This window comes from Carassius gibelio, chromosome A8, assembly GCF_023724105.1.
Source record: "Carassius gibelio isolate Cgi1373 ecotype wild population from Czech Republic chromosome A8, carGib1.2-hapl.c, whole genome shotgun sequence".
NCBI classification, from domain to species: Eukaryota; Metazoa; Chordata; class Actinopteri; order Cypriniformes; family Cyprinidae; genus Carassius; species Carassius gibelio.
In genome coordinates, this window is record NC_068378.1 from 5,296,501 (window position 1) to 5,411,537 (window position 115,037).

The 115,037-nt window shown below is 37.7% G+C and overlaps 4 protein-coding genes across 9 annotated transcripts; 3 read left to right on the top strand and 1 right to left on the bottom strand.

Moving 5' to 3' along the window:
• Positions 1–7,059: 7,059 nt before the first annotated feature.
• Positions 7,060–63,040, bottom strand: LOC128018220 (BDNF/NT-3 growth factors receptor-like). 2 transcript variants are annotated; one of them, XM_052603595.1, is made up of 17 exons: positions 62,364–63,040; positions 61,688–61,762; positions 61,539–61,610; positions 61,216–61,284; positions 60,682–60,824; positions 57,419–57,555; positions 55,920–56,052; positions 54,679–54,978; positions 54,548–54,574; positions 54,149–54,186; positions 53,395–53,494; positions 22,037–22,225; positions 17,914–18,044; positions 17,651–17,823; positions 17,093–17,333; positions 12,659–12,817; positions 7,060–10,445 (listed from the first exon to the last, which is right to left on the bottom strand). In XM_052603595.1, exons 1-17 carry the CDS (start codon positions 62,567–62,569, stop codon positions 10,260–10,262), a joined length of 2,379 nt encoding a protein of 792 aa, XP_052459555.1. In that variant the 5' UTR covers positions 62,570–63,040; the 3' UTR covers positions 7,060–10,259. The 2 variants fall into 2 exon arrangements, with proteins under 2 accessions (XP_052459555.1, XP_052459553.1); XM_052603593.1 differs by having other exon boundaries at positions 55,920–56,055; positions 62,364–63,035.
• Positions 63,041–66,587: 3,547 nt separating this feature from the next.
• On the top strand, positions 66,588–76,755 carry hnrnpk (heterogeneous nuclear ribonucleoprotein K). 3 transcript variants are annotated; one of them, XM_052603596.1, is made up of 16 exons: positions 66,597–66,720; positions 67,564–67,663; positions 67,810–67,907; positions 67,980–68,036; positions 68,676–68,719; positions 69,445–69,517; positions 70,099–70,212; positions 70,296–70,424; positions 70,499–70,815; positions 70,992–71,045; positions 71,148–71,190; positions 71,788–71,800; positions 72,073–72,108; positions 72,193–72,254; positions 72,331–72,500; positions 75,899–76,755. In XM_052603596.1, exons 2-16 carry the CDS (start codon positions 67,606–67,608, stop codon positions 75,927–75,929), a joined length of 1,299 nt encoding a protein of 432 aa, XP_052459556.1. In that variant the 5' UTR covers positions 66,597–66,720; positions 67,564–67,605; the 3' UTR covers positions 75,930–76,755. The 3 variants fall into 3 exon arrangements, 1 of the variants encoding a protein (XP_052459556.1); XR_008184785.1 differs by lacking the exon at positions 75,899–76,755 and adding an exon at positions 69,720–69,779 and having other exon boundaries at positions 66,588–66,720; positions 71,788–72,108; positions 72,331–72,418; XR_008184786.1 differs by lacking the exons at positions 66,597–66,720; positions 75,899–76,755 and adding exons at positions 66,843–66,867; positions 69,720–69,779 and having other exon boundaries at positions 71,788–72,108; positions 72,331–72,418.
• A 2,284-nt stretch (positions 76,756–79,039) lies between these two features.
• Positions 79,040–83,835, top strand: qng1 (Q-nucleotide N-glycosylase 1). Of its 3 annotated transcripts, XM_052603600.1 has the most exons (6): positions 80,176–80,293; positions 80,474–80,575; positions 81,484–81,826; positions 81,919–82,175; positions 83,115–83,310; positions 83,535–83,835. In XM_052603600.1, the coding sequence occupies exons 3-6, from the start codon at positions 81,490–81,492 to the stop codon at positions 83,762–83,764; spliced, it is 1,020 nt and encodes a 339-aa protein (XP_052459560.1). In that variant the 5' UTR covers positions 80,176–80,293; positions 80,474–80,575; positions 81,484–81,489; the 3' UTR covers positions 83,765–83,835. The 3 variants fall into 3 exon arrangements, with proteins under 3 accessions (XP_052459557.1, XP_052459559.1, XP_052459560.1); XM_052603597.1 differs by lacking the exons at positions 80,176–80,293; positions 80,474–80,575 and adding an exon at positions 79,040–79,177; XM_052603599.1 differs by lacking the exon at positions 80,474–80,575 and having other exon boundaries at positions 80,163–80,293.
• An 8,656-nt stretch (positions 83,836–92,491) lies between these two features.
• Positions 92,492–113,837, top strand: gkap1 (G kinase anchoring protein 1). The gene is made up of 12 exons (XM_052603601.1): positions 92,492–92,655; positions 93,150–93,384; positions 107,539–107,700; positions 107,782–107,859; positions 109,983–110,115; positions 110,186–110,214; positions 111,533–111,676; positions 112,795–112,881; positions 112,986–113,049; positions 113,125–113,195; positions 113,281–113,358; positions 113,508–113,837. Exons 2-12 carry the CDS (start codon positions 93,157–93,159, stop codon positions 113,547–113,549), a joined length of 1,116 nt encoding a protein of 371 aa, XP_052459561.1. The 5' UTR covers positions 92,492–92,655; positions 93,150–93,156; the 3' UTR covers positions 113,550–113,837.
• Positions 113,838–115,037: the final 1,200 nt, after the last annotated feature.

Sequence of the window (115,037 nt, forward strand, 5' to 3'; positions counted from 1 at the left end):
AGAGTGAGTTTCATGTTCAAAAGGTTTCCTTTTTGGGTTTCATTGTGTCTAAATGACCCAAGCACCCTGCAATGACCCAAGCAGTTAGAGATTGGCCTCAGCCCACCTCCGCCAAGCAGGTACAACATTTTCTTGGCTTTTCCAATTTCTATCGAAAGTTCATTCCCTGTGCTTTCTTTTCACACAAGCTCTCATCTGCGGAAATAAATTATTTTATATATAGGAGATTTTGTTCTCTCCTATCGACCAGGTTCAAAGAATCAAAAGCCTGATGCTCTTTCCAGGCAGTTTGACCCACCCAACATGATCTCAAGCCCAGTAAGGATCATTCCCCCCTCCAAGATTGTACCCAGGTAATGGGCCTCCAGGCCGTCTCTTTGTACCTAAAGCAGTGCGGTCTGATGTTTTGCAGTGGGGACATTTCTCATCAATTGCATGCCACCCAGGATCTAGTAGGACCCTAGAATTCATTGGCAGACGTTTCTGGTGGCCTAGGATGGCTGAAGCCATCAGAGCCTATGTGGCTGCCTGCTCCGTTTGTGCTCAGCATAAGGATTCCAGATCCCGCCCACAAGGTGCCAGCTGATTGGAGCTACAGTGAGTCTGGCATCAGGGTTTCATCCCCAGTCTAATGGACAGACGGAACGAACTAATCAACAGATTGAGACAACTTTGAGATGCCTGGTCTCATCCAACCCAATGTCCTGGAGTAAAGACCTAATTTGGGCGGAATTCACACACGATACTCTTTGCCATTCCTCAACGGGTATGTCACCTTTTGTGGCAATCTGTGAGGTGACTGAGGGTCTGACATAGGTCAGGAATGCAATAAAAGTGGTTATTCATTTAGCCCGGCTTCCAGAGAATAATGTTGTACTGAGTTTATTTAACGATATGACCAAATTAACTAAAATTCATCATAGTTGTATAAGACATGTTAAAAGAAAACAAAAAAGGCAAATATCATTCTAAAGGGTCCAAAAAATAAATAATGAATGAATTGGGTATAGTGTATGAGGTTTTCTTTAATGATTTGTTAAATCTGTTTAATGAATATGCAAATTTAGTTTTAAGGCTGTTGGATAAATGTTTTGTTTTAGAGGGTAAGTGTGAAGTAGCTGTAGTAGGAAGAGAGGTATTTACAAAGGTATGTTGATGAAAGTATATATGGATGGAGGACACTTTTCCAGGTAGAGGGACACAGAAAGATTCACTGGAAAATACATTATGTGAAGAAAGACTAGTGCAAGTGCAGATATTGTGGGATTAAGTAAGTAGATGAATGTATATTGGAAGTAAGAATGTATATGGGAAGCATTTTGTCCAAAATAATGTTTATTACTAGAAATGTCAGACAGTACCAGAGATGTTAAGTATATGCACCTGCTTAAGTTGACCAACAGCCTGCATTCTTAGCATGCATCACAACTACACCTGACCTCATTTATTAGACCAGATGTGGGGTATTAGACCCCACATTGATCTAAAACAGGGGACTGAAGGAGTGGATGCCGAGTTGCCATATCGTTCATTCTGATATTAATTATATTATAACATGATTTCTTGTTTGACTATTTATCAAGTTATGGCAAGAGTGAAATGTGTAACCTTATGTGCGCTGTATTTATTTTCCTCAAGATTAATGTCCACATATTATGTGTGTGTATTCAACCGTAATGATGACACTCGCCAGTGCTAGAAAGCCTTGAATTTTAAATAAGTTCTCTGTGTATGTGTTAGGGATGGGCATGATTAATCGACGATCGATAATTGATCGTTAAGATTTTCCTCGATCATGTTAATTTGTTATCGATTAATCGAAAGCATTTTTTTTAATCTAATGCAGGTTGCGTTGCGTAGTGCGAGTCTTGAAGCAATTAAATGAATTTCACTGTGTGGCAGCAATTAAATATTTTACCACCAGGGTGCAATATTTGACACCCTATCTGTGATCTTCCGTTTTGATTTCAAAGAATAATCATGAAAATGTAACGGCGAAGTGTGGCGTGGGACGATTTTGATTTAAAAAGCGAACTAGTTAACTGCAAACATTGCGATGGGGTGTTTAAGTACAACTCGGCCACGACTCAAATGATGTACCTGTGCATCCCGGCAACGTCAGTTCCCTCAGAGTGGGTGTTTTCGGCGGCTGGACTGACGGTCACCATGGTTGCGGTCGCGTCTGACACCAGATCATGTCAACATGCGGTATTTCTCAGCAAAAATTCGTAGACTCATGCAGAAGTTGTATGCTAGTTATTAAAGTTAGTTATTTTTCATGAGTCTTTAAGTAGCATAATTTGTTACGTTAGCGTAATTGTTAGGAAGGCTAGTATCTGGCCTTTTCTTCTAGCTTGGATAGTTTTGAGTTAACGTACATTTTAACAAAATCTGTCAGATCTAAGTATTATAATGTTTTTTTTAAGGTTATTGTTTAACATGATTCTTTTATCATTATTATTATTTTGGAACAAATGAGGTCTCTGTTTAAGAACGCCTGCTAGCAGCTGCAGGTTCCGCTGCTTTAGAGCACTGCATATGCACGCGCATATATGTTCGGTTTGCCTGAACGTAGTTTAACTGTCTGCCACAAGTTGATCTTGTAATAAAGGTCTCACAGAGGAAAAACACGCTGTATTTTTGTATTCATTGCATTTTTTTATTATAAAAAATAAATAATTATATTATAAAAATATTAATGATTAATCGACAGTCGATCGTTAATTCTCCCGACGATCGACTAAGAAAATTTAATCGAATGCCCATCCCTAGTATGTGTGTTAGTATCTGTCTGTACAGGGAGAAGCTCCCAGGTAGAGTTTATCTAGGTTTTGGAACCAATCAGAATTTTGTTGACATATGTACTGACGCAATTACTATCCTCTGTCAGGGTATAACTGTGGTTGATTATGACTTGTACGGCGGCGGCCTGCGAACTCCGTCGAGAGTATTGAAGCTGACTTCTGCTGATGAAATTGCAAACTATTTTCTTCAAGTAAAATTATTATTATTAATTGAACTCATCTCTAACTCCTGGTCTTCATTGCGACATATCTGGTCCTTTGGTTTTAACTGTAAATTCCCCTACAAGCTTCTGCAGGAATTGAGGTATAATTTGAGGGTTCATTTGAGCCATAGTCTTAGCAAACAGCGCTAATTAGCTGTTGACAGCTGATTAACAGAGTTCAAGGAATGCTAATGATGAAACTAAACTGCAGTAGTACACATAAATCCATGCTATGATAACATCTTGAACCTAATTGTGAACTCATGAAGAGCTGCTCAGTTTGAATCAATAAGTCAACAGGAGTTGCCAAATGACTCTATGTTAGCCAGTCCTGCGCCTGGATGACCACTGGCGAGCCTCCTGCATTTTGAATTATGGGTGGCACTTCCGGTTTCGGGAAACTTTGTTTCAAAAAGACTGAATCATTTCAAATTGCAAAGTTGCCTTAACAATAATGCATATTTGTCTGTTTTACTGAATGAGCTGTTGATGTTTCTTCGTGTTTTATTTTCAGACATCAGAGAATAACATAACGCTTGTTATTTTAACAAGAATACCTATAGTAAAGAGCTCTTCTCAGTCCGCATTCTTTTCCTCATGATTATTTTAATTTTTTTCCCTTTGCATTCTGTCTTAATAATATGAAAAGGACGACATATACTGCACATTTGTGGTCTGTTCTCCCGATTTCCGATCCTTTTAATAATCCACTGGAATGCACAAAGAATCTCTCGTTTTTCTCCTCAAATCCTCACGTCTTCCTCCAGGTTTGATTGATTTTCACAGGTTAATACAATTTATTACAGTCAAAAAGACAGAATTCACTTTGAAATGCTGAACGTTTTGATTAAGGCAACGTATGTTGCCTAAAACAGATAAATATTACTACATTGATATTTCACCCATCTGTTATTGCTGTGTAAAGAATAACCAATAAATTCTGACATGGTAGCATAATGAATATGTAGTTATTCATCTTAATTTGTGGTAAAAACGTATGGAAAACCAATTACATGTGAAAACTCACGGTTCCTACTGGATATTCTTCAGGATTCAGGCACACATACAAAAAGAATAAAGTATGTACTCATGTACAGCTAATGGTTATCTTACATTGTGAAATCAACAATTAGCTACCTTTAAAGAGTTCCTTTCTCACTGGCAGTTCGTCTGGTGAACAGCACAACGTGTCTTTAATATGTACTTCATACTTACGGTTTTGTTTTGTATTACACAATAATTTGTTTTGGATGATTTCTTTACAGACACAACATTCATTAGCATTAGCACTTTGTTCTCTTTCTTCTGTTCATCTCTAAGCAGTTAATGGCGAGCATGTACAGTATTGTTCAAAATAATAGCAGTACAATGTGACTAACCAGAATAATCAAGGTTTTTCGTATATTTTTTTATTGCTACGTGGCAAACAAGTTACCAGTAGGTTCAGTAGATTCTCAGAAAACAAATGAGACCCAGCATTCATGATATGCACGCTCTTAAGGCTGTGCAATTGGGCAATTAGTTGAATTAGTTGAAAGGGGTGTGTTCAAAAAAATAGCAGTGTGGCATTCAATCACTGAGGTCATCAATTTTGTGAAGAAACAGGTGTGAATCAGGTGGCCCCTATTTAAGGATGAAGCCAACACTTGTTGAACATGCATTTGAAAGCTGAGGAAAATGGGTCGTTCAAGACATTGTTCAGAAGAACAGCGTACTTTGATTAAAAAGTTGATTAGAGAGGGGAAAACCTATAAAGAGGTGCAAAAAATGATAGGCTGTTCAGCTAAAATGATCTCCAATGCCTTAAAATGGAGAGCAAAACCAGAGAGACGTGGAAGAAAACGGAAGACAACCATCAAAATGGATAGAAGAATAACCAGAATGGCAAAGGCTCAGCCAATGATCACCTCCAGGATGATCAAAGACAGTCTGGAGTTACCTGTAAGTACTGTGACAGTTAGAAGACGTCTGTGTGAAGCTAATCTATTTTCAAGAATCCCCCGCAAAGTCCCTCTGTTAAAAAAAAGGCATGTGCAGAAGAGGTTACAATTTGCCAAAGAACACATCAACTGGCCTAAAGAAAAATGGAGGAAAATTTTGTGGACTGATGAGAGTAAAATTGTTCTTTTTGGGTCCAAGGGCCACAGGCAGTTTGTGAGACGACCCCCAAACTCTGAATTCAAGCCACAGTACACAGTGAAGACAGTGAAGCATGGAGGTGCAAGCATCATGATATGGGCATGTTTCTCCTACTATGGTGTTGGGCCTATTTATCGCATACCAGGGATCATGGATCAGTTTGCATATGTTAAAATACTTGAAGAGGTCATGTTGCCCTATGCTGAAGAGGACATGCCCGTGAAATGGTTGTTTCAACAAGACAATGACCCAAAACACACTAGTAAACGGGCAAAGTCTTGGTTCCAAACCAACAAAATTAATGTTATGGAGTGGCCAGCCCAATCTCCAGACCTTAATCCAATTGAGAACTTGTGGGGTGATATCAAAAATGCTGTTTCTGAAGCAAAACCAAGAAATGTGAATGAATTGTGGAATGTTGTTAAAGAATCATGGAGTGGAATAACAGCTGAGAGGTGCCACAAGTTGGTTGACTCCATGCCACACAGATGTCAAGCAGTTTTAAAAAACTGTGGTCATACAACTAAATATTAGTTTAGTGATTCACAGGATTGCTAAATCCCAGAAAAAAAAAAATGTTTGTACAAAATAGTTTTGAGTTTGTACAGTCAAAGGTAGACACTGCTATTTTTTTGAACACACCCCTTTCAACTAATTGCCCAATTGCACAGCCTTAAGAGCGTGCATATCATGAATGCTGGGTCTCATTTGTTTTCTGAGAATCTACTGAACCTACTGGTAACTTGTTTGCCACGTAGCAATAAAAAATATACTAAAAACCTTGATTATTCTGGTTAGTCACATTGTACTGCTATTATTTTGAACAATACTGTATGCCTATGGCCTGCTCTAACAAGAAGTACTGTGATACTACTATGGTTTTTGGTTTTATGGTATTCTTTGAAGCTCTTTGGTGAGCACAGATTGACTACTGTGGTAAAAATAATGACCCAAAGCCTGCTGCAGCAACTGTTTTCTCTCTACACTTTGACACTAAGCAGCCGCTAATGTGGTCAATCTGATGAATAGACAGCACATGCGAATATCCCAAATGATCTTCCCTGCTTTCCCAGAAAAAAAGAAAAACAAAAGCTGTGATGAATCTGTGTTTACTGTTTAAACAGACCACGAAACCTCACAGTTGTCCACATAATTTATTGGAGTAGCATTTAAAAGTTAATGTCTCTGAGGATGCAAGGTGCCAAAATCCATTTAGAATGAAGAGGAAGGGTCTGTCAAAAAAAAATTGTCCCATTCTTTACTAATTATTCAGTTCAATACTGTAATAATGACAACTCTACCAACATATGTATATAAAACTGCAAAAAGTGGTTTAAAACGATGACATCAGAAGATCTTTGTTTGTTTAGAGTTGCGGTTGTTTGCAGACTCACATGCACTCGGTCCTTCGAGAATTATACGGTACGCTTTGAAAAATCCAAGTGCTTGCACTGAGCGCCATGGATGTGTTTTTAAAAGCATTTAGCCCTCTGGCAATTAGTTAGGTCTTAATGTACAATGTCAAAACAAGCCATCGGTCCGCCAATTGATCAGTCCCCCCTTTCTTTCCCCCTCTGCCTACATCAGTGAAATGGGAATTGGTAGTTCTTGTTTTGTTCTCTCGAAGCTTCAGATCTACTATAGCAACACTAATGCTACATAAACATTATAGATTGTGCCGTTTCATCATAAATTGTTTTTAACTGGCTCTGCTCTCCATCATATTACTGTATGAAGTAAATATTCAGGCTGGCAGCCAAGAAGGCTGTCAATAAAGCATTTTAGTGCCTGTAGGTCAATACATTTGGCCCATGTTGTCAAAGCACTATGTACGAACCTCTATTGATCAACCTATAAACATGAACATGTACGCATAACTCACTGTCACAATAACACACACACACACACACTCATTATGAGGTAAGACATTACACTTTTATTAAATACAATGACGGAACAACTTGACTGGTCCATATATCTCATACAGATGAGGACATTTGATTGCGGATGAATTTATAACTCTATAATTACATAAATGAAATGATCACACTACTTGTGACACTCTTCTTTCCAGGTGTCAATAGGCCTGTTAAAAAGTGTTAAGAAAAGGGAGTAGGTTTCCCAATTTTGGAGTTAAAGTCAACATGAAACGGCCTTTGAAAGCCATTTTACTTCTGTAAATTGGTGATTGGTAATGTCAACAGAAAAGGCAAGTTGTTTTAGAGTTACACAATGACTTTTGTCTGTGTAATAATGTGCACAATAAGAAACAGTAAAAGTGTAAGAAAGTGACGAGGGTCAGTTTTGCTTTCATGTTGACCTTAACATTTGTTTAATTGTGGTAAGCTTATAGACATTCTGAAACATCAGAAGAAGTTCTGGACATGTAGAAGATGGTGTCTGATATGCAGTCACAGTTTATTGTTCTGTCGCAGGACGCTTTGGAGAATTTTTTGCGTAAGGCAAGACTAATCTGAGCCACTGAAACTCATTCATATTTGTATCTCAAACAATCATTTTCATGATTTAAACATTGAAAAACAAAGGAATCACATTGAGGCATTATTTTCTTGACTATTAAGCTCATTTTACCCCATTGCCATTTATATCATAAAAAAAAATACAAATCATAGCCATCACTGTAATGAGAAAAAGTAATGACATTCAAAGTGTAATAAAAAAAACCTGATATTTCGTGATAGTTTGTTATACTGTCTCGAAATTATGTGAATTTAAAGTAAAAACATTGTTCTACAGTAAAAATGACTTTATTACAGTAATAAGAATTACAAATTAAAAATAAAAATAAAAAACGCAAAATGCAAATGTCAGTGAGAATTTGAAACTATTCTTAATGATCATGAAAAATGGTCAAAATCCAAAATTAGGCTTCTTTTGTGTGAATTTAACTTGAACATTAAACCTAAAGTTTTCTCTTTGTTCATCCAAAATATGTACTATTTTGTCTTTTTACATTAATACATCCCATTCCATGATAATTGAACCCAGAAACCACCTCTATATTCATTCTCAACCAAATATTAAAATTATAAGAATAATAATAATATGAAAAATAATTATTTGAAATAAAATAAAAAAACAAAGTAAAAAAAACAAGAGTGCTTCACAATAAGTACAAAATAAATATTAAATTAAAAGTTACATATCTTAAAGATAACAATTCTTATTTCCAAAAAATAAATAATTGATAAATAATACATTTTTGGAACTTTTCGCTCAACACCTGAATTGATTGGAAGATTTTTGTTCACAAATTCATGCCATGGAGTCCAGTGTGCAAAGTCTCCAACGGGAGAGGGGATTGACGGAGCAATAATGAACTAAAAAAAAAGAATGTTGGGATAGGATCTCTATGGTGATAAATAGATATAATCATTTATTTACGATAAAAGGAAGAAGAAATGTGGGTTATAGTGAGGTGACTCATGTTTATCTCTGTTTAACATTATTTTCCTCCCCTCGTCTCATTCTCTTCATCCTGTCCCCTCCTGTCTCTACTGTTTTCCCCAATGGTAGCGTATATGAGTCTAGAGGGAGTTGCAGCTAATAGGAGACATTTGTCCTGTAATGAAATATATATTATACTATAGCAGTTACACAACCCGAAGCTTGAGTACTACATTAGTGCTTCCACTCAGTAGTAAAACATGGCGATCGAGAATGAGTGAAAGCAAAGGTCATAATTTAGCCTGCATAACCGTCATAATCGGCCACTTTGCGTAATTAAGCTCCTGTAAGAAAAGCTGAGGCATGGCCTCATCTCAAATGACTCCATCTTGCCCTCCATAGCTCATACCGTATACAAACGTGAAGATATGGCGTTGATTTTTTGCTAGACACAGGAACAGAAAACAGACATGCTGGTTGAACACCACAAAATGGCAAAGGCTTGGCTTATGAACATGAATAAGGTTAGTAATGATCTTATAAATATGAAGCATTGATCCAGAAATCAGTTCAGTAGTAGAGCATGTGCTCGAGTCAAAAGTAAAATGTGAAATTATGGTTGCACTTTATTTTACAGTACGTGTACTAACATGTACTTACAGTGTATTTATCTAAGAAAGTTCTGGTAATACAAGGTAACTACATGGGGTAGGGTTAGGTTTAGGGGTAGGTTCAGGGTTAGTTTCTAGTTATTACATAGTTATTGTAATTACTATAATAAGTACATAGTATGTACATGAGGAACGGGACTGTAAAATAAAGTGCTACCGAAATTATTTACAGAAATTTCCAAAATTCATGTATCATAACTAATTACATCACCAGATCGCTACTCATACTAACAAAATGATATCCTTTGCTTGACAATTGGAGACACGTCCACTGCACTCGTCATAACCCACAAATTTGGTGAAAATGGAGGGACAAAACTGGCCCTGGCAAAAGTGGTGGGGACTAAATAATGCTTATGTTCTTGCCACATTTTAATTGGTTAGTTCTCCATTTCAGATGAGTTCGGCAGCAACAACATCCTGTCAGCGTCCAGAAGCTTTTATTTAGAGTAGCTCAACTGTGAAACTACACTGTTAGCGTCCAGTTCCATAAACAGACATGTATACATATAGATATAGTCGCAGCTTGCCACTGTTGGTCCATGCCAGTTTCAAGTTCTGTGCTTTGTATCGGATTAAGGATGCAACAGATGGGAGCCGACAGGACTCTGATGGGCAGAAAAGTTGTTGTTTTTTTTCTCAAATTTGTGTTTGGTCATCGTTTATGGAGCTGCTGTTTCCTCTGTTATTAAGAGGGATGCCCTTCCTCAAGTCCCAAATGCATTTTTTCCCAAATGGAATTTACAGGTGTGAACTTGCTCCAGAAGTTGAGGACGGCTGACAATATTATTCTTGGTAACTAAACTATAGTCACTTCAATGCGGCTCTTTCCATTTAGTCTGTTCTTGTTCAGAAATGCATCATTCATTGTCATTGTACAAGATCCCATCTCCATATTATATTGAGAATACGTTGATGAGGAGGAGGACAAGGAAGGAGATGTTAAAGTTGTAGAAGAAGGAGATTTTGGGTTGGACAGAGGAGGGGGCTGTTTCGGGAATCCAGTCGCAATCCCACATGTGGCAATAGCTCTCTTATCCCAGGATGTCCAGATACACCGGTGATGCCTTGGCCAGGTTTAGGAGCAGGTTATGGATCTCTTTAATGTTGAGTCGGATGTGCGGTTCTCTCTGCCAGCATCCCAGCATCAAGTCATACACCTCCTTCGGACAGGTCCGGGGTCGCTGCAGTACACGACCTTGGGTGATACACTCAATCACCTACAAAAAAACAATGAGTGAAAGGTCAAGCAAAATAAATGTCCAGAAATGTGTAATGCTATATTAAAATCTGCAAGACGTCGGCCTTCCAGGATCAGGATTGAACACTCCTGTCTTATATGTTTGAATACTTGTTCAAATATAATGCTATTCAAAGAGAAATGTGAGATTTGAATGAATGCTAAGTGGTTGCTTAGGTGTTCTAAATGGGGAAGTCGTGGCCTAATGGTTAGAGGGTTGGACTCCCAATTGAAGGGTTGTGAGTTCTAGTCTCGGGCCGGACGGAATTGTGGGTGGGGTGAGTGCATGTACAGTTCTCTCTCCAACTTCAATACCATGACTTAGGTGCCCTTGAGCAAGGCATCGAACCCCCAACTGCTCCCCGGGCGCCGCAGCATAAACGGCTGCCCACTGCTCCGGGTGTGTGCTCACAGTGTGTGTGTGTGTGTGTTCACTGCTCTGTGTGTGTGCATTTCGGATGGGTTAAATGCAGAGCACAAATTCTGAGTATGGGTCACCATACTTGGCTGAATGTCACTTCACTTCACTTCACTTCACTTCACTTCACTTCTAAGGTTCTTCTGGTTGGTTATGGTGTTCTGGATGGTTCCAAGGGCAAGGGTGTACAGTCCTATAGAGTTTAGCTCTAACTTGCTCCAATACATCTGCCAGGAAGTGTCTAGTAATCCTGAAGACCTCCATTAGCTGGTTAAGGTGTGTTTCATTGGAGTTGGAGATAAACTCCAGGATACTGGTCCTCCAGGAGTATGACTGGACACTGGGCAGTGTCTGGTGTCGTATGTTGACTGTTAATGTGTTATATGCGGTTGCTACATTCTCAGGAACCATTTCAAAAGACTTTTGTACAATTTAGGAACTAATATGTACATGCTATGTATTAAAGCTAAGGTAGGTAACTTTTGACGCTCTAGCAGTTAATAAACAGAACTGCTTGCGTCTTGCGGAAGAACATCGTAGCCGGAACTACTTCTCTCTGTTTATGTCTATGAAGAATCACAAAGGTACTGGGTTACTCCGCCGCGGTATCCCCGAAGCAATCTTATATAGTCCGAATATAAACACTTATTATAGGTGCACCCTAGTGATTCAGGACAAGCTAAAAACACGGTTTGGAAAATGGATTCATGGTGTACTCGCTTATTATATACATTTTTCTTCATTTTGAACACAAACAAAGTTACGGACCGCAGCTCTGATTGGTTGTTTTTTACCGGGAGCGATGTATTTCTGCAAATGGTAATAGGACACTGGGAGGAGCCAGAGGAGCTTGATTTTTTCACAGATTATCTGTCTCATATTCTACTGTCAGGACATAATGACAGGTTTAACAAATATGCAAAAAATATTTTTTACAAAAGTTCCCTACAGCACCTTTAATATGTGTATTTAAAGTACTAATATGCACCCTTTTGGTGTACTTTTAAAAAAGATACTGCCCAGTGTAAGAGCACAGCTTTCTAACGCTGTTCCTGGTGGCACATTTATAGGATAATATTGTTATTTATATGAGCTAAATGACAACTCAAGACAGCTAGCAGATGGGCGATTAAGCCAGTGTGCCTGCTTCCTGACCTGGGCCCCAGTTAGTCATACAATAACACTACAGTATATACACTATTAAGGACTATATGGCAGATTTCTAGAAAGGAGAGTTGCACCCTAACTGGAGGGGTGGATGTCTTTATTTAGCAGGTCAGGCCTAGCCCAAAAACCCAATTATCTATGAATCCTTTACTATTATGTGGACACCACTTAGACAACCATTCATTGGGATCAGCTTATGTATACTGTTGTAGTCTAGGAACAGGGTTGGGAAACCTTGCTCAGGAGTCTTTTAATCGATTGCTAATGTGTTCTGTGTGGTTGCTAAGGTGTTCTGTATGGTCTCTAGGGCAGGGGAAGACAACCTTTCTCCTGGAGGTCTACCTTCCTGCAGACTTCAGTTTCAACCTGCTCCATCACACTTGCCATTGACTTTCAAGTGATCCTGGAGACCTAGATTAGCTGGTTTGGGTGTGTTTGATTATTGATCAAGCTGAGCTGAACTCTGCAGGATCAATCAAATTTGATAGTTGGATTAAATTTGTTGGCTCATGAATTAAAAAAATAAATAAAAATGAAATGTGCTTGAGAGGCCTACGAGAAAAAAGGAATTTTGGCACTGCTGTGTAGATGTTTTAATGCGTCAATACCTCATTATTTGACAGTTGGTACCAGGGCTGTTTCCCATAGGTAAAGATCTCCCACAGCACTACTCCCAGACTCCAGACGTCACTCTCCGTGGTGAACTTCCTGTACATGATACTTTCTGGTGGCATCCAGCGGATTGGCAACATGGTATGACCTCCAACCTACACATACAAAGCATTGAACATTGAGTCATGCAACATATGGAAGCTGATGTCAAATCATTAAAAGTGGTAATGGCCAAACAATGTTTATTACGAAAAAGAATGGCACTAAATATTGTAGAACTGCGGTTTGACATTAAGATGTCCAGGAGTGCTCAAATCGTCTAAACAGAGAAGATACATAAAACCATCAAAGCTCCCTGCATCTGAGAGGTGCTAATGGATAAGATCCATACAGACTTTTAGAGCAAGAGGAGACAGTCGACAGTTTGTTGTATTTGGAGCATTGTTCAGTCCAAAAAGCTCTCAGGCAAATGCTGACAGTATTTCCAGTTCAGGATGTCAGGTGGTGCCGTAAGTTGCGCCTCTCAGGATTTGGATGCTGTAAGCTTGGGGAGTTGGTCTGGCCTTGAGCTCAACCCCAAAACCAATCATTTCATTTATTAGCTTTCTCCATAATGCGCTGCCTCTGAAATATTAATTATGAGATTGTGGTCCAGTATGTGGATTAGTCTCAGATTAATCGGTTTAACATACTGGACTCATCAAATATTAAAGTCAAAAGCTTTTATGCTTTTCACTGGTACCATAGCGCTATTAGAAACCTTTTTCCATGCAATCGAACACACACATTCTCACATGGTTATCCACACAACAACATCCTGCTAAAAAGCTTAGACCAGTTTGCACCAGTTTAAATTTCTCTTAACTGGTTTAGGTGGACAGTTATTGGCAAAGTCCATTGTTGTTGCATTATTGTATTAAGGTTGTGGTGAATCAGTTAGTAAAGTATGTACATTTTTAAGTATGTACAAAATATATATCTATATAAAATAAATAAATAATCCTGTGTTGTAATTTTCAAGTAATCCTGAAATTGGATATGAGATAGGAGACCAGAACTGAATGACTGTGATAGTATTACACTTTGCTAAAGTCAACATGTAAGGCTGTTCGCACATTACTTTCATAAATTGGAAAATGTGGATATTCAGTTATGAACAAGGTAGGACAACTTCAGCCATCAAAAACTGATTGGTTCATAAAAACTGTATGTTTCTAAAAAGATTGGAGCAAGATAACACATGGATCAAAGATTAAGACGACATGTTTTTCCTTTTTAATACTGTGTAGGGATAAATGGTGCACAATATGACCAAGAATGTGTGTTATGAATGTAAACCGGGTTGATTTTGATTTCCTGCTGAATTTAAATGATCAAAATATTGACTCTCTATTAAAGAATGAGTAAAACTTTAGTATAGGAACCAATTCTCTCTATTAACTAGTTGCTTATTAGCATGCATATCACTAGCATATTGACTGTTTATTAGTACTTAGAAAGCACATATTAATACTAGGGCCGGGATTTTAATGCGTTAACTAAGATTAATTAATTACAGAAAAAAAAATTCCCGCATTTTTAATAACTTATTTTTGCACCGCGGAACGTTTCTCACTGGATGAGTTTCGGCGGACCTACTTACTTAAAAAAACACTTTACAGAAGGTTCCAGCACCTATAAGCTTCCTGAATTTCTGAAATGTACTATTTCTAAATTGTTTCTAAATATGCTATTGCTACACTTCATGGCAAAAATTGCCCTGGTCTGCTAGACTTGGTTGAACAAAAATAAACAATATTTTGTTGCTTAAGCTTATGTATTCAGTCATTATTCAATGGTATACTATAAATTCATGTGAAAAAAAAATACTTCCCACTGTTCTCAGGTCAAATATTTATATGCGATTAAAATGCGATTAATTTCAATTAATTAATTACAAAGCCTCTAATTAATTAGATTAATTTTTTTAATCGAGTCCCGGCCCTAATTAATACCTTATTCTGTATGATCATATTTTTGTTAACCCTAACCCATACATAAACTTAACAACTACCTTACTAACTATCAATAAGCAGCAAATTAGGAGTTTACTGAAGCAAACTTTGTAATTAATAGTGTGAATTGGTCCCTAAACTAAAGTGTGACTACAGAGTTATATGGAGAGAAAGAAGGATGACATAGGTGGAAAAGACTTTATGAGGATCATCAACCATGTTTCTGAATATGGGTTATAATGCAGTAATGTGGCTTCATAAGAAGTTATGTGGTTACACAACATGCTTTCACAACATAACATCAGCCTCTGCCTGACCAGCTGTTTCTATGGAAACTGGTGTTCTATAGGCCTAATCAATGGTGTTCACACACACACACACACACACACGCACACACACACACCTGACCTGCATTTGAATCTCAATGGAGGCTCATATAATGGAGATGTGTCATGATATTCATCAGTATTCAGAGATAAATGAACTCTAATGAACTTGGCACAGTTGTTGGTGAAGAGAGTTATCTAATAGCACATCTCTGCATTCATAAACATCATGCAACCCATATTTTATCACTGGATAAATGATTCACACTGAATAAATGAATGGAACACAGTAGAAGAACACACATAACAGCAGAAAGTGTAAGGTTTGGTTTCTTTATGTTCTTACCCTAACTTTTTATCCCTAATTCGGCCCCTCTCGGTAGGCCCTCACGCTGAATATGGGGGTGAATGCTAATGAGAGATCTTTAATGACTTTTTCAGATTCTGTCGGACAGCGCAAGTGCTCTATTCCTTTTCTTCGCTGCTGCCATAGCTACCCCTCTTTCCTGTTCCCATGCCACTTTTCTGCCTGACTCCTAATCTGGGAGAGACTTACCCAGGGTAGTGAATCAGGACACACACACACACACACACACACGGAGTGAGATTCTGCTGACATCATACAGGAAGCGAGCTAGTAGGGTTAAGGTGTTCGAATAGCTGGTATTCAGTGATCAGTAGACAGTGTAGAGCAAAGAACATGAGAAGCATATTGATTTATACATATACTGGGAAAAGGACTTAAATATCATATTTAGGTGTCCGTGTGAAGTAAGCACTTATTTTAAGTAATAAAATTCACAAATAAATCGGAATTTGTGACAGCGAAAGTCTTCCTAATTAGGGGTACACGTGACTATCGGGATATTTAGTTTGCCGATACTGTATAGATTCTCAAAAACAGAATATCAATATTTAAAAAAATATAAAAAAATAAATAAAAATCATTCAATATTCATGGCAGTTGTTTGGTTTTGAGTTTACATTCCAACCGCTAGATGTCTTCATCTCTGAACAACAATAAGAGAACATGAAATACTAGCATTAGGGCACACCACTTCGGTTCGGCCGCGTCCCGTGTGCAATGGGGCTCGCACGGGGTGGGGGCGTTTTGTGCAGTTGGGGTGCTGCTAGCGTCACGGTTTATAGATAGATAGATAGATAGATAGATAGATAGATAGATAGATATGGTCTTTTTATAAAATACATTTTATACGTATTATACATTTTACTAAAGGATCCTACAAGAACTCCAATTCCCCAACACCCCCACGCTTTACTCGTACTGCACAAAATAAATTGGTTTCATAAAGTTGAATGTTACAGGGACTGATTATTGCAAATGCAGATCCCACTGTGTTCTGGTTAAATAATATTTATTTACTCATTGCTAAGATTTGCATATAGTGGTCTGTTCTTACAACATACAGAACTACCAAATTTTGCTATAAGTGTGATTGCATCATATAATCATTGCTGTTAATAGTGTTCATCGTCTGTTTGATAATGTCTTGATTTTTCGGTAAATTTCTGCCATATTTACATAAACTGACAGTCACCACTGATAAGCAACTACTAAATATTGTTAAAACTTATTTTTTTGTAGAGTTGCTTTGCAACGATTTGAATTGTAAAAAGTGCTATACAACTTATCTTGAATTGAAATGTGTTTTTAATGACAGTTTTCCTAAAAATATATCCTATTCCTAAAATAATAAATTATCATTATATTGCATCATATCATATCACAACCCCTGTATCGTGATATGTATCATACAGATTCTTATATATATATACATATATTTCAGAAATTATGACTGGAATAATTCAGCTTTGCCATCACAGGAAGAAATGTCATTTGTAAATATGTCTATAAAAAAAATATATTTTAAATTGTACTAATATTTCACAGTGTTACTGTTTATTTATTTTTTTTAATAAATATTTAAGAATAATATAACTAGAATATAATTATGTAAACAAATACAATTTGAATTTATATATTTTATAAATATAATTTTCCATGTAATTCTATAAAATTAAGTATAATTTAAGAATCCCAGAACATTTTGGGGTTCAAAACACAGTCAAACTAGAATGCAAATCTTACCCGATAGTAATCCGTACTGTAGACATCTCGGGACATCCCAAAGTCTCCGATCTTCACCAAGAGATTCTCCCCGACTAGGCAGTTTCGTGTGGCCAGGTCTCTGTGAACAAAGTGCTGGGAAGCCAGATACACCATGCCTGCGGCGATCTGCTGTGCAATATGCAGCATCTGAGACTGAGTGAGCTCTGCCTGCTGCTGCACCTGTCCCTCAGCCATCAGTACTGCATCAGGACCGTGAGCCCTGCGGTTGGACAGACAAAGTAATGACCTCAACCAGACCACAATTCACAAACATGCATCTTAGTGTCAGAGTCTGGCCATGGTAGAACATTTGGGTTCCAGAGAGAATGTGTTTACAAATTACAAGTTCAAACTTGCTTGCAGGAATGAAATTCCTATGCTCTGACTGATTGTTTTTCTTTGTATTAAACTTTTAAAACATGAAAAATTATCTGCAATTATTGGCTTACATGGACAAAGCAATTATAGAAAAGATTTGACTCAGCACTATTGGATTCCAATACAAACACCCTTGCAGACAGGTTCAGGCAGCTGTACCTAAGGAACTTATTGAGGTCGCCATGTTTCATGTACTCAAACACCATAATAAGTGGATCGCTCTCCACACACACGCCGTAGAATGTGACGATGTGTTCGTGCTGCAGATTGGTCAACAACTCGGCCTCACGATGGAAGTCCTTCCTGGCGTTCTCGCTGGCCTCTTTCAAAGTCTACAAACACACAATGTTTTCAAATACACTGAGAATAATGTCAATTTAACGTTCAGTATACCAACACCAATACCAAATTCAACAGCCAACCTTGACAGCCACTAAGATCTTCTCCTGATCTGTGGACAGGTTGTAGCATTCGGCCAGAAACACTTTCCCAAACGCTCCTTCTCCAAGTTCCCTCTTCAGTACAATGTTGTGCCTCTTAATGTGCTGAACAACTGTTGAAAGAACACAACACAATCACACACGTACGTAACATTTGTGTTATTAGCAAAAGGGTTCACAAGAAAGAATGTATTTTGTTATATATTGGTCATTCTCTGGTAGTGTGTGCCATATACTGAGCAGGATACTCTACTTATTTAGGTCATTTGACAGATTTGACTTTAGATTTGGGGGAATTTGTCCCTCAGTTCTCTAGTGGTTTGATCTTGCTGAGAAATTTAGGGGAGAATTTTAATGGAGAGCAGCTAGTACGAGCTGCTCAGGTAAACCTCACTCCATGCCTTCAAGAGGCACTTGAGGAACTGGTAGTAGGATCTGCAGTCCTTATTAGCTTGCCTGCCTCCCATGCTGGTTGACAATGGTTTGAATTCCATTTGGAGTGGTGTAAGTAGGACTAGTGACATTAGTGCCATGACCCGGATTGGTGCCGTGACCTGGATTGGTGCCGTGACCAAAATGGGAGTGAGTGTTTCGGAGGCCAGCTTGTAAGAGCTCCACAGGCAAACTTCACACCTATGTCCTCAAGAGGTAGTAATTGCTCAGAGTAGTGAAAGTAGGACCAGTTGTCAAACAAAACAATTGACAACACTATAAAAAACAAACCAAACAGGATTTGAGACTGTTGGGTAGAGAAGGATGACAGGAATATTTAAAACTGGAGTGTTTTCTATGAAACCTTAATCACTTGAATGGTACGCCATAATGGCACTTGAGAAAAGAGATGGTTCAAATGGATTTTTATAGTTTTTTTCATTGGTGGAAGAAAAATTAATGAAAAAGTCAAATTTGGTCTTAAACATAAGTTATAACTTTTTTCTTCAACAATGTTTGATGTAATGTTTAAAAAGCAATTTCATGTATCAGCTGTATAACTGTTGATTTGCCATTCTTTGCACACATTCACATACACATACACATTGTTTTTACTTTTGCCTTTTACTCTTGTTCATTTCTGGGTTGGGTTGTGACTTTGGGGCTTTAAATTGTGGCTCACAGGCTGGAGACTCAAGGCTTGAAGACATTGAATGTAAAGACTCAATGGGGCATCTCAGTTGGGGCATAGAATATGATTAATCCAAACTGGATATGACCTGCCTGGCAGAGTTCAGAAAAAAATAGCTGTTCGATCCACAGCTTGAAGGATCTTTTGTCATGTAAGTCCAAGAGAACGAAGGTTGAGAGTCAACAAGGATCTGTAGATTGATAAACAAGTAACTCAAGAAACTCAATAAACCATGACTTACTAAACATAGCATGTGGACATGGACACCAATTTAAAAATATATGGATAGATAAGGAAATAAATAAATAAGAAACATGACATGAATCCAAAAATTCAAGCAAACTTGAAATAAACAAAACCAATGAGACTGGACCATGATAATAACTGAACATTTAATAAATATTAATAACATAGTAATAATAGGACTAGTCCCATTATGTCAACACAATAGTCTGCGGATGTTTGGGCATACTTGTAAGTTATTAGCATGTGTAAAAAGTCTAGACAGTGAGAATATTCTCTAGACAGTGTATGTAGAATTGGTGTTGGCAGCATTACAGTAATAAGATATGCTATGCAACTAAACAGCTAAGTACAGACACCCTGATAGATGTCAGTGCTTCAGTCAAGGTAAGTTGAGCAACTTCAAATGAGTTTTTAAGTCTGATGGATATGAATTAAATAGGCTGTTCTTGTGAGAACCCAATGCAAAATTATATTGTTTAGGGCAGGGGTCTGCAACCCTGCTCCTGGAGAGCTACTGTCCTGCAGATTTCAACTCCAACCCCAATCAAACACACCTGAACCAGCTGATCAGGGTTGCTTGAAAATTACAGGCAGATGTGTTGGAGCAGGGTTGGAAGTGAAGTCTGCAGGATGGTAGTTCTTCAGGAGCAGAGTTGGAGATCCCTGGTTTACAGTTTGTGCTTTCAAAGCATAGGAGATATTATTGAGTTGTCTACCTCAGTGGTTCCCAATCATGGTTCTGGAGAAACCTAAAAGTGCACGCCTCTCTTATCTGACATACACATATGAGGTCTTGGGGTCTTCACTAATGAGCTGATGAGTTGAATCAATTGGGTTTGTTTAGGGAGACATCTAAAATGTGCAGTGTTGGAGGTTATCCAGGACCAAATTTGGGAGCCACTGGTCAACCAAATTAAACACACCTTTTAAAACTCATCAGCTGATTAGTAGAGGTCATGATCAAACTCATGTATACAGAGCTCAAATCAAATATAGCGACATTTCAATTCCATCAAATCTTGACGTGTCACCATATTTGATTTAAAGGTGATACAAAGTAACTGTAACACTTCCAAACTCTTGGATTAAACTGCTGTATATGGTTAGTTTTACACTACATTTAGGACCTTTTTGGTGGTTTAAACTTTTGGACCCCATTGACTTTCATTGCATGGCCAACTGAAACATTGTCCTATATATCTTGTTTTGTGTTCTGTAGACATCACAATGTTTTGATTTCATTTTTTGCACATTTTGATTCATTTTACTACTCAATGTGTGTCTGCGAGTTTCATTTATGAGATACACCAGACACGTGTTTAATTCCGGAAACTGGGCACAATTTAATAAAAGGTGTATTAGAGATTATTTCAGATATGGTGAAAAAGAGCTGTTTCTCATCCTAGGCATCCCTTAAGAGAGTGAGGACAGTACAGAGATAAGACGAGATTAATCAGGTGTTTAGTGTGCTGGAGGACAGAGAGATAAAGAGAGAGAGAGAGAGAAGATTTTGAACAGACACTGCACTCTTAGAGATTTTCCCTTAATGTGATTAAGAAATGCTTTTGAAGAAAAACTAGCCAGTCAGCTGATTACATTAGCGAGAGCTAGATGATGAGGCTGCATCGATCTACAGTAACTCACTGTACACCATAACCCTATATTAAAAGTAACCAGAGTGGGGAGGAAAGCACACAGTGAACGAGAAAAACAAGAGGCAAGTGAAGAGGGCTTCAAAATAAATATTTAAGATGCTGTGTGTTTGAGTATGCAGATGTGTCCTTAAGTGAACAAACCTGCCAAATGCTGTCTGAATTTCACTCCTGATTTAAAATAAAGAAATACAAATATATATTTTTGCTGAAAGAAAATGATGCCTACCATAGGAGCATTGAGACAATCAAGCACATTTTCTATACTAATTGCCATTACTAGACTGTGTAATGACATGCTTATTACTATAATGTGAATTTTTTTTAAATATTATTTTAATTGTAAATTATTTATTGCTTTTAAAGCTTTTATGATGTTTTTAATTGTATTACAGTATACATTTCTTATATTATATTACATTTACATACATAAACAGGCATAAAATCACAAAAAAGAAAAAAACTGAGTATGAATAATGTGGGGAAGTGCAATGATATTTATGTCACCTTCAGCCCAATAGTAAAAAAAAGGTAAAAGTTTGGAATAATATATTTGTTTTAATGCTTTTGAAAGCAGTCTCTTATTCTCACCAATGCTGCATTTATTTGATTAAAAACACAGTAAAAACTGCAATAGTGTGAATTATGTCACATGATCCTTCAGAAAACATTCTATGCTGATTTACTAACCTCAACCTTTTGAATCGTAGTGAATCACAAAAATATGCGGCAGCACAAATGTTTTTCAATATTGATAATAATCATTTCTAAAGGATCATGTGACACTGAAGGCTGGAGTAATGATGCTAAAAATTCAGCTTTGATCACAGGAATAAATTACATTTTTCAATATAGTCAAAAATAATTTTTTTTTTTTTTGTCATAAAACTTTACAATATTACTGTAATTTCCTGATTACAATAATTATTCCAAACTTTTGACTGCAGTGTATACATATATATATACTCATTTACTAATTCATACAAATGTATTATTTACTGTAACAAACTAGATAGATTCCTTATTCTTGCTGTTTTCATTGGGATAACATTGTTCCATAAGAGCCAGAGAGAGACAGACTCACATGTATGAGATTTGAGCAGACTGCTGGTGCTGCGGAAGTACTGCGGGTTCTCTATGACAGGAATCTTGGTCATGCCAATGATGACGGCGTCCGCGTTCATGTCCGAGGACGAGGGTGTGTTAGAGCCGTTGGACACGTGATGAAGAGGACTGGCAGAGTCATCGTCATTACTGATGACTGAGGAAGGACCTGTGTCAAAGACAGAGACTTGTCCTTAGAAGCACAATATTTAAAGGCAGTTTATAAAACATTAAGCTCTTAAAATCTCATTTGTATTGGAATCAGCTTTTTCTTTTCATACTGTCTCCATCTTTTGCAAGGAAAGTGTAATAATCAGTAGCACAATAATCAATCCCTTGGCCTTGTGTTTCAACTAAAAGAAACAACAAAAATGATCAATGAAAACATAAAAATGTTTAATTAAAAACATCACAGCAAGGTCTCTCAGGGACAATAAGTCCATTAGATAAAGACACAGTTCCAGTTCAATGTCAAACGTTTTGGCAGAATCAGAAAGGAACAATCTTAATACATAAAGCAAAAGATTGGGGTCCAAACATATGAGATCATATTGAAAACAAGTCAAGCCATATTTTCTGGTCACTAATCAAATAAGTAAAATGACTAGAAATTGAAATAATGTGAACTTTTTTTGTACAAATGGTTAGTTCTTGATTCCATTAAAGCACAGGATGGTGTTTGGCTAATTCTCAGATCATTACAGAGCACATGATCATCAGGATTAACACAAAAATTACAAAATTTGAAGTGGAACTGCTGTCATTAAAGCACGAAAGAACATAACTAATAGACAAGACCTTCAGAATGACACAAAGTGTTCAGCCAGACAGAATCACTCAAAGCTTGACAAAGCTTGTTGTAACTGGAATAATGCACTGGGAATCAACTAAAAGAAATGAGTAGTGCAAATGTAGAGATCTTCAAGTGCCAAAGAAAAGTCAAAAAGGTTCAACAAAACTGACGTCGAGGGTGTAGTTCCATTTACATGAACTTCAGAAAGTTTACATCTATCGTGAATTATATTATTCCCAGGATTTAGCTTATTTAGCTGGTCATTCAGTTTTGCATAAATACATTTTACGTTTTAGATTAAAAAGTCATTTCATTGAGACTTATACAATCATTTTCTTCCAAACCTCTCAATATATAAAAATATTGTAGGTTAGTGTCGTATAAATGTATTGATTGATTGATTGATTCAACAAATATATTTATTATAATTTAAAACTTCAAATACAAATAGAAAAAGAATATTAAATAAACATTTAAATGTGTATTTTGGATGTCTAAAAGAAAAGAAGACAAGTTATGGAAGTAAACCGAATATCTCAAAATTGACCAGTGCCTGAAAAAACAATGCTTTCGCCTGTAGTGTCTTGCCTTAAGTTCGGTGGTTTGGCCGTCTACCAATCATAACCCCATCCATAAAATCAGTGCACATGACTGGTTTATGGGAATGCTGTTCCAGGAACAACACACAGATTGTTGATTTTGGAACATCTACTTGTAAACGTTAAGCTGGACAAAAGTAACTTGAGTTAAGCAAGAAGAAGGAGATTATGCTGAAACAAAACTCTAATCAAACTGTCATAGACCCTGTGTACCTCGTGTGTTAGATATGCCATATTTATTCTGAAGCAAATGAAAGTGAGGCACACACTTACAGAAGGGATGCACTGTCCTAAAAGGATAGTTCATCAAAAATTCTGTCATCATTAAATCACCCTCATGATGATCAAAGCTGACTTCCATTCTTCTGTGGAACACAGAAAAAAGGGCTCTAATATTTTTTCACCTTTTTAAAAGATATACCTTTGTACCTAACGGGTACATATTGGTATCTTAAAGGTACATATTAGTACCTAAAGTGCACATATTAGTATCTAAAAGGTACATTAGCCCATTTAATCCCAAAGGTCACAATAGTGACTGTAAAAAAGGTTTTCATTTATAAAGCTCTAAAAACCTTATTGACAGATGTGTTACTGTACTTCCTGCAAATATGGAAAGAATAAAGGGCCTCGATTAAATATGTACAGATACACGTGATTAGTGCAAATTGACACATGACTGGAGCAGTTTACTTCCTGTTTGCCCCTTAAGAAAATGATGGCTGCATCAAAGCTCCAAAACTAAAGGCTAGTACAATGTCTTAACATAAATATATGACAAAGATGTTTAGTACACGTGATCTTTAGGGTGTGTAGTATAGATAACAGTGAACATATGCCGCGTTTCCACCGAAATTACCCGGAACATTTTTACCAGGAACTATTTTCCCCCCAGACCTGTTGCTTACTGCGTTTCCACCGTGGTGTAAAGTACCGGGAAGATTAGGCAAATAGACTGGTGACGTAGGTCCGCGCACGTTTCTCAATAAAAAGTACCGCTGATTAAAAAAAAAAAAAAAGTACGCTGATTTTGGACGTGCATCATCGGTAGTTAGTTCAGACTTTGTGCATTCGACTGGGGAGTGTGATGTCCGCAACGACGCAAGTCCGGTAAATCTATAAACAGCAGCATACTTGATAACTTCAGTCAGCTCGTCTTGACTACTGCAATTTTCCTTACTGTATATTTACAATAAAACGAAATAGGATATCAAATACCACTGCCTCCTTTGGTTTTCATTTAAACATATAGATAAATTGAATACAGACCAAAGAAAACCTGTTAGATTTACCCCGCAGCTGAATTACATTTTATGTTTAACCACTAAAGAGACATCAGAGCCAGCGGCACATATCAGAAGGTCTAGCCGAGGTGAAGCTGCTCTCTGCGGATACATGAGGACTGAGCTCCTGATGATTGCGTGGAGCTCACCGTCTCCGAGATCGGCGAAACACATTTTTAAATAGGCGCTGTCTTTATAAATAAACAACAGATTTGAGTTTAAACAACTACATTCTCGCCTGAAAAACTTGTAAAATTACATTTCATGACACAATAACAGTAATATTTTGAAAATGTTGATCCGAATAAATGGTGGTTGAACTCAACCAATTCTGCGTGAACTCAACCAATCAGGATGTTTAGTGCACAAGTCCCGCCCCCCGAAAGTTCCGGAACTCTGAAAAAGTACCACCTCGCCAGCTGGGACTTTCTGAGGAACTTTATTTAGTTCCTGGTTCCTGTGGTGGAAACACACCAAGTACCAGGCCAAAGTCTCTAGTTCCTGGGTAAAGTTCCTGCGGTGGATACGCGGCTTTAGATATACAATATAAATCTAATTGCAGTTGCTAGTAGGGGTGTAATGGTACGTATATTCGTACTGGACCGTTTCGGTACAGGGCTTTCGGTATGGTGCACGTGTGCACCGAATGACTGAATGCAATATTTTGTGTGCGGAACATAGGTACATTTTCGTGTTTCCAAACAAACATATTAAGTGTCAGAAGTCTACACGTTCAGCGCTAATCCCGCCGTGCAGCTGATTCAGCGTCTCAGCTGCGTGGCGTGTCCATTTTTAATGCGGCTCCCATGTTAACAGGTTAGAGCTTGCAGACTGCGCGGCTCGAGCCACGCGGAAAATGCATGCATACTAGAAATAGAATTGATGCCTATTTTTCACGCGACACGCAAGCGTGTTGGAAGCGTTTCCAGGCAAAATAGAATAGGAAAATATGTTTATATGTCATTTTGTACACAAATACATATTAATTCATGACATTTTGATATTTGAAAGTCTATAGGTTGACATATATTCAGATATAAATTTAATTTAAAAAATAAATTAATAATTATCTATTTTCAAATATTGCACCTGTCAAAAATAGTCTATATTGCCGTCAATACTGTTGACGGTGTGCTTTATCAGTAGGCGTAAGTGTAGGTGTGTAAAAAAACATTTTTTGAAATTGTTGTCATGAAGTCAAGAGCATGGTCTGTCGGCGGCCTCCCTCTATGGGCCCTTTCACACTGCACGTCGGACTATCTAGCGACCCGGGAAAAATTGCCGGAACAGTTTACCCGTGTAATTGCCGGAATGGCAGTGTGAAAGGGGCTTATGTCACCTACAGCAGCAGCAGCACCTTAGCCCGGTGACACACTGGCTGCGTAGGCATGAGCGTGGCATTTCTGCTGCGTGTCAGGTTTTCTGTGTCTTTACACACCAGAATCGTGCCTGAAGAGGCGCTGGCGCGCTGCTGCTACTGCAGGTGGCATAGAGGGAGGCCGCCGAGGCGCCGACAGACCATGATCTTGTCTTCACGACAACAATATCTATACTTCATGTTGAGCATAAATAAAAAGCCTACTGATAAAGGACACCGTCAACAGTATTGACGGCAAAATAGACTATGTTTGACAAGTGCAATATGCCAGTGTGTCCACCGGCCTTCAAAAGGCATCACACGAGTGTGAACATCACTACAACTTGGAAAAAAAACTATTGTAATTCAAACGCAGCTCCCGTCGGTATTTAAACAGATCTTTGCTCTTAATTCTGATCGGTCCAACGCAATAACGAAATCTGAGCAGGTCTAAAAACTAAAACTGTTGATGCTGAACTTTACACTTTGGAAAAGTTATATATAATTTTTTTTAAATATGAGCAGGCCTACAAGCTGGGATTGGTAATGCTGCACTGTAATCATAGTTATTTATTTATATTTTTCATTATATTTTATTATATGATATTGGCAGAGACAGAGTATATTATTTAGTGGAGAACTTTGCAGCAGTATTTTGTTCTTATTCTTTTTTTATTTTACAGATATTTTATTAAAAAGTATAAAAAAAAGTGTAAACAAACTGTTAAAAAAAAGTTTATAGCAATAAACAACCTGCAGTTTAATGTTTGCATTTCTTTCCCTTACTATACCGAAAATTAACCGAACCGTGACTTTAAAACCGAGGTATGTACCGAACCGTGATTTTTGCGTACCGTTACACCCCTAGTTGCTAGTGAAAATGACAATAAAATGTTTCAGTGAAAAAATATTGTACTAAATTAAAAATGTTACAAAAAAATGACATTAATGATGTTATAATACTCTAAGCATTAATATAAAAAAATGTCATATGTAAAAAAAAAAGTTCCTATCAATGTTGCATAAGTTTTTTATGCATAATAGTAACCCTAAAATGTGATCAAACAGTTTAAAATAGCTATCTAGATATCTAACCATTTTTATGACTGCAGAAATATTTTATTTCAGTACACAAATTTGAACATAAAACACATTTTTTCACACACTTTTCCAAAATAATTTAAAATAAATTATTATTGATTATTTCAAAGGGTTACTAAAGACACATAATTTGGATATTTTCATGTCTGGGAAAATGTTGGGATTAAATGGGTTAGTGTACATTTTGAAAAGTTAGCGCTTCAGTAGTAGCTTTCACACCTTGTTTTTTTGAGAGCGTAAAATAAAAGTCAGTGTTGATTCAGGCCTCATGCAGTGACTCTCATTGTATGAAACTCTTCTTTGGTGTTTCTGAGAAGAAAGAAACAACTTGAATGATTTGATAGATCAATTTGTATGAATCTCAGACCACCTCCTGAGTTTGATTTCTAGTCATTTCGAATGCATTTTGGGTTACCGTGTACACTTGTTCTTTGCATAACGGGTGGCTATTTCCTAAGCAAAAACACATGACCAAGTATATCCATCCTTAATCCTCAAAACAGTTGAGCCCTTAAATAATGAAATAATGAATGGTTGATAAAAGTATTGTTGAATTAGCTTATTCCAACCCAAAGCCTAAAATGTGATTGATCTTCTGAGACCCAGGAACCTGTCTTACTTGGGTAATTCACATTAACCTTGAAATAATCTTTATTCTTTGCTCTTAGATTGCCAACTCCACGTCTTCAACTGCTTTATTCATCAGCAAGTAAAAGATGGAGGTTGTCAGGATGCAGAACATTCGGTTGAAACAGCCAGCCAAATGTTGAATGACATAGTGACCATAGCTGCATTAGCCTCACTGATATCTGAGAGAATAAACCAGGAAATTGGAGATCGGCCATATTGCGATGACCCTTCTGATGGCACGCGACAGCTTAAAGCATTTACTAGAAAACCCAAGCGACTTGTTACTGGCAAAAGTGTCTGTGAAAATAATGATCAAAGACGTCAGCACCATTTTTATAGCCATTATGACATCATCTGAGCTGGACAAGATACTGAGAGCTGTAGTAATGGGGCAAATGATCGTTGCCAATGCGACTGTTCTGCTACTCGAATTTGATTGGCATGGGATATATATATATATATATATATATATATATATATATATATATATATATATATATATATATATATATATGCCACCTTTTGCTTTGATTACTGCTTTGCACACTCTTGGCATTCTCTTGATGAGCTTCAAGAGGTAGTCACCTGAAATGGTCTTCAACAGTCTTGAAGGAGTTCCCCGAGAGATACTTAGCACTTGTTGGCCCTTTTGCCCCCCTTTTACACACACACACACACACACACACACACAGTATCCTTTATAGATATGGCCTAGTCAGAGCCCAAACTTAAACCCCATTGAAAATCTGTGAAATGACTTGAAGACTGCAGTCAACAAATGGTCACCATCAAATTGATCTAAACGTCAGGAAAGAAGAGTGGGCAAATATTGCAAATATTTAAATTGTCCTCATTTCAGGTCATAAAGCAACAGAATGTCATTATTTTAAAGGAGGTGATTCTTTATGTCTATATTTATATATTTTTATTGACACAGATGCATTACATGCATTTGATTGATTGGCTTTTGGTTTTAAGTACTTGTTTCCTTGCAAAAATCATTGCACATTGAGTTAAGCAGCAGGGTCAGTCTGCAGTCTAGTGAGGGTGAAGAGGGAAAAATAATGAGCGAGAGGCAGCAGACGAAAGAGGAGACAATCAGGAGTGACCAAGTGGCCAGGGTCCTGACATAACAGTGCATGAGCCTGAGGCCGGACGACTCTCAGGCCGTGCTATTGATTCTCACTGTTGCTCAAAGGGTAATTGGATGTTGAAGGTCCTTTGAGATACATGACACTCAGTGATTTACACGATGCTGTCTTTGTATCTAAACTCATAATTGTCCTATTCTAATATGATAATACATCTAATACAATTACATTGGGCTGAAACAATCAGCTTTGTAACACTGCTTTGGTTCGTGCTTGGGTCTTAAATGAAATATTCGCTCACATTAGATCCCATAAAAATGGCAAGACAAACAGTTTCTTTACTGAGGTGATTTATTGAAACAGGACCTTGGGACAAGACTTATTTATTGCAGGGGATGTCTCTCTTTTTTCTTTTTTTATAGAATAGCCTTTAGCATAAATTATACTTCAGTTTGCGCACGCTACAGTATAAGAGTGTATTAGTGTCCACTCACTTTTTCAGCAGTGCTGGTTCTGTTTTTTTTCTGTTCGTTTTTCCCATAGGGATTTTGAAAAAGTCTTTGTTAAAGCATCATAAGCCATGAACCAAACCAACCAAATTTGAGGTGAATCACTCTACTAACTTTTATTTTAAGCTAAATGTATTTGAAAATTGAACAAAAAGATAAAGGTACAAGACTGTGCCTTTAATGGCTTTAGTGAGGGAAAGCAGTAAAAAACCATGAAGCATTGCAAATGAATCAAATTCAAAATGATGAAGAAATTAGAGGGGACTCGCACTGCGTCCTCTAGAGGACACTATGGGGACTGCCGCCAGTAGGTCCGGTATCTGAAGCACATGCGAAACAACTCCAATCCCATTGGTCCCGGAAGCGTAATTGGGCACCTGCTGAACACATCACCAACTTGGTTGTCTGAAGGAGACATGAAAACAGGCAAGCCCTAGGCATGGCGAGGGGATACAGCATCTCGTTCCCTCTCGGGGAACCATGGTTAAATGTGTAACCGGAGGTGTTCCCCTTCTAGGGAACTCATGATGTGTCCTTTAGTGGACACTTTGGGGGCAGCCCACCCATACTCCCTGACCAAGCTCAAGGGATAAGGGAAGTAGATCATCTATTTAAAACCTTAACAGGGGAGATGGCTAGAAAGAGGATCAGGGGGCTTAGTATTTGAAAAAGCCCCTGATATAGGGAGAGGGGGGCAGCATTACCACAAAGTACTTGAAAAAGCCTACATCACAATGGTTCACCAAGAAGCGAAACACATAAGAAGAACATTAGTCCAGCCTCAAAGCTCGATTTTAGGATTGTCTCTTTTTCCTCCCCTGCTTCTGCTCCTAGAGAGAGGAGGAGCGCAAGTGGCCACACTACTCTTCTGATCCTGCCAATGTTCCTCAGATTGAGACGGACTTGCCCTCTCAGAGGTTTTAGAGGGAGACTTGGGATGTCTGAGACTGAACGTCCAGTAAGGCAGCAGACCGTGGCTTCTCCTCCCTGAATTTCTCAACCACTGCCTCAGCAGAGGTGCCGAAAAGCCTGGAAGGTGACATTGAAGCATCAAGAATAAAGGCTTTCACCTCTCCCCCAATATCTGCAAAATTAACCACAAATGCACCTCCATAACCACCATTGCTTAGCGGCGTGAAGAGCCATGTCTGTGGTTCAAGCTCCTCAACTGCCCCAGGGGACAAACCCCATCCTCATCTAGTGCCGCGTTTCCACCGAAATTACCCGGAACATTTGTACCAGGAACTTTTTTTCCCAGGAACTTTTTTCCCCCCAGACCTGTTGCTTTCTGCGTTTCCACCACGGTGTAAAGTACCGGGTAGATTAGGCAAATAGACTGGTGACGTAGGTCTGCGCGCGTTTCTCAATACAAAGTACCGCTGATTTAAAAAAAAAAAAGGTACGCTGATTTTTGACGTGCATCATCGGTAGTTAGTTCAGACTTTGTGCATTCGACTGGGGAGTGTGATGTCAGCGACGACGCGAATCCTGTAATTTTCCTCTCTGTATATTTACAATAAAACGAAATAGGATATAAAATACCACTGCCTCCTTTGGTTTTCATTTAAGCATAATAACAGCTGCGGAAATGTACTTAGTTCAGGGATATGTGTATATGCAGCCATTACAATGAAACGAAATATTATATTTATAATATTATATTATAATATTTTATTTTCATTTTAACATATAGATAAATTGAATACAGACCAAAGAAAACCTGTTAGATTTACCCCGCAGCTGAATTATGTTATGTTTAACCACTAAAGACACATCAGAGCCAGCGGCACATATCAGATGATCTGTCCGAGAGGAGGCTGCTCTCTGCGGATACATGAGGACTGAGCTTCCGCTGATCGAGTGGAGCTCACCGTCTCAGAGATCGGCGAAACACATTTTTAAATAGGCGCTGTCTTTATAAATAAACAACAGATTTGAGTTTTAAACAACTACATTCTTGCCTGAAATACTTTTAAAATTAAATTTCATGACACAATAACAGTAATATTTGAAAATTATCCGAATAAATGGTGGTTGAACTCAACCAATGCTGCGTGAACTCAGATCGCTTTGGCTACTGTTATTTTCCCCTCAGTATATTTACAATAAAACTAAATAGGATATAAAATACCACTGCCTCCTTTCGTTTTCATTTAAACATAATAACAGCTGCAGAAATGTACTTAGTTCAGGGATATGTGTAATGTTATGTACAGCCATGGCAATGAAACGAAATATTATATAGACTTGCCTTTTTTATTTTCATTTTAACATATAGATAAATTGAATACAGACCAAAGAAAACCTGTTAGATTTACCCCGCAGCTGAATTATATTTTATGTTTAACCACTGAAGAGACATCAGAGCCAGCGGCACATATCAGAAGATCTATCTGAGATGAGGCTGCTCTCTGCGGATACATGAGGACTGAGCTCCCGCTGATCGAGTGGAGCTTACCGTATCTGAGATCGGCGAAACACATTTTTAAATAGGCACTGTCTTTATAAATAAACCACAGATTTGAGTTTTAAACAACTACATTCTCGCCTGAAATACTTTTAAAATTATATTTCATGACACAATAAGAGTAATATTTTGAAAATGTTGATTCGAATAAATGGTGGTTGAACTCAACCAATGCTGGGTGAACTCAACCAATCAGAATGTTTAGCGCCAAAGTCCCGCCCCCGAAAGTTCCGGAACTCTGAAAAAGTACCACCTCGCCAGCAGGGACTTTCTGAGGGGCATTTTTTTACCCGGAACTTTATTTAGTTCCTGGTTCCTGCGGTGGAAACACACCAAGTACCAGGCCAAAGTCCCTAGTTCCTGGGTAAAGTTCCTGCGGTGGAAACGCGGCTTAGGTCTCTGAGCAGGTCAGCTTGGTAAGCTTGTAACTGTTACGAGTGGGGCGGGGCCGAGAGCCGTGGGAACCGGGCGAGGCCGGTGGAGTGATCGGAGATTAACGACACCTGCTCGACCCACCGGTCTCGAGTCCCACAGAGGATATGGAAGGATATAAAACTGGAGCGACGACAGTGAAGGACGAGAGAGGACCAGGCCTGGGTTTTAGTTGTGTTTGGTTTTTTATTTGTGCGCGTCAGTTGTCTGTGAGGGGCTGACGCGCTGTTTTGTCTTTATTTTGATTATTAAAATGTCATTTGATTGTCCGCCGGTTCCCGCCTCCTTCTTCCCGATGATTATGAAGTTTGTACATTGTAACAGTAACACAACCATTGTGTGCAAGGCTCAGATGCACACTAAAGACATCTGGATGGCATAGCAGGAGTCTTTAAAGAAGACGGCTTAAACTGGGAGAGAATGCTCACAAATGTCCTCTTCACGGGGGGGAATCTCTGTGTATCCATGCTCGGCAGATAACCCAAGAGAAAGAGTATCTGGATCCCACTGAGTGCCTCAAGAGTCAGACATGCTTGTGCGAAAGCTGACTATTATCCCTCAGGAGAGAACAGAATGAAAGGAACCTCTGAAAGGAAAAGCACTTCCCGTTAGATTCCTTCCATGCCCCGCCTACAATCCCAATGATCGGTCTGCCTAGCTGCCTTGGCAGCCATGGGGCATGATCCACAGGTGGACGGCACTCAATTCTCATTCCTCAAAAGAGAATCAAGCATACAAGGTATTCCTTTAGCTCCCCTGAAAGCCAAACACGCTCTGTTCAAACACTAGATTCCCTCGTGAATCAGGTGAGAACAGAAACTGCCACAAACGTATTGCATTGAGTCTGTTTGATTCCCTTGAGAGGTGAGCGTGGTCATGCAAATGCTGTCTACAATCTTGAGATTACCTCTGTTCTCAATAGCCCCACAAATGCATCACCATGAATGCATCCTGCTGTCTTGTGAGACAAACGCACACTTATCCACTGCCTTCACAAACCTCTCTGGAACGAACCCCACAATCTATGCAGTGCCTCGGCAGCAGCAGGACCCAAGCCTCGAGATGCAGACACTTCTCCCTTTTCCCTTGAGAAGAGGGAAAAATGCAAACGGAAACTTTTTCAATGGAAAATTTTCACAATGAGTGCATTCAGAGCCCTCGAGCACCAAACACGCAGACACGCCTTCTTATGCTTCCGGGCGCCCACCTGTGACATCACGGGTTACATGGGCCAATGGGATTGGAGTTGTTTCACACATGCTTCAGACACTGGTCCTGCTGGCGACAATCCCCATAGTGTCCGCTAGAAGACACAGCACGAGTTCCCAAGAAGGGGAACAATATATTTTATTAATAAATCTTGAGGGAACCCATGGTGAATTAGTCTTTCATGTTTTGTCCCTACAGCACTCTATTGAGGACAAAAGCAATGAAGACACTGTCATGCTAAGAATGTACAATATCCATAGTAGCATATAGATGACCTCAAAACTAATAAACACACACAAAAATGTTAATTGTATTATTTTCAGTAGGATACAATTATGCCTATGAGCCTGTGGTACAAGGCCTTTACATTTTGTTTTCTCCCAAAATACAAGCCTTCGAAACATCTTTTTTCACTTTTGCTTACTGTGGCTAAACCTCCAGATTGTCAGTCACTGTGGAATAAGCTAAAGGAAAATATTTGGGATACAAAGCCTTTATGTTGTTGAAAAAACTGACTGTGGTCCAATAAAGCCACCTACATAACATAAGTGACTGGGGATTCATTTCTTGCAAAGGATGAGCTAAATCTGTCTGCACCGATAGCTCCGGTCATAGCAGAGATTTATTTTTTGCTTAAAGGTGCAGTGACATTTAACGTAGCTAGAGAAATAATCTGATTTTAATAGAAATCTGTGCTATCAGAAACATTTTTATGTGAATTTGCCATATTGACCACCAGAATGCCGTTCGATTTGATCAGTGGTGGATTCTAACCTTGTCACTTATTTTTCCAAGTAAGGGAGATGGGGCTATTTTAAACATTTTTACATTCTTTCCCCTTCATAACTAACAGACTACTTGAAATAAACTAGTCATCTTTTGTTACAAGGAACAAATCTAGGTGCACTAATAATAATACAGTTGATATATTATCACTAATAAGGACAAGACTAATATTAAATTAAATACAAGAAGTCAAGAGTGTTACAAGAAGTCAAGAGTGTTACAATAGCCCTCTTTGTCAAGAATATTGGTGCAACGGATCACAAAATTCACGGTTTGGATTTAATGATCCAGTCAAACTGAGCACACTTGAATTATCATTTAAACTGTTATTTTAGTATATTGAAGTTTACAGTTTTGATAATGTGTTATAAGTTCGATAAATATTAAGGGTACGTTTACACAACAAAGTCTGTAGCTACTAAAGTCATAAGAGTTTTTCCTTTCCGTTTTTTGAAAAGTTTTGTGAATAAACGACAATGTTGTCACATGGATCAGTGAAAACAACTAAAAATGCTGTATTATCCATGCCAGGCCAGTAGTTGGTAATGTCACTTTGTAAAGAAACGATATGCGCCTGAGCGCATACATGTAATGTAATATATATGCGCATGACATCACCGTTTTCACAAATTCACATTTTTGTCGTTTACACAGAGACAGTAATAGAATCACTCTAAACTCGCACTTTAAAGCACATTTTCCAAAGTTTACATTTTCAGAGCCCCAAAACACTGTTAAAGCGTAAATGAACAGCAAAAAAGTTTGTGTGTGTGTGTGTGTGTGTGTGTAAACACCTCTTAAGCTGTCATTAATCTTTCTCATTAGTCTTTTTTACTTTTTTTGCCTCCAAAAGTTTGCAAACATTTCGTTAATGTGACGGGCCATAAAGTGTTTCAAATTTCTTATTTTATTTGACATTAATATTAACTATTAAATATCTGCATTATACATTCAAAAAATATATTCTGTACATAAAAATGCTTTAAGCACAGATGAAACATACTAGGTTGTTAGCAGTTGTTTTGAATAAGGATATTCGGGTACACACAGATTGAACGAGTGTGTGTGTGTGTGTGTGTGTGTGTGTGTGTGTGTGTGTGTGTGTGTGTGTGTGTGTGTGTGTGTGTGTGTGTGTGTGTGTGTGTGTGCGTGTGTGTGTGTGTGTGTGTGTGTCAAGTAAGGAAACCCAGCTACTGCACACTCTTAAACTCTTACTTTCTTCTTGCTAGTAGAGAGGAAGTGATCTATCGATTAGAGGACTTAATGAGAAGAGATGGATAGACGGATGGATGGATGAATGGAATGATGGATGATGGGGGAGGAAAGAGCGCTGAGAGAGGACAGCAGCGGATGGATTGTTTTCAGGATTGGATTTCGGTTACACAGCAGTCCTGACTGGGACCCCAGCGCTGAACGCTCTCAGAGACACATTCAGGCCAGAACACGGAGGAAAATATCATATTCCCAAAAATAACAGAGATTGATTGTTTTTCTCACTTTTAATGCCTGCTGATATTTATAAAGACTGAAAACGCTCTCTCACCCTCTCGTGTGACAGTGAAACCCCAGCCCCTCTTCCTTCTGAAGACCCCAAGGTCACAGGAAGTTCAAGTAACAATGGAAAACTCTCTCTCTTTCTTTCTTACTTTCTTTCTTTCTTTCTTTCTTTCTTTCTCGTGTACTGCATTCACATTTTTCACTGGCCTGAGAAGAAAATCTTTCCTAAATCCCCATACAACTAAATTAAGAAAGTTAGATCTTACTCATACTTAATGCTGTGAATGGTGACCAGGGCTATGTTCACAATTAAACATACAGCATAGTATATAACTTATTTTTCTAATATATATATATATATATATATATATAGTAATAATAATAAGTTGCATCATGGAGTGTATGTTGTCACTTGACCTGGTCACATTGTATGGTTAATACATCAAATGTAAAAATCTCTGATATTGATAAGTTGCTGATATTACGTCTGGTGACTTTGTTATACTGGAAATGGAAGATCAAGTCAGACGCATTGCATTGTGGGACGCACATATTGGCAAATGTACACTGCCATTAAAACATTTGGGATGGGTAATGATTTTTAAATGTTAAAGTCTCACCAAGGCTGTGAAAAATACAGTAAATCCGTAAAACTGTGAAATATTATTACAATTTCTTCTATTGTAATATATTTCAAATGTAATTTGCTCCTGTGAATTCAGTGAAGCTAGTCTTCAGTGTCAGAAATGTAATCTAACATCGCTTTGAAAGAAACTTGTCCAATGAAAACACAGAAATCCCAAAGTCTAATCTGAAAGCAAACTTTGCTAAAATCATCAACACCTTGTGTCCAAACAAAAAATAAGAGGAATGTCACAGTTGAATCCCTTTTTAAAGTGACAGTACTAATGATTTTCTTTTCTAAGCATGTGACGTCAGCTTGAGCGTTGTTTACCGCATCGAAGGTATCCACAGAGAACCACACAGTGGAGAATTTTTCTGAGACTATATTCTTTCACATGTCCTCTTTTCAGAGTTGTTGAGAGATTTCTCTCAACTTTTAAATCAACACGAGACCCTTTGGATATTTTCAGGCTGAAGAAAAGACAATATTTGTCATAGAAAGAGTGTTTTCACAGGGGTCTGCGGCTCTCAGGAATGGAAAGAGAAATCGTATTGAGAGAACAGATGTTTTGAACAGAAGGGAGGACGGCAACCACCTCAATAAAACTGCCGAGCAGGAACTAGAGGCCTGCCAGGTTTACACATGATACAACACATGATACAACCGTAATGAGAATACAGGAGATTGGATAAAAGATAAACTTCCCGTAAACACATCTCAAAAATCTGCGGTCACAATTCAGTTCTCGCTCTTCAGTGTGAAGCTGCGGGTCTACAGCAGTTATTAAAGTTAACAATAACTAAAACAAGCATTTTTCTTACTCAAGATGCAATAAACATGAACTGAAATACAATATATAGAAAAACGTATTCCGCTAATCAACGGAAAATAGCTATATATATATATATATATATATATATATATATATATATATATATATATATATATATATATATATATATATATATATATATATATATATATATATATATAAAATCAAACTTTACAGAAGAAGCTTTTCGTTTTCTGTAGTAAAAGTAAAAGCCTGATGGTGTAGCATTTGAATATGAAGAAATTAAGACAGCAATTAATATTAGTGTTGTAATTGTAAAGCTGAACTGTAAAATAATAATAATAATAATTTTTCCTTAATACTTTTTTGATTTAAAATAAGTCTTATAACAATATTAATATTTCTTTAGTTTTAAATTATTACCTCAATACTCAATATATTTTGTTTATTTTTCATAATAATCTATCATCATCATATTGATATAAACGTTTATAATCAAAATTATCTGCCCAAACTGTTGTTGTTATTATTATTACCTTGAATATTTTCTTTACAGTGACATATATTACAACTGACACATTTTTTTATTTGTTTTATATTTTGTTATTAACAATAATAATATTGATATAACCTTTTTTTATTTTTATGTACAGTATTATCGTTATTTTATTCATTTATTTATCCTTATTGTATGGCCCTACAAACAAACAAATCTGAAAAAAAAAACCCTCTTCAGAACAAATAAAAACTGTATTTTAAATGGCAATCATGTATTTTATTTTATTTTTTCAGAAAAATTGCATCAAGATTTTTTCCCCCAAATCATGCAGTGGTTATTATGGGTGTAGCACTTGTTTAGTTGGTGATTTGACGCCTCAGTCCTGTTTTATTACCTCTAAACATGACACTTTCAGTTTGATTGTTCATTTGTTTTTGTACCAGATCCAAGCAAATAAAGGTCTACATTATAAGCTGTGTCAATGCTATTTAATAGTAAAGACAGTAACCTCAAGTCACATCAGTGTAGTTTTGTAACTATTTTCCCCCCTAAAGAATACAGTTTTAAAGTAGTTTTCCCAACACTGCTTAGTATCTGGTCAAGAGAGCAATAACATACCTTTCCTCCAACATAAATACGGCTTTGAGCCACCAAGAGACTGCCCTACTGTGGTTGTGTTATTGTCAAGCCTTGTACAAATGACAGCTCACAATGAGATGAATGGGGACAAAAAGCTCATTTCAGAAGAGCTTTTCGCTTTTCCGAGCTGCACGGGGAACTTGAACATTCAGAAACGCCTACAGGTCTTTGCAGAAACACTGCCAACTTTACCTTCCAGCTTCTGCGTCCGAGCCAATCACTGCTTCTGTGCTACTCCTCTCATTCTTCACATCTGTGTTTGTGTGTGACACACACACACACACACACACACGGAGAGAGCAGGAGTGTAGGAGAGGGGGCAAAAGAGGAAATTCTTCCACCTCACTTTGGGACAGTGTTGAACAGTCTGGCCGACTGAAGCCATGCTAACAGCAGTGTTATCTAAAGTAACACATCTGATTCAATGCGGCACCATCTCGTGTTCGTTTTCATGAGCTCCTGATAAAGCAGACACTTTAAATGTGATTTGCAATCTCTTTTTGAAGAAATAACAATACACCATATTTTGCACTCCTGATGAACTTGGAGTTTTTATATCTATAATCTTAAGACGATCAGAACTCAACAAGTCAATCTACACAACACAGTAAATCAAACAAAGACAAATATAAAATCATTTCCGTTATAAAACTATGACTACGTCAAAGCAGCTGTGCATGTCCAGTTAAAGTGAACTACATTTTTACACTTATGTTAGCGAGTCTAAAGTGTTTTATACTTTTTTTTTTTTTTTTTGGTACTGATAAACAAAAAAGTAGATTTTTTACAAAATACAGTGATAAAACAATTATAAAACAATCCAAATGCAGGTTTTTTGTTGTTGTTATTGTTGTTGTTTTAAGTTAACATGAAACATTATTTCTCCCCATTTTACTTCCAGAAAGTGATGTATTTACAAGATTTCAAACAAGATTTGTTTGAAACAAAACCAATGGATGCTCAGCAGTGAATGGGTGCCGTCAGAATGAGACTCCACACCGCTCCAGTCCATCATTTAATGTTTTATAAAGCCGAAAGCTGTGCGTCATTAAGATCTTTTTAACTTCAAACCATTGCTTCTGGGCAAAATATGAGTCAGAGTGAAAAAAGTCCATCGTCTGTTGTCCGTTGCTTGATCTGAGCATATTTCTCTCCTGATTCAGACAAGATGACTTTTTCACTGAAGACAGCAATATCATGGATAGAGCGCTCATTTGAAGTTTACAAATATCTTGATGGATTTGTTTCTTACAAACATGCTTTTCGCTTCACACTTGTGGATTATTGTGAGGTTTTTATCAGCTGTTTGGACTCTCATTCTGACGGCACCCATTCACTGCAGAACATCCACTGGTGAGCAAGTGATGCAATGCTACATTTCTCCAAATCTGATGAAGAAACAAACTCATCTACATCTTGGATGGCCTGAGGGTGAATACATTTTAAGCAAATTTCATGTTTGGGTGAACTATCCCTTTAAGAATAGTTTCCAGTGTCCTGCCTCAAATGAGAAATGAACAAACTGAGTGTCAGGCGATATTATTTTATTAATAGTGTTTATATTAATAGGCCAACAAATTTTCCACAATCAAAAAATATATTAAAAGTGTTTCATCCCTTATTTTATTCATACACAACTCTGAAAGGTTGAAGACGACACTGTGTCCCGTGCAAATCAGTGTTTTGTTCAAATGAGCACACACTGCCTCTTTTCGCACATATGTGTGTGTGTTTTCAGTGCGTGCAAATCTTTACGGTTCAGCTGTCATTTTGCTATCTGGTCATTAAATGTGTGAACATCTGGCATGATTCATTTATGAGCGACTCCATTTGGGTGCGATCTGTGCTTCTGTCTTAAAGCACTGAAGGGTTAATTTAACCACTGACACAGATTCTAGCAGCTTATAAACCCACTGACAGACTCAGTTATCCCACACAGCTAAAGCACGAGACCAGGTCACACCGTTCCCCCGCTACAGAACGGCTTACATAGAGAACCATTCTTCTGCAGCAACCAATAAGAATCCGCCCTGTCTAAAATGAGCTATCGTATGATTGGCTAGAAGGCTTGGCCGGCTGCAGGTGGGGTCCACTTCAGTCTGATGTGACCAGAGTCTTTCTTATCTCGCCACAACCTCGACGGGAACATTGTGAAATAAAACAAAACCTAAAAAGAAGCCAAAACACAACAGAACATAAAAAAACACAACACAACATTAACATAATGAAACCAACAGATAAGACAAAACCAAGAAAATATATAAAACATTGACTGAAATATCTAATAAGAAATGAATTGATAAAAAGAGAAACGGAAATAATAATTTCTAACTGTTTCAGATTTTTTGGAATGCGTCGTTATAATAATCAACTGCGAGAATGTCATCAGCATGCAGAGGTTAAAGGCAGAAGCAGTGTGCAGACATACGAAGGAGGGATAGAGTTATTAGTCCGAGTGCTTTAGCATGAAAGAATGACACTTTTCCTTAAAGCTGCGGTAGGGAACTTCTGACACTCTAGCGGTTAATAAACAGAACTGCTTGCGTCTTGCGGAAGAACATTGTAGCCGGAACTACTTCTCTCTGTTTATGTCTATGAAGAATCACAAAGGTACTGGGTTACTCCGCCGCGGTGTCCCCGAAGCAATCTAAAATAGTCCGAATATAAACACTTATTATAGGTGCACCCTAGTGATTCAGGACAAGCCAAAAACACAGTTTGGAAAATGGATTCATGGTGTACTCGCTTATTATATACATTTTTCTACATTTTGAACACAAACAAAGTTACGGACCGCAGCTCTGATTGGTTGTCTCTTACCGGGAGCGATGTATTTCTGCAAATGGCAATAGGACACTGAGAGGAGCCAGAGGAGCTTGATTTTTTCACAGATTATCTGTCTCATATTCTACTGTCAGGACATAATGACAGGTTTAACAAATATGTAAAAAATATATTTTTACAAAAGTTACCTACTGCAGCTTTAATTTGTCTAACAATTTCACCAAACTCCAGCCTACTTTTCTCAGCAACGGCTACTAACCTATAACAAGAGCTATAATGAAACAGGCAGTGCTCGTTTATTATTATTATTATGGTGTTTTTGAAATAGCATTTACTTTTTTATTTTTTTATATATATTTTAGTGCTTCAACAGAAGTAGCTGTATTGTAAAGTGTTCCCATTTTAGTCAACAAAACTTTGAAATACAGTTGATTGGGATCTTTCATCTTACAACTGTGTGTTAGGGAGGAGCACATGAATATTAATTACGTCACTTAACATGTATGACATTTAAGTGGCCACTAGCTAGAGAACACTTAGCATGCTGGAACAGACATAAATGTCTCTGAAGGGAGTTATAAGGGTTACAGTTTTATGTAGCAAACACTCAACATTGAGGTTAAAACCAGAAAAAAAGAAACCCTACACTGTAAAAAATAAGTGTAATTTTAACTGTAAAATTTTGTAAAAACGCTACGGAAAAAAAACTGATAATAGGTTAACAGTAAGTTCCCGTACTATATACAGGGAAAAACTGTAAAAGATCTAACAAAGCATTTAATGTAAATTTACAGTAAAATTCTGTTAATTATACAGCTTTTAGAAGTAAAAAAAGAACAAATCAATGTATAATTTACAGTCTAAAACTGTAAACTGATATTCCCAGAATTCCCTGCGTGACACTCCACGTTTGAAAGTATTTTGTTTAAATAATCATGTTTTTAAATAGTTCTTGTTATCAGTTATGTACATTTGAGCTTTATGTTACATCTTCTGTTGCTTAATGAAAGTTTTTTGCATTATTTAAGTATCACGTGTGTTACCATGATGGTGTTTTGTGTTTCCATAAATGTGCACCTTCTATATGTTAATATATACTTCTGCTTGTGGTGAAGCTACTTGTGATGAGCTTTGATACTTCATGTGGCTTTCTCTTATACAGTACCATCTTTATTATTATGGTGGTTGTCAGTATTTTCAAGGTACAAAACAGATTTAATTTTGTGTGTTGTTGAATTTACTGGTTTATATTCACATTTTCTTGTTTGTAAATTACAGCTTTATATTGTAAAATTAACAGTTTTTGACGTAAATGTGTTTACAGTTTTCTGTATTTTTACAAAATTATTCTGGCAACCACAGCTGCCAAAAAGTTTTTGTAAAAACAACAAGAAATTTTTTACAGTGTAACATACTGAAAGGTACATCTTTTCATAGCCAGTTTTCATATTTTACCTTATGTATAAACCATGATATGCTTTATTGATATATTTTTGGTTGTATTACACCAATGATCTCTAACCAGAGAGAAGACAACACAGATTCTCTCAGTAATTAAGACATCCTGACGCAAACAAGAGTTAACAGAATAAATCTGGCCTAATAAGAAGCTCAGACTGGCATATTCACATTCACAGTGCTGTATTTTCACCAGACAGTCCTTGTTATCTACCTGCATTTACTGCTACAAATATATAACTGTCATTTTTTTTAGGCACAGACATCGACGCGCATGTTATGTAAGTGAATGTGTGTGTGTGTGTGTGTGTGTGTGTCTCATGGTGATTCATGCTCTGTGAGAATGATTCATCGTTGGAACAGAGTAACTATGACGCTTGTATCTATGGCAACAGTGCATGTGGTGGGAAGCCAGGTCCACCCCCAAGCTCTTAACACACACACACACACACACACACGCACACACACACACACAGGCTTCAAGAGGAGATTCATTTTTAAATGACAGACTGAAGTTGGCGTTCAGCACTTTTGGGAACGTTACTTAAAAAAAGTAGCCTAAAGAGATATAGTTACTCACTACTTGTTCCAAAAAGTAACTGAGTTAGTAACTGAATTACTCTATAATAAAAGTAACTCGTTACCAGGAGAAGAAACTATTTGCGTTACTTAAAAAAAAAAAAATATATATATATATATATATATATATATATATATATATAAATTAGTATTTTTTTTTTTAGCAGTTTTCACAAGTCAGTTGAAATGAGTAGAACAGACAGGTACATAACTTTCGATATTTATTGCGTGTCAACAGACAGCAAGAGTTTTATCCTGCACTTCAAGTATCTTTGTAAGAAAACTGTTTTTGGCCACTAGCTTTATATATATGCGTGTGTCACACATTGCATGTACACATTACATGCACGTTCTTGCCTTTGACCACAATGAATTTGAAGTAGTGCTTATATCTCCACCTTGAAAATGCCAACTTTTCATCGGATTGCTCCTGACTCGCCATCTCTGCTGCTGCTGCGAATCTCTGTTTACCTGTTGCGTGTGTGTGTGTGTGTGTGTGCGTGTGTGTGTGTGTGTGTGTGTGTGAATGTGTGTGGCGCCGCTGGCGCGTGTGCTGGCATGTGTGTAAAAACACTGGCTCTGATTGGCCTCCATGAAACACATGACTCTCCCTTAGCCAATCATAATCGCTTACCTCGTTATCAATGAACCCAGGGGTCCGTTCGGATTGCAGTTTATTAAATCAATGCATAGTAACGCACCGCATTTAACGTCCAGTAATGTTAACGGTGTTGTAACGACGGGAAAAGTAATTAGTTAGATTACCCCGTTACTAAAAAAATAACATCGTTAACTAACGCCGTTCTTTTAAACGGTGTTATTCCTAACACTGCGTTCAGTAATGAGAGTTTTTATATCACTCAATCAGGGCTTATTCTGTTCATCTTAAAGAACTCAACTAAATGAGCCCTTTAACCCCAAACACACCACTGCAGAAAAATAATCAGATTCAAAGAGATAGTATGTGAAATTTATGAAAAATTATGAAAAATGTTATATCTTTATATTACAGTGTCCATTTTACACATATTCCATCCAATTAACACAATAAATTACAAGCAGACCCTCTAAAGTAACTTTAGTTATATGTTGCAATAGCTTAGTAATTACAATGTAATAACATAGTAATATGTACTCTAGGAGCATGTTTTCATCATGTAGCATGTAGAAGAATAATTACACACAAATTAAATACAAACACAAACAATCACTCGACGGCATTTGTGGCATAACGCTGTTCACTCCAAAATAATTACTTGTCTTGTTTTCTTAAAAATAATAAATGGTTATGTTATGGCTGAGGCACTTTGACTTCAGTGTTGTTATTGTTAACCATTCATATTTATTTATTTATAAAACAAAATCTAAATATTGGATGAAAAAGTTTAAATGAATAATGTCAATTAAGTGAAATGAGCTTAAGTATTAAATGTAAGTTAAACACAAATATTAAAACAAAAACTAGTTTAAAAGCACACAAACTAAAATATTGCTAAAATAAATTGAAAGCTAGAAATATCAAAACAAAAGGAAATTCTAAATATTAAATAATATATTAAATAGAGTATATAAATAATACTAAAATAATTTATAATATAAAAATATAATTATAGTATTTATTGTCATTGTCATTATTGTCAGGGAAAATTCATCTCTGTCTCTTCCAGAGTCTGCAAATTACCTTCTTTTTCAGGAAACTTGGGTCAGTATTTGTGTACAATATTATTATTATTATTATTTTTAACAATTGTAAATCTCATTTATCATCATTAAACCGTGTTATTAACCTTGCTCATGTTGGTAAAGCGCTTGAATGCTTGAATGCACTGTAATATTGAATGTTTTCTTCATCAGTGTGCTCAGAAACACTGTAATGTGACCTTGACCTGCCGGCTGGATTTTTACTGTGGTACTGCGCTCAATACATCCTACATCCACTGCAGTCATGCATCATATAGATCAGTGGCTCTGGTTGTGATTTAATGCCTGTATAAAATAACACGAGCAAAACATGAGTTGAAACCTAATATTATATTTGTTTTAGAGTTACAAAATGCACTTTGGTGCATTAGTGTTAGATTAGTTAAAAAAGTATTTTGTGCTCCTGAAAGGAATGTTCTGCATTCAGAAGAAGGAAAGCTCTTTCTGCAGCATCTCTGGCATGTTGTTGACTACCACAGAAAGTCATTTTGACTCATCCTTCGATAAGGTCAAGAAAAAATTACTTTTACAGTAATACTCTAACAATGGAAGGCTTGTAATGAAAATGAAATGAATGAGATTCCTTAAGTTCTTGAGTTCTTCTACATAAAAATGTGTTAGTTTAGCTGTAAATTCATATTTTAGTGGTGTACATGCTAACACAATCTCATGGCACTATTTTACGTTTTGTAAAATTGGTGCCTTATTTGTATGAATAAGTATGATCTCATTTATTATTAGTATTATTTCCAAAAATATTTTCATTCAAACTGCATAGTATAAATTTACATGAAACCACCTTGTAAAATAGTTATGTTTTTCTGTGAAATTGGGTTGGAGTTGCTGTTCTAGGTTACCAATAACAATTACAAATTGAAGTTGTAAGCAGCGATGAACAAAATCTCCACAATTTAACATTGCACAGGCCTTTAGATTAGACTGACCACAAAAAATACATTAATGTCAAAAAAAAATTCTAGGAGTAGTTTGTCGCAGTGTAAAATATGTCACTTCCTGTTGCCAGCAGGTGGCACTATGACTATAACTGAATATGGGCATGTAGCTCTGTTAAGGGCAGACGTCTTATTTAACATGTGAAGTTTGGGGCAGATTGAACATTGTATGTCTGAGTTACAGCAACTTCCTTTTTCATGGCGAAACATCAAAATTTGTCAGGGCGCAATGGACACGCCCTTTAACGAAACCTCACAATCTTCACAATTTAACATCGCAAAGGCCTTTAGATTTAACTGACCAAGTTTGGTGTTTTTCTCTTCGTTAAAGTAAAACCCCTGAAAATGTCAAAAACAAAACAAATTTTGCAGAGAAAATTCTAAATAACCAACTACCTGATGGGATTCGGATTTCATACCAGATACTTTTTTGTAGGTATTGCTGTGTTACATGTGTGAACCGATTTTTGTACATGTACGTGAAACATAGCTCGAGGCGCACTCCGTTGAAAGTGTATAGGTGGCGCTATCGAGCCATTCTGCCACACCCGACGGAATATTGGCCTGCAGATCTGTTCAGGTCAGGACTCTTATCACACATGTGAAGTTTGGGGAAGATCGGACATTTTATGCCTGAGTTATAACATCTTTTATTCAAATAAAGAAGTGAAGTCTGCACACTGAGAACTACTGCTCCAGAGGAATTTAATTAAGCTCAAGCAACGTTTCGACCTTCGTTGCTTGAGCTTAATTAAATTCCTCTGGAGCAGTAGTTCTCAGTGTGCAGACTTCACTTCTTTATTTGATTATATTATTCAGTTGTCTTGCACCTGCATCCTATTTGAATGTTTGGGATGTGCACACCATTTGTGTGTTACTGAGTCTATAACATCTTTTATTCCCATGGCGAGACATCGAACTTCGTCACGGCGCCATGGACACGCCTTTTAACGAAAACTCAAGATCTTCACAACTGAACATCGCACAGGCCTTTAGATTATACTGACCTCAAAAAATACATTGATGTCATAAAATTTCTAGGAGTGGTTCGTCGCAGTGTAAAATAAGTCAATTCCTGTTGTCAATAGGTTGCGCTATGACTATAACTGAATATGGGCATGTCAATCTGTTCAAGTTTGGAGTCTTATCAGCTGAGTTATAGCAACTTAATATTTCATGGGGAATCATCGAAATTCGCCAGACCGCCACGGACACGCCCTTCGATGAAAACTCAAGATCGTCGCAATTTAACATCGCAAAGGCCTTTAAATTAGGCATACCAAATTTGGTGTTGATCTGATATAAATCTCTAGGAGGAGTTCGTTAAAATACAACGCATGGAAATGACAAAACATTTGCTCATAATATTAAAAATAACCGACTTCCTGTTGGGTTTAGAATTTTGGTCCAAGAGTCTTTTTTGTAGGCATTGGTGTGTTACATGTGTGTGCCAATTTCCATGCATGTACGTGAAACATAGCTGGAAGGCTGTTGATTTTTTTGTATATGTGGTGCTGTCGAGCCATTGCCACACCCTCTTCTGAATCCTATATTAGATGAAAATTTTCAACAGGTTTGACGTGTGTGCAAAGTATCATGAATTTTTGAGCATGTTTAAAGCCCTCAAAAATGTGAAGAAGAAGAAGAGGAAGAATAGACAGAGCTAGGGTGACCACCTGTCCCACGTAGTGCGTGCGCGCACAGCGTTTGGAGCCCAATTCATGTGTCCCACAAATTGAGACTGTGTCACGCATACTCAATGCTTGCTTAAAAAAAGTTGGTGGCTCTATATCCTCACGCTCCAGGCAGCGAAACATTACTTGACAGTTCAGCACGCTACTGGGAGAGTGGGAGTGAGCATGTTTAAATGAGAGATGAAGTTTACATCTTTATTATTTCTGTTTTAACGTTTTCCTACATTATTTATATTAAAATATGTTATGTAGGCAATAACTCAGTTTACTATTTGACTAATTTACTGAGGTGGCATCGTTGTTAACTTACAAAAAATGATGATAATTTGGTAATTTAAATAATGATATTTAATGATAATTTAAATTTTTCCGTTAATAACAGGTAGTGTATTCCGATGTAAAATTAACATTCGCCTGAGGACGATCAACAACCATCTTATCTGAGCTCAAAATGCTGCTTGAGCGAGTGTCAAGATACTAAAAATAATAAATACATAATTATGAACGTTTATGTGTGTTTATTTTTTGTTCTCAGTACGTTATTTTAATAGCAATTAATGATTATGAACATAAAAGCATTACAAAATATATATATATATATATATTATTATTACTATATATACCATCTATGAAACCACAAAGCTGACACGGGAGGTATGTATAACTGCAATATAAAGTAATTTTGAGTATTATTGCTATTAGTATTATTTTCTAAAATTAGGTACATGTAATATAAAAGTAAACACGGCAATGTTTTTGCAACAGCTCCAAGTCTCACGCGCAGTGTAGGCTATATGTCACTGTCCGAATCCGTTCACTTATTTATTTGTTCACTCCTTCTTGATATAGTGAACTCAACTGCCATACACTATATAGGGATTAGTGAATAAGTGAATTCCCTTCCCTTGAGTTGTGATGTTAGACTCTTTTTTTTAAACTGTTCCTGTGGTGTTGAGCAAATACAATTCATTTTAATCCTATAATTTTATATTATAATTTATTTAAGTGAATAAATTGTAATGAAAAATAAATAAAATAGCTAAAGTAAATCATAAGTGGAAGTGCATCTGTCAATGTTTAGGGGAATAGGGCATTATTAATATACCATGTAAGGTGGTATGTGCTAGAAATGGGTAAACCACTATCAGTGAGTCTGCCCATGGGGTGTCCCACATTGTCCCTCAGAAACATACCCCTTGTCCCCCCTTGGGCTTCTTAGCAGGTGGTCACCCTAGACAGAGCAGATACAAGAGGGTCGTCGGACCATCGGTGCTCGGGCCCTAATAAAGTCACATTAGTTAACATTACTTAATGCATTAACTAACATTAACTTACAATGGTTTGTTAACCTTAATTAAAAAATCATTGTTAGTTCAACTTTTTATTATTTTACTAATGTATTAAATTTAAGAAATGAAATAATAGAGTTAACATGAATCAAATTAATAAATGCATTAATTATTCTAATTTTCATTGTTGACTAATGTTAACAAATAGAATCTTATAGTAAAGTTTTACTTATTTTCCTATTTGTAAATAAACAGCCTCCATCTAAAATATGCATCTGAAAGTTACTGGTTTACCAGATTTACAGAGTCATGTTAGAAGCTGAAATATTGAATTCAACCTTCTCATGTGGCTATACTTTCAAAATCAATGTTTTACAAATTTTCCAGTGCAGTGTCTTGCCCTACACTTTGAGGTACTAAAGCACTGAGGCAGTACCTTTTTAAAAGTTACTAATATGCACACTTTAGGTACAAATATGCACATTTAAAGTACTTATATAATAAATATCCTTTTTTTACTGAGAGTATGCATACTTTATAGGCACCTTTAATCACATTAGAGGTGCTTCCAGAAGTCATAGATCCTCTTCTGACTATTATTAATTCCTCATTGTCATTAGGATATGTCCCCAAAACCTTCAAACTGGGTGTTATTAAGCCTCTCATCAAAAAACCACAACTTGACCCCAAAGAACTAGTTAATTATAGACCAATCTCGAATCTCTCTTTTCTGTCCAAGATACTAGAAAAGGTGGTATCCTCAAATGGTTTAAATCATACTTATATGACCACCATCAGTTCGTAGCAGTGAATGAAGATGTTTCATATCGATCACAAGAGCAGTATGGAGTACCTCAAGGCTCAGTACTAAGGCCGCTACTCTTCACGCTTTATATGTTACCCTTGGGAGATATCATCAGGAAACATGGTGTTAGGTTTCACTGTTATGCTGATGATACTCTGCTCTATATTTCCTCGCAGCCCGGTGAAACACACCAATTTGAAAAACGAATGGAATGCATAGTCGATAGAAAAAACTGGATGATGAGTAATTTCTTACTGCTAAATTTTGAAAAAAACAGAGGTGTTAATTATAGGACTCTATAACTATGCATGTAATAACCTGGAACACTGTCTAAGGTTTGATGGTTGCTCTGTCAATTCTTCGTCATCAGTTAGGAACCTAGGTGTGCTACTTGATCGCAATCTTTCCTTAGAAAGCCACATTTCTAGCATTTGTAAAACTGCATTTTTCCATCTCAAAAATATATCTAAATTACAGCCTATGCTCTCAATGTCAAATGCAGAAATGTTAATCCATGCATTTATGACCTCAAGGTTAGACTATTGTAATGTTTTATTGGGTGGTTGTTCTGCACGCTTGGTAAACAAACTACAGCTAGTCCAAAATGCAGCAGCATGAGTACTTACTAGAACCAGGAAGTATGACCATATTAGCCCGGTCCTGTCATCGCTGCACTGGCTCCCTATCAAACATCGTATAGATTTTAAAATATTGCTTATTACTTATAAAGCCCTGAATGGTTTAGCACCTTAGTATTTGAATGAGCTCCTTTTACATTATAAAACACTGATGTGAGCATGCGCAGTAAACCCGGGTAGGAAAATCTGACGAGTAGAATAAAATGTCAGGACACCGGAACCGGCAACACTTCCCATAACACCCAGTGTACTTGCTACATCATTAGAAGAATGGCATCTACGCTAATATTAGTCTGTTTCTCTCTTATTCCGAGGTGACCGTAGCCACCAGTCTGTATCCAGATCACAGGGTCACTGTAGTCACCCGGATCCAGTACGTATCCAGACCAGATGGTGGATCAGCACTTAGAAAGGACCTCTACTGCCCTGAAAGACAGCGGCGACCAGGACAACTAGAGCCCCAGATACAGATCCCCTGTAAAGACCTTGTCTCAGATGTCCACCAGGACAAGACCACAGGAAACAGATGATTCATCAGCACAATCTGACTTTGCTGCAGCCTGGAATTGAACTACTGGTTTCGTCTGGTCAGAGGAGAACTGGCCCCCGACTGAGCCTGGTTTTTCCCAAGGTTTTTTTCTCCATTCTGTTACCAATGGAGTTTTGGTTCCTTGCCGCTGTCGCCTCTGGCTTGCTTAGTTGGGGTCACTTCATCTACAGTGATATCATTGACTTGATTACAAATAAATGCACAGACACTATTTAAACTGAACAGAGATGACATCACTGAATTCAGTGATGAACTGCCTTTAACTATCATTTTGCATTATTGAGACACTGTTTTCCTAATGAATGTTGTTCAGTTGCTTTGACACAATATATTTTGTTTAATAAAGGTGACTTGACTTAACTTGACATCATGTATTGTAACATGTCCTTGATTTAAGGGGAGGTCACAGTATTCAGATGTTGCTTTAAAGCAACCGCCAGAAACAATCCCATAAAAACTTGGCGTCTGATGGTGGAGGAGTGAGATTGTGGTTGAGGTGCATCTTTAGTTTGTTAACCAAAGGCCACGAGTCCAGGACTGATGATACTTCTGACCTTGACAAGCTTTATCGATGTTTTTGATTCATCCAAACCAGAGAAAACCGATACCTGCCCTCTGAATCATTGATAAGCAGAAGGTTGCTGACTCTCTCTCTCTCTCTCTCTCAGCCTCACTTCCTAAACCTGAGGGCTAAAATTTCACCTCCTTCCACTCCCACTCCACTTCCTCTCCTCTCTCCATGGTGCAAGGTCTGCTTTTCCACACACTGCAGTAACATACAGCATTTGTGTGTGTATCTATAGTGGCCTCTGAAAGTCTGGGAGCACACTGGAAATCTAGAACATTTTCACTCAAACTCTAATTTGTGATGCTGAAAAATTCAAAACAGGAGCATTGAAAGTACCTAAATAAAGGTACCTAAATAAAGGTAAATAATCCTGTATTTTGTCCTTGGAGTGCACTTACGCACACACACAAGACCACTGTGCCAAAATAAGCCCCTCAGGACGTCTAATTCGACACTTCCTCTCAGAAAAACCACAAAAACAATCACACGCTCTCACTCAAAGCAACTGACTATCAAGCAGTCAGGAGCCAAGACAATCGCAAAGGCCAGCTGGCTTAAAGTCCAAGCCTCAAACTGAAAATCTGCTGCGGAGGTTAATAAGGATATTACAGAGAATGTGCTGAGATTCTTTGCTAAAACAAGCAGCAATATTACTACGGCTCAGGGTCAGGGATTTGAACAAATCCCTAAAGATGTGCTCACATTTAATGATGTTCCTCCTCCATAAATCGACTCGTTAGTGGAAACAGCTTATTATGACCTATACTTAGACTGTCATAAAAATAATGAAAGTGTCATGTTGTGTGCGTCGTCATGAAATACCGTGTGACGGTCAAATCAAAATGTAGCTTCGCTGTGTGGATTTTTTGCACGACCCCTTAACCTCATTTTTTACATTTATGCAGTGCATAAAAGGTATACATTTGATCAGCATCTGTGTTCTGTGACACAGTGCTCTACCAGTCGAACTACACTAATCCTAACACAGATAAAGAGCACAATGCATTAACATGAACATCTCTGTGGCATGTCTTGCTTTAGGTAGGGGCAGTAATTTAGTGACCACTCCTATAGGTCGTATTTCTAGGAAGTGACAAATGACCCATACAGGAGTACATGTTGCAAAATCCAGTCATTTCAGTAGGAATCCATGCAATCCTTTTGTGTGAGTGGTGCTTCATAAATCACTACAATACTGATCATAGACAATTAAATTTAATGTTGACTGCACCTAACAATCAGTATTAAACATTGGTGTGTTTTATAGCTCAAGTGCAATTATTGTAAGCGATTCAAGTGCAATTACTTTTAGCGATTACACGTACAATTTCTGCTCAATGGACGATGAAATGGGTGAAAAAATCTTATAGATTTTCATCAATGGAGGGACCTATCTAGTCATAACTAGTGACCAGAATATCACAGAGATTGCAATTGAGTTGTTTTTACTTGGACCAGAAAGAAACACCGCATCAGCCGCCCCAAAACCTCTACCAACCACATAGTGTCCTGAAATCAAAATTGCACTTTTTGCAACAACCCTAGCACTGCGACAACATCTACACTTTCGTTATTATCTTCTAAACTAACATGAAACACAGTCAACTCCTCCATAACTCAATTTCAATTTCAACTTTAAAAGCTTTTTTTGTCTATCCCAAATGAGCTAGAACATTGTCTCTAGACAATCCTCACGTTTATTCCCTATCAGAAGTCATCTAGTCAAGATGCATGGCACAAACTGGCAGAGACAAACAAGAATGAAAGAAAACACTTTAGTAGTCATCTATAGTCAGTAGGGATTACTCAATATTAGTGTGCACTTAAATAATCTCTATAAGAAACACATGTTTTAGAAGATTAGGTGTGCATTAGGAATTAGTAGAGCTCATTAGAGTTGAAGCAAAGCCTTCCTTTAGCATTCCTCTTTTTCAAGTTTTCACAGAACAATACGTCTTTCCAGAGCTCCAGTCCGTAATGAGGCTTTGGCCGAGCTGAGAGGTGCTTACCTTTGATTCCAAACTTCGAGTTGCGTCCAAACTTCAGAATGACAAGCATCAGGATGAAGCCTGTGAATGTGACCGCCGCAATTCCCACGACCACGTACACCTACGAGCAGAAGCAAGAGCCTTCAACGAGCGCTCAAAGCTTCAAGCACGGCTGCGTGAAAAACATGCTCTCTTGGAGGAAAAGGATCCTCAGTTTTCAGGGTTTATTGTACTAAAAACTGATTGGGCATCTAGAGATCACACATATATGTATACAACATATTTCTACGTCGTAAAAAAGAACAAAAAAAGCAACTTATTTTCCAGTTTACCAAATGCTTTGAGTGTCAAATACTGAGAAATGTAATTTTCAGATTGACCCAACTAGTCGAACGGTTTCTGAACCAAGAATTTCATACTGCCGAGTTGTTCACAAATTCACTAAACAAAGTAGTGTTGCTTAGGATAATTATTAAGACAATAGACATTTATTTTTTACAATATATACACATTTGAAGCTGTTGTAAAATGATGATAAACGTACAGCAGTGAAAGCACATTCTGCAGCCCAATGGATTTGAATCCAATTATTAATATTCAAAAAAGTAACTTAACAATTAATGTGTGTGTGTGTGTGTGTGTGTGTGTGTGTGTGTGTGTGGGTGTGTGAGACGATGTCTGTTTAGGGGCTTTAGGCACTCCACTTGTGTGCACTATGTGTAAAATCATACTACTGTACATTCAATCGCAACAGACATGTATTTAATTCACTCACAGCAACTTTGTCCTCAGGCGGTCCAACAGGAGTGTCATCTGTTTAAAAGAGAGGAAACATTAAGATACATCTGCTTTTAGACTACAGATCTACAACGTGCATGCGCATGTGTCTTTCCTTCATACCTGTAGTGGGATCTCACACGCAAGAAGACAAAAAGAAGAAGAAGAAGAAAGGTTTTTTAATAACTTATACTTGTAACAAAGACTTAATGACATTATAATATTACATGTATTACTGCCTAAACAAACATTTTGTCAATGATATCTGATTTAAATGATAACTTGATTTAAACCCATGTGACTTTTTTTTTTTTTTTGTGGTAGACTCAATAAATGATATCCAAACTGACATTTTTTGTAACTATGATTATCACTGATATTATTCGTATAGACTCACCATAATACAGCGGATCAGTAACTGATTCTGACGGATAGAAAAAGAAAGAAGGCAACTTTTCAGACACTGTTCGATTCAGCCACATCTACTGTGATTCATTTTGATTTGGTCGCATGCAAATGTCAGCTCACCGTTCCACGGCTCGTGCATGAAATGCGCGTATACTGCCTTGCGGTTCTCTCCGTGTTCATTCCTGGCCAGCAGTGTGTATTCTCCGTTGTTGATGTGCGTGGGACTGTCCAGGTGTAAGCAGCCGTGGTACTCGCCCTCCGAGTAATCGTAGATCATGGTCCGGATGAAGGGACCCTCCTCCACGGGTTTGCCGTTTAATAACCAGCTCAGTTTGGGCTCTGGGTTGCCCGACACGCTGAAGGGAATGCACCAGTGGTGGTCCGAGATCGCATCCATCAGCTTGCTGATTACAGGAGGAACTGGCATCCCATGAATAAACACACAGCATGAATGACAGATACAAACATAAATGTAGCTCGAACACTTAGGGCCCTATTTTAACGATCTGAAACGCAAGTGTCAAAGCGCGAAGCGCAAGTAACTTTGTGGGCGGGTCTCGGCGCTGTTGCTATTTTCCCGGCGGGATAAATGGCTCTTGCGCCCGGCGCAAATCTAAAATGGGTTGGTCTGAAGTAGCTTCATTATTCATAGGTGTGGTTTGGGCGTAACGTGAAATAAACCAATCAGAGCGTCATCCAACATTCCCTTTAAAAGCAGGTGCGCAAGTTCCATTATGGATTGCTATTATTATGGCGTATTTACCAGGCGCACGCCAGGAGCGGTTCACAGCCGAGGAGACTGATGTTCTTGTAAGAGCAGTGAAAGACAGAGAAGTTGTGTTGTATGGGGATGGGAGAAACCCACCCAAAATAGCGTCGGTTAAACAGGCGTGGGAGGAAATAGCCACAATTGTTTCATCGATTTTTTTTTTCCTGGTTCTTGACGGACAAACCAATTTGTCAGATGTCCATAAATACATATATGACCTCAAACAGGTCTGATCCTTAATTACTACAATTAGCCTGAATAATTTGTAAGCTAGATTTATGCCTATTTTTTCACATCTTCGTGGCACACCACAATGATTTCCGTCATCTCATGTGTTAATATTTTTTTTTAAGTGTAACAATTTATGATTTCCAAAAATAACTGTTGCATCTGTGTAGATTACATGAGCAAAGTGTATGCGCGTTGTGCACGCTATACACTATGGTCAAGCGTGCGCCCTTAAAATAGCATAATGAACAACGCGCAACGCGTGGTAAACATACCAGACTTCTTTCAAAAACATTCAAACCTTGCTAGTATAAAGATAATAATAAACGCAATTAATATGTAAAAGAGAATAATGGTGACTTACACAGTATGTCCAGATCCACGGAGGCATCAGCCTGTCCCACCATGTTTTCTGAGCTGCAGGTGATTTTGCATCCGTTGTCCAGCGAAGAGACATTGACGAGTCTGAACTCTGACCTCTGACCCGAGCGCTCGTGCTGCTGGTGTGAGTTACAGCAATGTCAGTGTCATTTCTATTTAAAGTCCACATGCAATCCTTACAATAGCCTTCTTGTGCATAATTCATTGTTGCATGTTATTCCAAAGGAGAAGAAAAATGTCTTCAATCAAAATGCAATCACTTGCTACTCCTCAGAAATGACTTTCTTTTTCCACTGGCGGGCGACCATTACTGTTCACCGATAGCTATTCAGGCATTGTTGTTTTTGTGAATATCCTGTTACTCCACATTAAAAAAAAATATTTGCACAGTGGAGTCAGCTGTCTTAACCGTCTGTTGCTTGTGTACTGTAAACACATAGGAGCTTCATCACTGTGTCTATCACACCACTCTGTTCCTCTTTCAGGCTTGAACTAATGGTAAAACTAAGGACATTATTAATTTAATTAATCTTTACATTCATTTTGAAAGATGAAGCTTGCGATTATGGAAAGGGGCGTTACATTTTCCGACGAGTGCTTGCGGTGTTCGGCCAATCACAATGCACTGGGTCAGTTGGCCAATCAGAGCAGACTGCGCTTGTCAGAAGGAGGGACTTTGTAGAAAACGATTAGTTTGAGAGAGGCGGGGCATAGAGGACCTACAATAATGTACAGTATTTAAAAAATAATGTGTTTTTTGAACATTAAAGCATGACTACATTCTGTTACACCAAATACACCAAATAATGATCTTTAAAACAGCATCATATGACCCCTTTTAAGCAATCATCTGAGTAAAACTGTCATATATGTCATATAATATGAAAGGCATCAACAATGCATAACGTTCATAATGAATCTCAATAATATAATATATCTTGTAAAATGGCTCGTTACATGTACAGTATGTTTACTCGTAAAACACGTTTTTAAAATCCGGCAAGACATAGCAAACTTATTTCTGCTACATTCATTTGTTGTAGTAAAAATAAAACGTATGGCTACCCATCCTCCCACAGTCTGTATGGAGGCGTCTCTCTGCCACGGGACGAACAAATAAAAAAAGCTAATTGCAACTAATTGCACAATTTTGGAATTTCTTACAATTCTAAGTTTAAATGTAGTTTAAAATTATTTTTTTTTGGTTTGCTTCCGCCACAGAATAATAATAATAATAATAATAATAAAAATAGTAGTAACTTTTTATCTAACAATTTTTTCTCCTCAGAATCGCGAGTTTGTCCCTTACCTACTTCTCAGAATTAACGAAATGTGAAATAAAAATTTTCCTTTTTTAAGTTATTTGTTGTTGTTTTTTCTCTTGTGGCAGAAACCAGCTTCCATAGCATGTCCTCTGTGGCATCCTCATCCACTAACACAACTCGATCAGCTTCGTAAATTCGAGATGAAGGTTAGAATTACCTCGTACGTTGAATTTAATTTGCAGGTGCTCCAGTTCAGATTAGGCGTGGGCATTCCTGAGGTGCTGCACACCAGCGTCACATTTAACCCTTTATGCATGGTCACTTTAGTGGGTTTGAGAGTCACAGTGGGGAGAACTAGACAGAAAACACACCACATACCAGTTCATACACCAATTAACAATCAGCTATTACAGTTCAGATAAATAGCATTCTTAATCCGAATCAGTCTCGTCGGTTTTATTAAAACAACAACATATTTTCACACATGCACTCCATACTTTCCAGTTCTCATTGCTTTGTTTCAGTACTGACAGCTACTCACTTGTTGTTCCTCTTTGCATCACATTCATCCTTTCTGTGATCTATATATATTCAGAATCTATCTACATCTATATTATATTCCATTAAGTTATATTGTTTTGAATTACTTCAACCTCTCATTTAATTTCTTATTTTCAGACATTTTCAGGGTATATTTAAAGTGACGCTGACATTTGACTGTTTAGTTCAGAAATGTCACCACTTTTAAAGAAATTTAAAGAAGGTAAATTAATTTCCCCTCATCAACTCTTTCTCGTCTAAAAATAGTTCACCCACAAAATTTGGAGAAAATGAACACTGAAAAAAAGTTTGGTTGTGAAACAATTTTTACTCAGGAAAAAAATTAATATTTTTTTCACAAATAGCTGCAAGTAACTAAATCAAATGTGAAAATTTGAAGTAGAAAGACTGAAATAGTATTTTCTTGTAAAATATACTACAATAATCTTTGTTTTATTTACAATTAAAAAAATAGTAATTTTAACAGTATATTTACCTCAGTCCATCCGAGATGAGTTTGTTTCTTCATCAGATTTTGAGAAATTTAACATCACATCACTTGCTCTGCAGTGAATGGGTGCCGTCAGAATGAGAGTCCAAACAGCTGAGAAAAACATCACAATAATCCACAACACTGCAGTCCATCAGTTAATGATTTATGAAGCCAAAAGCTGTTCTTTTGTATAAAAAAAGACAAAGAAAAAGGAAAAAAGTCCATTATGATGTTTTAATCTTAGGTTTCCTCCAATGAAGTCCATCTCCTATCGTCCCCAAACATCAACATCCTCCAACATGTTGTTTAAAACTCTTTTGGGTTGTTTTTTTTTTGCTTTAAAGCAAAGCTTGACCCGTATTTCTCTCTTGGTTTAGTCGAGACGGCTTTCTAACTGGAGACAGCAGTGTTATGAATTAAGGATTTGAGTACTAGCTGCAGGCAACGGTTTTAAATTAAAAGCCCTAAATGATGGATTTGTTTCTTACAAACACACAACTTTTGGCTTCACAAGTCATTAACTGACGGACTGGAGTGCTGTGGATTACTGTGATGTTCTTATCAGCTGTTTGGACTCTCATTCTGACGGCACCCATTCACTGCAGAGCAAGTGATGTAATGCTACATTTCTCCAAATCTATTCTTATGAAAAAGTAAAATCATATACCTCTTGGATGATCTGAGGGGTGAGTATATTTGCAGCACACTTTCATAAAAAAAATAAAGAAAGAAAATTCATCATTTACCAACGACTTTCCAAATCTGTGATATTCTGAGGAACACGAAAGAAGATATTTTGGGTCTAAAACATCACTGTTCACAACTGATTTTCACTCTCTCTCTCTCTCTCTATATATATATATATATATATATATATATATATATATATATATATATATATGAGATTTGGGATTAAAAGTAAACAAATCCAAACGTTCCTTTTTCTAATTTAAACTGCGCTGGCAAAAGAACTCTCATGTACATTTGGCCCTCCATGTTCCAAAAATGATACGTTGAAACAAATCACAGAAGCAGCTCATTTTCTTTCATGGCACAAAAAGAAAAAAACAACATGGAAAAGAAAGGCAGCATTCTGGCCACAGACCAGCAGACGTTCAGCGCTAAATGTCTCAGTGTTTTTGCATTCTGGGGATCCCCCGTCTGTCTCTATTTTTCCCTTTCCTCCCTCGCTCTCTTGTCTTCTCTTCCTCCCTCGAGGGCCTTCTGCTGTGGTATTGCTTAAAATAGGCTGGAGGCTGATCTTTGGATCAATAATTATCCGCGTCTCAAGCCGCAGTCATAAAACTACAGCCTGGACAAATCACATCTTACCAAACAAACCTACATTTTAATATTAAATATTAGAGTAAAAAACAATATGCTGATTTTGAGCTATCCGGGCCACAGTAGACTATTTTAGTTCATTCCTTCCAGTAAGTTGCTTCATCACAGAAATGCATCTAGTTGACAAGGATTCAGTTTATAGTAGCTCTTAATGAAGAACAGTGTTAGTGTTATTAACTAAAACTAAAACTTCTCAAATAAAACTAATATTAAAAATATGTTTTCAGTTACTGAAATAAAGCTGGAAAGAATTTTATATTAGATGGAAAAAAAACATTTTAGAATTAGAAATGTTGCATTGGCATCTAACTGAGAAAAGCTAATAAATATATATATATATATATATATATATATATATATATATATATATATATATATATATATATATATATTCTTTTTAAATGACAAAAATGACTAAGCACATAAATACTATTAATAAATACAATATTATATAAATAAAATACAAACTTATAAACACATATGAAATATATATATATATATATATATATATATATATATACATATATATATATATACATATATATATATATATATATATATATATATACATATTTATGTATCATTTGCACACACACACACACACACACACACACATATATATATATATATATATATATATATATGCAAATGATACATAAATATGTTTATTATTATTATTATTTGACTCTTTCCCTCATGTTTACTCATTTTACGTTTTTCGTTGGTTTATTAGTTTTTCAATTAAAAAGACCCAACCAAACTTTTCCTATTTTTGACCTTTTTGCGACCATTTTAAATGTTTATGTTAACGCACTTGACTGTGAAACTGGATACAACGCTTGTTTACAAGCTTTTGGTTAATCCTGGTTCCAGTAATCTTGGTTACAATATCTATAGGACTTCGTAAAAGGTTCACAAAGCAATCCGTGGAGCAATCTGCTGTAAACACAGTGAAGTGAACTGAAACGATGGAGGGTTTGTTCAAACTGAAATTCGGGATCCTTGAGAACTATGTGCAGAGCAGCTGCATCAAAACACGTTTTCTTTCTATTACTCCTTCAGCATTAGTTAACAGAGCTTTCTGATTCTCGTCTCGCTCTTACCACAGTTGGTCAGTTTGAGCGCAGACAGTGCTCTCCTCCTTCCCCTCTCCTCCACACACAGCAGGTCCTCGGCCTCCTCTCCTCTCCACTGCTTCAGCCACACGTTTTCACAGATGCACTGCAGAGGATTGCCCGCCAGCAGCCTGCAACACACAGACACACACGTCTGGCACCACAGCACCCTGAAACAGTCAATCCAAAAACATTGACCAAAAACTCGAGGTGAAACCTGTTGGGAGTCTACATGAATGTATTGGCGATTCTGGTCTTCGGACACTATTTTTTGAGAATGGGAACCAGCGCTGTTTGGCTGATTCCATTAATTCCCAAATTAAACCAAAACCCTGCAAATGCCGTCAAATATTTTTGAATAATTGCTACTCTTGAATGCATTTTGAAATCTATTGTTTAATAGTCTCTTGTGTGCCCGCATGGTTTGCAGCATTCATTGTTTTTCTATTAGCAAAAATAAATCAATCGATCAAAAATAACCACATACTGTAATATAGCTTCAGTAAAAGGTCTGAGACTCACAGATATGAAATGTTTAAATGACGAAACGTCCTCCAGGAAAGATTGGACAGATTGTTCTCTTTCAGATTCCTGTAGCAGGAAACAATGATCAGCACTGACAAAACCTGTTATAGATTTATAACATAAATATATGAAATAAAACAAAAAAAAATATGATATGCAATATTAATATAATTTTAAAAAATGCTAATTTGATTTTAAACAATGTAGTTAACATTTCAGAATTAATATTTGCAATTTTTTTTTTTATTTACATGACACAAAACTTTCTAAACAACCCAGACGTGCTAAACCTCCAGCGTCTCCACAACCAAAGCACTCACAGATATTGTAGTTTGAGGTTGCTCTGAAAGGCCTGCCGTGAAATATATGCGAGCCTCGTGTTCGTTACGGTTCTGCAGGACAACACAAAAGCGGATGTCACAAGTTTCCAGCTCACAGCCTGAAGAACGTAAAAGCTTTTCATACTCACAAGTTTCTGAGGTTGCGGTACAAGTCCAGATCTTTTTCATTAATGGATTTGAAGCTGCTTTGATTTGCAATGTATCTGTAAATCGTGATAGGTAAAGATTGTAAGCCTGAATGCACTGTAAGTCGCTTTGGATAAAAGCATCTGCTAAATGCATAATTTTAATTTAATTTAATTTAAATTTAATTTAATCTGTGAACAGCAACAGCAACCAGATCTCACTAAAAGAGTCACGCAGCGTAGATTCCAATAATAATAATAATAGTTTTATTTTAATTTCATTCATTAATTAAATGATCCATGGTGAGTAGTAGAAACTATAAATCACTTCTTATAAATTAAATCTATTTTAAAAATAAGAAAGATACAAGTATTGCCATTCTGCTGGCCTAAATTCAAACAAATGCACTTGTAGTGTGATTTAAACAGCAGCTAATTTCAAAATACTATTAAAGTCAATCAAACTGATTCATATTATTCGTTTTTAAAACCTTGCACTGCAGCAGATATAACTGAGTAGGCTAATAATACAGTGTACTCGTAAAATTACTTTGGCACAATAATTCAAGTACAATAAAAACTGGATAAATCATTGAAGTCAAACAATTACGCGCACAGCAGCTGACTGAATGACACAACATGCATCTGATCTTCTGTGGTCCTGTTCTTTATAACTCACATGTCTGTGATGTTCTCCATCTCTGCCTCGGACTGTAGCATGGGAAAAGCCACAATGCTGCGCTCCGCATCCACGCACGAGATCCGCGCGCCCGTGCACGTGCAGCGCTCCGGACAAGCGGCACCCGGCCTCCAGAGCGCGAGCAGCATCAGGACACAGCCGGACCCCCAGCCCGCCATGCCGAAGCCCCCCGACAGCAGGCTCATCCCAGGCTCCCCGCCTCCAGATTTAACACCCCTGGATCCCAACTCGTGGAGAGAGCGCTGAACACCCGCGTCTGGAGCGTCCGAGCGCGACGCGCAGAACCGCTCGTAACGCTCCGGCTCCGTCGACCTTGTCTCGCGCGTCTGTCTGGGTGAAGCGGCCGTGCTCCTCTTACTCTCCGCCTCTTGTCTCCGTATGCCTCGCTCTGTCTGGACTGAATGACCGAGACGCTGGCGTTAAATGACGCGTCCAGTGAGCTCACATAAGACCAGGAGACGCGCTCTTGAGAGACGCTGAAGTGAGGGAGAGCGCGAGCGCTGGATGATGCGCAGCGCATCTGAGGGGAGGAGACGAGGAGATCATTCAGACACTTCATTGATTATTGACAGCGTGTAGCATCCTTCCACCGATCAAGACTTAAGACCTCAAGGCGAATGAATAATAAATAGAAGTCAGTGCATGTTTCATCTCGGATTATGGTAATGATGACAGTCTCTACACAGCGCAGAGCTGGACAGATGTGGTTCACACACAGCGGTTGGGTTTCGCTCGTGAATGATTCATTTGTGCACGCATCTTTAAATGCACTAATTGTTCTCGTGTCTTCTGTGCGCTGACTGCGCAAGTCGTTCAGTCTGATTCACATGAAGGAAATTAATAGAAAGGGGGTGGGAAAAGTACGTTAAAAAATAACGACCATATACACAATTAAAACGACGAAAGATTATTAATGGAATTCATCATGGATTTTATTTACTGTAGCAAGTCATGTACCAAAATTGTAAGAAATCAATGCTCCTATTTTTGCAGTTAGGTCTATAGATATCTGGCGTCGAGGTTTGTGACATCTTTTTAAAACATATAGTGACCGCTCACGTGACTAAGCATCGATTTGCCTACAATCTTGGGCTTTGTCAGCGATGACCATTAAAAAACCCTTCACACCAAGAACAATAAGATGACTAAAATGACTTGATCAGCTGTCTGTCGTTTTAAATTCTCCAGATCTTTAAAGCAGGATGAAGTCTGACTGAAATGAATACATAAATAAATGTTTTCAATCTTCTTAAAGGGAAAGTTCACCCAAAAGTGAATAAGTTGACATCAGTTACTCATCCTTGTTCCAAATATTTGCTGGTAGCCATTGACTTGAAGCTCATACTCGTTTGGAACAACATGAAGGCAAGTACCTTAGGCTAAAAATGATGACTTGATTTTCATTTTTGGGTGAACTATCCTGCTGGCGAGAGAAAAATCAGGGCTAGATCAGCAAATTTTAATAAAGCATCTTAAGATTAGTTTTATTCGCACAGCAAGTCATTTCTGACGAATCAAATGAAGAGTTGCTCATAACACAAAAGGCCACTCACGTGTTGTGAACGACTCGTTGTTTTGAACCGATTCGAGTCGATAAAAGAGTCGCTACATAGCAGCTCTCGCAACGTGTTACCATGGTCACGCATCGTTCTAATGACGTAAGGATTGACGCACGACGTGGGAATAGAAATCAAATTAGATGAGCGTGCGCGCACAGTGGGAGTCTCTGAGGGGCAATTTATGGCGCACTCAGTTAATGACACTCAGGTGTTTAAGTCCAGGGACATAAAGATCAAGCTATATGATCTCTATGATTAAGGCCAAGTCTACTGTATGACTGTACTTTACTGTACATATAGTACCATACTGTACTTTAATTTAACTGGAGCGTGGGATTACACGAGACAAGAGGTACTTCATTATGAAAGCCCTTTGCAATCTGGTCTTGAACTGTGCAGACTTTTTTTGTAAACAGCAGGAAGAACAGCTCATCTCAGATTTAGCACGTGCTTGGCTCACAATTAATGTTTGCATTTTACCCTGCAATTACATTCCACTGCTGCCATCTATTGGTGCCCGTTGGTTTTTGTTTTAGGACTTCTTTATAACGCTGCTGTTGTTGTTTCTTTTATTTAGGATAATTATTTGCAAACCCATAGCCCTCAGTGTTAAATTTCGCCACATAGCCTTTTGTGCTATGGATACATAGTGTAGATAACTAACATACTGCAAAGACTGACCTGAATGATCTTCTCTAAGACCTAAACCAGCTCTGACTGGGATGGAAGACCAGCTAAGACCAGTCAACAGCTTAAACTGGTTTTCACTTATTTTTCTTCTTTCAGCAGGGCAGAGATAATGATCTATTCAATAAAGGAGTAAGAAAATGTGAAGCTTAAAAAGGCCTTTTGTTCAATATCTTTGAAGAAATGTGGTCCATGTGCGTCAAATTTTCCATGCAAAAAAAAAAAAAATGCTAATGTGCACACAGATGATGACAGTTATAACTTGCATGAGAAGGGAGAGATTTCCATGTAGGTAATAGACATTTCAATACCATGACAGCAGCCGAGGCTATTTTCATTGCAAAAGCTGTGTTGTATTTTTTCTACCAGTTACAGGAGTTCTAAAAGACACACACACACACACACACACACACACACACACACACATATATATATATATATATATATATATATATATATATATATATATATATATATATATATATATATACATATACATTTCATTAGCAACCTCCCACAACATTTTCTTCAGTAAAAGCTAAAAATTAAAAAAACTTTTAATTTATAAATAATTTTTTAAGATATTCAAATATAAAAACAACAAAAATCGAACAAAACTTTTCACTAAAAAATAATAATAATAATAAATAAATAAAAAACACGTTGGGTTTTCTTCAGACTGAGAGAACGAAACAAGTTCTTCCCCTACAGCATCAGTGCACATCAGCATGAACACAGTCAGATTAGGTTAATAGAGTCCAGAGAAGAAGTATAGTTTAGTTCCTCCTCTCTTTCACTCTTTTCAGTATGTAGGCGCATCTCGTTCGCAAACCAGGAGATCCTGCTGTGTTTGAAGAGGAACTTATAACAGATGTATGAGGAACTTCATTTAAGGTTCTGCTTTGGTTGGTGTGGCTAAGCAGATTTCTAGAGCGAAAAGTTTGGCTTGGTTCTAGTTTTGTGTTTGTTGGGTAAGTTTGCATCAGGTTCTTCTACTGTGTTTGGAACAGATGCATTCAGGAACATAATTTAAGCTTATATAAATATATATATATATATATATATATATATATATATATATATATATATATATATATAGCATACTTTGTTGCAATATGTAGTTGATCATTAAACTTTTTTTAATACTTTTTCAAATAAAAGGCATTCTATATAATTTGCAACTTGCTATAATGTATATGTATTACACACTATACTATTTACCAGTGTTGGGTAAAATAAAAAGTAATTAATTACTAGCTACTACTAATTACACCTTCAACATTGTAATTACGGTGTTAGATGATTTATTACTAATTTGTAAATCCCATATCAACCTCGACCAGTTGAAGAATACAAGGACAGACATGATATAACTACTATTTTAATTCTTTCAAATTAATTATATAAAATTGCATAAATTGTCCAAAGTATTTAAATGAAAAATGTAACCGTAAAAACATGCATTTTAATATCAGATGTTAAATTTTGATGTTAAGTACACTACTGCTTTATACAATATATTTCTATACAGTATTTAATGACACATGGGAAGACACAGAAAAATTTAGTTATCACTTACTTTATTTTTTCATTGGAAAAATAATTAAATTACAGTAACTAATACTTAGTAATGCATTACAATAGACCCAAGTCTGCATTTTACATCCGTTTTATGATTAGATGAACTAACCCTTACCAGAAATTCGCTGCATGGTGCCTACTGTGAGAACGCCGTAATAACCTACACTACAGGGCTTCTTGTGACTAATTTACTGATATTAATACTTCATTCATTAAATTGCAAAGAAACATCACATTTGCCACATATCACAAAAAAAAGAAAAGCCTGCGCTCTTTGACATATCAAATACTCGTGCTTGCTAATCATAAGAAGTGTTCTTAAAAGATTGACGTTACTTTCGACTAATGATCGTCTTTGAAACACTGGAGTTTCGGTTCTGCTGCGGGTTGGACCAATCAGAAGCGCGTTTCTCTTGTGGAGGGCGGTGCTTTCAATGGTACGCGTTCCAGCGACGCTGGAAAGATTTGTGCGTCATTGTTGTTGCAAAGGGGCAGAACGACAGGAACAGGTCGGTAGAAACATTTCCTGGCACAAAAGCACATCATTATTGTTTCCACGCAATTAAACAGCATGTTGCATTTTTAAACAGGTTCACAATCCTAAACTATTTAGGTCCAGTTCGTGCACACGGTCGCAGTGTTTTCCTGCCCGATAGGTAACGTTAGCTTCATCTCTGTTAGCTTCAGGAAGCTAGGAACCCTAATAATCTTCCGTAATTTCCACAGTTGCTATCCCTCCCGTGGCTTTTATGTTTGTATGTATGTATTTATTTATTTATTTATTTATTTTTAAGCACGAGCGTTACAAATAAAAGTATCGCTGGTTCAAAAACAAACAAACATACTTTTATGCTACCGTTAGTTAGCTAGCTCGTTAGCTTTCTGAAAGTGTCCATTGCTAATTAGCAAGCAGATCAAGTACATGAAGATGGCGACCAACGAATCATTTGACCGTAATCAAACACAGCGAGCTTCTTATAACGTTAGGAACCGTTTGGCTAATAGTTAGTGAGCGTCTCGTGCGCGTTTGAGCACTCTTATGCGCGTGTGCTGCACACGGTGCTGTCTAGATAGGCAGCGCAACAGAGTTTGAGACACAACCCAACTCCAGGCTTGTTTTCCAGAACCTTTAGTGCATCGTTTTTCCGTTGTAGGAGAACAACTACCAGAACATTTAGTTTCAGTTCTTGTTTTGTGTTATAACTCATTATAAAGTAGTTTGAATCCTTCCTCATCCTGTGTTTGGCTCCAAACATGCTCAGTGGAATAAGAGCACCGTTCACTGGAATTATTCTAGCATCCTATCAGGCCATGTCATGTATTCGTCCATACACTGTTTGGTTTTCCACTAGATTTGGACAGAGAGGACTGTACATCTCAGCTTGTTGTAGATAATGGAGCCAGAAAATGACCCCCAAGAAGAGGAGACTTTCAGCAGCAAAGAGAGTAATGGTAAGGGCCAGTGGTTTTTCTTAATTTCTTTTAATGAAATGAAAATGGAACCAATATAATGCATGCTTTTACCAATATATATTTAAATATAAGATCTGTCTCTACTTCTGTTTCATTGCAACTTTTCCATGTGAATGTGGTTTCAGGTAAGCGCTCTGCTGAGGATATGGAGGATGACAAGCCTCATAAGCGATCCCGAAATTCTGACGACATGGTGGAGCTCAGGATTCTGCTGCAGAGCAAAGTAAGTTGCTGATTTTTTCCCCCGTAGCTTTCCAGTTGCTGTTCCTCGATGCTGACCGGCTCTTCTCCCCAGAATGCCGGAGCGGTGATCGGGAAGGGTGGGAAGAATATTAAAGCTCTGCGCACAGATGTGAGTACTCTTGTGTTTAGTTTGCACATTCTCTCTCTTTCCACGCCCACGATCTGTGGTAGGTGGAGCTCACCCTTCTAGAACTGGGTTATATTTTAATGTACGTAAACCAACAGAACACTTTAAACTCATCATCTCAGTCCATAAAATATAAAATAATAAAGATTTTGTGGAACCAAGGCAGTTTGTGTTACAAACGCAGTGCTTTGTATCATAAATACCCCACATTCTTCTGTACTCTTTAGTAAAGTGAAGAGTATGATGCTGGCTGAAGTAGTATTTGGCCTGTTTGGTCTTGTATATATTCTCATAATCTCTGTTCCTCTCCTGTTCTCCATTCTCCTCCAACATTATGAGAATTGAAAGTCACACTAAAAGTGTTTCCAATTAAAAAATGTATTCCTTTTCCACTCCCTCTCCCCCTTTTCCTTGTTTTTTTTTTTTTTTTTTGTATTTTTCTGTTCATTTTTGGCCAATTCCCATATCCCGGATCGACTCGTTCCGCCCGCCTGCGTTGCCGCCTGACCTCCTGACTCCCTGGTTGGCCACACCCATAATCGCGCCCTTCCTATTGGGCGGCTTACTTGATTGACATCCGTGTGCTTGATTGCTCTGGGTGCTTGGCCCCGCCCCCTGCAGTACAATGCCACTGTGTCAGTCCCAGACAGCAGTGGGCCCGAGCGGTACGTGCCACTCAGATACTCCCTCCAAGTCATATCAGCTCTGTTACTGCCAATATCAGAACTGTTTTAACATCCTTAATGTGCAAACTACTCCCTTACTGCCATGAAACATCAGAATCCATGTTAATTTTAAAATGCTGTCTTGCTATGTTCAAATGCCTTTTCTGTCATGTAAGGAGGCCCTTTCCCACCCTTTTTCCCTCTCCTACGACAGAAACTAGCTTTTTTTGTACCTTTGGGAAATGTACTTCCTCCACAGCTCTCATTTTTAGGGTTTCTTGCTAATACAAGGCTGAGTTTATTGTGGGTGAAGGGGCAGTGTATATTCCATTTCTCCCTTTTGTCCGTTGTGTTGTTTGACCTTTGAACTCTACTCTGTTCACCTGTCTCTGCTCTTCTCTGCTGGATCTGGAGCTCCTGCTTCACTCTTGTTCATCGTCTCTGTCACCCCTCTATCAGTTTTAATCTCCCTCTGTCACTCTGCATAGCTGACCTTCCCTGTATCTTGACATTTCAGCCACGGGAAGGAGCTTCAGTTTTTCTTTGTTTTCCTGTGTTCTCCACTCCCCTTTAACAAGGAGAGCATGACTCCATGACTCTTTGGGGTCTGTTGTTCCCTCGCCTCACTGTTGAATGCACTAACAAGAGCACTGATGGTACTGTTTGTATGTCTAATATCCGTTCTCTTCTCTCCTCTCGCCGAATGCGACTCATAACTTTGACAGAATCCTGAGCATCAGTGCAGATATTCCCACAGTAGCTGAGATATTACTGAAGGTCATACCTACTCTGGAAGAGGTGAGGGTTTTTTTCTTCTTCCCAAAACAAAAATCTGAGTCATTAAACATGATTGAAGTTTGACTTTAAAAAAAAGATGTATTTGTATTAAAAATATATAAATGTATATACGAGAACCTAGAAGTATAAAATGCTTTCAAAAATGTCATTAAAAAAATGTAATTATAATACATTCTTCCCAATATTTATATATTCCACACAGAGTTCTACATGTGCAGTGGTTAAAACAATGCTTCCAAAAGACCCCTACCGAAAATTTTCAGTATGAATACATGGACTATTACCTCCTTATATATTAATTAATAATTTTTAGACCCAATATTTGTTTTAAGTTTTTTAAATTTGACCAGCGTTTATGTGTGTGTGTAATTTTATATATATATATATATATATATATATATATATATATATGAATATATGTATAAATATATGTATGTGTAAGAAAAAGTAAAAAAAAAAAAAAAACCTGTGTATATTATTTTCAGATATTTTGAAATAATAAAAAAAGGTCAATCTCTATATGTGTGTGTGTGTGCATTTGAATGACACATTTGATGCTCCTCTCTCATTGGTTGGAGCAGTATCAGCATCATCATGGTGTGGACTTTGACTGCGAGCTGAGGATGCTCATCCATCAGAGTCTGGCCGGGAGCATCATTGGCGTGAAGGGCGCTAAGATCAAGGAACTTCGTGAAGTACGACATTGATCAGAATTTGAACACTATAAATTATGACTTTCCTGTGCTGATCCAAATCTTTTATTTTTTCTCTCTTCCAGAGCACCCAGACCACCATCAAGCTCTTTCAGGAGTGCTGTCCTCAGTCCACTGACCGCGTGGTGCTCGTGGGGGGTAAAGCGGAGCGGGTGGTGGAGTGCATTAAGACCATGCTGGAGCTCATTGTGGAGGTCAGATTGAGATGGTTTGACAGTGCTGTGTGTCCGGGTGTCATGTTTCTCATGAACTCTCTCTGTCTCTCCAGGCTCCCATTAAAGGTCGAGCTCAGCAGTACGACCCTAACTTTTACGATGAGACGTATGACTATGGGGGCTTCAGTTTGATACATGAAGATCGGGGCCGGCGGCCAGCGGGAGGCTTCTCCTCCAGGGGGCGTGGCAGTGACCGAAGCTTTGATCGGATGCCCCCCAGCGGAGGCCGTGGCGGTCACCACATGCCAAACAGGAGAGACTACGATGACATGAGCCCACGCAGGGGCCCCCCTCCAGCCCAGAGAGGGGGGAGAGGAGGGAGCCGTCCTCACCGAAGCATGCCCATGGGACCCGCACACCACAGGAGAGGGTGAGACACTTTGATACTACATTTAAATATGAATGCTGGAATAGACCATATGAATTTTGGACAATTTTATCCCCTCTGATTTGCAACCTAGACGGGTCAAAATCAGTCAAAAACCTGATTATTAAACTGAACTTGACGAGCGTTTATGGATGCTGTATGTCTCTTTATCTTTACAGTGATGATCAGTACTCCTACAGCTCTCAGCGGGGCCACATGGATGAACGACGGCAGTAAGTTCTTTATCTATACGTTTTCTCTGGTTATAAGTCATGTTGGGCTTGTGATGTGTTTTGGTAGCATGTGATATTGACACATTGCTTTTTTTTCTTCAGTGGGGAAAGGCGAGGGCGCAGTGATCGTTATGGAGGCAGCATGGTCAGTTTTTCAGTCAAAAAAAACAGATTTTATTATGTTTTGTTCAGGTTTAAGTCGTGACTCACAAAACTAGATCTTTTAAAAACCAAAGTCTTCATGACATCAAAATTGGCAATCCTTATTTTTTGGAATGTTGGAGTGTTCATTATAAATTACTTGTTTGTTTACAAAATTTAAAGAAAAAAACATTCCCTTGTAATATTAAATCAAAATCAAATCATCATTCAATCAGTATTGAGTTTGTATTTCATAATTATTACTTTTTGTGAGGTAAGCTCTTTGCAAGATATAAACTTGTTTTTGTTTTTACTCAAATGTCAGAATTGTAAGAAAAAAATAGAATTCCGTTAAATTCTAAATATTAACAAGCTTTTGTAATTTTTGTTTAATATATGTCACAATATGAAAAACAGTTGCAACTGTAAGGTAAAGTTCGCTTAACAATATCATCCAATGCTGCAGCAGTTAAAGTGTTAGCGGGTAACTGATGATGATTGAGTAGATAGTTGCCATGGAAATAAAGCGATGGACACATTGTTTTCATTGTTGTGTTTGAGGTTGCTGATTCTCACATTTCTGTTCTCTTCTCTCTCACAGAATGATGGATATGGTAAGTTTGTCTTTTAATGCATATGTGATTTTCTGCATTTAATTTTCATTTATCCATGCTGTTTAGGGGAGGATTCATCTGTTTAGAGATTAAAATAAAGTTTATGTTTGTCAATGTGTGATAAGTACAGATGATTTTACTTAATGAATTCAACTAAACGAAGACACGTCTTGACATTAAAGCGACTATCAAAAGAGTGGCCCAATTTACATATTTTGTCTTCATCTCTGCATAAGATTATTCACCATTTCACTTTGCTTTTCTCAAACCAGACAACAGTTCGTCTTGGGATTCGTCTTATCAGTCTGGTAAGTATGCCATCTTGTTGATAAAACTAGCCCACTTGTAAATCCTTCAGCTGTAAATCTCCTGTTATGTCATGGTGATCTCAGGTGGGAGGAGTAGTTACACTGAAGGTCCTGTGATCACCACACAAGTGACGATTCCTAAAGATGTGAGTAAATCGCTTCTGAACAGCCACGCTTTACACCCGACATGCGTGTGTTGACTGACTCTGCTGTGATTCTCAGCTGGCGGGATCCATCATCGGTAAAGGCGGTCAGAGGATCAAGCAGATCCGACATGAGTCCGGAGCCTCGATCAAAATCGACGAGCCCCTGCAGGGTTCAGAGGACCGCATCATCACCATCACTGGGACCCAGGACCAGATCCAGAACGCTCAGTACCTGTTACAGAACAGGTATGAGACACATTCACTGGCTTCAGCAGCTGAAATTTCAAAATGTAACCATTCTAGCCTGATCCGGTTTACAGCGAGTTTTGCAGCACTGAGTATTGTAGCTAGTCACCGAAATATGTGTTGAGCATGTGTACGCAATTGTTAATTCGGGGAATTTAATACAGAACCTTCTCAATACGCCAGTTTAAGCATGAGCTTGCATTCGTCATTTCATTATAACCATCAAAGTATAAACACAATGTAAAAAAGAGATTCATTATTTATTATTATTATTATTATCGTAATAATAGTTTTCACTGAGCCATTAATCTTGTGTATTGGTACAAACTTCTCAAATTTTTTACTAGAGATGTAACGATTCACTCAACTAATGATTTGATTCACTTTTTTTTTTTTTTTACAAAATAAGATTAAAGACATTTAATCTTATCGGTCAACCGATATATCACCAAGGCCGATATATCGGGCGATATAAGTTCAAATAAGTTTTTCTGCTGGGCCGATGTGTTTGAGACAGGATATTTATTTTGATGGCGCTGAGAATGATAGCACCTGAGCGCGCATAGTAGTGTTGTCACGATACTAGAATTTCTAGCTTCGATACGATACCTTGAAAAATATTGATATTCGATACCATTTTTGATACCACGGAGAAAAACACTGCCAAAATATTAAGGGGTTATTTTTTTATTTAAAGCTAAATATAACAAGTCTAGAACATATATTTTACATTAACAAAAATATCCTGAGGTAGTGCACTTGTTCAAAAGCCTCTCAGATTGCATTACATTCAAAAACCAATAAAGTGCAAGTAAAATAAAAAGTGCAATCTTTTGTATTTCCAAGTAAAATCTAATCACAATGTCAACAAAAGATACTTAAACTTCAAGCAAAAACAAAATCAGTGCAATCTTATGCATCAAGTTTCAAATTAGTAAACAAAATAATTGAATGGAATCTGTTGCTGCAGTTTTATGCAGATTTTCTCTACAGAGGTGAGTGTTTTTTAGACCACACTTTTAAAATGAACTGAATGAACTCATCTGAGAACTTAGGTTAATGGTAATAGATATTTGTTAACGTGAATAAGCAATGAAAAATACTTAAAACATTTGTTAATCAAAGTTAAAAGTTGATTTAAACTAACATTCACTAATACATGTACTAATTCAAATCCAAAGTTATATTTGTTAATATTTTTTCATTGGACCAGATCTAACATGATCCGTTATATTTTTATTACCTAATACCTACTGTTATCAAAGATTAAAATATACTGTAACAAATGCATTGCACATCGGTCATAAAAGCTGGTTAATTAACGTTATTTGAAGAACAGATTTAAACGCAAACGTGCGTGCATCACACGCGAAAACAGTGCTCACTGGATCGACATGAAGTCGTCAAATCACCTTTATTTATATAGTGCTTTTAACAATACAGATTGTGTCAAAGCTCTTAACAGTATCAAATTGGAGGATAGAGTGTCAGTAATGTATAATAATAATACCAACCTCGAGAAATTCTTTATACAGATCCGGGTGTCGGTCTCTCAGGTGCTTTGCTATATTAGTGGTGTTAGCGCCTTTTGTTAGCACTGTTCTGTAGCATCTCTTGCATATTGGCTTGCTTGTGTCCTTCGGCTTTCCATGTTCATTTGCCTCATATGCAAAATATTTCCAGATAGCACTCCTGCTGTGTTCCTTATCAACCAAAGCCCGTTGCGCGGGCGTTGCACTCACCATCTTTCCATTCACTTCACTTTTGCTAACCAGAGCGAATGAGACGAGTGCGAGTGCACGTGTTGTGGTTGTCAACGCGCCTTTGGGGAGAAGTGAAAGCGCAGCTAGTATCGATACTTCGGGAAATTAGTATTGGTACCGTTCAGATATTTCAGTATCGATATTTATCGAAATATCAATATTTTTGACAACACTAGCGCATAATGCTCACAGTCTCCCTCTTATTTACTGTCATCATTAACCGTTCTGTCTAATATGGATAGTCGTTTGCCTGTCAGAATTAAGCAAATACGCATTTATATAATTTATTCAACTCTATGAGTGTCTAATGAACATTTAATTTCACAAACCTCGCAAATTTAGTTGAATCCAGCTGTGAGATCTTGTGAGGTGAGCATTTTTATTATGGCTGTGTGATTAATCAAAACCGTAATAAAATCACGATTTGAGCATGCGCAATTTCTAAATCGCTTTATAACACTATTTTCCCCGGCTCCGACCTCCCGCAGTATGCTATCTGATCCAATCAGAAATATAACACAATAATAATATACCGTATTTTCCGGACTATAAGTCGCACTTTTTTTCATAGTTTGGCTGGTCCTGCGACTTATAGTCAGGTGCGAATTATTTATCAAAATTAATTTGATATGAACCGAGAGAAATTAACCAAGAGAAAACATTACCGTCTCCAGCCGCAAGAGGGCGCTCTATGCTGCTCAGTTTTCCTGTAGCCTACACTGAAAATATAGAACGCCCTCTCGTGTCTGTAGACGGTAATGTTTTATCTTGGTTCTAAATAAATACGACTTATAGTCCAGTGCGACTTATTTTTTTTTTCCTCATCATTTTGAAAGAAGCGACTTATACTCAGGTGCGACTTATAGTCCGAAAAATACGGTACTAATGCATACTTTGCATATTATCGCTCTTTTGTTGGTTTTTATTTGTAAGTCACTTTGAATAAAAGCATCTGCTAAAAAACTAAATTTTAATATAATGGAAAAAAACAAAACTAAATTGAAATTTCAAATAACACAAATAAAATGAATCTCTTATAAACAAAATAAGGCTTTGTCTATGCTCTTTCCATTTAAATTTAGAGGCAACCACTGCATTTTAATCATGATCCAAACAGATGCTGCATACATACAAGATTGTATAATTTCAAAATTTGAAACAAAAACAGAATGATTTGACTTCAAACTATGCATAAAAATAGCTGAATGAGATGCAGATTCACTCTCTGCCAGCAGGTGGCGCTTCAAGCGTTTCCTTGGTTTCTGCTGTAAACAAAGCAGCGCTGCACTTATGAACTTTAATATGCATTATAATCTCCCCTCAGACATACATTCATATAAACTCCTACCACTAATTAAATCGCTATTTGTTTAGCCTCTCAACCGATTTAAATAGTTACATATTTGAAAAGATTTTCATATTTTTTTACCCTAATCACAGTGAACTAAACCATTATGTTGCTGACTGATCACAAAGTCTCTGTTCAATCTGCGGCAATATTTCCAACACCTCCGGACACATTTCTCCATATACGCCATCTGGCAGAATATGCCGTTTCTCCCATTCATGGGTGAAGTGTGTTTGTGTATCTGTAGTCTCTGCTGACGGTCTCTCTCCACACGTTCTGTTCTCCAGCGCTCTACACCTCTTGGGACGCCAGCACTGACCAGCCCACCGTTCTCAGGATGTCCACCCAGCTGCAGGACCCCGTCACCACTTGATGGCCTGACCCTGACCCCGTCACCTTCATAGGAATGAATCATAGAGCCCTCTGATTGTGTGGGATTGTTCTTTCTTTTGCTTTGTTTTTATGAATGTTAATTTTATATGGGCCAGCTATCACTTCACAAAATCTTAGATGAGCAGGTGACTGCTGTTCAACAGGACATTGTTGTTCTTTTCCCTTTTGGAGGGAATGTTTGTGAGTTATGAAACTTTTCCACTATTAAAAACGCTTGATCCAGTCTGTAGACAGTCACACAACAACAATTATCTTTTCATTTTTTACACTTCTCTTGTATTTTCTGTGTGCTCTAAAACGGCTAGATGGAGAATTAAATGTAAATATCCAATGATTACTGTGGACGTATAAATATATCCTTCACTCTCTGTTCCATGCGTGTAATGTTTTATCCTCAGATAATATTTTCACCAGGTACTGAAGGCTTGCAGTACTTTTTTTGTATGTTTTCTTCTCCTGTCTGTTGCTGGGTTTTTAAAATCAATTGTTAAAAAAAATGCTCTACCTCTAGATTTTTTTTTGTAGGTCTCCTGTCCTAAAAGAAGGCCCACTATCATTTTGTTTATTTTTTAATAAAGAGAAGAAAACACATGTGGATTTGAAGTTTTAGACTATTTGTGCCAGAGCAGGATGGTAATTCTCACGCTCCTATTCTTTATTTTTTTACTCAAATTGTCTCTTAAATTTCTCCAGCAAGGCACATTTGTAGAGTTTGTCATTTGTCTGAAATAATAAAGGAATTGCCATTTTTTTCCAGTGTGGTTTAAGTAATGTCAATACTATATAATGAACCTCCTCTTGTCTGCACAGACTCGTTCATTAATAATTAAAACATATACCAGCAGTACAAGGCCTGCTTCACTAATGTATTTAACCATTATAAGTTTTTATGCATTTGTCCAAATTAGTCTTTTTGCATATAGTACACAACAGGCTTTGGTGGAATGTGGAAATAATGTTACTACAGAGTCCCTAAAACAGGCTTAATAATCTATATGCAAAACATAATTTCTGTTTTATTATAGGGTGACTTTGTCCCTGATTTTTTTCTAATTCTTGAATGGTGCATCATTAATTTGCTATCTCAGCAGAGGTGTAAAAAGTACTCAAACATTTTACTCAAGTAGTCAGTGAACATTTTACTCAAAAGTACAAGTATCTGGTCAAAATCATACTTGAGTAAAAGTAAAAAAGTTCAACTTTAAATTGTACTCGGGTATTAAAAAAGTAGAAGTAGTTTTTTTTCTGACAGACAATACAGACAAATGGTTAAAGGGAGAGAACGAGAAAAAATGCAATGGCCAAACATGTATATTTAGTTCAACAACAGCAATTAAAATGAAACAGCGGAACACCAAAAAATTAAAATAAAATACAGGTAAAGGGATTTAAAGGAAACTCCATTTCCACACTCATGCCATCCTACGACTTTCATTTATCAGATGAACACAAACTAAGAGTTTTAGAAAAAAAAAAAGGTTATCTTTAAATAATGCAAGTGTATGGGACATCCAAAAATGACACTTCAAAAACTATACACAAAGAGAATATGACAGTAACTCATTCAACCCCTGGTAATCAATCACTTTGTGTGGTTTCTGAAGTGCTCCTGTCCCCTTCCTTTATCTGGACTAAAAATCTTTGCTTTTGTGAAGAAAGAAAGTCATAAACCTCTGGGATGACAGAGGTTCAGTAAATGGTGAGGAAATTTTTTATTTTTGGGTGAATTATCTCTTTAAAGAGCAAGATGTGATGGAGAGGCTAGAAATATATTCCAGAAATATATATAAAGAACGTGTTGAATTAATGAGGAGAATCATAGAATTAAAACATACAACGTTAACGGTTTTAAAGGCCACTTTATTTGTGTTTTCTATTCAACGTCTAAAAGGACAATTAATCTTTTAAATGTTTATTTGGGGCATTTAGAGTTTGTTTCTTAGCAAATATTGATAAGTATTTGTGACTAATTAGATGAATTAATGATAAAAGCATGTAATTGTTAAGATTAAAAAAATATCCTAATTCACTTAATGATTCATATAGTGACATATTGTAAATACAACCTATCCACCACCTGCTGAGAACATCACTAAACATAAATTACAATTAATTTAGCATATAATGTTTGTTTAAACACTTTTTTGGAGATTTGTAACATTTAATTAGAAATAAATCCCACAAAAATATTAATTGTATTTAAATTCTCATCACTGATTTTATTTCCACTCAATTTTGTGCATTCAGCTAATATATTACATAACTAATGGCTCTATCAAAACAGAACAAATAATGAATAAAATTTTTGAAGCAAGAAAACGCAACTTTGCTATGCTTCCTCAGATTTGATGGTGAACTTTTGAAGCCAGACATTTAGCTGATGAAAGTCATAATTTAAGTAGAAATGTGTGTTTGCTGCATGAAAAAACAATGATCATTAGCTCTCACATCTCACGACACACGTTTGAGCTCCTGTATACCATATTTAATGTGCATACGATAAAATAAATATATAATGTACTTTTCAAGATGAAATAAAATTGTAAGGAGTAAAAAGTACTTTTTTTCTTAAGAAATGTAATCAAGTAAAAGTGCAAGTAGTCAGTTTAAATTGTACTTGAGTAAAGTACAGTAATCAAGTAAAACGACTCAAGTATTTTACACCTCTGCATCTCAGTAAGGGTTTTAAAGATTGCAGACTCATGTAAATAATACTAAACAACACTTGGAAGAGTTGCAGTCATTTCTGTCCTGTGCTCTTACTCTGTTTTCTGCACAGTATCCACGCAATGCAAAGTGTGAAAGGTTGAACTGTTGCCTCAGATGTTTTTGCGCTTTGCGCCACAGTAATCTTGATGACTTGTTTATGATAAAGACAACTTTATCAGCTTTATCATTTTGTCTGATAGTTTTTATTATAGCATGCTTGTACATAAATTGTGTAGTATAGGTCACTAAGACCCGATATGGAGAAAATCAACTTTTTACCTGTTTATTTATTTACAGGTTTATCTGGTATTTTTAATAGAGTCCCCCTGACAGCCAGAACGTGCAAATCCCTGAGACCTCTGTTCATCTTCTGAACACAGTTTAAGATATTTTAGATTTAGTCCGAGAGATCTCAGTCCCTCCATTGAAGCTGTGTGTACGGTCTACTGTCCATGTCCAGAAAGGTAAGAAAAACATCATCAAAGTAGTCCATGTGACATCAGAGGGTCCGTTGGAATTTTTTTAAGCATCAAAAATACATTTTGGTCCAAAAATAACAAAAACTATGACTTTATTCAGCATTGTCTTCTCTTCCGTGTCTGTTGTAAGACAGTTCAAATCAAAGCAGTTTGTGATATCCGGTTCACGAACGAATCATTCGATGTAACTGGATCTTTTTGAACCAGTTCACCAAATCGAACTGAATAATTTTAAACGGTTCGTGTCTCCAATACGCATTAATCCACAACCTTTTTAATGTGGCTGACACTCCCTCTGAGTTAAAACAAACCAATATCCCAGAGTAATTCAGTGAATGCACTCAGAATAGACACAGAAGAGAAGATATTGCTGAATAAAGTTGTAGTTTTTGCTATTTTTGGACCAAAATGTATTTTGGATGCTTCAAAATATTCTAACTGAGCCTCTGATGTCACATGGACTACTTTGATGGTGTTTTTCTTACCTTTCTGGACATGGACAGTATACCGTACACACAGCTTCAATGGAGGGACTGAGAGCTCTCAGACTAAATCTAAAATATCTTAAACTGTGTTCCGAAGATAAACGGAGGTCTTACATGTTTGGAACAGCATAAGTGTGAGTTATTATTGACATAATTTTCATTTTTGAGTGAACTTATCCTTTAATACTTCATATTAATTTTGAACAACATAGGCCCTACTTCTTCTATCACTTACTTTCTTTACAAATTTACATGACACATTATCAATTAAATGTCCAAATCAATAAGGTCTGGTGTATGGTCCGCGTTATATAATAGTTTACAAAATATAATCTGTTCTCGAAATACATGCAAACTAATTATTATTATTGTTTTATGATCTTAAAATGTTGATTTGCTTTAACGCTTTGCAACGTTTCGATAAACCGTATATTTGCGCATTTTCTGCGCATATATAGTCACCTTGAAGTCAGAAGGGCCACACACACACACACACACACACACACACGCGCACACGCACACGATCCGCTTGACGCGATGCAGATGGGAGCTTTTTAGCAATAAAACAAGCGGGAGAAAGTCTCTAGCTCAACACGGATATCAAAGGCCAAAGCGCGTATGTATTTACACTTCATCATTAGATTTAATATCACGTGTTTTACGTACGAGGAGAAAAGCCTGTAATATCTGCAGCTGATATGCGACCCAATGTACTTTGAGCAGTCTCTCTCTCTCTCTCTCTCTCTCTCTCTCACACACACACACACACACACCTCCTGCACTGTTCTCTCAGCAGACATGAGCATTGACCACAAACGGCTGTGAAAAGTAAAGTATTGCTTGAAAACATTCACAACGACTTTCATTTGCGCGGCGATTTTGGACAAAAGACTTTTCAGTAAGTAACAGTTGAGCGAGTCACGTGACAAAATGCTAGTTTCGAAAGAGATAAACAATTATCGTTACAATCGTTAGAAAATTAAGATTAAGAGAGTAAAATATCTACATTTTTAATGTATCATTTGATTGAAATTATATTTTGATTTAAAATATATATTATTTTTTATTTTATTTTTATTTTTTTACTGATAAAAAATATGTTCTATCAAGTTTTATTTTGTGTAATATGACTCAGCCGTACTAGAGTAAATTGGTCATGTTGTCAAGTTCATGTTGTGTCACTTCACAAAATGCTCTCCCGTGGCCTCATGGGATTGAAAAGTGTACATTAAATGCACTATATTATGAAACTCATTCATTAATAATTAAAACATATACCAGCAGTACAAGGCCTGCTTCACTAATGTATTTAACCATTAGATGTTTTTCTGTATTTGTCCAAATTAGTCTTTCTGCATTATAGCAAACCACAGGCTTTGGTGGAATGTGGAAATAATGTAACAACAGAGTCCCTAAAAACAGGCCTAATAATCTATATGCAAAATATAATTTCTGATTATGATTGTAGAGTGACATATTGTCCAGATCTGAATTATAAGTCTCTAGAATGGACTTCATAATCTCTCCAGAAGTAGAATACTGAATCTGGACATACTAGTCTTTTCACATTCTTGGTGTAGTGCGCCTAGTGTTTTTCGCCCACTATACAGTAGGTATGCGTATCCAGATGAAGCCTGTTTACTGTATCCCACGATGCAATGCAGTGCAATGAAAATGTGCATTAATGAGGTCATGTGACTACACTGACGATCGTAGCGTAGAATTTCACGCCGTTTGTTTCAATAGTATGCAGTACGCAAGCAGTTTGGAAGTATTCAGTTCTCAATGACATTTCTATTCAAACAGAGACCGATGGAGAAGCCACTGTCCCCTCGAGAGTCCGGTCAGTTTGTGGCCGAGCGCAGTCGAGATGTGTTCGTGGATGAAGATGGAGTGAAGCGTGTGGCGCAGATGATCTACGAGCTCCGTGAGAGCGAGGAGTTCACAGCCAGCGGCTGGAAGAAGATGAATCCTCTCGCCCCTTCGCCAGACTCGGATGAAGCCATCAACTGGGTGTTTGTGACAGACACCATGAACTTCTCCTTCTGGCCCGAGCGAGAGGAGCAGCAGTGTGAGGTGGTGTGTCGAGGAAACACCTATCGAGGATACATGTCTCTCTGTGCTGCTGTGACCAGAGCTATGGATGAAGGTGACCGGATCTGTCTCGGTCTCTCTCAACTGTATCGCTCTCCTTTGCATTTGATGAGAAGGTTATATGGACTGTGTGCTGTGTTTTTTTAGGAGTGCCCATCACAAGCCCTTCGTACTTCTCTCAGATGAGCGAGGCCGAGCTGGCCAGGGTCCTGCGCTCAGACAGCGGGACTCCCATGCCGATGCTGCGAGAGCGTCACCAGGCCCTCACCGAGGCCGGACGAGTGCTCCTGGAGCACGGGGGATCCTTCCGGACGTTCATCGGTCACTGTGAGAACGATGCAGAGAAGATGGTGAAGTACATTGTGGAGAACATACCGTCATACAGAGACGAGGCCATGTACGAGGTGAAAAGATTCACGTATGACTTTAGTTTAGGCTTTAAAAGGCAGGGGGATTTGGATCTAAATCATCTTTTGTTATGCTTGTTGAAAGTCGCTAATAGCAATCACTAATCAAATGGTCATCCAATAAAATTCCTGCCTGACTGTCAATGTATGTATTTGCAAACCTCTTTCACACATGATCCGTTATCATCACCGCTACTCTAAAGTGAGTGAAAGTGAAGTGTCATTCAGCCAAGTATGGTGACCCATACTCAGAATTTGTGCTCTGCATTTAACCCATCCGAAATGCACACACACAGAGCAGTGAACACACACACACACACACACACACACACACACACACACACACACACACTGTGAGCACACACCCGGAGCAGTGGGCAGCCATTTATGCTCTAACCATTAGGCCACGACTTCCCTTAGCATAAATATTGCAGACCGAGCGAGAATGGAAGACGTTATTATTGTAATATGATGCACTTTGTACTCTAATGTTTTCTCACCGGTGAACGAGACATGAGCTAATCTGACAGCGTCTCTCACCGTGTCACTGGTTCGTCTCTGGTCATGTGATTTAGAGGAGGCGTGGCTCTGGAGAGTGATCTGCAGAGAGGGTGGGATCGTATGCTTTCAGAGCTAGCTTGCTAATGCTAGCCTCTTTGAAATCACCTACGCTACCTTTAAAGGACGGATTTAGATTAAAAGCTAGCTGAGCTCTCAGATGCACTTTTGATTCCTTGTGAAGAAAAAGTGTGCTTGATTGTAATGGGGAAAAAAAGGACTTGCAAAATAATATTAATGAAATAAAAGACCCCTTAAGTTACTTGTATAGAGACACTTTTATCTTGGTTTATTAACACTTAAGCATCTGAAAACATTGCATTAAATTCACAGCTGAAGTATATTATCTTTCACCTCCTGATTTTGTTGATATTGCAGGGTAAGAGGATCTCGTTTTATAAGAGAGCTCAGATCCTTGTGGCAGACTTTTGGGGCATCATGGAGGCACGAGGAGAGGGACACATCCCTAACCTGGACTTCCTGACCATGTTCGCTGACTACAGGGTGCCACAAGGCCTCGTGTACCTCGGCGCTTTACGCTACTCTGATGCCCTTATGGAGACACTGAAAAACGGTTTGTTGAGATAAAATTGATGTAAAACATTACAATTTAGAATTTTTTTTTTATTACAGTAATACAAATTTGGAAAATGTGCTTAAATATGCATAAAAATACCACCATTATACTTTATTTAAATTGCTGGGTGGAATATGGTCATTTCTTGACGGGTATGAATCTTAAATAACAGACAGGCAATCTCATCAGTATTGTTGTAGTGACTGTGACCTCTTCGACAGGTGAACTGTTGAGCTCAGGTGAGAGGAGGGAGGTGGAGATCAGGGCTTGCTCCATCTGGTGTGTGGAGAGAATCCGGCAGCATCTGTGGAAGCTTGTGGAGGAGAGAGACGGCAAGAGCTGCCACATCAACTCTGCACTAATTGACTTTTACCTGTGGCCATATGCTAAAAAACACCACAAAGAAATGGCGCACATCCCGATACACCACACACGCTGCATCTACTACTGACAAGAACAGAAGTTCTGTTTTGTATCATGCTGTTTATACCATCAAATAAAGTCAGGAAAATGAGGTGAAAACGGTCATTTTGAGCAGTGTTGGGGGTAACGCAGAGATGCGCGAGTTGCGTAATCAGTGGCGATGCATGATAAATATTGCACGTGGAGCAGCATTTAAAAACCAAGATCATAGTTTGCGCATTTTTTGCATAGCTTGTCAATGAACAACGGCTCTAGTAAATGCTGCTCCACATGAAATCACGCACGCTTTACTAACGAGATGCGCATTAAATATTGTGCGATATTTATCATGCATCCCTAGTAATCAGATTACTTTTTTCAAACTAGTAAAGTAATGCATTACTTTTTAAATTTACAAGAAATTGCTACTTTGGTTTGCCTTTTTTTTCGCATGTAGAGAGAAATCAGGAGTGAGTGCAGAGGCGCTGTGTGAACATGGTTTTGGATCAGACTGAATGTGAACCTGCATTTACTCATCTCACTTACACAAAAACAGATTCAGTATTCCTCAGTAAATAGAAACTGAAATGCGGACTCAGAATATGACACAAACCGACAATATGTTACATAACATAAATATACATTTTTGACATATTAGAACCTAATAAGTACAACAGTGTAACTTTTGAAAATGTACCGCTCCAGCAACACTGTACCTCTGTTTCTGAGATTGCTGGCAAGAGGATATTGAGGAGAGGATCCTCGGCATGTGCATACAGTAGATCAGTGCAGAGCTGTGCACCATGACAATTACACAACCGAGATGTAAGAAGGCATTTCTCTTGCATGTGATAACAAGAAGGCCGACCTTTTTATGCATGGACTAATTGACTGACTGAAGTCCCCTCTCTACTGAAAACGTATGCCCATGATGATTAGAGCAAACTGTTTTTATCTCCTTTCTTCACGGTTAGGTTGCACAGCCAAACCTGATGGGAATGTACGGTAGGGCCTTTCCATGCACATGCAAGAAAAACAGAGAGACTCACTCACACACAGAACAGACAAGAGCCAATTAAAATCCAACTTCTCTCTATATAAATATAACAAAGAGGGGGTGTCTTTCTCTGTGAGGATGGAAGAAAAATATGCTGCAAAAAACATTAGAACAACACAGACTTAAAACACTGACACATATCATGGGAGAAACAAAGGCAGCACTTATAATGGTTTACTGTAGGATCAGTTTTTAAAATATCTTTTAAAATGTAACACACTTGAAGGAATGAACAAGCGTGTGTTTTGGTTGGGTTCTTTTATTCAGCCAGCGTCATTCGCAACAGCTCCGTACCACACAGTACAACATGACTCAATACTGATAGTCTCCTTCAAAACCTCGCGTGAACTAACTTTTCTTTTCTAGGTTTTTCTCCGGGGTGTTTTCACTCTGGCTTACTGCCACCAACTGGACACCCATCACATAGCTGTATACTACAAATTGACATGCATGTACTAAATAATTAAATAACCATTATTAATAAAATAACTGAAATTACAAAAACTATTACATGGGGGGGGGTCTAGCTTTTAACTTACAATTATCTTATAGCAATTATACTATTCTATCAATGTATATTCTAGATTTCCCCACATTCTCCCCTACAAAACAGAATGTAGTCCCGACATTCTCAGAATAAATTACTGGTCATCTACCTGTAGATCATTTCTTTGGTAGGAGTCAGTGATACAACAGTTTTAGTACTCGTGCTATACTGTCACACGACACACAACATGTATCTCCTTTTCCATGCAGTGTGTTTGTAGCAGACATCATTGTGCACCATGATCTTCTACCACCATCGCTGTTTATCAACAGGAATCTGTACTTTCACTGAAGGAATATAACCTTGCACCATTGAAACAATTTACTAAATGTTTTCTTCCGGAATGTGATGGTAACTATTTTCTCTCTCAAACAAAAATATGAACTCAATCTTATTCTGATCTTAATTTAACATTTTAACTAGAACTAATTACTGTGATTTAATTCAGCAGTTTACCCATCTACAATACTAGGCTGACCTAGAGTATGGTAAGTAAACAATTTTTTTTGTTTTCTGTTTCTCAAAGGATATACTCTTTTGCAGGCAGGTTGTGAAGGAGTCTCCCCGTCACTCTCTTCAGGATCATCAGTTTCTCCAGCCTCCTCTCTGGATGAGGACACATCGTCTTCTCCCCTTCCTGCTCCTTGTTCATGTTCAACCTCTGATTCTGCGTCGTTCAGCATCACTGTGTCTTCTGAATGAGGTTCTTGAGGTTCTCCGATGCTCTGATTCTCCTTTTTGACTGGCACTCCAACCAGACATTTCCAATCATCCTCACCATCTGAACTATCACAGAATGTTTGATTTTGCTGTGTCAATGTTTTTTCAGTCTTGGCTTTTTTCTTGTTTTCTTTTTCAGGTCTTCCAGGTAAACATTCTCTCTCTGCAGGTAAGTAGTCACACGGTAACAAGAGGTTCCTGTGTAGTGTTCTTGTTTTCCCTTTGCCTTGTTCAGGTCTAACTTCATATACTGGACTATCCTGGTACTTCCTCTTGGTGACGACATAAACTTGTTCCTCCCAAAATGATCGAAGCTTCCCAGGTCCACCTTTTTCCTTGAAGTTCCGAACAAGTACTCTGTTCCCAGGGATCAGTTCAGCTCCGTGTATTTTCTTATCGTACAAAGCTTTACCTCTTTCTTTCTCTTTGTGTGACACTCTTGAGGCTAACTTGTAAGCTTCTGTCATTCTCTTTCTCCAGTCCTCAGCATAGTCATGGTACGATGTGCTTTGGTTCTTTGCTGGTACACCGAACATAATATCAATGGGCAGTCTGGGAGTACGGCCGAACAGGAGATAATAGGGAGCAAACCCTGTAGCCTCACTTTTCGTACAGTTGTATGCATTCACAACTTTTGCAAGTGACGTCTTCCAGTCAGCTTTGGCAGTTTCTGGTAAGGTCCTCAGCATTGCTAGCAAAGTTCGATTGAACCGCTCAACTTGACCGTTGCCCTGTGGGTGATACGGTGTCGTGTGGGAGCCTTGCACGCCACTGTACTCTTGCAGCTTTGAGAACAGCTTGTTATCAAACTCCCTACCTTGGTCGTGATGCAGTTTTGTCGGGAACCCAAACTTCAAAACAAAGTCCCCGAACACCTTCTCAGCCGCTGTCTTGGCACTCTTGTTTCTGCATGCATACGCCTGTGCGAATCGCGTGAAGTGGTCCATCACAACTAAAATGTATTCATAACCTCCCTTACTCTTCTCTAGGTGCAGAAAATCAATAGAGACCAGCTCAAATGGATAAGTGGTGGTGATGTTTACCAGAGGAGCTCGGGTCAGTTTGTTTGGACGCTTGCTTCTCAAGCAACTACAAACACGTGTGACAAAATGTTCCACTTCCTTTTGCATGTGGTGCCAATAAAACCGATCTCTAATTAAGTTCAGCACCCTTTCTGCTCCCAGGTGGCCCATGTCTTGATGTAACTCCTTATAAACGAGCTCATGGTATATCTTAGGCAATACCAACTGATCACGAGTTGCTGTTTTCCGAAACAAGAGACCATGTTCATCCAGGTATAATTTAGCTCTTTCCCTCATCAGTCCCCGAAGCTCTCTACCCTGACTTCTGTTCACAGGCCGGGGTTTCATTTTTAGATACGTAACAGCTTCTCTGATTTCAGGGTCTTCCTCTTGGGCTTTTCTCAGTACCTCCTTGGGGATCTCTGCAACTGAAGTGAATAGCTCCTCCTCCTGCTCTCCCGACAACGCAGTTTCAATTGTAAGTGGACACAACCACGGCCCTCTCTCCTGACTCTGTACTATTGCCGACTGAGATAAGCTGACCATGACTTCTGGGTGCACTTCTTCTGAACAGGTTTTCATGTACTGTTCCATATCCAGCGGCATACGCGACAAGCCATCCGCGTCCCCATTTGACTTTCCTGGGCGGTATTTGATGGTAAATCGAAAGTCAGCAAGTTCCGCTACCCATCTGTACGTTGTGGCATTTAACTTGGCTGTTGACATCACATATGTGAGAGGGTTATTGTCCGTGTACACAATGAATGATGGTGCATGATAGACATAGTCCCTGAACCGCTCACATATAGCCCACTTCATGGCCAAGAACTCCAACTTTCCTGAGTGAAGATGGTAGTTTTTCTCAGGGGGGGTTAGGGTTCTTGATCCATAAGCTATTACCACTAACTTGCCTCTTTGCCTTTGATAAAGCACCGCACCAAGGCCTTCCTGTGAAGCGTCGCAATGGAGTACAAAAGGGTCATCCAGATCTGGATATCCCAGCACTGGTGGGTTAGATAAATAATCGATTAACTCACACAGGGCCTTTTGATGTTCATCTGTCCATGTGACTGGATGTGATGACACAAGCTGTCCTTGGCCATGTTTCCCTTTTCCTTTCCGCTTCATCTGTACTTTCCCTGTTGGTGTCTTTTTTTCGGCGAGCAGCAGATAGAGAGGTGCGGCCTTGCGGGAAAAGTTTTCAATGTATGATCGGTAGTAGGAGAGAAATCCTAACAACTTTCTCACCTCACCTACTGTCTTAGGGGTCCTTTCTTTCAGTGCTTGGACAGGAGCAACGTCAGCCGGGTCCATCGTGTACCCATCTTTTGTCACCAGCCTCCCTAGGAATCGTACCTGATTTCGGAACACTTCACATTTTCGAGGCGTTAGTTTGACACCATGATTTTGATAACACTGCAGCACTTTTCTAATGTCCTGAAGATGATCATCAAATGTTTTAGAATGAACTAAATTATCGTCCAAATATGGTTGACATACCTCATCACGCAATTCTCTCAGGCACTCCTCCATGCTCCTTTGGAATTCAGCAGGTGCATTTGACAATCCGAAAGGGACCCTCACCCATTCATATAGTCCCCACGGTGTAATGAAGGCAGTGAGAGGTCGGCTGGATTCTTCCACAAAACCCTGGTGATAGGCTTTGCCTTGATCAAGGACTGAAAACCAGGTGTTGCCTGCCAAGCTGTCGAGCATGTCCTGTATGCGGGGAATAGGGTGTCTATCTGGAATGGATTTCTTGTTTAACTCCCGATAGTCACAGCAGAGGCGGAGAGTTCCATCTTTTTTTCGCACACAGACTACTGGTGAAGAATATGGTGACTTAGATTTAGTAATCCACCCCTTATTTAACAGATCCTCCAGGTATTCTTTCACCTCTCTGCGAAGTGGCTTCGGGACTGACATGTATGTGTGCTTTACGAATGTGGTATCATGGAGGCGGATTTTTAGCTGGAGAGATGGAATACATCCTACATCGCTGTCATCACGAGCAAAAGCACCACTCTCCTCCCTTAAAAGCTGCTTCACCTTCTGCTGCTGTTCAGGTTTTAGGTGATCAATGCATACAGGAGGGTCCCATAGGTTTTCTTTTTGAACCGTTAACATTGTATTTGCGTTTTCTGTAGATTGTCTGACTTGTTCACCATCTTTTTGGAACAGGCTTTGACTGGTGTGAGCAACAGTCGCACATGCAACCTCTTTCTGAGCGGTCACTGGTCTCACCTCGGCAGGGTAGATGTCTTTTACTCGCTGTATATGGCCCAGAACTGCCCGTGGAGGCAAGTCAATGTCATGAGTAGTATCATTGATCACAGAAATACAGATGCGTGAACAGGTCCCTCTCTTAAGGCAAACAATGTTTTCCTCCACCCTCAATCCATCTGGCCACTTAGCGCACTCATCCGGTACAAAAAGAGCATCTTGATCAGATAGCAAAGGGCCCGTTTTGATGCAACATTTGACAGCTCTAGCCTGTTGGGCAGGGATTTTTGTTACTGACTTTCCTACCTTCACTACTCCATCACTGAACACTTCGTCTTGGCTTCTCACTAAGTTCAGCAAAACCTCTGCTTTCTTGCAGTCACAGGATAGTGCAGTACTCATTGCTTTGGTCTTTACATTGGTAGGTCGCTCTACACCACTGTTCAACAGGTACTCAATGACATTGTAACCAATGATGGGCTCCTCTGCCACTTCATCGTCACCACATACCAATACCGGTACCTCCAGTTCTAACGGTGTGTTTTTGTCTGTTCCCAGCTTGAATGTCACTTCGACCCAGCTTTCAAACGGGATCACTGTTTGATTCACTGCTCGACCGGTGAGGGTTCCAGGGCCTAGGATCTCTTCAAGGCCACGCAGTGTTGTGTGTGGGAGATGTTCTTTTCGCCACTTTTCATTCATGAGACAGACTTGTGAGCCAGTATCCCATAGCGCTTTTGTTGCTACACCATCAAAGAAACAGTTCACCATACATTTTTCTCCGATCAAATTCAATAACTGTGCATTATGTTTGGTGGACAGCTGATTAGTAGTTATGGGTCTGATATGCTGCAGAGGACACTCCTTTCGCTTCACTGCTTCCTGAGTTTCCAGCTGCTTAATGCCATCACACAAGGTGTCATATTGATGTTCTGGCCACAGTGAGGGTGTGGTGTGAGTTGTTACTGCCATACTGCTAGCTGAGTGTCCTCTTTCGGTTCTTCCTGTAGGTGGTCCCCTGCACCCTCTGGAAAGATGTCCACTTTGCCCACATTTAAAGCAATGATCACACTGGTCACCTCTGCCATTATCTTGACATCCACGGCATCCTCGCTTCCTTTCTCTGGGCTGCGTGGAACGGTAAATACTCATCGCTTTCCTCATTTCTCCGATCTCCTCTTTCAGCTGTTTAACGACCTCATAAAGCTCAGAGTCTTTCTTGTCCATGACTTGTGGAGTTTTCAAAGCTTTTAATTGTGTGCAGGTGGACTGTTCTTTACCTCCCACAGCATGACCCGTTCTCTCTTGACTTTGACGTAGTTCTACTGGAACCTCACTGACTTTAGTTTCTTTGATGTTGGCATTTTTCTTGAACTTTTGCTGTCGTTCACACTCAAGACTTGCAGCTTCGTTCATAGCTGTGATGAGAACCTCATCTGTGATTGTGGGATCATCAAGGCAAGTTTTTAGCTGATACTTAATGTGATCGTTCGATAACCCTGTTCCTAGTGCGCGCAGAAATCTTCTCTGTATGAGATCAGGGCTGTATGGTTCTTCTCCATCTGGTTCTCGAGCAGCAGCTAAAAGTCTTTCCTTCAACTCAATGGCACGGAATAGGAAGTTTTGTGGTGACTCACGGCTCTCTTGAGTGATGTTTATCAGCCGATGATACAGGTCTGTGGAGCTTTCTTCCTTAAAATGGCCTTTAAGAATCGTGCGCAGCTGAGAAAGGGTTAAATCAGTCTTGATCTCCAGCATATCACGCAGGCTCATACCTGGACTCACCGCTCTTATCACAGCATCAATAATTTCAGACTCTCTGTGTCCCTTGTTCACTCCAGCATCAATTTGGTGCATCAAGTTGTTGTATGAAAGCTTATCTTTCTGACCACGTTCTCCAATTTGGCCATTAATCTTAAAATCACGCCGGATAGTGACTTCAGGAACTGCATGATGATGATCGGAAAACACAGGGGGACTTGACACATCAGGAACTTTCAAACTCAGACGTTGGATTTCATTTTTTAACACATTTGTTGACAACTCAAACTGATGCTGCAATTCTGTGTACTGTCTCTTTAAATGCGCGAGCTCCGCCGAATTTCTGTCTGCGTCACTACTGCAATCTTGTACCGCGCGGTCGCTGCTTTGCGTCATCTTGCTAGAAAACTCTAACAAATCTAACACATGTTGACGGGCTACATCGTCATCTTCCGTCTCTATAACATTCTCTACTGATTCATTTATTAATCTGATCAGCGAGTGCCTTTTGGTTTGTCCCTCCTCCACTGACAGTTTCACATACCTCGTGCAGTTGATTGAGCTGCAGCCGGAGCAACGCAGCGCTCAGCTGATCTTGCAGTTGCTCAGTGTCCATGCTCAGCGTCTTCGTAGACAACTACCTCAAAACGGCACCGCTGATCCCATCCTCGTCGCCAGTATTTTGTAACACACTTGAAGGAATGAACAAGCGTGTGTTTTGGTTGGGTTCTTTTATTCAGCCAGCGTCATTCGCAACAGCTCCGTACCACACAGTACAACATGACTCAATACTGATAGTCTCCTTCAAAACCTCGCGTGAACTAACTTTTCTTTTCTAGGTTTTTCTCCGGGGTGTTTTCACTCTGGCTTACTGCCACCAACTGGACACCCATCACATAGCTGTATACTACAAATTGACATGCATGTACTAAATAATTAAATAACCATTATTAATAAAATAACTGAAATTACAAAAACTATTACATGGGGGGGGGTCTAGCTTTTAACTTACAATTATTTTATAGCAATTATACTATTCTATCAATGTATATTCTAGATTTCCCCACAAAAACCAGTGTTATTAAAAGTGTGAAGAGCACTTTCCAAAGTACAGACGATACAACAGAGCTTGTGCATCTTTTTAAAACGCTTTGGACCATTAACAGACCCTTATAGGCCCTATAATGAGTTTCTCGTTCTAAGAGTAATTAATATATATATATCAGAATTATTTTCTCATCGTTGATTAGGATAGACAAATCACAGTAGTTGTGATTACTGGATAAAAATGATAATAATTTGATAGCGCTATATAAATTTCTGCGCCACGTACTTTATATATGTATTTACATTTATAAAATTAAATAATTATTAGTGGACATAGTAGAAATAATTATTAGACACACACTGATGTCTTCTTGAGCCGCAGAGCGCCTCCTGGAGTGAGAACTGCTCCATAAACCCGGACTCCTTTATTATCGGACCGCGTTTCCCCACAAAGAGAGCTTCGAAGCTTTGTGTCCGTTCAGGCCGCCATACTCTCGTCTGTGTGTGCTCGCAGTTTCTACTTGCACGTAACGTTAGCTGAGGATACCGACAATCTTAAACAGGTGAAAGTTTGTTTGGTTCAGTTCGTGCTCGGGTTTAAAAAGTTGCGCGAGACGAACTGAAGAGCATGAAACACGTTCAGGACAAAAGGCAGCGACAGCACGCGTTTATTAGTTTGTGTTCAGCACTGGCGAGCTAAAAAAAAGTCGAAGCTAGCTACATTCGGGGTATCAAATACAACCGAAGTAACGTTATATATATATATGAGTGCTTTAGAAAAGCCTAAATATGGAAGCTGCTGTTCAGCAAACGCTGCGTCCTCCAATACAGCAACACTCGGTCATTTAATACATAATACAAGTAACTCGACAGCAAACAGATTTGTGATTTGCAATGCAAATTAAATCTGGTTTCATTTGTGTCAGTCAGTTAATTATGCATGTTCACATGTGTTCTCCTGTGTCTGTTAAGCACTGATTTGTGACCGCTGTCGCCGTGAATCAGTGTTTGCGCCAGCGCTGAATCAGACGTGATGTGTTGATCGTGTGCTCGGCAGGTTCAGGATGGCATCGGCGTTGATCTCGGTGCCCACCACGGCGTCCCGCTTCGCTCTGCTGCAGGTCGACTCGGACTCGGAGTCTGATTCGGATGCGGGGAAGCCCAAGGCGGGTCGTGGAGCAGGGAAGACCCGCTCGGGGAAATCTCCCAGCGGGAAGACCAACCAGAATAACGACAAAAAGAAAGAGAAGAGAAGAAGAAAGAAGGAACAGCAACAGAGTGAAGCCAATGAGGTGACTATCTATCTATCTATCTATCTATCAGGGGTGGAACGGTACACAGATGTCACGGTTCGATATGTACCTCGGTTCAGGGGTAACATTCAACACGATTTCGCCACAACAGAAACAAATCTACAATGCTCGGTTTCTTTTCATTTATTTTGAACATACAGTACAAGTTGTACAATTATAATAGTACAATTGTTTCCACCTAGATGTGAAAATACTAACTATTATTACATTATTTAATATTTATAATCTGCAGTACATATATACAAGGAATAAATTCTTAAAATATATTTGATTTAGTTTACAGATAAACAAGGGGGAAAAAGTGGGGCATTTAACATAGCCTATATATCCTAAGTTTCAGTTCATTTTTTTACAGGTTTAATTTGTTCACAGAAAGGAAACTCAAATGGGAGAAAGCCACCTCCTATTTGTTTTCTTTAATTTACAAAAGCACAAAGTTTTGTTTTCATTGTGTGTCCTTTTATACAGTGATGCATTATTAAAAAGACTAAGTGTTTCAAGTTGATTCTGCTGGTGGTATGAGGAAACAGTTGAAGTGATCACGCCTACACACACACACACACACACAACACAACACATCAGTTTCAGTATTGCTAACTTGACAGCACAGTTGGTACTAGGGGTGGGCGACATATAGTTTAGACGATAATAACAAAATTGTAGTCTGGACGATATGCAAAATTGGGATATCGAATATTTAATAATTTGTAACAATCCGACCTCCCAAACATGAAAAAAGCTGAAGGAAGTTAAAGAGAAAACAAACAACGCACACTATAACCTTCTGAACAATTATATGTAGCGATTTTAGTAATGTAGGGGTTTGTTTGACTGTATTTTTTATTTTTTTTGTACAAAATCACGATCGTTCCTCAATGAGTAAGCTGCTACTAATTTGCAGTACAACCACGGAGTTCTTACCTGTGTGTTATGATGTTTCTTAGTTGAAGCAATAATCCAAAAAACTTAGAGTAAAGCCGATGTACGATTAATAAAATAGCTGCTAGAAAAGGCAAATATGCGTTGCTTGCGGAAAACCGAAGTCTGAAGTTAAAATGTTTTTCTTAAATGTCTGTGGCATCCTCAAGTGGCGAGCTTTGTGATTGCATCATTAGAAAATTGATGAGTCCAAAAGATGGAATACGTTTTTCCCAAGAGATTCACTTGAATAGCCTCCGAACACGAACAGGGCTTCTTTTAACTTCTTGGAAAAACTTTTTTTTTTTTTTTTTTTTTAGAACAAACTAAAACATTTTTATTAATACGGTTAACTGGCCATAATGCCTCAGTGCCCCTGACGTCTTACGTCATTACAGTGTGCCGTGCGTTGGTTACTCAGTCACTCAGCGCAACAACACAAAAATGAGCGAAGAAAGCGAAAATACACCGTTATCCTCAAAACCAGTCCCAGAAAAACTAACAGCGAGACGTGGGTCAGCTTCTTTAGTCTGGAGATGCAACAAAAGTCGCCCATCTGTATTTGTCGCATGCACATCGAGTATAGCAGAGTGCCACAACCAACCTCTTCCATCATCTCCGTACAATGCACACAACACAGTTTGAAGAGTACGAGAGGTTTCATGCTGAACAAAACAGCACTGCTGCTACAAACACGGTAAAAAAAAAGAACCGACACAACAGACCTTGGCAGAAACATTTACAAAGAAAACACCATATGACAAAAAAAGCGGAAAACGATTATAAACTCTGTAACAAGTTGTATTGCAAGGTCTATGTTGCCAATTCAATTGGGCGAGAAGAATGGGTTTCAAGAATACAGACTTTAGATCCCAGATATGATCTGCCTCGAGGAGAAGCGAGGTACATTCAAAAGGGGATTTGTTCTATTTTGATCGCTGCCATATATACATCAGTGTTTATATCTGAACTATAAACTTTATGCCAGTATTTCTTTGATAATATAAATGACTGTAAGACAGAAATAATACTGTGTAGTTGAAAAGACCGTTTGTGAAGATGTTTCTTAACCAAACATGGTAAGAGCTCTCTCTGTGTCAGCGGCAGTGCGTGCACGGATTTGTATGATCCGGTCAGACTTTGTCAAAGGTTTAACAGACTCGGGGAATCGTTGTCATTTAGAAATGAGATCTAGAGGGTGTCTGAATCGAGATCACGATCTTTTTACGATTAATCGTGCAGCTCTAATATCTACTACCTTATTTAGTGTGTTTAAAAAGATACTTAAATGAGATTAATGCAATCAATGCAAGATTAACAAAGCTAAAAATTTCCATAACACTCATCCCTTTTGATCATTATTGATCACTTATATTGATTAAATGTAGATAAATTTGTGAGCGCATTACCCTTATAGTTTACATCATGTAAATTAAAGATTTAAAACACCATTACTCTCATGAGAGGCGAAAAAAAAGCATTTTCATAGTTTTTTATGGAACATAGTCATTCCCAACATATATGCAAGCATCATTTTCATCAGAAGCACTCACATTATTCTTACTTTCACACCAGACATTGTACATTAACATCTGATGAGCTACTAAAGATTTCATGATTGAATTTACAGCTCTTCTAATCATTCCCACTACACAAGGCAACATACACAGCACAAATAAAATCATGGCCAGTGCTGAGATGGCAATTAACCCAATGTATTCTTCTTTCTGCCGTAAACCCTTAAACCAGTTCCATTCCCAGTCATCATTGGCATTTACTTCTCTAACTGTTAACCTGTGAATTGAATTAGTCATGTTTTGAATACATTTGAATACATTTGCCACAAGTACAAACAAACAAAATTTCAAATGGACTCAAGTTAGACTTCTTTTCCTCATTCTCATATGCATTAACACAATGGGGGAGTGCTTTTACCCAAGGCACTCTGTCTGCTCACAACACTTCATTAATTTGCTCTTTAATGTCACATCTGACTGATGGTTTTATTTGCATTATCAATTATGCTTTCAATTTTACATTATATTATCAATTCTCTGATTTGGAAGTGGGTGTGCCACTCGAGGCATCATTTGCCCTCTGTCCACTTTGCTTCTGGCACAGATCATACATGATTGACAATACCTGTCTGCAAAGGAAGTGAATCCCTTTGTGAAACCAATATTAATTTAGCTAATCAAACATTTCCCCTTTACACATGATCTAGGCCATGTAGAAGTATCGCATAGTGTTTGAAATAGTGTTTTGGCAGATATGTCTTCGGCACTCAGCCAAAGATAGTTTGCACTCGGCCTTCACCCATTGTTTCTTCTCCTCTGCTGTGGCAAAAGCTTGCATAGCTGTAAGATAATCAGAAGGGAGTGTGAATTAGTCATTGTTAACTGTTACACAGGTAAAAGAAAGTTCTGTTCTCATCGCTGCATCCTTTGCTGTGGTATCAGCTTACTTGTTACCTAAAAACAAATAAATCATAATTTTTGGAATGTGTAACAGATAGCAAAATTGCTTCTAACATTGCTGCTATTTTACCATCAGACTTAAACAATTTCCTGTGCTTCCACAATACCCCCAAATCACGACAAACCCCAAAAGAATAACAAGAATTTGTATAAATGGTAACTGTTTGTCCTTCAGCAATTTTGCAAGCCTCCGTCAATGCTACCAATTCAGCCGCTTGCGCAGAAACCCATTCTCTCATCAACAGTTCGTACAAAATTTCTCTCTGGGTCTGGGAGTACCGATGTTGGTGATGTTTGTAGCAATAATATTAAATGGTTTCTCTGCTTCTGGAATCCAGGTCAGTTTGTCATGGGGTTGCAAGCCCTTCCCGTGAGCCAAAGCGCTCAGGGTCAATTCTTTGATAACGTTCGACAATACGAACACATGCCCAAAAATGACATTAGTTGCTTTTTCATGATAAGCTTAAGAATCTTTTGAATTGTCTCTAATAGTTTCTCAGATAAAGATTTGCCATTCTTTGTGGTGATGACCCTAAAAATGTCACCTCCATTTTTACAAACTGCAGTTTTGACAAACTGGCTTATGACCCTCAGCAGCCAGAAGTTGTAAAAGTTTGACAGTATCTTGCTTGCATATTTCTTTATCTTTTTAACGGGGAAAATAGGTGTACTCGCAGGATAATTTTCACGGAGCACAATTACCCCAGCTGCTCTTAATGGTAAAAAAAAAACTGGTGTTTACAGGGTCTGTAATCAGACTTTGGAGTGACTTGAACTGGTTAAAGCCGAAAGTGTTTTAGGGAATTCTTTGAGCACTGGGTGAGTCTCTACTTCCTCTCCTGAGATAAAGGTTTTTGTCATTGTGTCATCGATCACACAGACTGTACATACAGCTTTAACAGCAGCCCGTGCAAACACATTCGGTATGCAGACCGTGTTGGATTGTATTCAACCTTTCCCTATGCTGTCTCCATCCAATTCACATAAAAAAATACATATTTTTACAAATAAACCTTCCCTATTGTCATTGTTCTTTTTGGACAATGAAACGTGGAAGAGAATCGACCAACATCTAACAACATTTGCTGTTCATTTCTCAACTCAACAGAAACGGCGGCTCTATTTTATGTCTCGATTAACCATTTCAGGTCTGTTATTTCTGTACACGAAACCATTTTTGTTCTAAAATGTAATCTTTTCCAAACGATATATGTGGTGAGCAATGCAAATCAGAGAATGGCATAATTCAGAATTAGGTCTTTTGCAGCCTTGACAAGCTTTTCACATAATTCATCATCTTTCCATTTACACTGGTAAATATACAACTGTGATTGTTGGATTGTGGCTAAAGTATGAATTTGGCACTGGCCCCTTCCCAGTTTCACATTAAATCTTTCTTACAAATTTTGTAGGCAGTTTTCTGACAGTAAACACTGCTTAAAGTTCATGCCATTCTAATCTTTTGGAATTGGATCGATTTCATCCATTCAAATTGCTGAGTTACCAGCCCTTTCAACTCCATTCACCTATAATCTAATCTGTGGCATTTGTTTATAAGCTAATTTATTCGGATGACTATATGTGCCTATGTTCTTGTTGAGAGACAATTTATCAATTTCCAAATATGCTTGCTTATATTTCTAAGAGTGGAAATATAAGCAAGCATCTTTGTTGCAGTGAGCAGAAACATGAGCAAGCAAACTTTCTTCATTGCAGTGAGCTTTAGATAAAATGTGTGTGTTTCAGACTTATCTGTTTGTGCTGCTTGGCCTTGGTGGACTTTGCTTCCGACTCCCTCCTTCTTCTCCAGCTTCTGCTGTGAAAGTCTCTGTTGTCAGTCTGCCTCTGCTTTCTCTGGTCCAGCCACCGTTTGGTTGATCAAATGTGCACAGTGAAATTTTTCAATGTCCCCTCTCCACCAGTAAAAGCAAACATTTGGATCAGTCTGAGACAGTCTTTGTCCTCTGCTCTTCTGCGTGATTTTGGTGGTGTTCACTCTGACTGGAAAGTCATTCTTGATCTGTTGACACAGTGTTTCAACTGCTTGATGATATGCTTTGTTTTGCCTGTTTAAAGTCTTTCTCGTTCCATGGTTGAGAGACCATCACAGTTCTATTCAGCCCAGTCACTTAAATCATGGGGGAAAGCTCTGACGTGCTCTACTTTTTCCTCCAGTTTCTTCTCGTTTAGGCTGTCCGGCTGCAGTGTTACTCTCTCATGAGCTTTAGATCTGGTGCTGACTCTGGCCATGCAGTATTTCATCATTCTGATGACATTGCTGGTGGCAGAGCAGATGGTTTGGATGATGATGATGATGCTGTTGAAGTTGTGCTTGTCTTTCGTCGGGTGGTGAGGACTGCGGTGCAGATGCAGTTGCTCTGTAGGATGGAGGCAGCTGTGGTGGTTGAATCTGGTGCTGCTGTGGCATTTGTCGATAGGGGTAAAGCCAGGAGTCCAGCTCAAAGTTCACTTTGGCACACCACAATTCTCTAAGGGAATAAAGAGAAGAATTCTGGACCATATAATCTGTTCTTCTGTCAGCGTTTTCTACAGAACTATCATTTTTCAGTTCTTTCCAAAATGGTTCTCGGTGTTCTGCTGCTTCACGCCTGTGCTTTTAAAACGTTTCTAAAACTTGTCTTTTTGCTTGTTTTTCACTTTTTATATTCTCTTAATTTTTCACATTTTTCCAAGCTCTCTTTTATATTGTTAAGGGTTGTTATGCTAAAGGTACCTTTTCTTTTTTGGAAAACCAAAAATGTCAACCCAGGGTATGACTTCCAAAATTATTTCCCATATTTATTTTTAATTTCTTTGTAAATTGGACTGTCCAAACCATCAAGATGGATCTTAGATTTGAAATTTCCAGACCCCATCCTGCAAGCAATCCTCGACTTTACCTGGAACGCGTCCTCTTTACCTCACACTTGGTCGTCACCACCGTGCGGCTTCGCACTTACTCGCACAAAGTCTTATCACCCCTGTCCTGCTTACCTGCAGGTCTGTTTCCCGTACCCGCGAAAAATCAGCCTCGCGTACCTGCAAAACTATCCTGTTTCACGTACTGGTGAAAAAACTGTTTCACGTACAGGCAAAACGTACGCGTACCTGTGAAAACTCGTTGCACGTGTATCTGCGAAACCAAGCTATAGCTCCATGTACCCATGAAAAAAACGTTCACATAACGGCGACCTGTGGGGTGGCTTGGACTTGCACTATAAGGTCTAGGAATATCAAACCGCAATTTACCAAATTAGAAACCCAATTTTGGAATTTTCTGGGTCTAGGGTGATCAGCCAACTAACGTCCTCAGGTCCCAGACGATCAGCTGTGGAATCCCGTCACTCGTCCCCAAGTTTGTTGTGGAAATTCTAATTCAGTAACAATTTGTAGAGACTGAGAATGAAAAACCAAACTGAATTTTGTCTTTTTATTGCTTTAATTCACTGCAAAGAATGATTTGGTTTACACACAGCTTGAGTTTGTGTGCAAAAAGATAACACACAGACTCGGTCAACTTTTTATAATATGTAAAAAGATACATTGAAGGCTAGACTCTGACCTTTGAGCCAATCATGTTGCTCAGAGCACATCACCCCATAACACATGCACATCTCATCCACATTACATGGTAGATGTCTGGTTACTCTCAACCCTTACCCTTCATTAGTTTGTCATAATTTGTGTAACACAATACATTTGCGTCAGTCAGGAAGGCCTGATCTATAAACTGTCACGCACTCATCAGCATTTATAAATGGCAAATGGTGTAACTAACTGAATCCCACTGTTAATGCTGGCAGCAGGACAATTCAATTGTTAACCATTTAAAAAGTGACGTCATAATCATTAGCTAAAACATGGAAGTTGAAAATTAAACTGTCAAAGCATGAAATATGATCCCACAAATCAGTGAATTTGAGTTTAATGTGGGTGTACTATCAATAATCAATAACCATTTGTAATCCTTCAAAAAATATCCATTTATTTTAATGTGATTCACAGATGAAGGTCATAATCACATTGTACACACGAAGGAGCCACAGAATATAAAATCCTTTAAGATCTTATTTTAAAGACTATGAAAATAGTTCAATGCAATACAAATTGCATAAATTATATTTTCATAAAGTTTATTAACTTAGACAAAAACCTTTTAAGTCATGTTACTTGGCGGTCATCTTTGAAATGCCTCTCTGGCTTGCAAGTGCAACTCCTTTCTATTTGAATGGGGAAACATCAGATTCTCCAAAACTGCTCCCTAAGCTTATGATTAAATTTCCGATATGAAATCACCAAAGAAATCTGACAACAACTGTATCATAAATGTTACTTTTGCTCAAATAGTGTTATAAAGTTCTTATTTTTCAGGCAAAGATCAGCCAGTGCACGTCTCTATAGCAACAGTCTATAGACAGACAGTCAGACTGTTTCTATATTAGTGATTGTCTCGCAGAAGACATACCGGTTACTTCGGTAGTGGGCGGAGCTAATGCGCAAATGGCAATTTCATTGGCTGGCACTGAATAGTACCGTCCCTGTTTTGATTTCAGCAAATCAGTTTGACCGAACGCAGACAACGTGATTAATATTCATGAACCCAGAAGCTCATCAATTCATAGTGCATTGTATATACATGAGTATGATAGTAGAATTAGTAGTAGTATTATCTTTTAATAATAATTAATATGATCTATTACTATTTTTTTTAATATGCATTCATTAGGCCTAAAAGTTAATTTTTACATAAAGGCATTGTGCTAGAAATATTTATATATATATATATATATATATATATATATATATATATATATATATATATATATATATATATATATATATATATTAGGGGTGTAACGGTTCACAAAATTCACGGTTCGGTTCGGTTCAATACACTGATGTCACGGTTCGGTTCGGTACGGTTCGGTACGTTTTAGATACAGCAAAAAGAAAAAATTGGCAGATAAATTTCCTTGATTTTTTTAAAAAATGTTTTATTTATTAAAACTAACAAAGTATGTGTTTTTTTTACATTGAACAATGATGGAGCTATTCTTTACCCATCTTCTATGGTGTTTTCTTAGCAGCATACTGTATAAAACAAAAATAGCTCCTTATAAATTTTTTTTTAAAAATTAAATGTGATATTGTTGTAGTGGTTATGAACAAATACAAAGATGTAACTCTTTTTATATGGAACTCTATAACTCTTTATATTTAGTGTGTTTTTACTCAATTGGTTCTCTATTTGGGCTTATGTTTTTTGGAACAAAGCAGGAATTACGGTCTGTCTGAAATGGGCTCGTGAAGGAATATTGTAATGGGGCTCAATTACATTAAGCATGTTCTTAAAACCTGCGTTTTCCACTACAGAGTAAGGTCTCATATCCGCGGCTATAACGTAAATGCACCATTCGCTGCGGTGATGTCCGTATACGGAGCCCGGGACGTCACCTGTAGGAGAAAAAAAAGCAATCCGTGGCGACGGTTTTGCAATCCGTCCCCTCAGTTTATAAACCGTACTCACGAATTCATAAACTGTTCACTCGATTTAACAAATCGTGCCCACGGATTAACAAACCGTGCCCACGAATTTCCAATCCGTGCACTTAGATTTTGTAAACCGTACCCTCGGTTTTTGAATCCGTACCCACGAATTCATAATCCGTGCGCACGCTTTCGCAATCCGTTCCCTCGGATTTGTAAACCGTACTCACGGATTCATGCAGCAAACTCCTACGTGTTAACATACAGTTTTATTGAATATTATTATGTGGAATAGGTTTACAGCAAAGTGTCTTAAGTGATTCTCTATCAAGTGTAGTACGAGGTGGAATACAAAGATTTAATAAGAAAGATGCGCATTAAAATCTTGTTCAATTGCTGATAATCTATAATAGCACTTGATTATTATTGTGCAATAAACCTGGCATTGTGACTGACTCTGGAGTAATTTTTTCCTCTTTTGTAAGTTATTTTGGATAAAAGATTCTTATGCATAACCTGTTTAATAATATATAATAATGATACAAATAAAAATAAAGTTATTTTTTATAATTTTAATTTGTAGGCTAAATAAATGAGTACAAGACAGTAAAAATATTTGTCATAAAATAATTTGTGAATTGCTTTATTTTTAAATAACCTTTGGACAGTTTTGGAAATGCTTGTGTACAATTCTTTCTTAACATGAAGACTTATTTTTGTGATTTTATTATACTAAGCTCCACCCACCTCACCCCACCTGCCGGAGTTAGATGCATGTTTCACTGTTAAGTTTAAAATGCGTGTCAGTTTTCAAATCCGAGGGAACGGATTGCGAAAGCGTGCGCACGGATTATGAATTCGTGGGTACGGATTCAAAAACCGAGGGTACGGTTTACACAATCTAAACGCACGGACTGGGAATTCGTGGGCACGGTTTGTTAATCCTGGGTACGATTTGTTAAACCGAGTGAACAGTTTATTAATTCATGAGCACGGTTTATAAACTGAGGGGACGGATTCCAAAACCGTCGCCACGGATTGATGTTTTTTCTCTCCTACAGGTGACGTGCGGGGCTCCGTACCGAGCCTTCAGCGCGTACTGAGTGAGCGAGCGCCTGACTGAGTAGCCTAACATAAACATATAAGTTGGTGTTTTTTTTTCTTCGGGGGTGTCAGGGGCATTGCCTGTTACGTCGTTTGGGTTATTGGGCTACCTTGTTGAACGCATAACATTATATTTCACACACCTTTTTTATTTTCCAAATTTAATTAATTAGTCCAACGAACCGTTCGGTACATAATGCGTACCGCGTACCGAAACCGAACGGTTCAATACGAATACGCGTATCGTTACACCCCTAATATATATATATATATATATATATATATATATATATATATATATATTTTAGTAAAATGTATGTGATACTGCTACTACTGTTGAAAAAATGTATAAAACTTAATTTTTTAAAGAAATAAATCAAAATAGTTCTTCCATGTTTTAATTTTAATAGCAAATCCCCTTTATTTACCAAAAACAAAATGTTTAAATTTCATAAATTAAAGACATATTAAATTTGGGTGAAACTGTTTTACTGTTTTTCAGAATTATATAACTTGTAGAAAAACTTTAAACACAATTGTAAATAAGTATAAAGAATGGCATTGGTTTTATTTTTAGTTTTTTTTTTTTTTATTAGCATATTTTTGTGTTTTGCTTTGGTACTGAAATTGGTACCGAGAACCATGGATTTTCACTGTTATCAGTACCGAATACTGAAATTTTGGTACCGTGACAACACTACTCCATCACCTGCGTAAGACCAGGCCTGTGTTGAGGATTGCTTGGCTGTGAAAATTCTGCATTCAATTGTGTTATACTGCAGAAATCAGAGTCTATGTGCAAATGAAATATTTTAGTCTTAAAAATGATCACTGAGGCGCACTTGATTCAGAAGGTGGCTTAGAAATATACATGCACTGCTGGACTTTTTCGACATCAGCTGCAACGCTACTGGTGTTGTGTGGCCTCTGTACTGTACATTTCGCGTCCAGTCTCAAATCTAATGACCGTAAAATAAGCGAGAACTGATTCTGAAGTCTGATGATGATCCGTACAAGTTAATTAGAACATTCTGCAGATTTACTGTCAGACCAATTATGAATGTCATTAGGACTCCGTTAGTGTTTTCAGTCAGTGTTTTAAATTAGCTTAGAATGCGGTGTCTAAAGAATTTAAGACCAGCTGCCGTCAGGCATCCTCACAAAGATTATTTTTATAATATTTGCGACTGACACCAGGGACTTGACTGCACCTTTTTCCAAATATGTAGATCTATTAATTTAAATGAGAAAAAAAAATCCCAAACATGACCTTTCTGAATGAAATTATGCACTTCGATTATATCTAATATGTGACCGAACTTAAAAGCTAAACTTAGGCTATTAACGAAATATAGCCCCACGATTTGCTCGCCTTCGGGGTCACCACAGTCACGCTTCCAACAACTTTTTAAAACTTATTTTCAACTTTTTCAGTGAAAAGGATTTACTCTTTTAATCCACGTCACATGAAACTTTTCATATAAACTGGAATAAATCCAAAACTAGAGCCAACCCAGAGACTCCGCATCAGTACGATTTCAGGGCAAATCTAAAAAACATTGTTGACCAACATTATAAACTATTAATGAGTTATTCTACAACTAATTGTATTGCAAATTATACTACAACTGGAAAATACTGTAAAATGATGAATTGTTGGGTGTGATGACATTTAATGTCTCCGCCAGCACCTGTAGTCCCATTTAGTAACTTGTTAGCAATCATCTTTAAGAAACATAACAGTTTGACTGGTGTGTTATGTCATAGAATAAAACGTGAAAGTATTTTGAGCCTATGTGAACCTATGTTAACCAAAATCCCATTAAAAAAAAAAAAAAAGACTCTGGGTCGATGGAAACGGAAGTGCTAAAATTATAACTTCCCAACAACATGGGAAGAAAAGGGGTAATTAAAAGCAACTAAAACAGACATCATAGAAAAGGAGAGCCCTATTAAGTCAATGTGCTGAGCCGAAGGCTAACTCTAATAAATAAAATTTAATTATTTATTATTATTATTTTTTAAGAGCTTAATTTAGGTAATAGTTTAAGGAAAAGCTATTCCAATTCTTGGGGGCCACCACTGGCAGTGCCCGGTCACCACTTTATAATCTTGTCCTAGGAACATCTAAAATCCTCTGGCTTGATGACCTTGGATTCCTTTGAGGTTTGTGTATGACTAAAAGATCAGTTAAATATTGCCAGATTGTCTTATGCTAAGTAGTTCAAGTTGTAAGCGAGTTAACAGCGATTTGGCTCACACCTGCATATAGAGAATTACAGTAGTCCAGTCTTGCGAAAATAAAGGCATGGATAAGCTTTTCAAAATTGCTTCTTGACAGAAACGGTTTTACCTTGGCTAATAATCTCAAATGAAAGAAACCAGATTTAACCCCTGAATTTATCTGTTTATCAAATTTCAGAGAGACATCAAACTGAACCCCAAGATTTTTAACTACCGATTTATGGAATGGAGCCGATTTCCCCAAATCATTGAGACTTTAATTAAAAAAAAAAAAAAAAACTTGCTGACATCCATAGTTTAACTTCATGCAAACAATTTAGTAGAGATGTGATTTTCATCTTGTCCTGTTTTCGTAAAGGTAGATACATCTGAGTATCATTAGCAAAATAATGAAAAGAAACTCCTTGCCTTTGAAAAATAGAACCCAAAGGCAGCTTATACAGTAAGAACAAGATTGGACCAAGAATTGAACCTTGGGGAACACCACAATTCAATGGAGCAGATTTTAATAAGATTAACTGATATAATAAGGTTGACTGATACTAACTGAAAAGTTTCTATTAGAAAGACATGATCAGGGGTCTCATTTATAAATTTTATGTATGCACAAAATGGGCATAGAAACATGTGTAGGCAATTTTCCATGCACATCGCGATTTATAAAAAAATGTGGCATAAATATGTACCATACGGACATTCTGCGTACAAACTCTGTTTTTTCCTGTAGTGAGAAAAGTAATGAAGTAAACAACAATTTTAAACCGTTTGATATATACAGATTTACGTTAAATACTCCACTCCCATTAATGGAGATAAGCACTGAATTAATTTTTTTTTTAAATTACATAATTTTATTAACAATGGGCCACATAATTTTCCTGTGGTATGATATGTTTTAATGACAGCGAGGAGTGTTATAGGTGCACAATAATTCATCTTTAAACTAAAGATCACATGTTATGATAAAAATTTTAGCGAGAACAATCCATAATCAATGATGCGCACTTCGATATTATAGCAGACACTGCAGGATTCAGAGGTTGAACGGTCCATTGTCCGGTATAGGACCAATGATAATAGCTTACTGCATTAAATATGGGCCTATCTGTTTCCACTAAAAATAGCTAAAAGATGTTCATCAGCAAAACTGCAAACATTTACTTGTATTTGAATTGTTTAAAAAAAATATATACTATCTGGCCAGTGTAAAAGAATGAGATCAACTCTATTCTAAAATATATTGGAGAACAACTTTAAACCATTTTGGTTTAAGGAGGAAATGCACATACGCACAACCTTCCCTTGACTGGGATTTATAAAGCGATTTTTGCACAGGTTCTGGCATTTGCATGGTTTTATAGATCTGAAGACTTTTATGCATACAATCTAGCTTTTGTGCTTACGTACACTTTTACAGAGTTTTATAAATGAGACCCCTGAACCATTCAAGAGCTATGCATCGTATACCCACAGTATTTTATATATGAGTAATAAGGATTTTGTTAACATTTGCCCAAAATAAAACTTGTTAAAAACAAGCAAGCCCAGCCTAGATAAAGTAGCCTACAAGTAACTTGATGCATTACTTTCCATTAAGAAGAAACCAATATATAACGCAATTAGTTAACTATTTAGACTATCTGTCTATCTGTCTGTATGTAATTCTATCTGTCCTTTTATATATCTATCATTCTTTGGTAGTAATTCTGTCATCTACTTGTTTTGTATTTTGTTCTCTAACTGTGTACATGTTTGTTTCTGGATCTAGCACTGATGATGATTTAGAGCTGGTGTTTATAGGATCCCTGAGGGCACAGAGGGTAGCGTGTTGTAGTAGTTCTGTTTTGGGTAAAGCCATCAGCTAAATGCTTGCTAACAGAGTGTTTGTCATTACAAACTGCAGCTCAGAAGTCTTGCTTTTAAGAAGATCCCTCAGAAGTCAGCAGCACCTCCTTCCACACTCACGCTGCAGGATTTAGCCAATGATCTGATGACCCCGGCAGCGGTCCAGCGTGGCTCCAAGCCCCAGGAGAACTGGCAGGAGTGGAAACAGAGAGATGAGCAGGTAAACCTCAGAATCTGACCTTCACATGGCCCATTTCTCTCCTGCTTCATGCAAACATCTTCATGTTTGTGTTCATCCCAGCTGACCAGTGACTTGTATGAGGCGGATCTGGAGAAGGCCTTGATGCTCAGTAAATTGGAGCTGGAGCAACAGAAAAAGGTAGTTGAATGATTCTAAAAATGTCATGTTGTGTCAAGTTAAAAGTAAAATCACATTTTCAGAGGTTTTTAAATGTTATAAAAAAAAAAGAGAGAGATTTATTCATTCACACTTAAAAATTTAAATATAGTTATTGTGAACTTTGAAGGGCTGAAACGATTCCTCGAGTAACTCGATTACAAAAAATGATCGAGGCAAATTCCTCTGCCTCGAAGCCTCTTTTAATTTATTTTAAATCTCATGTCAGGTTCTTTCGCAATTATTTTTTTAATGTGACACAACATTTTATGTCACCCACAAAGTAGAAGGAGACACAAGCGCTGCGTCTGAAATCACATACTGCAAGGAGTCAGCAGTGTTTTGATTTGAGAGCGCGGGAAAACGTAAAGAGAACGCCGTGGTGTGTGTCCATTGCAAGATAGAGCTGGCATACCACAACCAGGGCCCTATGATTTCCATGATGCAGAAAACGTGGAGGGAATCGTGGAATCCAGTCACAAAAACGTAATTTACAGTTTAATGCGGAATGGCACGGAATTTGCCAAGTTTTGCATGAATTAATCAAAAATAGCTCATTGCACTTACATCAAATCACAATATGGACTAATATCTGTAAAAATTAAGCCGGAACAGTCTATTTAAATATAAATCCTCCATGTTCTGTGTGTCTCTGTTAATGAATGGAGCAGAAGCGTGACTTCCTTTATTTACACAAACTGAAGCGCGCGTGACGCTTGCGATTAATTTCATCGTCTGCTGTCTCACTAAATAAGATGTGAACACATGAACAACATCTCCAGAACTGCTCTGACAGTCACCTCATGAGCATTTGACCGTTTGATTAGAGTAAAACTAGCGTCACATCACATACACAGAACTGTAAAGGTACGTCAACCTGTCAAAATAAAAGTCCGGTTTAGTTTAAAGACAAGTCTTTGCCAGAGATGTATTTCTATTGTTCAGCAGAATGTACATAGCCTACTACTAAAAAAGAATCTAACATTATTATTTATTTATTTATTCTTCCATGTTTTATCTTTAATGGTAAAACCCCTTTGTTTACCAAAAAGTTAAGTTGTAATTTTCAATAATTAAAAGATAAATTAAATTAATGTTTGGTATTTAATGTGCATCTCAGAAAATGCTTTATTTAAAACCCCAACTGAATGGCACTTAAATGCACTTAATTCATCTGTCAACTTTATTGTCATTGTTCACAGTACAAGTACAGACAGTGAAACAATGGATAGAAATTAAATGTTTATTTTTGATGTATGCATTGCATTCTATGCATTTAAAAAGTAAAAATATTTTAGTATTAGTTGTTCATTTTAAGAGACCCAGGAGTCTTTTCTCTTGCATAATTAATATTGCACTTTAATTAAGCAAAAACACATTTTATCCGATTACTCGGTTAATCGATGGAATCTTTGGTAGAATACTCGATTACTAAAATATTCGATAGCTACAGCCCTATAAAAGGTTTCTTAAACAGCAGTGATGATAGTTCTGCTCATACGTTTACACAGCCCATGCAGAAAATGCAAAATATTAATGATTTGAACAAAATAGGAGGAATCTCAAAAATGGCACGTTATTTAGTATTTTATTTTGTACTGTCCAAAACAAACAGATATTTCTTGGTTTCCCAGCATCTTCTATGTATTTGATCTCTTTCCAACGACTGTATTCATGGACTCATCCACAACTGTTTCAAACGGTGAAAGCATTCCCTGATGCTCAAGAAAGAAACCCAGTGTATTAAGAGCTGGATGATACAACGAAGAAATGTAAATCATAGGTATTCAATTGCTTTAATTTAGCACCAGCCTACTGTTCATATCTCCACACTGCCAAAATGTTCAATGTTCACACTTGTGGAGGTTCATTTCTTGCTTTTTAAAGTGTAGTGACAAGTGACTACTCCCTCTTGTGGTTAGTGAGATGCTGGAATCGAGAGCTCTTTAATAAATTGATATGATGTGATGCAGTTTATAGTGCAACCATACTGTGCAATAATATCAGCCATTTCAATTCTTTCTTTAGCTTTTTCCTTTTTTCTTTTTTTTTTTATCCAACAAGGCTGTAAATCTCTTTAATGTGTAATGTTATAATCTCTCAAGGATGCTGAAAGAACAGAGACTGCATCCCCAAAAGCTAAAGCAGGAGGAAAGAAGGACCGGAAGAAGAATCAGCAGGGGAAGGAGAAACGTGTGACTGTGTCTCTGAAAGACTTCCAGCAGGAGGCTGGTGTGGGTGAGAACATCAGAGACGATCACTGTTACTGTACTGCTGCTCGGAGTCTGACTGACTGTCTCTGTTACAGATCAGCTGAACAAGAAGCCTGACAGAGAGGTGAGTGAGAGATGGAGATGGACACGCAAGAGCAGGCTGCTCTGAGGAACGGAGACACTCAGAGGGCCTCGAAAAAAGAAAGTTAACAAAATGATTAAATTTGATGTCCCATGTTCTAAAAACTAGTCTTGGATGATAACTTTTTACTTAAAAAAATAAAAATAAATTAAAGTTTATGCATCTTGTATTAATCGAAAAATTAGATAAACAATTTTAATACAGAATAAACGTACTACAGATAATTATTATTTTTTAAAGAATTATTATTATTATTATTATTATTATTATTATTATTATTATTATTATCATCATGCCAAAGACAAAGGTTATGCTTTTTTTATAATTATTATACAAATCTTAATTAATAAATGGTAGTATTATTTAGATTAATAATTTATTTGGTTTATTTATCTTAATTTTGAAAACATTGTCTTTCGTAATTTAAATTACTCTGTATAAATCTTAAATGGTGTTATTGTATTATTTATATACTGATGTATTTATTCATATTTTGAATTGGCTTTTATTTTAATTTTAATTGTAGTTTTATTAATTTTGTGCCCTTCTCATTTTTATTAGCCTTTATTTCAATTTTATTTTTCATTTAGCCTAAATTAATATAAGTATTAGTGATCTAGCAATAGTGGCTAAGCTCAAAGGGATAGTTTTGATTTACTCTCCCTCAAGTCATCATGGGTGGATATGACTTTCTTCTTTCAGATGAATCCAGTTGTAGTTATATTAAATTATGTGCAAATTATATTGCATTATGTGCAACATTATTTAACATGACTCTGATTGTATTCGTCCGAAAGAAGAAAGTCATAAATGCATAGGATGAGTAAATCATGGATTAATGTAAATTTTGGGGTGAACTATCCCTTTTATCTTCCTTTAATTAACCTGCTTGCCAAGGCAACATTACTAATCATAATCACGTTTTTCATGTAATATTTCTTTTGTTTTTTGTATTTTATCTGAGTTAATAAAAAGGCTTTTTAGGATATGCATACTTTTTTTTTTATTTATTTATTTTTTATGAGCACTTAATTGCATCCTTCTGACTTGAATGCTTTCACTATAACTATTCCTCCTAACTTTGAAACTTTGTATTGCTATCATTACATCATTTGTTAAATCATATATTCCTCATTTATAAATGGCTTTGCATAAAAGCCTCTACTAACTGAATAAATGTGGATATAATAGTTTTAGGGTCCCTTGGCATCAAAACGTTTGTGGGATTGTGATGAAGCATCTCACAGTGTGTCACATGCTGATGATTTGCAGTTTCATCTTCCTGCTTTATCTTTCGAAGCCTGTGAATCCAGCGCTGTGTGAAGAGAAGTTTTTCCACCAGCTGGAGGACGATGTGAGCCGGATCGTCCAGCGTGACAAGCGCAGGGAGCAGTTCAGCAACAGCGCCGGGCACGAGGTCAACACCTCCTCAGAGCAGGAGCAGGTCAGATTCACTCTTCTCGAGCTCGACGCTCCACCTGTTGTTTAGTTCAGAGTTCAGACCAATGCGACCATGCATTATCAAAATCTAGAAATCATAAGGATGTGGTCTGCGAAAACTGCAATAATAACGCAATTGTTGTTTTAACTTTGTGCGACTTGATATTATCCAGTATATAATATTAGCAAGGAGTTAATATTAAGAGACTTATGTTTTAGACACTGTATTTCCTATTTTTGCTCTATTTCTTCAACATAAATCATTCCAAACACAGCCACAGCGCTGTTTTACGTCTCTGAACGACACAACGGTGTTTTGTTTCTGAATGAATCGTCTGTAAAGCGTGTAAATGATTCAGTTCAAACCTACTGCCAGTCTTAATCTCACATTTAAGATACCTTTTCATTTTATAAATGGTTTCAGACATCAGTTTTCCACGTTTTGTTTAAATATCAAATCATTATTTATGTTTAAGTATTCCATGTCCCTCAGAGCTGCATTAAATGCTGTGTAAATGCATCTAAAGGACACTTTGAACACAGTTTCTGTGTTTCCTCTGCATTGCAAAGATCAATTTTGTTTGGTAAAAGCCCAAATGCAAGAATTTGACTCAAAAGATGGTGCACACTTTGAGGAAAAAATGGCCATAAAACTAGTTGGGAATGATTAATTTCTAAGATTGCAGTGAACTTGCCTCACAGAAGATGAAGAATATCAACACATTCAAGAGTCAGCTGTTAGCACAAGAAGAGAGAAGATATCAGCACAAAAACACAATCTATAGCAAAATATTATCCAATTACAGTTATTGCATATTTTTGTCCATCGCATACCTCAAATTTATATATAGAATATTTTTTGATTAGAATTGTTCAAATTAATATAATATTTAATACTTTTGACTGCGGTTTAAAGGCTGAAATATAAAGCTTAGCATTTAATAAAGCCTTTTATTTTTGTTGAAACTTATCTGAACTTAAAATTAAGCTTTTTACTCTAATCTTAGTTTAATACGGTACTATAGACATTGCCCAGCCCAGCAGGTGTTAAACAGGTCTTAAGTTTGATCTTAAAACCCCTGCAGAAACTCTTATTCTTGTCCTCTTTCTGAACACCCCCAGGACGTGAGAACGGAGCAGTTAAAATATGAACTGGAAAAAAAAGACCAGGAACTTTTAAAGCTGAGAAAGACGATTACGCTGTGGGAGGTGAGACGTTGTGATGTGGAGAGAGTGTGCGTGTGCAGCGGACTTGGTGAATGAACAACTCGCTGTGATTTAAGAGTTTGCGTTTACTAATTGTCTTGTTTCAGGAAAGATATAAGGAAGTGAAGACCAGAAACGCTCAGCTGCTTAAAATGCTTCAACAGGGAGAGAGTGAGTGCAGAATATGACACACACTTGGCATACGGCGTTGATTCTTGGTGTTTATTCAGCTGTCTTTATATTCAGTGAAGGACAAAGCTGAAATCCTGCTGCAGGTGGAGGAGCTCCAGAACATTAAAGAAGAGCTGTCCTCGCAGGTGTGTGTCTGCACAGCCAACACTTAATCACTGTGTTGTGTTGCTGGGATATTTTTGGGGAACAAAATGCGTTTCCTCTTTCCAGGTGACACAATTACACACCGCTCTGGAGCAAGAGAGGTCAAAAGTGAAGGGCTTACAGTCAGAGCAACCCAAACATCAGGTACAAAACATCCAAACCTGCTGGGACTGTCACAATCACATCAAATCTGAATTTAAATCAGCATGCATCTGCACATTTTTTCTTTGCATTACAGTAATTTACATTTCAAATAGATATTTTTACATGAACGAATAAAAACTGTTTTGCAGGGGAACCGGAAGGGTAAAAAAGCATCAGACGGGGACGGATGAAGATGCATGTTAGAGGACAGACAGCTTGAATGTTTCAACTCTTTTGTCAAGCTGCTAATGTCTTTAATGTCTGTCTGAAACACCACACACACTCTTCTCCGTCACACACACACACACACACATTCTCCTGCTCATTACTGTACTTCTGTATCCCTGATCACAGTGACTCGTGACAAGTTCTGCGTCTACACTGTAGAATAAATCCACTTCTGTTCTCTCAACTATGAAACAAAGGCATACAATCCTGAGTTCTTGGTTTCAATAAAGATGCTAATCTACTTTTTCAAAGTGTGGTGGTTGTTTATGCATGAGACTGACTGTTATTTCATTCTCGTCAAGTAGGTTTTAAGCTATTAATGCATTCAGTGTTCGCTGTTTACTTCACTCTTAATCCATAATATTTAGAGCAGGAAATACTTGATGACAGAAACACTGATTATGGTTGAAACGGACACGTTCTGTCACTTAACATCTGATCGAATTACACTTTATACTTCATGTTCATATGCATGCTAGCCTAGGGGTTAAGATGCATTTTTGGTCTTTTAAAATCACATTGAAAGTACAGTTTATCTGTACACATTGTCAATGATTTAAATGTTTTAACGGAGTTTCATAAACACATGAAAATGGGTTTATATGCTTGAAGTAAAACTTCTGTTAAAGTAATAACTGTTGTTTCAACATTAAAATTATAATGACTTATTGTTAACCATAAAAACAAGAAATTACAAAGCAAGAATGTTTGAATCCTGTATAAATGTATCCTTTTTCATGTTAACTTTAAAATAATTTTACGTTTTTTTTAATTTATTCTATTTAGTATTTTTATTTTCAAATTTTTAAATCTGAAATATGCAGCATGTGTACATAAATTATAAACATTTTAAAAATGAAAATGTTGAATTAGTGAAAACCTGTCGTTTGGATGCTTTACACGTTCGGTTGCAAATGGACTTTAAAAAAAATCTGCTTAAGAAAAGAAAGTTCACGTTATATTAATGTTCATAAGTGTTTCACAGAATGTACTGGTGTAATATCAGACAGGCTGTCAGTGTGGGACACTTCTCTGCAGTTACATCGCTGCGCCGGTAGGTGGCGACAACTCTTAATGAATATTAATGATTTAGTTAAACTCTTCTCATTTTACTTGCATATTCGGGCATTGGCTAAAATTCAGAAATGTTCAGGATTAACTGATAAAGATTTTTTTAAACTTGTTTTTTATGTTATTTAAAAAAAAAAAAAACTTTCATAAAGCAAATTCATCTTAATTAGCCTACAGAAATGTCCATGACATTTTCAGATGTATTTATTTTCGAATTTGTTCTTTTTTCATATCAATTCACACTTAAAATGTGTGGTTTTCTATGATCGCGTTAATAATTTTTAATTTCATTAGTTATTTACATGCATCAACGTGCATAACTAAACATCCCTATGTTCTATAGCGAAACTAAACATAGCCTACTTCACATTTTATTGCCA

Excerpts from the sequence above, each read along its gene's own strand:
- gkap1 (XM_052603601.1), top strand. The coding sequence starts at position 93,157 with ATGGCATCGGCGTTGATCTCGGTGCCCACCACGGCGTCCCGCTTCGCT. Across the intron at positions 111,677-112,794 it reads CCTCCTCAGAGCAGGAGCAG|GACGTGAGAACGGAGCAGTT; the intron begins GTCAGATTCACT and ends GAACACCCCCAG. Across the intron at positions 113,359-113,507 it reads CAGAGCAACCCAAACATCAG|GGGAACCGGAAGGGTAAAAA; the intron begins GTACAAAACATC and ends ACTGTTTTGCAG.
- LOC128018220 (XM_052603593.1), bottom strand. The coding sequence starts at position 62,569 with ATGAGCCTGCTGTCGGGGGGCTTCGGCATGGCGGGCTGGGGGTCCGGC. Across the intron at positions 61,285-61,538 it reads AACCTCAAACTACAATATCT|GAATCTGAAAGAGAACAATC; the intron begins GTGAGTGCTTTG and ends TTCCTGCTACAG. Across the intron at positions 60,825-61,215 it reads CATTTAAACATTTCATATCT|GCTGCTGGCGGGCAATCCTC; the intron begins GTGAGTCTCAGA and ends TGTGTGTTGCAG.
- hnrnpk (XM_052603596.1), top strand. The coding sequence starts at position 67,606 with ATGGAGCCAGAAAATGACCCCCAAGAAGAGGAGACTTTCAGCAGCAAA. Across the intron at positions 67,908-67,979 it reads GGATTCTGCTGCAGAGCAAA|AATGCCGGAGCGGTGATCGG; the intron begins GTAAGTTGCTGA and ends TCTTCTCCCCAG. Across the intron at positions 68,720-69,444 it reads GACAGCAGTGGGCCCGAGCG|AATCCTGAGCATCAGTGCAG; the intron begins GTACGTGCCACT and ends TAACTTTGACAG.
- qng1 (XM_052603597.1), top strand. Across the intron at positions 81,827-81,918 it reads GACCAGAGCTATGGATGAAG|GAGTGCCCATCACAAGCCCT; the intron begins GTGACCGGATCT and ends GTGTTTTTTTAG. Across the intron at positions 83,311-83,534 it reads TATGGAGACACTGAAAAACG|GTGAACTGTTGAGCTCAGGT; the intron begins GTTTGTTGAGAT and ends CCTCTTCGACAG.